The sequence below is a fragment of the Trachypithecus francoisi genome, unplaced genomic scaffold (genome assembly GCF_009764315.1).
Source record: "Trachypithecus francoisi isolate TF-2019V2 unplaced genomic scaffold, Tfra_2.0 Lachesis_group12, whole genome shotgun sequence".
In the NCBI taxonomy this organism is placed as follows: domain Eukaryota; kingdom Metazoa; phylum Chordata; class Mammalia; order Primates; family Cercopithecidae; genus Trachypithecus; species Trachypithecus francoisi.
Genome location: NW_022681457.1, coordinates 11715349 through 11831016, shown reverse-complemented (window position 1 = coordinate 11831016; position 115668 = coordinate 11715349). Strand labels below are relative to the sequence as shown.

Genomic DNA, 115668 nt, shown 5'->3' with positions numbered 1-115668 from the left:
TCATTTATTATTTAAATTATGAAAAAGCAGTATCCAACTATATGCTGTCTACCAGAAACACACTTTAAATATAAAGGCATAGATAAAAGTTAAATGGTGGGGAAAAGATACACCATGCAAACATTAACAAAAAAGCAGAAATGACTATATTATCATCAGATGAAATAGACTTCAGAACAAGGAATACAATCAGGGATAAAGAGCAAGATTACATAATGATAAAAGGGTCTGTTTACTGGGAAAATGTATTTATTGATTGATTGATTTTTTTGAGACAGAGTCTCGTCTCACTCTTGTCTCCCAGGCTGGAGTGCAATGGCGCAATCTCAGCTCACTGCAACCTCCCCCTCTCGGCTTCAAGCGATTTTTCTGCCTCAACCTCCCAAGTAGCTGGGACTACAGGTGCCCCCCACCATGCCTGGCTTAATTTTTGTAGTTTTAGCAGAGATGGGGTTTCACCATGTTGGTCTTGAACTCCCGACCTCAGGTGATCCACCTGCCTCAGCCTCCCTAAAGTGCTGGGATTCCAGGTGTGAGCCACTGCGTCTGGCTGGGAAAATGTAATTCTAAATGAGTACACGTTGAATTGCAAGGCAAAATGATAGAACTGCAAATAGAGAAAGACAAATTGACAATTGTCATTGGAGACTTCATCACTCCTCTTGGTAAGTAATAGAAGAAATAGACAAAAAATCTGTAAGGATATAGAAGACCTCAACAACATAATCAACCAACTTGACCTGGTTGACATTTGTTAATATAAAACATCCCAAACAACCCACATTCTTTTTAAGTGTTCATGAAACATTCACCAAGACAGAGTATAAATATTAATAAATTTAAAACATTATTTTGCAAACTATATTCCTTGGCTATACCAGAATTAAAGTTGCAATAAACAGACATCTGAAAATATTTGGAAGGCTTAAATTACAAATTCCTTTTTTTTTTTTTTTTTGAGATGGAGTCTTGCTCTGTTGCCCAGGCTGGAGTGCAGTGGCATGATCTTGGCTCACTGTAAGCGCCACCTCTCAGGTTCACACCATTCTCCTGCCTCAGCCTCTCAAATAGCTGGGACTACAGACACCCGCCACCACACCCGGCTGATTTTTTTGTATTTTTAGTAGAGACGGGGTTTCACTGTGTTAGCCAGAATGGTCTCAATCTCCTGAGCTTGTGATCCGCCTGCCTTGGCCTCCCAAAATGCTGGGATTACAGGCATGAGCCACCGTGCCTGGTCACAAATTCCATCTTTCTAATACAGAACTGAATATTTCTTCAGTAAACCTTGTTAACTTCTTTGAAGAATTTTTAAATTGTCAAATAATTTGCATAAAGTTAATAACATTCTTTTATTTAATAACTATCATTTGTAGTGATACCACATCTGCCATTCCAGATACTGATAACTTGTATAATCTTTTTTTCTTTGTCTGCAATTTTTTTGTTTCATTGACCTTCTCAAAGAACCAACTTTTGTTTTTCAGGTTTCTATTTCATTGGCTTCCATTCTGATTTTTATTATTTCCATTCTTGTGTTAACTTCAGGTTTCATTGCTCTTCTATTTCTAATTTGTTAGGTGCCAATTGGAGTCATTGATTTGAGTCATTTGTTTTGTAACATTGACATTTAGTGCCACTGTATTTCTTTCCAAGTACTGTGGTACATCCTATGCATTTTGATGTGCTTTTTTCTAAGTTTCATTCAACTCAAAATATTTATTTTCCCTTTTGATTTCTTCTTAGAATTATGGTTACTGAAAAGTGTGTTCTTTTGTTCTAAATATCTGGGTGTTTTCTAGTTACTTTTCTGTTATTGATTTAAATCCATTCTGGTTAGAAAATATATTTTGTGTGACCAGTGGCTCACGCCTGTAATCCCAGCACTTTGGGAGGCCGAGGCAGGTGGGTCACAAGGTCAGGAGTTCAAGACCAACCTGGCCAAGATGGTGAAACCCCGTCTCTACTAAAAATACAAAAAAACTTAGCCAGGTGTGCTGGCAGCCACCTGTAATCCCACCCATTCGGAAGGCTGAGGCAGAGAATTGCTTGAACCCGGGAGGCAGAGGTTGCAGTGAGCCGAGATGACACCACTGCACTCCAGCCTGGGTGATGGAGGGAGACTCGTCTCAAAAAAAAAAAAAAAAAAAGATAGATAGATAGATAGAATGACTTTAATGCTTTTCAATTTACTGATATATGTTTTAAGGCCTGGAATTATTGTCTGTCTGGGTAAACGTTCTGGGTTCATTTGAAAAGAATGTGTGTTTTACTCTTCTTGGGGTGAATAGTTCCACAAATATCAATTAGGTCAAGCTGGTGATAATGTTCAAGTCTTCAATATCCTATTTGTTCTATTTACATATTCTATTGAGAGGCATGCTGAAATCTACAGTTATAATTCTGGGTTTGTTTATTTCTCCTTGTAGTTCTTTCAGTTCTTTCCCCAGTTTCAGGTAGTTTCTTCACATCCATATTCTGATCTGTACTCAGGTAAAAAAAAAATAGAAGAGGAACACACTATAGATTTCTAGATGCTTTTTTTTTTTTTTTTTCCTTTTCTGAGAGCTGTCTCCTCTCAAACTCTCTATCCTGGGAACTCTAGCCACCTTGATCTCCCTGACTCCTAGCTCCATCACCTAATTCGTGGAGATCTGTACCACAGCCTGGGAATTCCATGCAGTTGTCTGGGGAAATCATAGGACTCACCTCATTTGTTTCTAATTTCTCAGGGATCATTATTTTATTACCTGATGTCATTTTATAGTGTTTCAGATGGGAGATTAAATTATTCCCTAGGACTCCATCTTTGCCAGAAGTGTAGATCTCAGATAAGGATTTAGAGAGGGTGGTAATAATGAGGAATCTAGGATTTTCAGTTTCTAAAATAATATTGCAATTAATATTCTTGTACATATGCTTTTGTAAAGATTTAACAATATTTTTAGAGGATAAATTATTGGGTCAAAACGTAGGCATATTTAACATATATTACCAACTTGTCTTTCCTATCCAAACTACTATCTATCTAGAGTGAAGTAGGATTCTTAAGAGGCATTTTATGTATGTTTGTTCATTGCTGCCTGCATCTCCCCTCTTCCCCACACAACGATCAGGATGTATCAGTGAAGTTTTTTCAGATTTTCTTCTGACTTTTTCTCCATTATGCTGCTTTTCCCGGAGGGCAGAGAATTCCAAAGATGTTGGGACATTGTTTTAGTGTGAGCCTACTGTTACTGTATTATATTTTCAAGTATGTTATATGAGGTAGTGCAATTTTCTCATTCTATGATGCTGGCACATTCTTTCCATTTTGTTCAGTTTTAATGAAGGGGTGTTCTGTAATTTTGAGCCTACCATTATTGATAAGATCTGTGAATGACTGGAGTTTTAAATTTTTGAATGAAGTGAGCTTTTCCTGATCTACTTATTTATGGAAGGACAGTGCTTTACACTAGCAGATAATTGGTTTTACTCCAGTGAATCTAAAACAATATGTACCGATCACCTGGAGATCTTGTAAAACTGCAGATTCTGAATGATTAAGTCTGGATTAGGGCCCAAGATTCTGGAATTTTAACAAACTCTCAGGTGATGCTGATGCTGTTATTCCATGGCCCAGACTGAGTAGCAAGGATTAGTCTTTACTTTGCATTCTTGCACATCACTGGCAGTATTTTCTTTCCTCTATTACATGATAAACCATTTTTTAAAACCCATGCATTTCCTCCTTAAGCCCTCCTGTCACTAACACAACACTCTGCAACTATAATAGAGTTTAGGAATGCTTCCAAAGCCAGACTGTTCGAAGTGATGTTGTGGCTGTAATGAAGGTGCCCTTTCTTTTGCCCTTCCAGATATGCTACTGCCTTAGGAAAATTCTGTGCTCCTCAATGCAGCAGTAGTTTCTTTTCCCAGGATTTAGTTTCTTTTCCCAGGATTTCCCACATTTAGCACCATTTTGTGGATTTTGAAGCTCAGAATTATACATGTTTCTTCACTTCATTAAAGAAGAAGCCTCGGCCGGGCGCGGTGGCTCAAGCCTGTAATCCCAGCACTTTGGGAGGCCGAGACGGGCGGATCACAAGGTCAGGAGATCGAGACCACCCTGGCTAACACGGTGAAACCCCGTCTCTACTAAAGAATACAAAAAACTAGCCGGGCGATGAGGCGGGTGCCTGTAGTCCCAGCTACTTGGGAGGCGGAGGCAGGAGAATGGCGTAAACCCGGGAGGCGGAGCTTGCAGTGAGCTGAAATCCGGCCACCGCACTCCAGCCTGGGCAACAGAGCCAGACTCCGTCTCAAAAAAAAAAAAAAAAAAAAAGAAGAAGAAGCCTCTACATGCATTTCTTACTCTTGTTGCTTTAACTTGGTTTCAGAAAGGAGAGACAAACAGAAACTACTTCATTCCATCTTGTTGAATGTAGAAGTTAGTAAATACTTTTAAAGGCTTCTCACACATATATTCAAACGTCTCCTTGTGGGATTACACCAGTCTACCACTCTGTTGTAGAGAATAGGATAAGGGAGTAGGAAAATGAAGTTCCTTACCTGAAGGCCATAGTCTTTATAGATCACATCTGCTTTCCTTCCTTTATACAGGTAAGCCATCTCACTTTCTGTGGGTTGTATCTCTGACACTTTCTGCAAGGGAGACCTTCTGTGGAGTGTATTAAAAGGAACTCCCTTGAACCGTCTCACTTTCTGTGTGTTGTATCTCTGACACTTGCTGTGAGGGAGGACTTCTGTGGAGCATCTTAAAAGGAACTCCCCTGATGTCCCCTGGCATGCTGGGTCCAAGTGACGCTAAACCAATTCTTGTCACCACAGCCCCAGCCTCTTTCTGCTGGGGTTACTTTATCCTGCAACCTCTGGATTACTGGTAAGACAGCTTAATTACAAGCCACTTTGTGCTATGTCCATTTGACCCATAAAAATGTAACTTACCTATGCTACAGAGTCTGAGGTAGCACCCCTGAATTGAACAAATTAATATTTCTCAAGAAAAAGATATGAATGTTTATACTAAGTGGGATCAATATCAATAAATACCTTCATGTCAATTCAGGTCAGGTTTTGCCATTATGAGAACTGATTCTCAACCTCCCTTTAACCAGCCCCCATTTTTTTGTTTGTTTGTTTTTTTGTGAATTGGTCAGTTCAGTGATTCAGTCTGTCTGGAAGAAGCATGTGCACCTGACACAGGCTGGCTAGAGTACCCCCACATGCCATGGACCCCAGAGTGGGCACACAGCCAAAACTGAAACAAATCATATTTTCCTCCCAGGGATTGACATGGAGGCAGAAAGACAAAGATATTGCCCTACTTTTCAGATTAAATATTCTATGGACATTTTAAGTCTAATATCCTCAGATGCCATTTCTTTCCCACCAAGAGACAGAACCTGGAGAGAAGGAAACTACTGAAAGCAGAGCTGAGTTACAAACCTCTGATAAGTCTGAGCACTTAAATCCAGCCTAACACTATGCCATACATGTTCAATGCTTTTTGGTTATAAGAATCAATAAATGCTTGTTTCCTAAACTAATTTTGTTTGGTTTCTGACAATCCTGACTACCGTTGCTATTTCTGGATTTATTTTTATACACTCTTTATAAGTATTTTATGAAAGAAAAGGATTTAACTCCTTCCATGTGAGTTATATTTTATCACATTTGTTGCATTTTAACTTGAAATATAGCTAACCTGTATTTTCTTATTCCATCAACTTTAGGCAGATCTCCTGAATCTCCTCTGCATGATGAGATTATTGCCACTTCCCCTTGCTTCAATCTTTCATCTTACCATTTGCCTTCCACCATCCAAACAATCAGCTATATTCTGCCTTTCACATTACTAGATATTTGTTATAGATAATACTTCAGTGATTTCTATATTATAAATGTAGAAAATAAAATAGCATTGCATTGCTACCAACATTTGTTCTTCTCCGAAGAGCCAGAGCCAAGTAGTATGTAAAGATTACATTGCTCCTGTACACATCCAATGTTATGATCTTAGTACTCACTTAAAGGGAAACTTTTTCAGTTTTCTAAAATCATGCAACATTTCATGGGGAGTTGCTTAATGTTAAGACCATGATATCTAGTATGGTTTTTCCTTTGTCTTCTCCAGAGCCAGTTTCTTTCCTTCTTCTATGAACAAAATTTTATCTCCATCATATCACTAAGATCCTCCAACTTCATATGAATTCTGTTTAATGGAACCCATTCCATTCTTCAAAAAGTTTTTCTTCAGTGACTCCCTGGATTCTTAGTCTACCAATAATTTGGATTGTTTTCTATGCTTATTGCAAAGTGGGTATATTTGTCATCCTCAAGTCTAGTCTCTTGGGTTACAACCACTGTTCACTGAAGCCTATCCTGCTGTCTTCTTCCTTTTTCATTTACATTTTGCTTGAGTTAATCCTTTAATACCCTGGATAATGGATATATGGAAATAAATTCCATGTCTGTCAACATCAATATTTGGTCTCGTGCTTTAAATATTGTTGGCCAGGTATAGACTTCTAGGTCCAAAGTAATTTTATGTCATGAGTTGGAAAGTGCTATTCTGTATTCTATCCAATATTTCTGATAGGATGAAGGGCTAAAATCATCTTGATGCTTTTTCTTTTTTAGATGACCTAATGATTTTTGAAAACTTTTAGAATGTTTTTTTCTTTAATATTCTGAAATTTCACAAGCATATTTCTGGATTTTCCTGTTGTGGTTTTCCCAGTTGATCCTGTCCAACATTCAGTGAGCTAACCCAAGCTGAACATGTATGCCTTCAGTTTAGAAAGTTTCTCAATAATTCATTTGATACATTCTTTTATTTTGTTAAAAATTTTTCCCAAACATAGATATTGGACCTTGCAAATTTCCATGTCCCTTTTTGATTCTCATTTTTCTTTTCAATTTATGCATCTAAAGTTTCTTGTCTTTCTGCCCTTTATCAAATTTATTACAGCAGTTTTTTTTTTTTTTTTTTTCTTAGGAGTTCTTATCTCATTGTTCCCTTTATTTTGTAGTTTCAAACCTCAGGCTAAAATCAATTTTTCATTTTCTTCTGTTATTACATGACTTTCCCCACTCAGGATTCAATTATATCTCTTGGTGTTTATTATGCTGATAGTTTTCTTCATGAGATGATACTTAGCTATCAGTTTCCATTTAAGTAGGACATAGTTTGATTACCATAGGTAAATGCCAGGGGGTCCTTTGTATATTTCCACTGTAGGTCTGTTTGCCTAAATGGGAAGGGTTACCAGGGTATCTGTATGCTTGGGAAGGGCTGGCAAGTCAAGCAGAGGTTCTCTGAATTCCAAAAAAAAATTTTAACTTAGACTGCCAGCTTTTCATTCTAGGTATCCTAGTTCTTTGTAAACTCAATTTTTTTCACGTAAAAGTTTTTTGTTTTTTAATTATTACATTGATGTTTAAAACTTCAAACAGTACAAATAACACTAAATCTTCTTTTGACCAGAGCATCCAATACCAGTCCCTTCCCAGAAGAAACATTTATCAGTTGGGTGTCAGTTCAGAACTTTCACTAAGCATTTCCATCCTTCTAGAAATGCATTAAAAATAAATGTTTAAATATACATTAGTGTGTGCCAAAATTTTTATATTTTCAACCAGTAAGTCCTTTAGTCAAATTCGTATCAATATTATCAGCCCATTCTTTTAAATTCCAGCATACAACTCCTAGTCATTACTTTGATAGAAATTTAGGTTGTTTTCAGCGTTTTATATACTAATTATACCCTACAAAGTGGTTATAGTGAGCATTTTAAAAACTTCACTGCCTCTAAAGTAGCTGTGATGAGAAATCCTGGCTCCATACCACTACTAATATCTGGTATTATATTGTCTAAATTTGAATCTCTCCACCTGTGATGCCAGCACTTTGGGAAGCTGAGGGAAGAGGACCACTTGAGCCCAGGAGTTTCAGATCAGCCTCAGCTACAAAGTGAGACCTCATCTCTAGAAAATAAATAAATAATAAATGAACAAATTTGCATCACTTAATACTAATAAGGTTAAGCAGAGACTTAGATTTGACATCTGTATTTCTTCCATAATTTGCCCATTCTTATCCTTGCTTATTTATATACATGCTTAGTTGTCCTTTACTTATTGACTTATATGTGTTCTTACATGTGTCTGTTATATTACTAACGTGTTTCTTCATTCCTGTTGCTTATCTTTTAACTTTCTTTAAAAGCACACTAATTTTTGTTGTTGTTGAGACAGAGTTTTGCTCTTGTTACCCAAGCTGGAGTGCAATGGCATGATCTCAGCTCACTGCATTCTCTACCTCCTGGAATTAAGCCATTCACCTGCCTCAGCCTCCCAAGTGGCTGGGTTTACAGGCATGCACCACCACACTCAGCTAATTTTGTACTTTTAGTAGAGACAGGGTTTCACCATATTGGTCAGGCTGGTCTCTAACTCCTGAGATCAGGTAATCCACCTGCCTCGGCCTCCCAAATGCTGGGATTACAGACATAAGCCAGCATGCCTGACCAAAAGCACACACACTCTCTCTATATATACATATTATATATATATATATATATATATATTTTGAGACAAGAGTCTCACTCTATTGCCCAGGCTGGAGTGCAGTGGTGTGATCTCGGCCCACTGCAACCTCTGCCACCCGGGTTCAAGCGATTCTCCTGCCTCAGCCTACTGAGTAGCTGGGATCACAGGTGCCTGCCACTGCATCTGGCTAATTTTTGTATTTTTAGGAGAGACAGGGTTTCACCATCTTGGCCAGGCTGGTTTTGAACTCCTGACCTCATGATCCACCTGCCTACATCTCCCAAAGTGGTAGGATTACAGGCATGAACAACTGCGCCTGGCCAAAGCACACTAATTTTTGACAGTCAAATTTATCAATCTTTTCCCTTACGGTATTTGAATATTTTAGAAAGACATGTCTGACACCAAAGTCATTAACATATCCCAATATATTTTTTTCTAATAGTTTTGCTTTAGTAATTTACATTTAGATTTTATTGTTAGAACTTATACTTGTTAATGGTGTGAAATTTACTTATATAAGAGAGGGGAGAGTAAGGAGGCTTTTGGCACGGGTTACTGACATAACTTTCACATAGAAAGGCTTTAAGAGGTTTGTCATCATGTCTTCTTAGAAGCCACAGCCTGTAGAGAAGCCAACTCCAAGCTTGAACTTCTCTAGGGATCCTTTGGGCAGACTAGATCCCATTTTTAAAACCCTTCAGTCATTCACATATAACATGCAGCATCTTCTGCTACATTTCATGAATGAACACTCTTCCTTGTTTTGCCTTTTACAAAATTATTTCATCCACTCAAAAGCTCACTTTTTTTTTTAAAGTATCGTTTACATTGTTCTATGTGTATAATAGGATCTGGAAGGAAAGACATTGTGTGCCGAGTTTTTGAACTTCAAAATAAAATTCTACTTTTCCCAATTAAAATTCTGAAGTTGACAAATTGCCTACAACAAAGTTTGTACAAACCCATGCTCTTTTAAATTTGTGCATAGTATCTCTTTTCCTGTGCTTCCAATGCAGTTTTATTAATCTGATATTGAAAAAATAGTACCTCCTTGGCCTAAACTGTATTTCTTCTGATCCTAGGGAGATTTAGTACTTACCACATATTTATTGGTCACCTGTTGCCTCTTCATATCCTTTGACTATGAGCTGGAGAAACGCATCATTTCCTAAGGGATTTTTATGAGCAATTTTATGTTAAGGATATGAATTCCATAGTTTATATGTGCTGTGATAAATTTCTCCCATTCTTAGCTTTAAAAAATATTGTATCTTTGTTTTGCTATCTTTGGTCATATAAAACCTTTATACAGGTCTGATACAGTCAAACCTATGACTTGTTGGCAGGAGGTGGGGAGGCTTCTGAACATCATGTGATGTTTAGGAAGGCCATTCTCATTCCATGATTAGTGTGCCAGAGTCCTCTAATCACTGTCTGTTCCACATTTAGATAAACCACTTGAAAGTAACTTTCACATATGTAAAGAATGAATTGTTGTATAGAGCAGTATAAATTTTTCCAAAACTGTTAAACCACTGATGTGATAGGTCACTTTTGTTGTATATTTTCTTTATATGTGTAACAGCGTGAATACGTATGTTCACACTTACATGTTAAAACCTTATAAAATTATTAGAATTTTGTTAGGTAGAATCTGTAGATTAATTCATGGGCTACTGACATCTGTATGATAGTGAATCAATCTTACCATATAAAGGATAAAATATTTGTCTTCCTTTTCATCCTCCATTAAACTTTCATCATTCTGTTTGTATCTATAGTCATATGTGAATTGATTACTGCATTGATTATATGCCAAAAGACTTCTGGGGTCAGGAAGTAATATTAAAAAAGGTCAGATATAAAGGATCAGGGAGTGGTCTGTTTCAGAAAGGGAAAACACATGGTCTGCTGAAGGTATTCACATGTATTTTAAACTTCATGCATACAGAATCAAACATGTTTGTGGGCCAGTTTATGAGAACTCACCTACAGTTTTGGTTTCGTTTCTTCACTAGTTTTGAAATTTTAGTAATTTAACAACCTTTATTAGTTTTAATGACATAGGTTTGATATAATTCATTTACCCAGATTTAGAAAAGGAGTTCAAACTTAAACTTTATTTTCTACTCTTCATTGGTTACTGATGTTTCACGATTTTTAATTTTGATTTTGCCTTTGTTTACATGTAAATGATGAATACATCTCAGTAAGCTGTCTTATTAAAAATGACTTTTTATGCCAGGCACGGTAGCTCACGCATGTAATCCCAGCACTTTGGGAGGCCAAGACAGGCGGATCACCTGACGTCAGGAATTAGAGAAAAGCCTGGCCGACATGTCAAAACCCTGTCTCTACTAAAAATACAAAAATTAGCCAGGCACGGTGGTGCATGTCTATAATCCCAGCTACTCAGGAGGCTGAGGCAGGAGAATCACTTAAACCTGGGAGGTAGAGGTTGCAGTGACCCAAGATTGCACCATTGCATTCTAGCCTGGGCAACAGAGCAAGACTCCATCTCAAAAAAAAAAAAAAGACTTTTAAAATAAGACATTAGCTTCTTAGAACTGTTAAATATCTAGTCAATGCTGAGATAGAAGCCACCATTTTACCCTATATGATGGACTCTAATGTCAATCCTACTGTATTAGATACTCTCCTCACCTACTTTTAGAAAAATGCCTACCATTCCTAATAAAAAAAAAAAAAACTTCACAATCTCTCAGTCCTGAGCTGCTGCATGTCTTTTATTTCTGAGATAATCATGGCCAAGATGATCGGCTCTTCTATGTATAGTATGGTTATCTTTTCACTTTACATTAATGTTTAATTACTTTATGCTAGGCACGCTGCTGAGCAATTTACATGCATTATTTCATTCTTCTATTAACTTTTGAGGTAGAACCATTATTATTCCCACACTATAAATCAGACTGAAGCTTACAAAGCACAAAATGCTGCCCCCAAATTAGAGGGCAGAAAATGGAAGTGCAAAGATTGGAACCCAGATATTTTTGATTCTGGAAAATGTGTCTTAATCCTGGATAAGTATTCAGAGAATGAGATGGGTAGTGACAAAAGATAGGAACTTTGGAAGGTAGCCTTGAACAAGGTGTTAGAGGCTAGGTTTTTAGGCTATTTTGAAGAATGTGTGCTTTAACTTAAAAACTATGGGATGCCACTGAGGAATTTTAAGAGGGAGAAATGATATTAAACATTTTTTTTTAAAATACAAATTTGGCTGCAATGTGGACAGCTGACACAGACAATGGTGAATACAAGGAGACTAATTGGAAAGCTACTCGAGTATCCCATGTCAAATATATTAATGTGCATTGGACAAGGATGATGGAATGGAAATGGATTAAAGAGGTGAGATTTCAGACATATTCAGGAGATGAAACCTACAGGTCTTGACAACTGATTTGATGTGGAGGGTGAGGGAGAGGAAAGAGTCAAGAATGACTCCATAGTATGAATTCTTTCGTGATGAGCAAGATGTGCACGCTGCCTGAAAGATTTCCTGCAATCTTTACATTCATAGGGTCTCTCTCCAGTATGAATTCTCTGATGTAGAGTAAGAGATCCACTATAGCTAAAGGCTTTCCCACAAACATTACATTCATAAGGTTTCTCTCCAGTATGAATTCTCTGATGTTGGGCCAGATGTGCATTCTGGCTGAAGGCTTTTTTACATTCCTTACACATATAGGGTTTTTCTCCAGTATGACTTCTCTGATGTTGTGCAAGTGATGAACTATTGCTAAAGGCCTTCCCACATTCAATACATTCATAGGGTTTCTCTCCAGTATGAACCCTCTGATGTTGATCAAGGTATGCAATTTGGCTGAAGGCTTTCCTACATACTTTACATTCATAAGGTTTTTCTCCAGTATGAACTCTCTGATGTTGAGCAAGGTGTGCATACTGGCTGAAGGCTTTCCTACATTCCTTACATTCGTAGGGTCTCTCTCCAGTATGAATTCTCTGATGTACAATTAGGTATCCGCGATGGCTAAAGGCTTTCCCACACACATTACACACATAAGGTTTCTCTCCTGTATGAATTCTCTGATGCTGAGCAAGAAATGAACCATTACTAAAGGCCTTTCCACATTCAATACATTCGAAAGGTCTCTCTCCAGTATGAACTCTCTGATGCTGAGTCAGGTGTGCAATCTGGCTGAAGGCTTTTTTACATTCTTTACACTGATAGGGTTTCTCTCCAGTATGAACTCTCTGATGTTGGGCCAGATGTGCATTCTGGCTGAAGGCTTTCCTACATTCTTTACATTCATAAGGTTTCTCCCCAGTATGTATTCTCTTATGTTGTGCCAAGTTTGCACTCTGGCTGAACGTTTTCCCACATTCAACACATGCATAGGGTTTCTCTCCAGTATGAATTCTCTGATGAAGAGTAAGGGATGAGCTCTGGTTGAAGACCTTCTCACAGTCATTACATTTCAAAAGTTTCTTTTCTACATAGACTTTCCTATGTTTCATTTCAACAGATTTTTTCCGGTAACTTTTCTTTTGTGGTTCATGCTTATGTTCTTTTTCTTTGGTGGGAAAACTCTGTTGTATATCAAAGATTGTATCCTGGTGGAATGTTTGCCAAGATTTGTTATATTCTTTATGTTGAACTTCTGGAAGGATTTCCTTATGAGTGATGATTAATTGACTAAGATGTACCTCTTGACTTCCTAGCTGGTTCTTATACCAGTCCTCACTTTGACAGTCTTCTCTGAAATTGGGGTAGTCAAGGCTATAACTAAGATGTCTTGTTCCCACTGTCACAACTGTGGATGATTCTTCATATGTCTCTTGCTTTGATGAAAATTCACTGTTTTTAAATACATACTCCCAATCTAAAAGACATCAAGAAACAAATGTCTTTTGTATTTAATTCACTAGAAGAAACTTCTTAAACATGTGAATAAAATACATAACAAGTTAAAGGATTTAAAAGCTTATAATGCATTCTAAAATAATGACATTATAAATAATAAGAATTTATGAGAGTTGATTAAGGAAATAATCATTGACAACCAGTAAGGTAAATATAAGAAGAACAAAACAATGTGGTCATCCAAAATCATAATCAGCTGTTTATAGCTAAGTTAATGACAGACTTCAAACACCTTTTCTCTCTTATCATAGGTTATCCTGCATTCAAGCTAAGTTATCTTTAATAAGCCAGTTTTATGATGTTAACATGATTTAAAAACTCCACTGGAATCCCAGGCCTAAAAACAACACTAGGCAGTATTAATATCCTTAATAGGATACATGTAAAACTTTATGGTTGTTCATATTGTTCATAAAACTCTGTGGGTAAACATTTGCAGTTAGAAAAAAGTCTTCCTGAAAATCATTTTCTATGTAACAAATTCCAACCGTATGTAAATTTTCAATTGATCCCTAAGATGCCTTCATATAAGAATAGTTTTCTATCAAACTGCTTGGTCTTACTAACCTAGCACAGAACTTAATCTGCCTTCCCGTGTTCAGTTCCAAATCAGATCACTTCATTTTTCTGCTTAAGATTTTCCTGCAGTTTCGTACTACGTTTATAATAAAGCCAAAATTCCTACCCTGGTTTACAAAACTCTACATGACCTGGTGTTCTCTGATCTTATATTCTACTACTCTCCTGCTTGCTTCCTCCACTTCAGTCATATGGGAATTCACTATATTTCCACTTTAGGAACACCAGACTTGCCATTTTTCTGCCTGAAAAGCACTTTCCACAGATACCTGCTTGATCCCTTCTCTCAGTGCACTTCTTCACTTGAGGTTCTGTTCACATATTACCTCTTCAGTATGGCCTTTGCTGAACATCCAATATGAAGTATTCCATACTCTTATGTTTCTCTTTCCTCCTGCTTTGCACTTCACAGCACTTAACTTATTTAATATCATATTACATGTCAACTTACTCACTATTCTCATTAGAATGTAAACATTCATGTGTAGGAACTTTTTTTCTCACCCTTGAACACCCATTGCCTAAAATAGCCTGGAAAGATAGAAGGTGCTTAGTATCTTTGGAATAAATACTGAATCAATAATACATAAGTCACCACACTAATTCATCCTCTTATTGGAATGACATGCTTGCATGAATGGGGTAAATGTCTGAAATCAAATGGAATATTATTAGTAAAATATTATAGTGGATAATGATATTTGGAAGGAAAAGAATCTGAAGGCAACATACTTAAATTGAGGCTGCTGACTCCCACTCTGCTGCCTCAGTGCCCTTCCAAATTCCACTTTCCTCTCTAAACAGTTGCAAATCACACTCATGAATGCCCTATAGAAAGTCAACATGAAAATTAAATTCTGAAGACTCATGGGTCAAAAAAGAAATATGAAATGACTGCAAAGGAGCAATGATCTAATTAAATAAGCCCAGAATTAGGATGATAAAACTATAATAAGGAAGTAAAAACATAGGTATAGTCATTGATGAATACTAATTCTCATTAGACTGAAAAGTTAAGGATGGATGTTATAATCGTTACGGGCATGATTCTTACATTTTAGAGTGTATCAGAATTAGATAAAACTTGCTAAATGACAGATTGCTATACTCTGTGCACAGAGTTTTTGATTGAGTTAGTGGAGGTTGAGGGCTGAGAATCTTCATTTCTAATAAATTCACAGGTGATGCTGCTGGTCTCAGGACCACATTTGGAGCATCACTGCACAATAGCACCCACTGGAAGCATAATATAAAAAGGTACAACAAGCCAGCAGATAAAATAAAATGGAATTATAAAAAATATTCAAACATCCCAAAAGAAGATAGAGATGAGCAAATATTTTTTAATGAGAAATATTAAAGAGAAAACAATAGTAGACCCAACTCAAATTATACAAATAATTAAATATTAATGAACTCCTCATTAAAAGGCAGAGTTTATAGGAATCATCAAAATGAAAGACACAATTATATGCTGTTTATAGAAACCTCACATTATATATAAGAATACATTAAAATAAATAGTAAACAGATAAAGACGTAACATTCAAACAGTAAGCATAAGGCTAGACTGACTATATTCGTGTCAGATAAAATAGACTTTAAAACTGAGTATTGGCCAGGCGCGGTGGCTCAAGCCTGTCATCCCAGCACTTTGGGAGGCCGAGACGGGCGGATCACGAGGTCAGGAGATCGAGACCATCCTGGCTAACACGGTGAAACCCCGTCTCTACTAAAAATACCAAAAAAAAAACTAGCCGGGCGAGGTGGCGGGCGCCTGTAGTCCCAGCTGCTCGGGAGGCTGAGGCATGAGAATGGCGGGAACCCGGGAGGCGGAGCTTGCAGTGAGCTGAGATCGGCCACTGCACTCCAGTCCGGGCGACAGAGGGAGACTCCGCCGCAAACAAAAAAAAAAAAAAAACTGAGTTTACCAAAGATAAAGAGACATATAGTAATCAAGGGATCAATTCACCAGAAAGAAATAATCTTTAATGTGTGTGCACCTAATATAAAGCCTCAAAATACATAAAACAAAAATTGAAAGTGTAAGAAATAGGTAATCCTATAGTCATAATAGGCAACTAACACATGCTTTGCTCAGAAACTGACAAAACTAGGAGAAAATAGTAACAAAGAGGATCTCAACAGGGTTAACTATTTGTACAACACTACACCCAACACTTGTACAACATGTATTCGAGTGCACACGGTGTGTTCAGTAAATAAGATAGACTATATTCTGGGGTATAAACCAAGTCTCTATAAATTCCAAAGTACCGAAACCAAGGTAGGTATGCTCTCTAACCTCAATAGAAGTTATATATCATGGGCCAAATCATGGGCCAAAGAGTATAGTAAGAGAAATTAGAAAATATCTCGGTTGAAGGCCGGGCGCGGTGGCTCAAGCCTGTAATCCCAGCACTTTGGGAGGCCGAGACGGGCGGATCATGAGGTCAGGAGATCGAGACCCTCCTGGCTAATACAGTGAAACCCCGTCTCTACTAAAAATACAAAAAAAAAACTAGCCGGGCGAGGTGGCGGGCGCCTGTAGTCCCAGCTACTCGGGAGGCTGAGGCAGGAGAATGGCGTAAACCCGGGAGGCGGAGCTTGCAGTGAGCTGAGATCCGGCCACTGCACTCCAGCCTGGGCGACAGAGCGAGACGCCGCCTCAAAAAAAAAAAAAAAAAAAAAAAAAAAAAAAAAAAGAAAATATCTCGGTTGATAATGACAATATAACATATCAAAATCAGAGGATACAGCTAAAACGGTACTTAAAGGAAAATCTAGTTTTCAAATGCTTACATTAGAAAACAACTAAAAGTCTAAAAATCAATAATCTAAGATGTCACCTCAAGAAGTGAAAAAAAGACCAAAGTAAACTTAAGGAAAGTAGAAGCAAAAAGTTAAGAAAGAAAATTAACAATACAGAAAAACAACAACAGAGGAAATAAAACAAAAGTAGGTTCTTTTAAAACATCAGTTATCAAGAAAAAAAGAATAGATATCAGCAACACCAGAGGAGTTATCATTACATATCGTACAGCTGTTTTTTAAAAATGTTAATAAATTGAACAATTCAGATGAAACACAGAAATCTCTTGAAAGACATAGCCTACCAAAGCTGATTCAACAAAAATCAGATAACCTAATTAACCCTATATCCATTAAAGCTGTTATGTAAAAAATACTTCAGGCCCAGATGTCTTCATTGGTGAATTCTATCAAATATTTAAGGAAGAAATAATACCATTTTATCCAAACTGTCAGAAAATAGAAAAAGAAAAACACTTTCCAACTTGGTTTCATAAGGCCAGTATTATCTTGATACCAAAACGAGATAAAAAAATTATAAGAAAGTAAACCTGCAGGCCGGGCGCGGTGGCTCATGCCTGTAATCCCAGCACTTTGGGAGGCTGAGGTGGGCAGATCACGAGGACAAGAATCATGACCATTCTGGCCAACTGGGTGAAACCCCGTGTCTACTAAAAATACAAAAATTAGCTAGGCGTGGTGGCATGTGCCTGCAGTCCCAGCTACTCGGGAGGCTGAGGCAGGAGAATCACTTGAACCCGGGAAGTGGAGGTTGCAGTGAGCCGAGATTGAGTCACTGCACTCCAGCCTGGTGACAGAGCAAGACTCCGTCTTGAAAAATATATATATACAAATAAATAAATAAAAGTAAACCTGAAGACCAATGTAGCACATGTACATAAGGCAAAATCTTTAATAAAACTGGGCAAATCAAATCCAGGAAAATATGAAATAGCATCATCTTGACCAAGTAGAGTTTATCCCAAAAATGCAAGATTGGTTTCACATTTGAAAATCAATCAGTGTAATTCGCCATATTAAAAGGTTAAAGAAAAAAAAAATCACATGATCATTTCAACAGATGTAGAAATAGTATCTGATCCATTTATTATAAAAATGCTCAGCAAACCAGGAATAGAAAGTAACATTTTCAAACTGACCAAGGACATCTAAGAAAAACTTACAGCTTACACTGACTTAACAGTAAAGATAGAATACATTTCCTCTTAAGATTGGAACAGCACAAGTACATCTCCTCTTAACCCTTCAATTACACATTAGACAGGAGGTCCTAGCCATTGCAATACATCAAGAAAAATAAGGTGTAAGGATCAGAAGGAAAAAAAAACTATTTGTAGATGGCATGATTGTCCATCCAAAAAATCCTCATAGACCTACAAAATAACTGTGAGGGCAACTATTAAATGAATCAAGCAAGGTCATAAGATGTAAAGCTAATACAAAAATCAATTTACATTTTTTCATACTAGTGGCAAACTATTAGAAAACTGAATTGTTGGCCGGGCGCGGTAGCTCAAGCCTGTAATCCCAGCACTTTGGGAGGCCGAGGCGGGTGGATCACAAGGTCAGGAGATTGAGACCATCCTGGCTAACACAGTGAAACCCCGTCTCTACTAAAAAATACAAAAAACTAGCTGGGCAAGGTGGTGGGCACCTGTAGTCCCAGCTACTCGGGAGGCTGAGGCAGGAGAATGGCATAAACCCAAGAGGCAGAGCTTGCAGTGAGCTGAGATCCGGCCACTGCACTCCAGCCTGGGTGACAGAGCGAGACTCCATCTCAAAAACAAACAAACAAACAAACAAAAAAAACATAAAGCCAATGAGGCTTGGAAAAAGAATAAATAAATAAATGCATCAATCCTTCAATCTAAAAGGAATGAGTAACTGAGAAAGGAAAACAAACAAACAGACAAAAAACTGTTTTTTTTTTTTTTTTTTTTAAGACAGGTGCTTGCTTTGTTGCCCAGGCTGGAGTGCAGTGGAATGCTCTCAGATCATAGGCTCAGGTGATCCTCCCACCTCAGCCTCCCACGTAGATATTACAGTCGCATGCCACCAGGCCTGGCTGATTTTGTGTGTGTGTGTATTTTTAGTTTTACCATGTTGCCCAGGCTGGTCTCGAACGCCTGGGCTCAAGTGATCCACCCACTTTGGTTTCCCAAAAAGCCGGGATTATAGGCACCTGGATTTTTAAAAAATGAAACAAAGCAACCTGTATAAAACTAAAAGGCAAGGACAAGGAGATGCTGTGACATTTGGGTCCAACAATAGGAAAATGGGTTATCAGAGAAGATTACTGTCAGAGAAGACTGTAACTTGTGAGAGAATATAAACAGAGAACAAATTGAGGAGCTCATGCTAAAGATGCCTCAATATTTCTTCCCAGGCTTTGAATCTTTAAGAAAAGCTACCCAGGAAACATCAATGATGAACTGAAATCTTTCAGAATTGCTGAGCTTTTCCTGGTAATGGCTTCTATCTCCCTATTTCTCTCTCACTCACCAGGGCATGTGCCTCTTGTTCCCTCCTTCTTCACCATCCAGGGCTCTTTTCCTTGCTCCAATAATGAGATCACATCTGGCTTAGAAACAGAAACTCCTGCTTACAAAAAATAAAAGGGGAATTAGGCAGGTATATAAGTAAGATCAAGTTTCTGCATCATCAAGAAGGTGGGAGCATAATGGGAGGGAGCTGAGGAATAAGAATGGGGAAGATGAAGCTGCCAGTTCTACAAATTCAACCTATTTTGGGAAGCACAAGAAAGGGAAATTTAGTGAAGGACATCAGAGGTTTCCCAACATTACACTGGAGCTCAGTCCCATGTAGATTCTGAATTACAGGAGACGTCCTTACCCAGTGATACCAAGCTCCTGTAGTTCTCCAACATCACTTTCCTGTACAAATTCCTCTGAGCGGGGTTCAGCCATTCCCATTCCTCTTGAGAGAAATTTACAGCCACATCCCCAAATGTCACCAAATCCTGAAATGACATAAACACATTCTTGCTCAACTAGTGTTCATATCCTCACATGAGCCTAGGTTAAAAAGTTAAATTGTCTATACTTTTAGAGAGAAATATTGCACATAGCAAAACTTTCTGACAGTATCTTAGGTTCTGGGCAACACATGTCAGATAATTACTAGATGACTTCTTTGTGCTTTGTTTTGATATTCTGTCATGGAAAGTATACAATTTGAGAGATAATCCTACTGTTGGAGGATTTATAACACACACAAAATTGGAAAATAACAGAACACTGTAAATCGAGTATAAAATATGTTATTCATATTAAATGCCAGAGTATTTCTCAATACTGGAAAATCAGATACACTGGGGAAGTAAAGAGCTTCAAGGAGGAAACAGGCTGAGTTAAGCTTTTTAACGTGTACATGGTTGAACCTGGCATTTTTCCAAACTCAGTACAATGGAATGGTCAATGTTCCAGAGACATCAATAGGGTTGTATAAAAATACATATAAAATGTTTGATGCTTACAATATTGACTTTCTGAAATTAAATATATGTAATAGAAACAGTAAACAAAGTTTTATACTGACTTGCAAAAATATGGCTTAAATGTATACCATAACAGAGTGCAATCAAGCAGCTGAGTGACAGATCACCTTATGTGTGGAAGTATGCCACTGAATTTGTGCTTGGTGGCAAAGATAACATTTGCTAATCAGCTGTCAAACTGATGCATTTCATCTCACTGATGACCTCAGGTATCTCACATATTTTTTTACATTTCACAGTACACATTTCATAATGACAACCCAGGTCTTGTGTGTGTTGTATTTTAAACACTTGTTTTACACAAATTCCTCCCCTGTAGATGGTTTAAATGAATGGAAGGCATATGGTTTGGATGAAGAGCAGCTTGATGTCACAAAAGGTATCTGAATCAGGCCAGAGGTGATGATGCATGCCTAAAGTTCCAGGTACTCAAGAGGCTGAGGCAGGAGGATTGCCTGGGATGCTTGAGTCCAGCCTGGGCAATATATGAGACCCTGTTTCTAAAGACAAACAAAAAGGTATCTGAATCAAAACAAGAAAAAATTTGTCACAGATAAAATGAAGTTGATCTCAAAGACTATGACTCTAATGTCTTGAGAAGAAGAGTACTGGCCGGGCACGGTGGCTCAAGCCTGTAATCCCAGCACTTTGGGAGGCCGAGACGGGCGGATCACGAGGTCAGGAGATCGAGACCATCCTGGCTAATACGGTGAAACCCTGTCTCTACTTAAAAATACAAAAAACTAGCCGGGCGGCGAGGCGGGCGCCTGTAGTCCCAGCTACTCGGGAGGCTGAGGCAGGAGAATGGCATAAACCCGGGAGGCGGAGCTTGCAGTGAGCTGAGATCCGGCCACTGCACTCCAGCCTGGGTGGCAGAGCAAGACTCCGTCTCAAAAAAAAAAAAAAAAAAGAGAAGAAGAGTACTATTACAATAAATGTTTGAATCTGTATAATCAGTACTTGATAAGAAGGAATCAAAGAAGTACAATAAAAGTTATTTCAATATAGGACAAATTTCGGTTGGAAACAAAAATTTTCCTGAGACTGTGTGTAAGAGGCAACAAGTGATTGCCTAACAGCTCTTGATAACCGCACTAAGTTGTAAAGATAGTTGGTAACTTATAAATATGCTACATAAGAGACAAAATAATATAATTTAAGCACTATTAATTTATTTAAATAGTGAACGTCTCCAAGTCTGATAATAAAATGCATCAAAAAATACCCACCACTCTCACTAGAGAAACATACACAACTGTGCCTGTTTGATGAGCAAGAGAGTTTTTAAAATGTTACAGTACAGCTCCCAAATACTACTACTGCATGTTGAAGTAAGGATCTTTAAGATAACATGGAACAAGACCTAGTTTGCTTCCTAAAAATTAAAAATGGGTCTTCTTCCTAACAAGATAAATCAGCTCAAGACTTACCAGGGCTTGCTGTATGGTTAGGCATATGCATCTTGGTTTTGTTTTTGTTTTTGTTTTTGTTTTTTTGAGACGGAGTCTCACTCTGTCACCCAGGCTGGAGTGCAGTGGCCGGATCTCAGCTCACTGCAAGCTCCGCCTCCCGGGTTCACGCCATTCTCCTGCCTCAGCCTCGCGAGTAGCTGGGACTACAGGCGCCGCCACCTCGCCCGGCTAGTTTTTTGTATTTTTAGTAGAGACGGGGTTTCACCGTGTTAGCCAGGATGGTCTCCATCTCCTGACCTCGTGATCCGCCCGTCTCGGCCTCCCAAAGTGCTGGGATGACAGGCTTGAGCCACCGCGCCCGGCCTGCGTCTTGGTAGCTTAAGAGCAGGCTTTACTCTGTGGCATCTTGGTTTTGACATGTCACAGAGTAAAGCCTGCTCTTAAGCTGGGCTGACATAGAGATGGGATTCAATGTTACACACCTGAACAGCTACGCTGATTCCTTAAACACTGAAATATTGCCACACTCACTGGTAAACAGCTACTGCACTGAGTGCTGCTAGTGACCAGATTTCTCCATAAGGAATTCAGCAACTGAAGATTAATGCCCAGCATGGCAGCAAACGCCAGGATCCCAGCTAAGATACGTTCTGCTGTGTGCCTTTGTCTTGTTCGTTGTCAAATATGAACATCACCCCTACCCTTATATGACTCTTTGCAGAGTAATGCTCCTGTTGAAGAAAGACTCAAATACATCAGTGATTTTATTTAGAAACCTTTTCAATGGAAAAAAAAAATGAGTCAATGTTAACTGCTACTGTTAGAACGATGCACAAAAGTGTTAAGGAGGTTATCTATAAAGAAAGCAAAAGTATGGCTCCAAGAAACATCAATTACATGCATCAGCTGTTTAAAAAGCTGCCATCTCTGAAACACTTCTTAATACAAGGATATCTAAGGAAGTGACTTGTCGCTTCAAAAAAAGGAAAGGAATATGAATCAGGTCTAAAAAGTAAAACTTGTGCTGGATAGGCCTGGGCACTGCTATTCATCCATTCTACTGTAACTCAAACACTTCAATAAAACTCTTTAAAATTTTGTGCAGGAGGGCCGGGCGCGGTGGCTCAAGCCTGTAATCCCAGCACTTTGGGAGGCCGAGACGGGCGGATCACGAGGTCAGGAGATGGAGACCATCCTGGCTAACACGGTGAAACCCCGTCTCTACTAAAAAAAAAATACAAAAAAACTAGCCAGGCGACGTGGCGGGCGCCTGTAGTCCCAGCTACTTGGGAGGCTGAGGCAGGAGACTGGCGTGAACCCAGGAGGCGGAGCTTGCAGTGAGCCGAGATCGCGCCGCTGCACTCCAGCCTGGGCAACAGAGCGAGACTCCGCCTCAAAAAAAAAAAAAATTTTTGTGCAGGAAAGTGTTCCACACACATCATTTATTGTGTAGACATTAGTGAAGAAGCTTTTGCTACACAAAGTCCTCAAGAGACATTTTTTAGCTGCACACATGAACTAATGCATTCTGGTTAGGATACTGGATTTCATTCCAAGTAAGATAGGAAGGCAATGAAGGTTCTGGGCATGGGAGTGAAATAATGAGCCCCATCACAGTCTCGCTACAGTGTCCTTCATCATTTTCCACCACCCTCTTAATATCATCACTCACCATGATCGACGTTACTGACCCTCAATGTATATTACAACTTCTTACATCTGACTCAGTCACTAACTGGTCACGTGGACATGTCACTTTCTTCCCCTGGCCTCCTTTTCTTCATCAGTAGAATGAGAAACTTGGACAAGATCACCCATAATTATCTTCCTGGCTTTACTGTTTTATAAGCCTAAGACTGTGCTGTCTAATACCCTAGCTACTAGCTACATATGGCTAAATTTAAATCAAGTAACATCACAAATTCAGTTTCTCAGTCATGCTAGTATATACAAGTCTTTGTAGCCACATCTGGCTAGTGGCTTCTATATTAAACACTGCAGATATAGAACATTTCTACTGTCAATTATCACAGAAAGTTCTATTGGACAGTGATGTACTAGCTGATTTCTGCATCTGCCTCACCTTACTCTTTCTCCATTCTCTATATTTTAACTTGAGGTTTGTATCTTTTATATATATTTAACCTATACAATGTATTTAACCTCTACGTATTTTTATCTATGTGTACAGAAATTTTTTTTTTACTAAATGAATATTCCATCCCTTCTCCATTGATTTAAAATAATATCAGTACATCATATAATTAAACTAGTATACATTAAATTCTATGAAGACAAAGACAGGGCCTATTTTTATTTATCACAGCACTTAGCATAAGGTCTTCAATAACTATATGTTCCATGAATGAATATTTCCATTCTTATGGAATTCTTATACTTGGAATAGTTTCTTAACATTATATGTTTCTTCTGGCTCCATTCCACACTATCTACTGTTTTTATTATTATAGATATATACAGCTTTTACTTTAATGTCGATTTAAGTGCTCTCCCATTACTCTTTTTCAAAAAAAGTTCTATTTTTTACATATTAATTTCACTAATCTTAACTAGATGACCTAGAATAACATAGCTGTGGACACTCAGAATGTCCCTAAAATGGTACCTCATTATTCCCTGGAATACTATTCTTCAAAGCCCACAGAGTGCCTGGAAAAATCCCTGCCCTAGCTGACCCACACTTTAATATTCAAGACTCAACACATCTCACTCCTCAAAATCACTTTGAGCAAGAGACTTTGCCCTGTTCTGTGACTAAGACCACCTGACAACCCTCCTGTCTTGCCTTCTTTTCAAACCTAGGTCTGTGGAAAAGCTTTATTTATGCTAGTGGTTACAACTGAACATACACCTTAATCTCAATGAATCAACTTACTACAGTGAAGGTTATCATATGCCAATGAGTGTATTTTTGCATCTTGAGAGCTTCTAACAGACACTAAACCCAGAGGAGGTGCCGAACTATTTCTTGAGTGAAGATAAAAATGCTGGCTGTGGAAAAAAAGATGACTAGGCTTTTGGAGACTTTTACTTGAAAGCAAGATATGAGGAACGCGTCACTGGATGAATGGAACCTTGTTAGGTTGGAGTACTTTGGAAGAAAAACAAAATGTTCGTATAACCTAAAAAATAAGATGGCATTTTAGGGGAGAGAGAAGAAATGCTTCCTTACCTTGGACATGGCTTTAAGGATTCCAGAATTTGACAGTTCTTCTGTCCTACTCCTTCAGGCTCCTCTCCAGGAGAGGGATGGTATCCTGAGAAAGTAGAGCTGGAGAAGGAAAAAAAAACATAAAATGCCAGGCCTGCCCTGCAGCTCTCAGTATCATCAGCCTAGAAACCTTTCCTTCTCTTTCTCCTTCTTTCCCCAACCTCAGGAGTCAATTAGAGATATTGCTGAGCAAGTCATTTATATCTAAATTTACAATTCTTTTGCCCACATGCTTTGGATCTTAAGGATACAACATACGGGCCGGGTGCGGTGGCTCACACCTATAATCCCAGCACTTTGGGAGGCTGAGGCAGGCGGATCACGAGGTCAGGAGATCGAGACACGAGGCCAGGAGATCGAGACCATCCTGGCTAACATGGTGAAACCCAGTCTCTACTAAAAAATACAAGAAATTAGCAGGGTGTGGTGGTGGGCGCCTGTAGTCCCAGCTACTTGGGAGGCTGAGGCAGGAGAATGGCATGAACCTGGGAAGCGGAGCTTGCAGTGAGCCAAGATCACGCCACTGCACTCCAGTCTGGGCAACAGAGCGATACTCTGTCTCAAAACAAACAAACAAACAAAAAAACAACATACATGTTCTGTGCTTAAGTTACCTTCCCATTTATAATTTAGAACAAAAACAGCAATTACACAATGGCATTACCAAGCAAGGATTTCCCCCTTTGACACACGAAGGCTCTTCATTGGAGTAATTAATTATTCAAGACATCATGGTAATAAGGAATTAAGCCAAACTGGAAACCAGGTCTAACTTTTAATTCTTTCCACCCGATCATGATGTTGAAAGGAAATATGTCCCCACCCTTTCTGCAAGGATGAGAGGCCGGGCGCGGTGGCTCAAGCCTGTAATCCCAGCACTTTGGGAGGCTGAGACGGGTGGATCACGAGGTCAGGAGATCGAGACCATCCTGGTCTACACGGTGAAACCCTGTCTCTACTAAAAAAAAAAAAAAAAAAAAACTAGCCGGGCGAGATGGCGGGCGCCTGTAGTCCCAGCTACTCGGAGGCTGAGGCAGGAGAATGGCGTAAACCCGGGAGGCGGAGCTTGCAGTGAGCCAAGATCACGCCACTGCACTCCAGCCTGGGCGACACAGCGAGACTCCGTCTCAAAAAAAAAAAAAAAAAAAGGATGAGAGATAAAGTTACAAAGTAAAATTTCTCAGAGAAAGCATCTCTATACACAGAGTGAGCATCAGAGGGTCTATGTGGTGTGGTGGACACTCGATCAAAGAGTCAAGATGGCCTACTTCAGGTCTTGGCTTATGACAACCCACAACTGAAAACTAATCTCTTGACTTTTCTGGGCAATCTCCTCAGAGAGGAAGAAGGAGAGAGGGAAAGAGAGGCAGGCTATGCATGAACAGTCATCCAAACCCCTATCATTAATTCTTATCTACCAGACCTCAATGTCTTGAAGAATAAAGCCATTACCTAAGAAGCAGCATAACTTAGTGGTAAGAACCACTAGGCTTAAGGATCAGAACACCTGGTCTCAAACAGCCAAACCACTACATGCTACCTCTACAACCTCTGGCAAGTTAGGTAACCACTGCAAACCTGTTTCCCTATCAGTGAAACGGTAACTATTCCCTATCAATTGTTGGGAGGATCCTGAAATGATCTACATAAAGCATTGAGCACAGTGCTTGGTACATCCTTTCTTAAATAAATTTTCATCTTTCTGTCATTTATTTTCATAAATAGCACATGGTAGGTCTCCCATTCCTTTTTCCTGTTAAATTCCTCACATGCCCCCAGAGACTGAGAGGGATGGAAAAACTACTGTGCCAGACGACAAGCAGCCAGCGTTTTCAGGCTTAAGTCTGAGGCTCCTGTTTGTCTCTCCTTTTCCAGCTCTCTTCCCCTCTCCCTTTTTCCATCTTCTCCCCTTCATCTCCATCTCTCTGTCTCTCCACCACAACAGCAGTCTCCCAAACCCCAGAGAACACCAGCATCTCCAAGCACCCACACAGCTTCCTGCCCACAAAAATCACAGACAACAAACCACAGTTTCTCACTCTGGCACCTCCCCTGGCAACCTATGGACATGCCCCCACATTGTAGCCCGCCCTGCTCTCACAATGGGTCATTTAAGGCCATTCTGAGTCACACTGTCACACTCACTGTCGGCATGACACACAGTGCTAAGTCACACAATCTGTCAGTCTCATATAATCACACACACTGTCATGCACAATCTCACTGTCACATACAATCTTAGTCTAACAACACAAACTGTTCACATAGTTTCACATACAGTGACACACACTCACACACTGTCACACAAATTCTCAGTCGCAGTTTCACGTGGTCCCACATCAACAGCCACATATCGTACACAACCACATAGCCTCACACACAGTGACATGGCCTCACATACTGTCACAGTCTCACATGATCCTACACACACGGTCAAACTCTGTTCACAAAGTCACACACACTGTAACACAGTCTTACATTATCCCGCACACACAGGTCACACACACAGTGACATGGTCTTACACACTGTTCACACATGGTCTACACATAGTGACAGTTTAACACTGTCACACATTCCGAGTCAGTCTCACACATGGTGATGTGGTCTTAAACACATCCCACACGGTCCTATATACTGTCAAAGGCTCCCGCACACACAGGGGCAACGGTCTCATACTGTCACACACATTCTCACACCCAGTCTCACACTGTCACACACAATCCCACATTTGTCCCACATGGTGTCACACTGACACACATATTCACACACGGTCTCACACACATTCTCACAGTCACACACGGTCTCACATTCTCACACAGTCACACATGGCCTCACACACGGTTCCACACTGTCAAACACATTGTCACACACGGTTCCTTAATGTCACAACATTCTCACACACTGTCACACACGGTCCCACACACGGTGGCATGGCCGCTCCCGGCGTCAGCTCCATCCCGCGCTCCTCACCGCCTCCTCCCTCCGGTGGGCACTTCCTTCGCGCGGTCCTTGGAGGCCGGGGCTGGGCCAGGGCCCGGGCCAGGGCTCGATCCTGGCCGCCGGCCGCGCTCACAAAGGCGCCGCAGCGCTAGGGCAGGCCGCAGGGGCCGCTGGGAAATGAAGTCCCGGTCCGGCGCGGCGCAGAGGATGCTGGGATGGTGGCCGAGGGTCCCGGGAGGCCGCAGGTCTCCCCGCTCAGTTGCGGGTAGTTGCTGCTGCGCCCCCTTCCCTAGTAAGCTTACCTCCGCTGGCCTTCAGAACCCCACTCGGACCAGCTGAACCCTCTCAGGCGGTTCGACCGCCCGTTCACCCACCCGTTCCACCTGAGGCCTGGGAGGACCCGCTCTGACTGCGCAGGCGCAGCTGGCTCGGTTCCCCCCCCCCCCAAAGGCTGCCAGGCCAGGGTGCTAGCTCGGTGACGCGCACGCGCAGTAGCCGCGTCCGAGCTCAAGCGCTCCGGGTGGGGCTGCGAGCCCAGCGCTGAGAAAAGGGAGCCTAGAGGACCGGTGTGTGGTCAGAGCCAGCTGGAGAGGGGCCCGGTAGGACGTATGTGTGATTAAGCTGTCTGGCGGCCCGGGCTTTCTCTTTCCTTTCCCTTTCTGTTTCTTCTGTCTCCGCCTGACCCTGTTTTTCATTCGCCATTTATTGAGCGCCTACTGTGTGGGGCACTGTCGTAGGCCCTGGGCACACAGCAGTGAACAATCAGACAAAATCCCCACCTCATGAAGCAGTGTTCTAATGCGGGAAGAATTCAATAGGAAAAAATTAATAATTAAGGACACTGATGCATATTGGGAAGTAATGCGTGTTATAAAGAAAAGCGAAGCAGAGTGTTAAGACCATTCTTTCAGTTCTTCCTTCCTTCAGTTATGCCCTCTGAATCAGTGGAAAAAACAAAAAGCGTATTTTTTTTTCCTATTATCTCGACAACTAATCATAACAAGACTTCTCTGACCAAATATGGGGGAGTTCCCCACGCATACCAAGCACCCGCATACCAAGCAAGCAGTGAGTTCAATGAGTTCTGCAGCGAACACCAGCTGGGTGTCCTCCAGTTCAATTCCGACGCTGTCTACTTGGAGACGGGTCAGACACCTTTCGCTGAGGGCTCAGTCCCCAAGCCTGCCTCCCCCTTCCCACTAGTCACAAGTCCAGTCTCTGGAACATCTGACCCCACCAGCTTCAAATTGGGATTTTCACCACCCCCTCTTTGCAGTTCAGTATTTTGCTAGCGTGGTTCACAGAACTCAGGGAACACTTATGTTTCCTGGTTTATTATAAAGGATATTACAAAGGATATAGATGAAGAGATGCATAGGGCAAGGTACAGAAGAAAGGGTGTTGCACCCAGGAACCTCGACATGTTCAGCTATGTAAAAGCTCTCCGAACCCTGTCTTTTGGGAGTTTTACGGCTTCGTTACATAGACATGGTTGATTAAAATCCCCTCCCCTCCTTGGGGTTGTGGATGGGGTTGAATGTCCTAACCTTCTAGTCATGCCTTGGTCTTTCCATAACCAGTCCGCATCCTGAAACTATATAGGGGATGCCAGCTATCAGTCAACTCATTAGCAAACAGAGAGTTTTTACTCTTACTTTGTAGTTCCTAAGGATTTTAGGAGTTCTCTACTAGGAAGATCAAATATATATTTCACAATATCATACTCTCTTATTCCTATTCTTCAACGTTTTTGAAAATATTTTATAAACTCCTGTCTCTAGTTCTGTCTCCCAATCCTGTACGATCCCTCCCAAAATCCTGTTATGCCCTTCAACTGTTTCATGTAATTGTCTGACCAAAGTTGCCCGTGACAAAGAGCATCATAGAAGCTGGGAATTTTATTTGAGAAAATAAAAAAAAAATGCAACTATGATACCAGCAAATACTAACTGAAGCTTCTTTTTTTTTTTTTTTTTTTGAGAGGGAGTCTTGCTCTGTTGCCAGGCTAGAGTGCAGTGTTGCTATCTCAGCTCAGTGCAACCTCCGCCTCCCAGGTTCAAGCGATTCCCCGTCTCAGTCTTGCAAGTAGCTGGGATTACAGGCACACGCCACCATGCCTGGCTAATTTTTTTTTTTTTTTAGATGGAGTCTTGCTTTGTCACCCAGGCTGGAGTGCAGTGGTGCGATCTCAGCTCACTGCAATCTCCACCTCCCAGGTTCATACCATTCTCCTGCCTCAGCCTCCTGGGTAGGTGGGGGACTACAGGCACGTGCCACCATACCTGGCTAATTTTTTTGTATTTTTAATAGAAACGGGGTTTCACCGTGTTAGCCAGGATGGTCTCGATCTCCTGACCTTGTGATCTGCCAGCCTGGGCCTCCCAAAGTGCTGGGATTACAGGCGTGAGCCATGGAGCCCAGCCGAAACATTGTTTGCAATAAAATGTTGAACATAAACAATATGGCTACTATCGTGGGTAGCAACTAGATGGGGCCTGTATCAAAGGCGGTAAAGAAGACAGTCTCTTATTTACCAGGACAGTTGTAAGAAAGGCAGATGTATTAGAGAAAGTATGAAAATATATTGCAAGGTTGCAACGGGCAGCTCAGCAGAGGAGCTGTCTGCAAAGAGGCAGGAGCTGGAAGGGTTTTACAGGGTCATACTGGAGGGAGCTATGAGGAATGAGGTCATTGTGACCTCCGGTTGTTTGATTAGCCATCTCTCAGAACAATTGTTCATTGTTCTTCCCCACCTGGGGCCCCTTCCTCATTGTTGTTTACTTACCAGACTCCACAGCTACTAGTAGAAGAATGGTCAAATAAATAACAGTACGTTGTCTCAAAAAAAAAAAAAAAAAAATTGCTGCCTCAAAAGAAGTAGCACTCTAACATAAATTTTCTCAGCAAGGCAATTTTACTTCTATAGAAGGGTGCATCTTGCGGATGGAGCAATGGCGAGAGCACACCTGAACAAGGGAGGGGAAGGGCTTCTTATCCCTGATGTAGGTAGCCCCTACTGCTGCATCATTCCCCTATTGGCTAGGGTTGGACCACACAGTCTAAGCTAATTCTGATGGGCCATTTTAAAGACAGCAGGGGTAAGAGCCAGAGTGCTGGGGTGAGCAGTTTTGGCAGGAAAGACTGTTATGGAACAGGTGACTAAAGGTGACTTAGGTTAGAGTGGGTGACCGGGGTGACTCAGGATAGAGCAGGTGACCAGGGGAGCAGATGTGAACTAGTGATCAGAACTGGCAGGGAGGTTGTTTACTGAAACTAGGGGCAAGGAGATGAAGAGAATGAGGAAGTTAAACTTTAAAATGGAGAACAAAGAACTGAACATACTGACATACTGACTCTTTGAAGAGAAACTTAGAACTCACTGTCTTGAACAAAGTTATGATTGATATCTTCCCCTCGCTTTTTCAAACCAGACAGACAAGACTTGTTTAAAATAAGGCATCAGTAAACTTCCAGGTTTTGGCAGTCTTTTTGACATTTCACAGATGCGTGAAGAGAGTAGGCATCTTTATGAAACCACCTTTGCAAAGACTGTATCAGTGAGAAGAATTATTAGTAAACTGAGCTAACCCATCTGTCTTGCCTTTCCCTTAATTATTCCTGGGCTATAGGGCTGAGCTAACTTTGGAACACACTTACGCTATAGTTTAAATAATAGGCTTTGCCCAAAACTCAACTGCTTTTGTAAAGTGAATGGGAGCCATCCGTCTGAGAGGAGAGGAGGATGGGTCCTGCTAAGGTGGTGCCATTATTCAACTGTCAGCCATTATTCCAAAGGTTTTAAGATATGCAACTTCCCCAATTACTACTGCAAATAACATCACCACTGTAGAACCTCAGAGTGGCCTTTTGAGATATCTTTTTGGGTTTTTTCATGTCTGACACCCATGGCTCCACCTGGACCTGATGGTTCCATTTGGACTAACCAACCCAGCTCCCGTGGTACCACCCAGCAGCAATTCAGCCCACACAAGGAGAGCTTTGACCCCCTATGATTTCATCTCCAGCCCAACGAATCAGCAGCAAGCACCTGTTACCTGGCCACCCCCACCCCTTGCCCCAAACTGACTTTGAAAAACCTCTAATATAAGAGCTTTGGATGAGATGATTTGAGTACGAACTCCATTTCCCATGTGGCGTGGCCAGCCTCATGTCTGTTAACCTCTTTCTCTACTACAATGCCATGGTCTTTTTTTACGCAGTCAGCACGAAGAACCCCTTGGGCAGTGGTTACATTTAGCCGAGGAGGCTAGATGGTAACATTTTTTATTTTTAGCCATTATCTCTTAAGCTTCTCCTTTTGGCAGAACCTTCTACAAAGCTTGGTGAGAGTCACGAAGTAAACTTTTGATTTGCTTAAAAACCACATTTATTCTTTGTCTCAGGTGAGCAGCAACTATTTGGGCTGGTGGTGCAGAGGTAAAAGAACTTACCAAGATGGTTGTGGGTAAAGACAGATTTATTAAAGACAGTATGAAAGTATGTTATCAGGGAGCGACAGGCAGAATCAGCAGAAGAGGAGCTGACTGCAAGGAAACAAAGGCTTGCTGGAGATTTTATAGGATGGTTCCTGGGCTGATTGATAACGCCAAGGCAGCAGGGAACTAACCTGCATTCTTCTGTCACCCAAGGTGTTTGATGATAAATGTTTGCGTGCGTTTGATGATAAGCAGGAAGTTTGTGAGTTATGTTCATGATTTGCTCAGGAGGGCTATATGTCCTGGGCCATAAAGAAAAGCAAGCCTATAGCATATCTGCTTCCTTTTTTTGTTTATATATCCTGGACCATGAAGAAAATGCAGATCTATAGCTTATTTGCTTTATCTATTTGCTTTCTGCTGGTTCCACCAGCCTGACTCCTTTTCCCTAAGTAGGAATCCACCTTCTTCCTAATGGGTAATCAGCAGACATATGTCTACCTAGCACACCTAAGTTTAACATAATTATCTAAATGCAAAATCTTGAGGAATAAAGACAAACCCTCTACCAGGCACAGTGGCTCATGCCTGTAATCCCAAGTGACATAGGAGTTTAAAAGAAATTATTTAGGCAGATAGGGTAAGGAAATCCTCGGTATAGTTTTCCTTTTAATGAAAAGCAGCCCCCGAGTCATTTCTTTTCTAACAAAAAGCAGCCTGAAAAATCAAGCCGCAGACATCGATAAGCAAGCTGGAAGCTTGCACGGATGAATGCCGGCAGCTGTGCCAATAGGAAAAAGGTACCTGGGGGCCAGGCATGTCCAACATGGCAGCTCCATCTTCCCTTTTGTCAACCAAAAGGGAAGTACACAGTAAGGAACAGACAGCATGGCCCCGGCCAGGTAGGGACCCCATCTGCATAATAAAAGATTAGGGTGGGACAGCCAGCTTCTGATTGGCACACCTGGTCCAAACAATCTTTGGGGCCTATGTAAATCAGATGCCACCTCCTACAAAACCCCATCTACAAAACCCCGTGCCCTGTGGAAGACCTACCTGGGAGCCCTTCTCTCTCTGCAGAAGCTAGAGCTATTCTCTTTTCTTTTTTGCCTATTCTCTTTTCTCTTTCGCCTATTAAATCTCTGCTCTTAAACTCACTTCTTGTGTGTCCGCGTCCTCGATTCCCTTGGCATGAGACAACGAACCTCAGGTATTTACCCCAGACAACGATGCAGCTTCATCAGCATTTTGGGAGGCTGAGGCAAGATGATCACTTGAGCTCAGGAATTCAAGACCAGCCTGGGCAATACAGTGAGACCCCCATCTCTAAAAAAAAAAAAAAGAAAAAAAAAGAAAAATTAGCTGGTGTAGTGGCATGCACCTGTGTTCTCAGCTACTTGGGAGGCTGAGGTAGGAGGATTGCTTAAGCCCAGGAGGTTGAGGCTGCAGTAAGCCGTATTTGTGCCACTGTGGCAAGCCAGATCTCACACAAGCTGAACAGGCAGGCCTCCCTAACAACTGTTCCAGCATTGACTAAATGGTTAGGTTAAATATTAAAGGCTGAGAGAGCCAGTGCCCTAACACAAAGGCTGCTGATTTGAAGCATGACAAGATAATGAAGGAATGGTCACACTCCTCATCCCAGGATCCATTTAGGATTAAACAAGTTTTATTGAGGGTCTAAAGGCACTCCCCAGACCTCCATAACTTAGTAGGAGACAAGGTAAGGGTAATCGCCTTTGGCACTTGGACCCAACTAAAGTAAAATTACTGAGGCTCTGGAGAAAGGTTCCCAAGCTCAGACCTTAGTTATAGATTAGAAGAAATTAATCACTTATATCTTTAGATGAATGCACACTTACATGTAGACATATAGCTTAGAAGGTGGATAAGCACTGGAAAACTTTGTAATTTTGAGTTGTCTGGCAATATTTTTCTAGCCCTCTCCCTGTACCTGGTTACAGAAATACTCTCTTCTTTTATATCAACATCTTGTTATTGGGCTGCGAGAATAACAGCCTGGCCCTCAGTTCAGTCCAGGAACACCACTGCATACCAGCTTGGGTGACAGAGTGAGACTTTGTCTCTTAAAAAAAGTCCTCAGAGGCTGGGCACGGTGGCTCATGCCTATAATCCCAGCACTTTGGAAGGCCGAGGCGGGCGGATCACGAGGTCAGGAGATTGAGACCATCCTGGCCAAGATGGTGAAACCCCGTCTCTACTAAAAATACAAAAAATTAGCCGGACATGGTGGTGAACACCTGTAGTCCCAGCTACTTGGGAGGCTGAGACAGGAGAATGGCATGAACCCAGGAGGCAGAGCTTGCAGTGAGCCGAGATCGCGCCACTGCACTCTGGCCTGGGTGACAAAGCGAGACTCCGTCTCAAAAAAAAAAAAAAGTCCTCAGATAGAGAAGGCCACACGTATTTTATCCTCAGTTGTCACAAGGAAGATGCAATACATTTATTTTTCTCCTGGATTAGTACTGGAGAAAAGCCTTTTATCCTTTTTCTTTCTTGGCTATGGATGTCCAATTGCTGCAGCACTATTTGTTGAAAAGGTTATACTTCCTCCATGGAAATTTATTATTATTATAGTGCACAGATTTTAGGTCAGAAAAATTGGGGGAGGTGCCCAAGTTCATTCAGAGAGTAAGTAGCTAAGATTGGGTTAGAGCCCACTTTGTTGTTGTGTGATTCCTTGCTTGGATTACTATGCACAACAGAATATGGCCCACCTCCCCACAGTTGATCTCATTCGAGTGATAATGGGTGATCCTGAAATAGAAGGAATCTGGCAGAAGGATGGATATGGCTGGGTGGGGCAGGGTGGTGGGTAACAGGAGAGGGAGCTGCTGGAGTAACTCTGCATGTGCTTTGGCACAGGAATGTGTACTGGGAAGTGGCTGACTAAAGACCTATGGATTCCATGGAATGGAGAGGGCAGCTCAGAGCATTCTCATACTCTTAAAAGGAAGAAACTGGAAGCCACCTGCTAAGTGGACCCTGAATGATCCCTGCCTCCTAGTATGTATACTCTTGTGTAGCCTCCACCTACTTAGACTCACAGCTGATTTTGTGACCAAGAGTATAATGGTGTATGACTTCAGAGGCTTGGTTCAGAGTCAGAAGTGGCCATTTCATCATCTTCTAAATTTCTCTCTGGCAGATTAATAAATATGAGAAAGTAAAAATGGTATAGAAGAAAGCCTGAGAGATGGCTGGCTTTGCACCTGTTTAGTCCTTTTCCTTCCTTTCCTCCATAAGCAAATACTGACGCATGTACATATAGACACACACAGTGGGATGTTAAAGGGAAACTAGAGCCACTCGTCCCTTCCCAAGATCAGAGAACCTAGGAAAGATGATGACTTTTTGCATCCACCTTCTGCTCTTGAACTCACAACACTGTCCTGAACCACAAATAGGGTCAAGTAGGATAAATCTACAACTGTCTCCTCGACTCTCTGCTCACAAGTGTGAAATTCAACCATCTTTGCGGAAGTTGTCTCTTAACCAACCTCTGAGCTTTGCTTCTATTATTACATCATTTTATTTGACCCTCAGGACAAAACTGCAAGCCCAGCATTACATTCTTCCTTTTATGGACAAAACGAAACAAAACAAAACAAAACAAAACTGAGATAGGCATGAAGAAACTAATAAATGGCTGAAATGGCATTTGGATCCACACCTGTCTAACTCTAAAAGTGTGCTTTCTACCACATCACTGTGCCTGCAAGGACTGAAGAATGTGTAAAGAGGCAATATGGTGTGTTTTGGAAAAAGCATCTTTGCAGAAAGAAAGCATTAGTTTCAGTCACATCATCATCCCTATCCAGCAGCAGTAGCATTATTTTACACATATTAGCTCAGTTACTCCTCCCAAACAACTCGATGTGTTAGATGCTATAATCATCCTCACTTTCAAATGTGGAGACCGAGGCACATCTCTAAGGCTAGAGTTCGGCCGGGCGCGGTGGCTCAAGCCTGTAATCCCAGCACTTTGGGAGGCCGAGACGGGCGGATCGCGAGGTCAGGAGATCGAGACCATCCTGGCTAACGTGGTGAAACCCCGTCTCTACTAAAAAATACAAAACAAAAAACTAGCCGGGCGAGGTGGCGGGCGCCTGTAGTCCCAGCTACTCGGGAGGCTGAGGCAGGAGAATGGCGTAAACCCGGGAGGCGAAGCTTGCAGTGAGCTGAGATCCGGCCACTGCACTCCAGCCTGGGTGACAGAGCGAGACTCCGTCTCAAAAAAAAAAAAAAAAAAGACGAGTTCAGGCATTCTGGCTCCAGTCTCAGAGATGGTTACACTCTTACCCACTTATTACACCATAGAGCTCACCAGGTCTGAGGGAAACAGGATCAAATCAGAAGACAGAGTAACTCAGGACTCCCGGCCTGACTCAAGGACAAACTGTTCCATCTCGGACAGGGAGGGCTTCCTCATTCTGAGACCCAGAATAACACGTCCTGACCAGCATCTGGCACTCGGGACTCCCCATCATATTGGACCACACTGGCTCGGGATGTGTAAAGTTCTGGGCTTCTCACACGTGATGGCACCAAAGCCGTCTAAAAACGAGAGAATTAACACCGACCTGTGGCGGTCTGGTATTTGGCCAAGAGATGCCGCCCCATAAAACTCCTTTACATCTTTATAACGTTTTTATTTTGCGTTCTCCTTCATAACCCACATTTAATTCGCCATATATGTAATGTTTAAAATAAGTTACCAGATAAACTCTTACGCTTCCAACTTTAAGGCTCCTTCCAAACTTTCTGGTAAAACTGCTGTTCCACGGAAATGGGAACAACGGATGAGGGAATCTTCCACAGCCGCACACAATTGTGTATCCGCCGCTAAACGGTCCCAGTCACACATTCAGCGACCCACGCGGAGTCAGAAGCGACCACCACACACCCTCACAACAATCACACACAGTGACAGCCCCTTGCCCACTTGGTCAGTCGCGCACAATCTCTCGCTAGAGAATCACACGCAGATAGCACAGCACCAAGAACCCCCAGGAAGGGACCCAGGGACTCGAACATACAACTGTCTGCTGCGCGCAGGGCAGGCACGCCTGCGCGCGGCTCAACTCGAAACATCGCGAGATCCGGTTTCAAGGCCGGGCTGCTGCCTTCACGCCTAGAGACTATGTTTCCCAGAAGTCACTGCGGCGCCGGCCCTATCATGGCGCAGCATCGCTGTGCTTTGTGCGTCTGCGCCATCTTCCGGCTGCGCACGGCGAATCCGCCGGTACCGTGGTGGAAGCGCGCCGTGGGCTGCTGGGGGCGCGGCCGCGGTGGCACTTGGACCCGAGGAGGCGGCAGGTGAGGGGCTCCGGAGCTTTCCAGGTGCTCTGGGGTCCAGCAGGAGCTGGTGCCGTGGCCAGGAGGGTCTCAGGCCTGAGAAGAACTGAGACTTCTCGCCCCATCGTAGCTCTGTGGCTTTACCGGCGTGAGACTACATTTCCCGCCGGCCCTCGCGGCGCGCGCCGGCTGGCGCCCCCTTTCTGCGTCCGGCCTCATAGGCCAGGTGCATGGACCCCTTAGGTGGGTGCGCAGGGGTCTCCGACCCCCTGAAATTGCGGATGTTTTGCATTTACTGTTACGCGTGCTTTTTTTTTTTTTTAATCTGAGAGGAAATCTTGTTTGATGAGGTTCTCAGAGTTGCAAGACCCCAGAAGATTTAGAACCGCTAGTTTAGAAAAACTTATACTTGGAAACATTTTATATGACCTTGTTCAAATTCTGTGTCCAGCAATGGAGAAACACTTGAGTGAATCACAGGCCATCCTGTGTAAATAGGATATGGTGCAGTTAATACAAATAATGCTTATAAAAGTGGTCATAATAAAGAAAAGCTGCCTATTACATCATATTAAGCAACATTCATAATTATTTCACTTACAAGTTACTTAGAACCAAATGTTTGTAATGCGATAGGCGCTTTATATACTCCTTTACAAAATACTTCTTGTTTAACAATGAGCTCAAGAACTGGTTAAATGATAACACTGCAAATACTTGGGTGTTTTTCCTTCCAGTTTTTTTGTTTTGTTTTGTTTTTAGCCTGTGTGTTAGTTTGACTTCTTTTTGCTGAATGTTCTCAGAGGATCCAGTAATGAATATCTTTGCTTGTCAGTTTTTGATAGTCATTTTAGATAGTCAGTTGGCATCGCATTATATGGCTGTGCCAAAAATGATTCAACCACTTGCCTGCTTATGGACTGGCTTACTTATGTACTAATTTTCAGTTCTATTATTTAGCAAATATTATTGGGCCTGCAGCTTTGTGCACTGCTGTGTCTCTGTGGAAGGATACATTTATGTGCTGATAATGAGCACTGGGCGTACTGCGTGTGATTTGTCTCTTACTGTTCCTTGCAAGTCTATCCCATTTGTTGATGCAAGGCATGCTCCATGAAGTGGCGTCCACAAAGCCTCAGTTTGGGCTGTAAAGGTTTTTGTAAATTCGGCAATTGGGAAAAGAGCCAGGTAGACTTTCGAAGGTGTTACATTTGCTGCAGGAAAGAGTTAAATGGCCTAGTCCTGGAAAGGCTTTATTCTAGGCTGGGGCTATGCAAATTATGCAGGCCTTCTATGCTTCCTGCCTTGAGGGAAGCCTACCTTGTCCTTGAGGTAACTTGTGGGTCTCAGTCACTAGAACAGCCCACAGCATCCCCGTCTCAGTCTTGCATCTGCAACAAAACAGAACCACTGGATGTTTAGGGGAAATGGGAGGGAACGGACCACTGGTTTCCCTTTGCCTTGCAGCAGCTAAAGCTGGTTTCCTGGGGTTGGGTGAGGATCCCTTTGTTCCCCTCCCCCATCCATTTTCTTGGTGGGCAGAGGGGCAAGCAAGTGGGAACTTGTAACTTTGGCATTCTAGGAGCTGTGAGGCAAGCCTAGCCTCTCATATTTGCTCTTTCCTCCCCCAGCTCTGCCATCGCAGGACTCTGCCCTTCCCCAAGAGAGGAACCAGGAGGAGGACCTATCAGCCCTTGAAATTCTAAAAGTCATGTCCCTTGTGAGTTTTAAAATCCCACAAATATTTGCTTTCCTTATCTTGAAACTTTCCACCTGGGTTCCATCCAGGAATTTGGTTCTCAGACTTTCCCATTTTAGGGAATAAAAGGACCAGGCAGGAGTCCCCTCTCCCATTGTTCTCTCCTCTCTGACAAATGCCCACAGATTTATTCTCTATAGCATTCTGCATCTCCTGATGGTTTTCGTCTGCTAGGAGGAGAAACTTATTTCCCTGTATGAAAGAGAGCATCCTTTGTAAGAACTGAAGTTTGAAGAGATGGAAATGAACGCTTAGGAGCAATCGCATATAGAAAAGCAGGGGAGGTGGTGGTGGTTGGTTTCAGTTTCAGCGCGTGGTACAGTGTCCTGCTTTGGGAGTGATTAATGATTGGATATGTAATTGAGGTTTGGCTGGGAATCCATGAAGATTCGATGCCAGAGTTAAAGTCTAGTTTGACGTTGAACAGAGCATTTGAATCGGGGACATCCTCCATTTGTTTCTTTAGCTTAAGAGCAAGAAAAGTACAGAGCTGAGGATGGTGAGTGATACAGAAAGTGAGATGATCGGCTAGGTGGGTGAGTGGTCAGGGCTTGGAAAAACCTTAGAGATCTGATCCAACCTCGGGATCCAAAATAAGAGGATGTTTGGGGCATTCATTTCACTTGATAGAAAATTGTACACTGAATAAAAGTGATCTCCATGGTTTTTCCCATGAAGAAAAATGCTTGTGTTATGTTCCAACATAATGATGAACTTTCATCTCCAAGAAATTCTTGACTTATATGAAAATCCTGTATCTAAGATAGACAACATGTTTCCATAATTTAAAAAAATAAAATATTTGGGGAAAATCCATCAGAAATATTTTTTATTGTTATTGTTATTCCAAAAGATAGAAATGATAGGTCTCACCTTGAGAATTTATTGTATGCCAAGTACAGAGTGGGCAGTGTGCTTTATTACACTGTTTCTTACAGTAAGGAAAACTCCGTTTAGCTTGATTTTAATTTTCATCCCAGACCTGTACACAGAGCTTTGATTTGCAGTTAAAAGGAGTGTTTGAGAACATTTGAACATTCTGTTTTACTCATACCCATTTCTTCTGTCACTTTTCACATTCAGTCCCACCCTTCTTGTTCAACAAAACAACCCCCCTCCTGCAAAGACCTGCCCCACCTCCTTTCATCCCACTGTGAACCATTGGAATACATATATATCATACATGCCTGCCATTCCAGGAGTCAGAATTGTTCAGGGATGTGGCTATAGTCTTCTCCCAAGAAGAATGGCAGTGTCTGGCACCTGCTCAGAGGGATTTGTACAGAGACGTGATGTTGGAGACCTACAGCAACCTGGTCTCACTGGGTAAGGTGATCTCGTCTGTTAGTTTGGAGGTTATCCTTGGGCATGTTCCTTCCTGGACAGTTTTTGGGTGCTTTTCAGTCTTGTGACTGGTCATTTTTGAGGGGTTAAAGGGCAGCGCTGTCAGCTGAAGCTGCGTCTTCCCCTGCCCTCAGGCAGCTGTCCCATCTTCCTCTGGCACTTCCTGCAACTGCCTCTCCTGCTTGATGACCAGGTCTTGGATCTGAATTCTGGGGCCCCCACACCATAACCAGGTGGCATGTTTCTTCTTATCTCCAGGTCTTGCCATTTCCAAGCCTGATGTGATCTCCTTCCTAGAGCAAGGCAAAGAGCCCTGGATGGTGGAGAGGGTGGTGTCTGGAGGCCTGTGCCCAGGTGAGTGAGGTATCAATGGGAAGGGAGTAGCCACTGCAGGTATCAGGTCAGCTGGAAGTAGCCCTTTGTCTTAGAAAATCTTCCCTGCGGGTTGCTACATTCAAAGCTTATGTCTTAAGTGTTGTCAGCCTCTCCTCCCAACCTCCATTCTCTGAAAGGCCCCAGTGTGTGTTGTCCTACTCTATGTGTCCATGTGTTCTCATCATTTAGCTCCCACTTATAAGTGAGAACATGCAGTTTTTGGTTTTCTGCTCCTGTGTTAGTTTGCTTAGGATAATGGCTTCCAGCTCCATCCATGTCCCTGCATAGGACATGATCTTGTCCTTTGACCATTTTTCTAAAGGAATGTGTATCGGTTTGTTTGAATTTTGGAGAGTCAGTTAACAAGTACTTATAAGCTTTTATTAGGCACCATGGAATATGTCACAGTATACATTGATGAGGCAGGCAGACATTATCCTTGCTTTCAAGGAACTTACACTGCAGTGGGAAAATAGACATGAAATCATACAGACACATGGACATGAGCTAATATGTGAAAGAAAAAGAACAGGTTGAGTCAGGGTGCATGGTAGGGCCAATGGCCTCTTCAAGGATAAGGCGTTTCAGTTGAGACATGGAAGGTGTGATGTAGCTGGGGAATACCAGTTGCAGCCAGTGAGGGTGAAGGACCTGAGCAGGGAGCCCTTGGTACCTCTGAGATAATGGATGGCCTCTGTGGCTGAGGTCAGTGAACAAAGGGAGGAACACAAAGAAATACCCTGGGGGCCGGGCATGGTGGCTCATGCTTATAATCCCAGCACTTTGGGAGGCTGAGGCGGGCAAATCACTTGACTAGCCTGGCCAACGTGGTGAAACCTCATCCCTACTAAAATCACAAAAATTAGCCTGGTGTGGTGGCACATGCCTGTAATCCCAGCTACTTGGGAGGTTGAAGCATTGCTTGAAAATGGGAAGTGGAGATTGCAGTGAGCCGAGATCGAATCACTGCACTCCAGCTGGGGCAACAGAGAGAGACTCTGTCTCCAAAAGAAAAAAAAAGATAAGCTAGGAAACGCAACCACATTAAGAAGTTTGGGCTGTGCACTGTGGGCAGAGAGAAAGCAGTGTAGAAATAGAGCCAAGCCATGATTTTATGGTCCACCTGAGAGGATATTAACTATTGTGCTTCTCACATATTATTCACCTGCTAGTTTCAGAAGTCATTGATAGTTTTCCCTTGGATCAGATATGATTAATAGTTACAAAATAGTGATTTTTTAAAACCTTTATTCTTCTTTATTTATTAGATCCCATACTCCTGTAAAGAAGAGCTTTCTCCCTTTCACCATTTGTTTCTTCATTTATATCATATGGATTAATAGTAGGTGGCATATTTTTTCTCATCTCCAGGTCGGAATAAAATAAATCTTATTTTATCTGGTAACAGATGATTACCCATTATCATTATTTATCACAACATTCATGTTTTTCCAAATTTGGCCAGTGACACCCTTTCAGACTGGCTCTTGGGCTCTTTGGACATAATCCCCCCGCCTTTTTTTTCTAAGCACGTGTTTAACTTTTTTAGTTTCAGCAATTCAGTAAAAGCTAGTCAACATCAGAACAAGTCCACACGGTTGACAGCCATGTACATAAATGCAAGAATACCAAACCTCACACGAACCAAAAAGTATCAGCTCTGACAATGTTGACTATTTAGCTGTGACTAGTAGGTCATAAATCTTCGCCTGAGCAAGGTACACATTCAAATGTTTTTTACAACTAAGACTAAAACAAGAATTTTATGTTTCTAAAAGGAGAAGCATAAAAGTCAGTGTGTCGAAGAACATAAGGATGTGATAGAAAAGAGATTTGAGCTGGATGCGGTGGCTCACGCCTGTAATCCCAGCACTTTGGGAGGCCGAGGTGGGCAGATCACCAGGTCAGGAGATTGAGACCATCCTGACTAACATGGTGAAATCCCGTCTCTACTAAAAATCAAAAAAATAGCCAGGCGTGCTGGTGGGCGCCTGTAGTCCCAGCTACTCAGGAGCCTGAGGCAGGAGAATGGCGTGAACCTGGGAGACGGAGCTTGCAGTGAGCCGAGATTGCACCACTGCACTCCAGTCTGGGAGACAGCGAGACTCCATCTCGGAAAAAAAAAGGAGATTTGAGTGGGCACAAAGTTAGTGCAGCGTGTTAATACTTTTACATATAAGGATGTGATAGAAAAGAGATTTGAGAGGGCACATCATGTTAATACTTTGACATATTAAAATCCCTCTGCAGCCAGGCGCAGTGACTGACGCCTGTAGTCCCAGCTACTCAGAAGGCTGAGAGAGGAGGAAGACCTAAGCCTAGGAGTTTGAGGTTGCAGTATTACTGTGATTGTGCCTCTGGGCACAGAATGAGACCCCATCTCTCAAAAAAAAAAAAAAAAAGAAAAATATTTTGGAAGCAAACTTTATATAGAATGTTTGTATGTAGGTTTTTTTTTAAGTCGTCAGTGTCATCATTAAACTAAAATGCCGGTTGTGCTTTTGTCTCCAAACTGATGGTAATATTTTTGAGTCGAGTCAAAACATCTCAGAAACATCCAGTTACTGTTGATGACAATGAATGTGACATGCTGACAGAATTTAAGAGGGTACAATTTTTCACTGGTGAGAGCCGAAAAAGCTTGGTAATTTTCAGTAATGTTGGGGTCACTACAGTGAATAGATCTGCAAAACGACATATCTTAAACCCAGACAAATGTTATGAATACTGGTTCTGTTTAATAAATGACCAATATTTGTATAAAAATACTTAACATCGAATTCTCTTCTGCTCTTTCACCCTCAATAAATGCTATAAAGTGCATTCACAAAGAGCCGTATTAAGATAAAGCTGCTGCACAAAAGATCCCCACTCATATATACTGAAATGAGTAGGATCACACTGGAGTTTAATTGTGCACATTTTATATACCAGTATAGCAGCATCCTTAGCCAGAAGTCTCAACAGAATTATCATGAACGTGTTTAAGGGTTATGTACATATATCAATTTAAAGTATTAAAAGTTACATTTGAACTGAATGGCAACATTTAAAAATGATATCCTTGTTAGCACATCAACTTGAGTCTATGATGTATGATTCAGCAAATTAGGACAGAATCAAAGTCTCATCAAAAAGTCCTTTGAGGCTGGGCATGGTGGCTCATGCCTGTAATCCCAGCAGTTTGGGAGACCAAGGCAGGGAGATTGCTTGAGCCCAGGAGTTTGAGACCATCCTGGGCAATATGGTGAAACCTCGTCTTTACAAAAAAATACAAAAATTAGCTGAGCATGGTGGTGCCCACCTGTAATCTCAGCTACTTGGGGGCCTGAGGCAGGAGGATCGCTTGAGCCCCAGGAGGTTGAGGCTGCAGTGAGCCGAGATCATGCCACTGCACTCCAGCTTGGGTGACAAAGTGAGAACCTGTCAAAAAAGAAAAAAAAAAGAAAAATGTACCTTGTTCATTTACAAAAGTGTAAATCAAAAATTACCTGCTGAATTAGACAGCAGATAGCCCCTTTTCTATAACTGCATACTGTTGTTATTAATATAATGTGGTTCAAATTGTTACTGTGGAAACAAGCAGAGAAAAATTCAGAAGTGGTAAATGTTCCCCCTTTGAGCAAACAATATCTAGGTATGATAAATAGGCAGGTTCATAATAAATCACTGAAAGGACAGTTGAATTCTAGCTGTCTTCATGTACCACAAAGTTAGGGAAGATATGAGGATGTGTTCGTATCGCTGGAGTGACCAAAAATCAACATTTTACTGCTGTCCCAAACTATTAGTAGTTTGTCCCTAATTATTAGCATTTGAGTTTGGTGTATTTATTTAAATGTCCAAATTATGCTAAACATCAAGCACCTGTTAGAAGTGGAAAATAAAATATTTTAATGCTAAGACTATACGTCAGATTTTTAGGTGTTGTTTCATTGGTTGCACGAAACAGTGACTTCTGCCCAAATAACTTTAAAATACTGTGCCAGATTTTGTAAAGAAATGTGAAAACATAGAAAACATCATTATTGTTGCTATTTTGCAACCTTACAAGTTAAATAGAAGCAAGAAGTTCGAAATTTATGACTGGTAGTACTATCTTTGGATAGTTATATAATAGTATTTAATCAGGAATGGCTTTATTTACAGGAGTAGAAATGTGTTCATGGGATAAATAACACTATACCCTGCTGTAAATCAACAGAGCTCAACTGTGCAAGGTGGATGTGGTAGAGAAAATGGCATTTTGGAGAAAAGAGTGCTTTAAAAAGACACTTCCTTGGAAGCAGCCAAGATTTTTTTTACATTGCCAAAAAGACCAAGTAATACGTGTTCACTTTAATTCCTACAACCAAAAGCCCAGTTAGGCAGTTAGCTTGTCTCAAATGTGTTTTGTTCTGTACACCAGGTTGGCTTTAATATTCCATGGTCCACTGCAGTTTCTTGGTTTTCCTTTTTCTGTAAGATGGCTGCCACATGTCCCAACCATTGAGTAGATCCATGCCCTCATAGGTAGATAGGTGGCTGTGTTTGGAAACTGTCTCACTCGCTGAGTTGTTAGACCACAGTAGAGACCCGTAACCTTCCTCTTGAACAGCCAAACACAACGTCTGAAAAAAAATACCTTTGTGTACTCTTTACATAGTCTTGTTCTTACAGTGTCATGTGTATACACTATAGCTGTGGCACAAGTCTTTGAGGTGACAGCAGCCAGCATTATTCCCACAAAACCCGATGTTTCTTTCACAGTCTTTATTGTCTTCCATTGTAGAAGCAATCTTATATCCCAGTAATTTTAGCTTAATATTTTCACAAATAACAAAATGAATAATAGTATCTGGTCTGCCACCATATGAAACCTGTATGTGCCTATATAGTCCTCCAAGGCTGTCTGTTCCATGTACGCCATGAATACATTCAAAAGCATCCATTCATTTTCTCTCATGGCTCCTTGTGTCAAGCTCTATCTGAATCTCTTTAAGTCAACCGGGGTTGGTTGCTATAAGTACAGTAAAACCTGCCACTGTAGCTGAAATCATGGACCAGATAGAATCACAGTCCCTTATACCATTCAACTTTTTCATGCAGTTTGAATAATTAGCAAAGTATGTTGCTCTAGAAGGACCCACCCTCAATCAACTGGCCTAATCCTCTAAACAAGGAACAAAGCCTTTCTTTTTCCAAAGTCACCTTTAAGAAACAGGTTCAGCTCAAGCCTGTAATCCCAGCACTTTGGGAGGCCGAGACGGGCGGATCACAAGGTCAGGAGATCGAGACCATCCTGGCTAACATGGTGAAACCCCGTCTCTACTAAAAAATACAAAAAACTAGCCGGGCGAGGTGGCGGGCGCCTGTAGTCCCAGCTACTCGGGAGGCTGAGGCAGGAGAATGGCGTGAATCCGGGAGGTGGAGCTTGCAGTGAGCTGAGATCCAGCCACTGCACTCCAGCCCGGGCGACAGAGTGAGACTCCGTCTCAAAAAAGAAAAAAAAAAAAAAAAAAAGAGGTTCAGGTAAATGAATGACATTTAAGAAATTTAAGAAATGTCATTCAGTTGACAATGGGCTTCAGCCCTGGTGTTCAGCTATACTTCAGATATAAAAAACACCATGGTGTTCAGCTAAACTTCACATATAAGAAGCTTCACAAAAGAATACAGCAGCCATGTCATTCTAACTTCTAGCAGACATGAGAGTAGCTGCCACTGTACCAGCATGTTCCTCTGGCTCATTCTCCTGCATGTCTTCCAGGCGCTGAGGCAGGCTGCAGATCCAACCACACACTTCCTCCATCACTTTTATTTTTATTTTTTTAAACTGCGGTAAAATACAAGATTTACCATGCTCACCATTTTCAAGCATCCAGTTCAGTAGTATTAAGTACATTCACACTGTTGTGCAACCATCATCACTGTCCATCTCCATAACTCTTTTCATCTTGAAATCCCCATCTTCTTTTAAAAATTCACTCTTTTGGTGGCATAATTTACAGTCAGTAAAATGCATTTTTAAAATGTAGTATTAATGAGTGTTGACAAATTTATACACCCATATAACCATCACCTCAATCAAGACAGCAAACATTTCCATCAACCCAAAAAGTTCCCTTGTGCTCCTTCCTGCAAAGTCCCTCAAACCAGTGATTTGCTTTGGTTTCTGTCACTCTATATTTGTCTTTTCTAGAGTCTCACAGAAACATTTATTGTCTTAAAAAATATGGTTCAACAGTGATTCTGACCCACACCTTTATTTTTTTAAAAAAACGAGTCTCCCTCTGTCACCTGGGTTGGAGTGCATTGGCATGATCATTGCTCACTGCAGCCTCGAGCTCCTGGGTTTAAGCAGTCTTCTTTTCTCAGCAGGGACTCCAGGCATGTGCCACTGCAGCTGGCTAATTTTTAAAAATTATTTTGTAGACATGGGGTCTTGCTATGTTGCCCAAGCTGGTCTCAAACTCCTGGCCTCAAGTGATTCTCCCTTCTTGGCTTCCTAAAGCACTGGGATTACAGGAATAAGCCACCATGCCCAGCCCCACACTAACATTTTAGAATCACTTTTATAACCTCTCATTACCTCCCTCATCTCTTATGTTACTTTCCTTTCACTGTACTACTTGTCTGTTTTCTAATTGCTTAGCTACATTCAAGAGTTAATAGGCATTGAGTCTAAACCTTCCAATTCTTACTTTAGTTCCTTTATTTGGAAAAACAAACAAACAAACATACTTGCTTTTCTCATTCTTTTTCAGTATTGGAGTACAGATATGATACCAAGGAATTATCTCCAAAACAGCATGTTTATGAAGTCGAATCACCCCAATGGGAGATAATGGAAAGCCTTACAAGTTATGGTCTTGAGTGTTCAAGTTTCCAAGATGATTGGGAATGCAGAAGCCAGTTTGACAGACAACAGGGAAATCCAGACAGACATTTCCATCAAATGATCATCAGACATGAAGAAATGCCCACTTTTGACCAGCATTCATCCCTTACTTTTTATCAGAAAATTCATACTAGAGAAAAAGCTTTTGGGCATAATAAATGTAGAAAAGACTTCTGGCAAAAGGAACTCCTTATTAATCATCAAGGAATTCATCCTAATGAGAAACCCTATAAATGTAAGGAATGTGGGAAGGCCTTTAAATATGGCTCACGACTAATTCAACATGAGAATATTCATTCTGGTAAGAAACCCTATGAATGTAAGGAATGTGGAAAGGCCTTCAATTCTGGTTCAAATTTTATACAACATCAGAGAGTTCATACTGGTGAGAAACCATACGAATGTAAAGACTGTGAGAAGGCCTTTAGTCGAAGCTCACAGCTGATTGAACATCAGCGAACCCACACAGGTGAGAAACCCTATCAGTGTAAGGAATGTGGCAAGGCCTTCAATCGGATCTCACATCTTAAAGTACATTATAGAATTCATACTGGTGAAAAACCCTATGCATGCAAGGAATGTGGGAAAACCTTTAGTCATCGTTCTCAGTTGATTCAACATCAGACTATTCATACTGGCAAGAAACTGTATGAATGTAAGGAATGTGGGAAGGCTTTTAATCAAGGCTCAACTCTTATACGACATCAGAGAATTCATACCGGTGAGAAACCCTATGAATGTAAAATATGTGGAAAGGCCTTTAGAGTGAGCTCACAACTCAAGCAACATCAGAGAATTCACACTGGAGAGAAACCCTACCAATGTAAGGTATGTGGTAGGGCCTTCCAACGGGTCTCACATCTTACTGTGCATTACAGAATTCATACAGGTGAAAAGCCATATGAATGTAAGGAATGTAGGAAGGCTTTTAGTCATTGCTCACAATTGATTCATCATCAGGTTATTCACACTGAGAAAAAGCCCTATGAATATAAGGAATGTGAGAGGACCTTGAGTCATGATTCGACTACCGTTCAACCTCAGAGAATGCATAATAGAGAAACACATGTGAATATAATAAATGTAGAAAAGCCTTCCATCAGCACTTACCCCTTACTAATCATCAGAGAATTTATGTTGGCAAGCAACCATATGAGTGGAAGTAATGGGGAAAGCCCATTAGCTTAGGCTAATCATGACTTAACTCCTCCCTCTTCGAGAAAGACTTGAAGAATGTAATGCCAGTGACAATACCTTCATTCAGAGGTCATCCTTGATCATAAGTCTGAAAATTCATATCAAAGAAAATTTTATGGATGTAAATTGTTCAGACCATGATTGTCAAAGAAGCAGGGAAATGTTGGAAGAAATTTTATTTCGAACACATTCCAGAATCACATTTTCTAACCACAGTGTAGTGATTTTATCAAGAGCAAAAAGTTTTAGTTTTCTTACAAGTTAAAAAAACAGCCAAATTATCATTTGCTTAACAAAGAAATCATGCAATTACCATAAATGGTAATGAAAATAATGAATTGAGAGTTTAACATGCCAAGAGATGTGAAATGTGGCCAAAGAGATGTGAGGGGAAGGGGAAATCCAAAGCTACACTGGAGGAATTTTTACAGCCTTTGAATGCATGCATAGACGTGAAAATCTGAAAGATAAACTCATATGCACTAAACATACTATCCAAGACTACCAAATACCCAGGCAGTGAAAGAAGAAAGTAACAGAAAATGATAAAGCGACCATCTTACAGTAATCTTGGTTTTTGTTTCTTTCTGATCCAGAAATAATCTAAATTTAGGAGAATATATCTTAATTTCCACGTTGGTACATTGTTTTATGTGACTGGCACAGACAACCATTGATTGCCATCCCAGCAGCCATACCCAATTCCCCTTGTTATTGGCAGCATCTGTGTCTTGCCTTAGACTCTGAGGATATCAGATGGTAATTTTCCAGTCTCCTGTGCAGCACAGGATGGCCAGTATCTCCCAGTGTTGCTCAGTGGGATCTGCCAGGGCTTCTGGGAAAGGTTTTCCTCATTCGGAAGAGACGGGTTTCTCATGAAGACTTCCTCCTCTCTCGCTTCCTGCTTTAAACATTTTTCTGTGAGAACATGACGCCTGGAGCTGCTACAGCTATCTTGGAACCAAGAAGAGAAGAAAGTGGACCTCAGAGAACCTGACCCAGAGCCTAAGAAGACTCAGCTACTAGGCCAATTCTGGAACTGCCTTTTTGATGCCTTGTAAGAAAAATAAACCTTGATTGCTCACTTTTAGTTGGGTATTTTGTAAATTCGTAGCCAAAAGCATCCTAAGTGATATAATATCAAATTTAATTTTATTATGATTGGTAAATGTGGCCTGAAGTTACCTACTTTTTTGAATTTTACTTTTTTTTTTTGGATATGGAGTCTCACTCTGTCACCAGGCTGCAGTACAGTGGTACAACCTCTCCCTCCTGGGTTCAAGTGATTCTCCTGCCCCAATCTTCCCAGTAGCTGGGACTACAGTTGCGTGCTACCACACTCAGCTAATTTTTGTATTTTTAGTAGAGATGAGGTTTCACCATGTTGGCCAGGATGGTCTGGATCGCCTGACCTTGTGATCCACCCACCTCGGCCTCCCAGCACTCCCTGTAAGTGCTGGGATTACAGGCATGAGCCAGTGTGCCGCCCAATTTGACTTTATTTATTTATTTATTTTTGTGGTTAAGTACAAAATTGATTTCTATATATGTTCCATGAACATTGAAAAAATAGGTGTTCTGCATTTTCGGATACAAGTTTCTAAATAAGTCCTTTAAGCCACTAGATTGCAATGGTAAAAATCTCCATGTTTTTATATAATTTGGTATGCTGGATCAGAATTTCCTAAAACATTTTCGCCAACACCTTGAGTTTCCAGACATTTATGCTTTTTAATTTATATTGTTTGACTTACAGGGACAGACTACTAACCCTCGATTTAGGAATTATACCTTTATTTTTACATAATATCCCATTTTGCCTAGTGCAGGGTCTAAAAACCAAATCCAGCCTGCTGCCTGCTTTATAAAGTCTGAGTGTGACACATTGCATTTATGGTCTACAACTGCTTTGGCTTCACTACAGCAGAGCTGAGTAGTTGCAACAGAGACTGTGTGGCCACAGCACCTATATTTAATTTATTTTGAGATGGCATCTCAAACTGGAGTGCAGTGGCACAGCCATGGCTCACTGAAGCCTCAACCTCCCATTCAAGCAGTCCTCCTACCTCAGCTTCCTGAACAGCTGGGACTACAGGCATGTGCCACCACACCAGACTTATTTTTTAAAAAATTGTTTTGTAGATACAGGGTTTTCTTATGTTGCCCAGGATGGTCTCAATTTCCTGGGCTCAAGTAATTCTCCCACTTTGGCCTCACAAAGTCCTGGGATTAGAGGTGTAAGCCACTGCACCTTGCCTTCTCTGGTTTTTTAATTAAGTTTGGGCCAGGCACTATGGCTCCCGCCTGTAATTTCAACACTGGGAGGCTGAGGCAGGAGGATCACTTGATACCATGAGTTCTAGACAAGCCTGGGCAACAAAAGGAGACCCCATCTCTAAAAGAAACAGAAATATTAGCCAGGTGTGGTGGCATGTGCCTGTAGTCCCAACTACTTGGGAGGCTGAGGTGAGAGGATCATCATTTGAGCCCAGGAGTTCAAGGTTGCAGTGAGCTGTGATCATGCCATGCACTCCCGCCTGGTCTACAGAGCAACACATTGTCTCAGTTTACTCTTATTGGCAGCAGATGACTTGCCATTGGCAAACTCGTGCTATGAGCCAGAACCATAGATTTCTGAAGATCAATCTCCGCAAATACTATTATAAACCTTCTACCCATATGGTAGTTATGGCTCTCCTTGCTTTTGATGCCAAGAGCTATCACCTGGCTGCTGCCATTATTCTGAGATCCTATCATTCCCATTGCAACTAGAGAGCCCAGTTCCCTAACAGCACCTCTTGCAGCCAGCTCTCGCCTAGGGACAGCCACTATCGGCCATCTCCATGACGCTTTTTCTCCCTTCTTGTATATCCACTTCTTTTGATCCCGTCGTCATTTGTCATGGCAGTTCTGCTATCTCCATTTATTTAATGAGAACCAATGCTTTTTCCAAGCTTCAAAAACTGTTCCAGCATCCATTAGAAGCATCTTTTTCCCTTGCCAGTGTGTTAATCCTGTCATACAGTGACCTCATAGCAGAAAACTCTCCCCTATTCAACTTTGTACTCTACTCCTTGATGCAGCAGTCTCAGGATCTCCTCCCAGTTATACTCTTCTGGTTCTTGCTCGTACATGTTAGCCAGGTCCTACAGCTCCTTTGGTGTCTGAATCCTGTTCTTACCACAGTAGTCCCAGAACTTCCCCAGTTTGGGGTTGCTGAAATTTGACCCATTATTGATTTGGGGGAAAGATACGTGGAAGGAAAGCATTGTTTTAAAGGGAGCATAGAAGGTATAGGGAAATCTGGGGATTTGAGCAAGGTGCTCAAATGCACGTGCTAAGAAGTCTACATCCTGACTCAGAGTTGCCACATCTTCCCCATTAAGTTTTTCCTTCTAAGATTGAAAGTAAAACAAAGGTGCCTACATTTATCACTTTCATTCAACACTGTCCTGGAGGTCACACAGCACTTGCAATAAGAGGAGAAAAAAAAAGGACAGCATGAAGACCAGAAATGAATAAACTTTTTATTTACAGATGACAACATTGCTTATGAAAAAATCAATAAATCTATATGACAACTCCAAGAATAAGTGAAATGTTCTAGACAACATGCAAGATAAATGTACAAAACTCAATGTATTTTCATGTACAAGTAGCAAACAACTGGAAAAGTAAAAGACAAACCAATTTACATATTGTGAAAATGTCTATGAATAAGCTTAAGAAAATACATTCAAGATCTCTATATAGAAAATTACAGGGTATTTCTTTTTTTTCTTTTTTTGAGGCAGAGTCTCACTCTGTCGCCAGCTGGAGTGCGGTGGTGCGATCTTGGTTCACTGCAAACTCCACCTCCCAGGTTCAAATGATTTTCCTGCCTCAGCCTCCCGAGTAGCTGGGACTACAGGCTCGCACTACCCAGCTAATTTTTTGTATTTTTAAAATAGAGACAAGGTTTCACCATGTTGGCCAGGATGGTCTCGATCTCTTGACCTCATGATCCGCCTGCCTTGGCCTCCCAAAGTGCTGGGATTACAGGCATGAGCTACCACACCCGGCCTACTACAGAGTATTTCTGAGAAAAATTAAAGGAGACTGAAATAGAAGTTATGCTAAGGTTACAGACTGGAAGTCACTGCTGTTAAGTGTCAATTCTCTTCAAATATATCTACAGAGTTGATGCAATCTCAGTTATAATACTGACAGGCTTTTTGGTAGGAACTGACAAGGTGACTCTGAACATTTATTAGAAAATGCAAATAAGCTAGAGTAGTGAGGCCAATTTTTATTTTATTTGTATTTTTTAACCCAGAAAAGCATCACCAGAATTTTTTTTTCAAGAGACAGGGTCTCATTCTGTCAACCTGGCTGAACCACAATAGTGTGATCACAACTCACTGCAGCCTTGAACTCCTGGGCTCAAGCGATCCTCCCACCTCAGCCTCCGAGTAGCTAGGACTACAGATGGGTGCGCCACCATGCCCAGCTAATTTCTAAATTTTTTTCTAGAGACAAGGTCTTGCTATGTTTCCCAGGCTGGTCTTGATCTTCTGGGCTTAAGTGATCCTCCCGCCTGGGGCTCCTAAAGTGCTGGGATTATAGGCATGAGCCACCATGCCCAGCCTAGAGTTTGTTAAAATAACAACAAAACTGGAAGACTTAGACTACCAAATTTCAAGACTTCCTCTAAAGCTATAATTAAGACAATGTGGAACTGCTGAGAAGACAGAGATTGATGAAACAGATTATTTCAGAAATGTACCCATGATAATTGACTTTTGCAAAAGGTGCCAATAACAACGTAAGGAGGAAAATGAAAGACATCTCCCAAAACTGGTGTCACTGTGGGTCAATAATACGGGGGAAAATAAACTTCAACCTTTACCTCCTCCATTATCCATAATAAAAACATGAAATAGATCTAACTGTAAAGGGTAAAAATGCAAAATAGCTATAGAAAACATGTAAGAAATTCTACACAAGCTCAGCATAGAATAAATACTTCTTAGAAGATAAAAAGCATAAGTAGGTCAGGCACGGTGGCTTACGCCTGTAGTCCCAGCACTTTGGGAGGCTGAGGCAGATGGACTGCTTGAGCTCAGGAGGTCGAGACAAGCCTGGACAACATGGCGAAACCCAGTCTCTACAAAAAATATAAAAATTAGTTAGGTGTGGTAGCATATGCCTATAGTCCCAGCTACTTGGGAGGCTGAGGTGGGAGGATCGCTTGAGCCCGGGAGGCAGAGACTGCAGTGAGTCATGATTGTGCGACTGCACTGTAGCCTGGGTGACAGAGTGAGACCCTGTCTGAAAAATAAATAAAAGCATAACCATTAAAAAATGTGATTAATTGGATGTGATCAAACTTAACGCTTTTGTTTTATCACCATTATGTAAATGAAAAGGTAGGTTACAGAATAGAAAATATTTCCAAAATCTGGTGAACTCTCATAACTGGACATGAAGAAAAACCTCTAATTTAAAAAATAATCAGCAAGACTTCAACACACAGTTCACAAAAAATATCTATCAGTAGTCAAGGGAAGGCATTTTTAAGTTAAATCAAAAGTGCAATGAAGTATCATTCCATAGAAACTAAGATAGCATATTTTAAAAGACTCACAGTACAAAGTACTGGAGATGATATGGAATAATCAGAATTAACATTTTGAGTTTTGGTTATTTGCTAACATTTTCCATTACACATTCTACAGTGTCGAGTAAGGTTAGAGCTGCATCTAAAGGACCTCCCGCACTGACTGCACTGAAAGGGTTTTTCACCAGTATGAATTCTATTATGTTGACAAAGTAGGGAGGAAGTATTAAAGGCCTTCCCACAGGCATGGCATTTATAGGGTTTCTCTCCACTGTGTGTTCTCTTATGAGTAACAAGGGAAGAGTGTGCACTGAAGGCTTTTCCACATTCCTTGCATTCATACGGTTTCTCTCCACTGTGTGTTCTCTTATGAGTAACAAAGGAAGAACGGGTGCTGAAGGCCTTTCCACATTGCTTGCATTCATAGGGTTTCTCACCAGTATGAACTCTCCTGTGCAAAGTGAGCTGCATGACACGACAAAAAGTCTTTTTGCAGTCCTTACATTGATACGGTTTTTCTCCAGTGTGAATTCTCCAATGTTCAATCAGCGAAGACAGGCGTATAAAAGATTTCTTACACTTGCTACACTCATAGGGTTTTTCTCCAGAATGAATTTTCTGATGTCTAATGAGCTGGGCACTTTGAGTGAAGGCTCTGCCACACTCCTTACATTCATATGGCTTTTCTCCACTATGAATTCGCTGGTGATCCATAAGGGCTGAGGAACGGCTGAAGGCCTTTCCACATTCACTGCATTCATGGAACTTTTCTCTCGTATGTGTACGCTGATGCTGTGTGAGATGAGCCATCTGGCTGAAGGTTTTCCTACATTCCTTGCATTTGTAAGGTTTCTCACCCGTGTGAATTCTCTCATGCTGGGTAAGGTGTGCCCTCTGGTTGAAGGTTTTACTACATTCATTACATTTATAGGGTCTCTCTCCCGTGTGGATTCTTTGATGCTGAATGAGAGCTGACCGACGAGTGAAGTGTTTCCCACAATCTAAACACTGATTGCATTTCTTTTGCGTGTGATTTCTCTTATGGAGAGTAAGCTGCGTATTGTGGCAGTATACATTTCCACATTCCTTACATATGTTTCTTGTACATTTTATCACTGTGTCAAACTGAGATAATACTTCATTAATAGCCCTCTTTGCAGATAACTCCTTAATCTCTGCACCTGGTGCATCTGAACGGGGAAAAAAATCAATGAACAGAAGCAAGTTAAACTAATGTAACACACCCATCTTTTATATTTTCAAACCCACTTTAGGCACCTACTCAAGAAATTAAGCTACCAGTTTTTAAGGTTATATTGATAAGAATGCTTATTGAAATAGGCTTTACATTGGAAACAAACTAGGTGTCCCTCATCATTAACCATGGTATATCTCTATCTGTAGTACTACTCAGCTACTAAAAAGACTGAACTTCAGCTGTTTTCTGACCTGCAGGATAATGTATTCAGTGAAAAGAACAAGATGCAGACTTATGTGCTAAGTTATACCACAAGTTTCAAAACATAAAAAGGTAAATGATAGTTTCTGTATGTATATGTACACATTAACCGGAGGAATTAATGTGTCCAGACAGAAGGCACCTCCAGTTACTTTACTGCAGAAAACAATTTGACATAATATAGAAACAATAGAATCAATCATATAATCAGGGGCAGACAGGGCATGAATTCTCATAGATACAGACATTTTGAGATTGAAGAGCTCGCTAAGCAAACAGGAAAAATAAGAGGGTCAAGTGCAGGCTGCAAGGAAACAGATTTAGAGCTTAAGAAAACATGTCCTGTGGGGAACTGCAGAAGCCAAAATGGCATTACAGGAAGGCTGATCAACATGATCAAAAATTAAAGAAAGGCAATAGGATTTGCGACAAAGACGAACATAATACCCTTCTAACCTGTAGTTATTTTTACTGTTTAGGAGCTAAAGGGCAGAGATGCTGGCTGTGCTTGATGTAAAAGTTAAGAACAGAACTGTGGTCAATTACAGAGAATGACTGAACATGTGGGAATCCCACTATTCTTTCCAGATTAAACTGTGTATGTAGACAGTGGAGAGGGCTAACCTCACGAAGGGTGCAAGAGGAGCTGGTTTTACAGGGGACCTCCACCACAAGGCCTAATGGTTTTTAAAAATGAACTCAAATAAAAGATTATTACCAAATGTGACGATTCAAGCTCACTGTTCTACATCCTTTGCACCACAGAAATATCCATTTTAGCAAGAACCATAAATTAGTCAGATACCAACTACCTTTCAATGTTGTCTTACTCTAACGTCTTGGTCTTACTTTGGTTACCTTTTCTTCATGAATAGTGAGGCCCTGGAATTCTAACACAGGATGTTTCCTGTTTCTCCTGCTACCAATCAATTAGTCCTCTGCTATCCATAGGCAATTCATTTCTTCCATTCCTAAGGGTCCATCACCACAAAACATATAAAAAACACATTCATCTCCAATTCTGAATTACTATTGAGATCCAGTTACATACTTCTAATGTACAGTTCAAGACATATCTTAATTCTAACAATTCCCTAAATAAATATATCAGAAATGTACTTCATTTCCTCACTTTCTGTAACTTTAAATATCACCAAGTTTTGAAGCTAAAACTATACTAACTCCCACACATCAAAATAACCCATTTTAATTAGTTTCTACCAGTTAATTAGTTTCTACTTTGCACAAGGTTTGTGGAAGCAAGTCTTAATCCCCTCACTCAAATGTAAACTCAGTGCAAGTTTCTATACTTTAAAACAAACTCAGAAAAGAACACAGCAGGCTTTGAGACTGTTCTCCTAAGAAAGGTGTGCTTACAAGGTTGGCCCCTGATTGACCTCTAAGGAACTTGGGTTTCAGGAGGGTTTCTACCATTCCCAGAACCGGTACAAGTGACTTACCGTGCCTAAACTATTTGTGCAGATGATGTGATTTATGCAGAACACCTACTTTCGTTCTGAGAGTCTGGATTTTTAGCATATACTAGGCAGAGGGTACCTTTATGGCTTCCCTAAGTAAAATTCCCTGGCACTGAGTCTAATGTTGTCTAGCTGCTATTATCTCGCACATACCACACAAGTTGCTGCTAGACGAATTAAGTACCTCCTTTGTGACTCCACTGGGAGAGGAATCTCAGAAGCACATTCCTGATTTCCTCCAGACCTTGCCTTATGAGCTTAGCTTTGCTGATTTTGTTTTATATCTTTTGCTAAAATAAAACTTAGCCATTGTGCAGTCAAGAATTTAACCTTTTCCAAAGAGAGGTCTAGTCTTTGCCCTTGGCTCCTGGGAGGTAATCTCTGACACCTTGAAATATCCTGCATGATAAAAGTGTCTCTATTTACCTATGGGCGTTGGACCACACCAGAGAGTCAAATTATGTGCTTTATGTGGGGCTCCAAGTCACAAGATATTAGGGCGACCTCCAGAAGGGCTAGAGCCTGAGGTGAGACATGAGCAGTCAGCCATGTCTACATGATGGTGCCCTAATGAGGAGTCTGGATACCAAGGGTCAGGTAAGCTTCCTTGGTTGGCCATACACTGTGCATATTGCCACACATCATTGTCAGGAGGAGTTAACACTGTCCATGACTTCACTGTGGGGGCATAAATGGAAGTCCTCCTAGACTCTGCCCATGTCTTTTTCCTTGGCTGATTTTAATGTGTATCCTTTCATGGTAATAAACTGTAACCATGAGTATAACAGCTTTCAGTGAGTTCAGTAAGTTCTGTGAGTCCTAGTGAATTATCAAACCTAATTATCTTGGGGACCTTTGGATTTGCAATTCGTGTCAGAATTCAGGGTGGTCTTGGGGATCCCCATACTTTGCAGCTGGCATCAGAATGATGGTGTTCTTCTGGACTATTCACTAACTTTGCAGGCATGAATACAATGATATGATGACTCCTGTGACTACTCCTAGTAAGTCCTTGAACCTGGAGATGGTCTTGAGGACTCTCAACAGTTGATTAGTTTTAAAAAAGGAATGAATGTTAATGAATAAATGACCAATGAATACACCCATTCAAACAATCAGACCACTATATAAGTCATTTTACAGTAAAAAACACCACAGTATCAAAGGATCAAATTTAAAAAAAAGTTGGAGAAACAGGATACTGAGTTTAAAAAGAAGCTTACCATAGACAAAGAGGAAAGACACACCTGTAATTTTTGAGCCCACAGGCATTTATAACAGTGGATATAAACGGGGGGTGATCAGTATCCTTTTAGGAACTCACACTCAAGGAGCCTCAATGTCTACATGTGTATGGAACAGTGGAAGACAGCATCCTTCGCATCGTAAAGGTGCTTTGCCCTCTAGAACTGGTATGCCTTTCATATACATGGCTTACCCCTGCTAATTGCTTCTTCATACTCACCTGGCAATGGGACTCTTATCTCTTCTTTTCCCATTATCCAAGGCAGTTTCCTTTTCTCCAACAGTGAAATCACAGATTTAGAAATGGAAAGTCCTGTGAAAATAAATAGAAAGAATTGGCTATGCTCTGGTTACTCAGGTATTCTGACAGATCAACGCTGTAATCAAAACACAAGCCACTATAAAAACAAAAAAATTAGAATATCTGGCAAATAGGATAAAGAAAGCTGCTCACTTCAATTTCCACATCTCATGTAAATTCTGAATCTCACCAAAGACTCTCAGTATTTAAAAAAAAAAAAAAAAAAAGACATGCTCAAGACATGCTGAATTAAGGGCTTTAAGCACTTACCCAGCCAGACCAGGTTCTGATAATTCTCCAACATCACAGTTGTGTACAAATCTCTCTCAGCAGGGTTCAGGTATCCCCACTCTTCCTCGGAGAAGTCAATGGCCACATCTTGGAATGTCACTGATCCCTGAAATGACAAACACTTTCTTAGAAGAGTCCAGGTAAATAACTGGAAATTGGGAGGAGCTGATAAGGACTCTGTGTCTTGTAAGAGTGGCTTATTTAAGTTGCTGAAGAACCATACTGTGAAATAGTGTTTATTAAAATTTGGGTATAGAAAAATACTTACTAAGGGAAACATTCAAGATGAACAGGGTGATTCAAAAAACACTGAATAATTTAAGAAATGTGGTTCAAGCCTGTAATCCCAGCACTTTGGGAGGCCGAGACCAGTGGATCACGAGGTCAGGAGATCGAGACCATCCTGGCTAACACGCTGAAACCCCGTCTCTACTAAAAAATACAAAAAACTAGCCGGGCGAGATGGCGGGCGCCTGTAGTCCCAGCTACTCGGGAGGCTGAGGCAGGAGACTGGCGGGAACCCGGGAGGCGGAGCTTGCAGTGAGCCGAGATTGCGCCACTGCACTCCAGCCTGGGCGACAGAGTGAGACTCCGTCTCCAAAAAAAAAAAAAAAAAAAAAAGAAATGTATTGCCCAGAGATTGTGTATCCATGTATTCAATACCAATTTGTAAAGGAATTATCACAGTTGATTTCATAATCTTTTTTTTTTTTTGAGACGGCGTCTCGCTCCGTCACCCAGGCTGGAGTGCAGTGGCTGGATCTCGGCTCACTGCAAGCTCCGCCTTCCGGGTTTACACCATTCTCCTGCCTCAGCCTCCCGAGTAGTTGGGACTACAGGCGCCCGCCACCTCGCCCGGCTAGTTTTTTTTTTTGTATTTTTTAGTAGAGACGGGGTTTCACCGTGTTAGCCAGGATGGTCTCGATCTCTTGACCTCGTGATCCGCCCTTCTCGGCCTCCCAAAGTGCTGGGATTACAGGCTTGAGCCACCGCGCCCGGTCGATTTCATAATCTTACATATTCATAGTATGACCACACACTGACTTTGTCGAAAGCCAGTCATGATCAATTCTATCATGGCTCTTTAGTGTGAGCATCAGAATAACTTACAAATTACTTTTTTGCTGAAACAAAATATAGTCTCCTTTCTTTAAATCTGGATTGGACCTATAATTTGCTTTAATCAACAGAATGTGACAGACGTAACACTAACTAGTTCCAGGTGAAAGCTTTAGGAAGGCTTGGCATCTTCTGTTTTGCCCACATAGGGGCTCGTCACACATAAGAAAAGCCAATGAGACATTCCCAATGGCGAGTGAGGGATTCTGAGACTACATCAAACAAAGCTGAGGGACTCAGCTAGCAGCAAAGAACTGTGGCCCAGATATATGACTCCAGCTATTCTAGCTCAATAGAAAATGTATGAATGAAGAAGCCATCCTGGGGATTCAGGCCCCGGCAGGCATCATAGGATCAGAGATTAATCATTCCCACCCTGTTGAGTTCAGTGTGGATTCTTCACCCATAGAATCATAGGAAATAAAGTAGTCCTTGCTCTTGCAGCTACATTTTAGGGTAGTAGATGTAATGGTCCGAAAACTGCAGCAGATGTGTTATTACTTCACCTTATTTGCCTCCATCAGGGTGTGCAACAGAAGCAAGGAAGAAGGTTTCATCCTCAGCTACTTTTGAAGAAGCTGGGAAGACCTGAGGATGCCCAGCCTATGGTTAGTTTTCCTTTCCAATATCAACTGGGACTTCATCAACTCATAATACAACTATGATTCCCAATTACTCCAATCATATACAGTTGCCCTGTGTTGTCCCTTCTAGATACACCCCTGCACCATCTGTAACAACAGTACAAAGGTCAAAAGCTATTGAAACTTTATTGTACTAAACATGAGGCAGAGAAGGTTCCTCTTTTCTCACTTGAATGTGGGGTTTAAGAAATCTTCAGTATCGCTGGGTGCAGTGGCTCACACCTATAATCCCAGTGCTCCTGGACTAAGCTGAAGGTCAGGCTGCTATTTATTGAGGCCCAATAATGAGATGCAGATGAACTGGGGAGGAAGGGAGTTTTTATTTCTGTAGCCAGTTACAGGGAGAAGACCTGGAAATTACTGCCAGACGAACTCAAAATTACAAAGTTTTCCAGAGCTTATATACCTTCTAAGCTATATATCTATGTGTAGGTGTGCATTCATCTAAAGACAAGTGATTAACTTCTTTTAATCTATAACCAAAGACTGAGTCTTGAAGACCTTCCTCTGGAGCCTCAGTTAATTTACTTAATCTAAATGGGTGTAAGGTGCTGGAGTGATGACCCTTATCTTGTCTCCTGCTAAACCACGGTGGTTTGGGGAGTTCCTTCAGAGCTCCAATAAACTTGTTTGTGGAGGCGTAGGGACGTGCTTCAGACCCCCCAGTGAGACTTGTTTCATCCTATATGGGTCCAATTAAGAATTCCTTCATTATTTTGTCATGCTTTAAGGCCCAGGAAAGGCCAAGGCAAAACTCTTGGTGGGCTTTTGTTACATTCCAGCCTCTGTATAAGGGTACTGGCTTTTAATATTTAACCTGTCAGTACTGAAACAGCTGTTATGGAGACCTGTGTTTGGTGAGACGTGGCCTGCCACACCAGCACTTTGGGAGGCCAAGGCAGGAGGACTGCTTGAGCCCAGAAGTTCAAGACAAGCCTGGGCAACACAGCAAGACTTCGTCTCTACAAAAAAATTAAAAAATTAGCCAGGCACGGTGGCTCACACCTATAGTCCCAGCTACTCAGGAGGCTGAGGCAGGAGGACTGCTTGAACCTAGGAGGTTGAGGCTGAAGTAAGCCATGATCAATATGATGAATTCATGTCCAATAGGATCAATTTACACAAACAATCCACCCATCAGCAGATCCCTGATCAAGAAACTGAGTATTACCAGCACCTCCAAGATTCTCCAAGATTGCTTCAAGACACACCTCTTGCTATCTTGAATTCTGTCACCATAAATGAGGCAGACTACAATATTTTTAATGAATATTTTTTCTTGATATTCTTCAGATGCCAGTATTTTCTTTTTCTTTTAAGAGAGAGGGGTCTTGTTATACTGCCCAGGCTGGAATGCAGTGGCTCTTCACAGGTGTGATCACACTGCACTACAGTGCTGAAATGCTGGGCTGAAGTGATCCTCCTGCCTCAGCTTCCCAAGTTGCTGGGACTACAGGTGTGCCCAGATGCCAGTATTTTTTCTACAACTACATCTTCTAAAAGATCACCAAAAGATACAGGTTGAATATCCCTAATCTGAAATGCTTCAAAATCCGAAACAGAATGAGTAAGGAAAATACTGCCTGTTTTCCTAAAAGAAAGAAAATATAGGCAGGGCGCAGTGGCTCACGCCTGTAATCCCAGCACTTTGGGAGGCCGAGGCGGGCAGATCATGAGGTCAGGAGATCGAGACCATCCTGGTTAACACTGTGAAACCCCGTCTCGGCCGGGCGCGGTGGCTCAAGCCTGTAATCCCAGCACTTTGGGAGGCCGAGACGGGCGGATCACGAGGTCGGGAGATCGAGACCATCCTGGCTAACATGGTGAAACCCCGTCTCTACAAAAAAAAAAATACAAAAAACTAGCCGGGCGAGGTGGCGGGCGCCTGTAGTCCCAACTACTCGGGAGGCTGAGGCAGGAGAATGGCGTAAACCCGGAGGTGGAGCTTGCAGTGAGCTGAGATCCGGCCACTGCACTCCAGCCCGGGCGACAGAGCGAGACTCCGTCTCAAAAAAAAAAAAAAAAAAAAAAAAGAAACCCCGTCTCTACTAAAAATACAAAAAAAGAAAAAAAAAAAATTAGCCAGGCCTGGTGGCGGGCGCCTGTAGTCCCAGCTACTCAGGAGGCTGAGGCAGGAGAATGGCCTGAACCTGGGAGGCGGAGTTTGTAGTGAGCCGAGATCGTGCCACTGCACTCCAGGCTGGGCGACAGAGCGAGACACCGTCTCAAAAAAAAGAAAAGAAAGAAAATATGTTTCCCCTTTGAGAAGAAAATCTATTTTTCAAACAAAATGTCTTGGTGACTACACTTAGCAGGCTAAGAATCAAATCTGGTTGTATTTGCACAAAATTTCAGAGACCATGCAAATACCCTGAAGAGAACTCTATTTTGGGAAATAGAGCCAGCTCATCCATCTTGTCCCTTGCAGCATACTTCTTGTTCCTCATTTACAGAAAGCCAATAGGTGTTTCCCAGAATTCCACAGATGAAGCCTGTGACTATTTTAAGCTGCCCAACTTCAAACTGGAACCTTTGATCCGAAACACTATCTTTGACTAATGTCCGAATAAATGGCCTGACTTTAACCTGGACTTCATGCTCAAGACATCAATCACATTCCCATTCCTCCAAATTTCCAAAGGCAGATTACCATAACTGAGCCTAAACCACTCACTAGCATTTTCTATGATGCGTCCTCTCAGTCTGGAGCAGTAAAGAAAGTCAAAGATGACTGAGTATTCACCTCTACTTCAAGAAGATGACAGTCCCCGGATAAAGGCTCTCGTCTTCTCCAGGGAAAGTATCTTTGACCCACCACATAGTGCTTAAAAGAAGACTGGTGACAGTGGAGATTCACATTAATTCATTCAGTGAATAAATGAACACTAAAGTACAAGACATGGACTCAGAGGTCCCTATAATCCCATGTGTTGCTGAATGAAAAGACCTGAACCTTGTCCCGGTGTCAGTCTTTACCACCCAAGTAAGCAAAAGTAGATGTGCCCAGGACTTAAAACCTATGATGTTGCACGAAAAGAAGATAAAAACTTACCTGAGACATGGCTAATGACTACTGCGCTGGAACAGTGTCCTGAACAGTGACCGGGTCCTGGAAATGCAGAGCTAAGGAGAAGGAAGAAAACTTCAGTGACCAGATTCTCGAACCCACTGCCACCCATTTTCAACCACGTTCCTAACAAACTCCAAGAACGACAGATTTCACTGTCAAAAGAAAACACTGTTTAGCGTGCAGCTCTGGTTCCTAAAACTGTAACTGGGCCTTTTTCAATGCTCCAGTCGCCTACTCTGGGATAGAACCATTCACACAGAGAGTTATTTTATTTTATTTTTTTTATTTTTTTTTTTTTGAGGCGGAGTCTCGCTCTGTCGCCCGGGCTGGAGTGCAGTGGCCGGATCTCAGCTCACTGCAAGCTCCGCCTCCCGGGTTTACGCCATTCTCCTGCCTCAGCCTCCCGAGTAGCTGGGACTACAGGCGCCCGCCACCTCGCCCGGCTAGTTTTTGTATTTTTAGTAGAGACGGGGTTTCAGCGTGTTAGCCAGGATGGTCTCGATCTCCTGACCCCGTGATCCGCCCGTCTCGGCCTCCCAAAGTGCTGGGGTTACAGGCTTGAGCCACCGCGCCCGGCCACAGAGAGTAATTTTAATAATGCCCTCTGTGTACACAAACGCCAACACACAGCTCGCGCGCGCATTGTTGTCAGGCACCCGCCTCCTCCACACTCAGGCCGGGTCGCCTGCACGGATTACTGGGCCTCCAGCCATTCAGCCGGCCACTCCTCCCCGCAGTGCCTCTGAGACAGACCGCCCCGACGCAACACAAACCTCCTAATGGCCCAGGCTCCGCGGGGCGCTGGGAAAATACCGTCCAAGAAAAAAGAAACGGCCACGCTGCCACCCAGGCGTCCGTGGAGCCCGCTGATCTGAAGCAGCTGCCGCACCGCATGTGCGCAGTGGTTTCCGGGAGTAGGCGAGGACTCGCAGTGCGCATGTGCAGCCCCAGGACCCCGCTCCCAGAGACGGGAATATAGAGGCGTCCCCGGCTAAGAGACAAGCTACCTGGGGCACAAAGTACGCATGCGTACTGACGTCCCGTAGGCCCTCGACGCCGAGCGCGGCGGAGGCGGTTCCGCTGGTGATTGAGTACGCGTGCGTGAACTCCGCCTTGGAGGCGTGGCTTTCTGTCCGTTAGAGGTGAGGAGAACGCCGCGCCTGAGCACAGAGAACCAAGCGGTTGCCTTCTGAGGGATGAATCGTGGGAGGCTTTAAGAGGTGGGGAAAGGGCCTATGATAATACATTGGCGTGGACATGTGCGTCTTAAGTTTGGGAAAGTGTTTGTTATTAGAGGTGAGTGGGACCGCCGGGCGTCTGCTTTGGTGTATCTGATGGCCCCATTCTCTGTGAGGTTAGGCCCATTCTCCGTGAGGTTGTGTGATTTGATGTGTGACCCTATGTGCATCTCTGTGAGTGTTTTGTTGATACTTGAGCTATAGAGTGGGTCTGCTGTGTGACTTTTTATTGTTTAATCTTTATGAGCTTCAGTTGCTCTTGTGGCAATGGAACAATATTTCTCAGCTAATGGTGTTGTGAGGATTAAGTGCTCATACATGTGCCTGGCACAAAATAAGCAATGAATGGAGAAATCGTGCTTCCGTGCATTATTTAGATTATGGGCTTCCAGGTCATTTGATTCTACTTTGTCATTGTTTTGAGCTATTTATCAACTCACATTGTGGATCGCTGATGGCAGTTCAAATTACTTCTTGTTTATACAAAAGTAAATTGGAGGAGGCTCAGTTTCCTTCCCTCCTCCGTCTCCATTTGGGAGGAGGCCAGTTTTTGCCTCTTTTGCTGCTGCACATCATTTTAATTAAATTTTTTTGTTGTTGTTAAACAGCGTCTCACTCTATTGCCAACACTGAAGTGCAGTGGCACCATCATAGCTCACTGCAGCCACAACCTTTGACATCCTGGATTGAAGCTATCTTCCTGCCTCAGCCTCCTGAGTAGCTGGGACTACAGGTGCGTGCCACCATGCCTGGCTAATTTTTTAAGTATAGGTGAGATCTCACTATGTTACCCAGGCTGGTCTCAAACTCGTGGCCTCAAGTGATCCTCCCACATTGACCTACCAAAGTGCTGCGATTACAGGCATGAGCCACTGCAGCCAGCCACTTTAATATTCTTGATCTATAAATGTGACTTTTTTTTCAGCTGGAGGAATGGTTCTCTTATGAGTTAGTTCACGTCACCAGTTTTTCTCATTAATAAGTTAAGTAAAATCTTCAAGCTGTGTTTTTTGCCTATAGAGTGCCTTGTAATTTTTTCCTGATAGCTGAATGTGATGTACTTGGTAAAATAGGCTGCATGATAGGTCTTTAGTAACATGGTGATAAGATTTGATTGTGAGAGGGGAAGTGTTCTATAGTCTGCAAAAAATATATAAACTTAGGCACATTAAAATTTTAAAGAGTTTATATAAGCAGATAGCAGTTCATGAATTGGGTATTGCCAGACCACATGCAGCTTAGGGCCCCTCTGAAGAGGCATGAGGGAAAGGCTTTTACAGGCTGAACTCAGAAACAAGGCAAAAAAAATACTTGATTGGTTAGAGTAGAGCCTTATTTGGCTCATTCCAGTGGAAAGCCAATAGTAGGAGGTTAATTGGTGGTTTCTGATTGGTTAAGGCCAGTTACATTGAGTTGGGTTTGGGTTTTCTTAGGTTAAGAATTCAGGATACTGGAGTCATCTCAGCCTAATGACCTCCCAATTAATGGTTTCAAGAAGTCTTAATGGTAAGGTTTCGGTCTTTTTTGTTTTGTTTTTTGTTTTTGTTTTGTTTTGTTTTGAGACTGCTTCTTGCTGTGTCACCCAGGCTGGAGTGCAATGGTGCAATCTTGGCTTACTGCAAGCTCCGCCTCCCAGGTTCATGCCATTCGCCTGCCTCAGCCTCCCGAGTATCTGGGCCAACAGGCACCCGCCACCATGCCCAGCCAATTTTTTGTATTTTTAGTAAAGATGGGGTTTCACCACGTTAGCCAGGATGGTCTTGATCTCCTGACCTCATGATCCGCCCGCCTCGGCCTCCCAAAGGTTTCAGTCTCTTATCCTGTGCCCAGGGACTATGAATTTAACAAGTGCTTCTCAGTAAAACCCTCCTTCCCCTTAAGTGGGACAGGATGGCAAGAGGGGACCAGAGTTTATTTTCCTTCTTCTAAGTAATTTGGACACTGATAAAATGCCAAGATGGTAGGCTCTGATAAAATGGTTTCTCTCCAGAGCACTGAACAGAATGCTCTGGTGTATTTCAAAATGGCTACTCTTCCTCTTCCCCTGTCAGGATCAGCTGGGGACTTTTCTCAGATCTTCACTGTGAGAACCTGCTAGAGTCCTTGGAGATGAAAATCATGAAAGTGTAAAGACAGCTCCATGGCAAGGTCTTCCTGGAGTTTTTAACTCTCAGACTTAACCACACTCAGCATCCAGCAATCCATCAATTACGGTTCAGGATTTCCTAACCTTGTTCTGGTTCCTGGAGAGGCACAAAGATTTCTGCTTGTGAGTTTCTGCTCTGGTAAGTTGTGACTCTCTGTGTCTGCCTGTCTCCAACTCTGGAGGCAGTAGCTTGCCTTATGACCTCACTTATTTGACAGATCTAAGAAGAATTGCTGATTTTTCAGTTTGTTCAGCTTTTTATTTGTTGTTAGGATACAGTGAGGACTTCAGCTCCTTGCTGGACCAGAAACTGGAAGTCTCAGTAATGTCTTTAAACATGTTCACTTTTGTATCCATATGAGACCCATCTTTTAATAGCAGGTAGTGAATTTTAGCTGCTTAAGCCTTTTAACCATATTGTACAGGGAAACTGCGTGTCTATTGTTGAGGAAATAAAAACGGAAACTTCCTGCCAACCCATAAAACCTCGCTACAAAGGTAGAAGGGAAAGAAAACAGTTTTATTATTGAATAAACATTACACCAGAATCCAATATGTACCACAGGCAGTCTGCTAAAGAGATTGCTAAGACAGAAAGAAATCTCATCTTTTTCTATAGCCAAACACATTCCATTATGTACATGTTCTCAAGATCAACAATCACTAATCAAGTCATAGGAATTGGAGGGCCTCCACTACCAACTGGAGGGCCAAACCATGACTTTAAATGAAGAACATTCTTAGAACAACAAAGTGTTCTTGTTTATGTGTGGTTGTGTCTGTTCTGTTTCCAGGAATGGATGTTTTCTTTTAAAAATGATTTATTGAAGTATCATGTACATATCTTAAGCATACAGCATGATGATGCGTATGCCCATGTAACCATCACTTAGAAGGTGAAGATTTCCATAACACTGGAAACTTCCCTTGAGTTCCTTCCTATTCATCACCCCCTTAGAGTAACCACTATACTGAGGTTTATCCGCATAGATTCATTTTGCTAGTTCTTGGCCTTAGAAAGAATAGTATTCCATATGTATTCTTTTGCATCTGGCTTCTGTTAATGTTAGCGATTCCTATGTGTAGGGTATATGTCAACAGTCTTAGTAGCATTTCACAGTAGCATTCCATTGCATGAATATACCAGTTAGTTTATGCATTCACTCACTGATGGATATTCAGCTTGTTTTAAGTTTTTAACTGCTGTGAATAAAGCTATATGAACACATCTCTCTATGACCATGTGCACTCCCTTCTCTTGCAATAGGGGTCAGGTCATGGGATAGTTGTGTGTTTAATTTTTTTAAAAAACTGTCAGTTTTCCAAAGTGGTTGTACCATATAACATGTTCACTACCAATGTATGATAATTCCCAGTTGTTCCACATCCTTGCCAAGGCTTTATATTGTCTTTCTTTAAATTTTAGTCATTCTGATGTGTCTGTAGTAGTATCCTGTTTTCTTAGTGAAGCAAAGGTAATATCAATGGACAGTCTGATTTATTATTGGCTTACAATAGCTGAAAACTGGGGCGGAGCAAGATGGCCGAATAGGAACAGCTCCAGTCTCCAACTCCCAGCGCGAGCGACACAGAAGACCAGTGATTTCTGCATTTTCAACTGAGGTACTGGGGTCATCTCACTGGGGAGTGCCGGACAATTGGTGCTGGTCAGCTGCTGCAGCCCGACCAGCGAGAGCTGAAGCAGGGCGAGGCATTGCCTCACCTGGGAAGCGCAAGGGGGAAGGGAATCCCTTTTCCTAGCCAGGGGAACTGACACACACAACACCTGGAAAATTGGGTAATTCCCACCCCAATACTGTGCTTTAAGCAAACGGGCACACCAGGAGATTATACCCACACCTGGCCGGGAGGGTCCCACGGCCACGGAGCCTCCCTCATTGCTAGCACAGCAGTCTGCGATCTAACTGAAACGGCAGCAGCGAGGCTGGGGGAGGGGCGCCCGCCATTGCTGAGGCTTAAGTAGGTAAACAAAGCCGCTGGGAAGCTGGAACTGGGTGGAGCTCACAGCAGCTCAAGGAAACCTGCCTGTCTCTGTAGACTCCACCTCTGGGGACAGGGCACAGCTAAACAACAAAAGGGGAAGCAGCAGAGGCCTGTGCAGACGCGAATGACTCTGTCTGACAGCTTTGAAGAGAGCAGTGGATCTCCCAACACGGAGGTTGAGATCTGAGAACGGACAGACTGCCTGCTCAAGTGGGTCCCTGACCCCTGAGTAGCCCAACTGGGAGACATCCCCCACTAGGGGCAGTCTGACATCCCACACCTCACAGGGTGGAGTACACCCCTGAGAGGAAGCTTCCAAAGTAAGAATCAGACAGGTACACTCGCTGTTCAGCAATATTCTATCTTCTGCAACCTCTGCTGCTGATACCCAGGAAAACAGGGTCTGGAGTGGACCTCAAGCAATCTCCAACAGACCTACAGCTGAGGGTCCTGACTATTAGAAGGAAAACTATCAAACAGGAAGAACACCTATACCAAAACCCCATCAGTACGTCACCATCATCAAAGACCAGAGGCAGATAAAACCACAAAGATGGGGAAGAAGCAGGGCAGAAAAGCTGGAAATTCAAAAAATAAGAGCGCATCTCCCCCTGCAAAGGAGCGCAGCTCATCGCCAGCAACGGATCAAAGCTGGTCAGAGAATGACTTTGACGAAATGAGAGAAGAAGGCTTCAGTCCATCAAACTTCTCAGAGCTAAAGGAGGAATTACGTACCCAGCGCAAAGAAACTAAAAATCTTGAAAAAAGAGTGGAAGAATTGATAGCTAGAATAATCAATGCAGAGAAGGTCATAAATGAAATGACAGAGATGAAAACCATGACACGAGAAATACGTGACAAATCCACAAGCTTCAGTAACCAACTCGATCAACTGGAAAAAAGAGTATCAGCGATTGAGGATCAAATGAATGAAATGAAGCGAGAAGAGAAACAATAGCTGAAAACTATTCTATTTAGTTCTCAACTTTCATGAGTGATAACACGAGTTCATGTGGTAAACTGTCTCTACCTTGCTTAGTTCAAAAAGTCCTGCAGAGGACCAGTGACCTTTAAAAAGTGCTGTCACCCTTCAGGTTCTCTGTCTCCTCAATCTATTCTTTGCCTGACTTAAGGATTTTTTTCCAGCCCAGAAACTCTCCAGCAGTTCATTCCCTCATCCATTTTCTAGCTTTACTGGATGGACAGATTGCCTGTGATGGGAGGGGTTGCTGCAGAGGTCTCTGAAATACCTTCGAGATCTTTCTCCCATTGTCTTTGCTATCAGCTCTTGTTTGCATTTTACTTACACAAATTTCTCTAGCAAGTGGTTGCTCAGCAGCTCACTTGAATTCTTCTCTTGAAATAGGCTTTTCTCTTCCACCACATGGCCAGGTTGCAGATTTTCCAAACTCTTATGCTCTGCTTCCCCTTTAAATATAATATAATTTCCAACTTTAGGTCATTTATTTGCTCACACATTTGAACATAGGCTGTTAGACACAGCCATGCCACATCTTGAACACTTTGCTGCTTAGAAATTTCTTCTGCGAAATAACCTAAATCATCACTCTCAAGTTCAAACGTTCACAGAGTCCTAAAGGATGGACACAATTCAACCAAGTTCTTTCCTAAGGCACAACACGTATAACCTTTGTTGCAGTTCCCAATAAGTTCCCCATTTCCATCAGACACCTCAGCAGCCAGGATGTCACTGTCCATATTACTATTAGCATTTTGGTCACAACCACTTAACCAGTCTCTAAGAAATTGCAAACTTCCTTCATCTTCCTGTCTTCTTGTGAGCCCTCCAAACTCTTCCAATCTTTGCCCATTACCCAGCTTTGAAGTTGCTTCCACATTTTCAGATATCTTTATAGCAATACTCCACTCCTCTATGCCAACATTCTGTGTTAGGCCATTCTTGCATTGTTTTAAAGAAGCACCTGAGGCTAGGTGTGTTGGCTCACTCCTGTAATCCCAGCACTTTGGGAGGCCAAGGTGGGTGGATCACCAGAGGCCAGGAGTTGAAGACCAGCCTGGCCAACATGGTGAAACCCTGTGTCTACTAAAAATAAAAAAAAAATTAGGTGTGGTGGTGCAGGCCTATAATCCCAGCTACTTGGGATGCTGAAGCAGGAGAATTGCTTGAAACCAGGAGGCAGAGGTTGCAGTGAGCTGAGATCACACCCCTGTACTCTAGGGCCACAGAGTGAGACCCTGTGTCAAAAGAAAAAAAAAAAAGAAATACCCGAGACTGGGTAACTTGTAAAGAGGACTTACTGGCTTATAGTTCTGCAGGCTATATATGAAACATAGTGGAATCTGCTTCTAGGGAGGCCTCAGGACTCTTACAACCATGGCAGAAGGTGAAGGGGGAGCAGGCATGTCACATGGTGAAAGCAGGAACAAGAGGAGATATCACACACTTTTTTTTTTTTTGAGACACCATCTTACCCTTTTACCCAGGCTGGAGTGCAGTGGCGTGATCTTGGCTCACTGCAACCTCCGCCTCCCATGTCCAAGAGATTGTTCTGCCTCAACTTTCCAAGTAGCTAGGACTACAGGTGCGTGCCACCACACTTGGCTAACTTTTTGTATTTTTAGTAGAGACAGGGTTTCACCATGTTGCCCAGGCTGGTCTTGAATTCCTGGGTGCCACACACTTTTAAACAATGAGATCTTGTGAGAACTCACTCAGCATCAAGGGGATGGCACTAAGCCATTCGTGAGAATTCAAACTGAATGATACAAGCACTTCCCACCAGGTGTCCCCTCTAACATTTGGGATTACAATTTGACATGAGATTTGGATGGGGACACCGCCACATGGATATGACTCATGCTAACAATGGACCTTTCAGCAGAAACCATATAAGCCAGCAGAGACTGGGGGACTATATTCAGCATCCTTAAATAAAAGAAGTGCCATTTTTGGGAAGCCCATAGGAGGGATCCCTGCTTCTCAATTGTAGGATATTGAGCAGCATCCCTGATCTCCAGCCACTAGATGCTAGGTGCAAACCTGCTAACACTCTCCAGCCCCCACAACCAGTTGTAGTGAACAAAAATAACTCCAGACACTGCTAAATATCCCCTGGGGGCTCAAGTCAGCCCTGTTAGGAAACACTGCTCTAAATGAGTCTTCCTAAACAGTATTCCTACTTTCAAAACTTGAGCACTGGGTAGATGCTCACTAGCTGATTGCAATCTGATATCGATGTCTGCGGATGACCTGACACGTTAATAATATTTCATTTTTAATCAAATTTAAGAAAGTACCACTGATGTGGAAAATTAAGGAACCGGAGAGACCGAATGGAGTGCAGGAAAGTGTTTAAGGTGTACACCAGCTCAGCAGACATGTGTCCTGGAAGTCTGAGCCCAGAACAAAGAAAATGAGTCCCCTTTAAGCATTTTGGGGCAGGCACTATGTGAAGCAGGAAGCAGGCTTACAGAAGCGAGAACAAAGGCTGCTGTGACACTTTTGCAACATGTCTTACCTGTCTGGGAAACCTTAGTTTGCAGCTTATGCTTATCTGTCATGTGACCTTGCAGCTGTGCAGGGAAGAAAGAAACAGGAGTTTACAGAGCCTGCAATATATGTGGAGGGTAGATATGGTTAATGTTTCTTGGGACAGACAGTTAATATTCTCATTTATTTATTTATTTATTTATTTGAGGTGGAGTCTCACTCTGTCGCACAGGCTGGAGTGCAGTGGCACGATCTCGGCTCATTGCAAGCTCCGCCTCCCAGATTCACGCCATTCTCCTGCCTCAGCCTCCCGGGTAGCTGGAACTACAGGCGCCCGCCACCATGCCTGGCTAATTTTTTGTATTTTTCAGTAGAGATGGGGTTTCACTGTGTTAGCCGGGATGGTCTCAATCTCCTGACCTCGTGATCCTTCTGCCTCGGCCTCCCAAAGTACTGGGATTACAGGCCTGAGCCACCGCGGACGGCCGCCTTTTTTAAGTGTTACGTGACAATGTGAGGTTAAACATAACACTTGCAAAGGGCACTGTAGATGGGTTAGCACATAGTACTGAGTAAATGTTGGCTGGATGAGTGAATGATGCGTTAGAGGAAGGGGTAATGAATGTCTTTCAGCTTCTATGTTCTGCTCAAGACTTGTTTCTTTGTGTGTTTGAGAAACAACCACATATTCATGGAGACAACTTGGCATGCAACTGCACAATTAATCATGAAGAATTGATCAATGTTTTACATATTAGGGCCTATGATGGAAACCAAAGCAGAGGAGGCTCAAGATGTAGTGGGATTTGTACCATTAGTCAAGTAGAGGGCGAGATGCAGCACACTTACAGGAGACCATGAGATTATTGCAGTTAAACACCAAGCACTGAAAGGCACGCAATAGGACGTCATGCAAAGTGCAATAAGCCGGGCACAGAGAGACAAGGCAGTGCATAGGGGACATGTGGGGTGGGAGCCTCCACACACAGTGCACGCTGGGGCATTGTAGTGTAACAGCCATTATTCTCCAGACGCCAGAATGGTAGATCCACTGACAGCTTGTACCCTGCACGTAGAAACGCCACAGGCACTCAATGCCAGCCCATGAGAGCAGATCTGGAGGCCGCTGCCTGCAAAGCCACAAGAGGCAGAGCTGCCCAAGGCCTTGGGAGCCCACCCCTTTGCATCACTGTGCCCTGGATGCAACACAGGGAGTCAAAGGAGATTACTGTGGAGATTTAAGATTTAATGACTGCTCCAATGGGTTTGGGACTTGCATGGGGCCTGTAGCCCCTTTCCCTTGGCCAATTCATCCCTTTTGGAATGGGAGCTGTGAGCTGTAATTAGGCCACAACTCGATGCTTTTACCCTCATTGTATCTTGGAAGTAACTGCTGATTTTACAGGCGTGTAGGTGGAAGGGACTTGCTTTGTCTCAGATGAGACTTTGGGCTTATGAGTTAATGCTGAAATGAGTTAAGACTTTGGGGAACTGTTGAGAATGAGTGATATATTTTGCAATGTGAGAAAGACATGACATTTGCAAGAGGCCGGGGTGGAATAATATGATTTGGATCCATGTCTTGCCCATGTCTCATGTTCAATTGAAATTCCCAGTGTTGGAGGGGGGCCTGGTGGGAGGTGATGGGATCATGGGGCAGTTGTTTATAAATGATTTAGCATTACCCTTTATGGTACTGTCACCACAAGAATGCGTGAGTTCTTGTGAGATCTGTTTTACCGTTTAAAAGTATGTAGCACCTCTCACCCTCCCTCGTGCTGCTCTCACCGTGTGGAGATGCTTCACTCTCTGTTTTCCTTCTGTGGTGACTGGAAGTTTCTTGACACCTCCCTAGAAACAGAAGCTGCTATGCTTCCTGTACAGTCTACAGAACCAGTTAGTCCTGTAGTGAGTCAGTTAAACCTCTTTCGCTTATAAATTGCTCAATCTCGTGTATTTCTTTGTAGCATTATGAGAAAAGACTAACACACACACAACATGACTTTACTTATATGTGGAATCTGAAAATAACCTAAGTAACCGAATAGAATGCTAGTTATCAGCAGCTGGGGATGGAGGACCAGGGAGATGTTTGTCAAAGGGAACAAATGTTTAGCTATAAAATGAAAAATTACTATAGAACTAATATATAGCATGATGAATCTCATGAATCCTAATGTATACCTAAAATTTGCTAATGGTATCTCAGATGTTCTCACCGCACACAACACACACACACTGGTAACTATGTGAGAGGATATGTTAATTAGGTTGATTGTGGTAATTATTTCACAATTATGTGTACATCAAAATATTATGTTGTATACCCTAAATATATCTATTTTTTAACTTCTTAGTCATATCTCAATAAAGATGGAAGAAAAGTAATCATATATTGTTTTTTAAATTTTTTAACAGCACACTCTCTAATTCTTTGAAAATATTTCTTGTCATAAAACTTATGCCCCTGAAAGAAAAAAAAAAAAAATAACAAGCAATTTCCCAGCCTCACTAATCTCCTAATGAATTCTCCCTTCTTAACCCCTTCAGACAATAGTAAGAAAACAGCATGTCTCCTTCTGGTTGACAGAGAGGCTGGTGTTAGACGAAGCTTCCTGATGTAGAAACCGAGAAACCCACACGAATTGTATCAGGCAACACTTTCAGCCAGTGAGAAAGGGTCATGCAAGATTGATATCCACATGAGAAGGGTATCCAGCAAGTGGAGCCCCATGATCTCCCTATTCTCTGCCTGGGGATAATTCCTCTACCACAGTGGACTGAGCTGGAATCAGGGCCAAGTAGAGCAGTCATGCTGAACTGAGGAGGCAGAGGTTGGGGGTTCAGGCAGCTGAAGTGGAAGGAATTAACAGACAGTCATTAGGAAGGAAGGCAGTCTATGGGAAGGATGCCTCAGAAGTCTTTTTCTGTAAACACAGATACGTCTTTCGTACACTAGTTTTCTGTCTTTTGGATACATACTCAGCAGTAGGATTGCTGGATCATAGGTTAATTCTCTTTTTAGTTTGTCAAGGAAGAGCCACACTGTTTTCCATAGCGGCTGTACTAATTTACATTCACACCAGTGGCATGGGAGGGTTCCTCTTTCTCCATATCCTCGCCAGCATCTGTATTTTTTTTTGTCTTTTTAATAAAAAGCATTTTCACTGGGGTGAGAGAATATCTCTTTATGGTTTTGATTGGCACTTCCCTGATGATGAGTGATGCTTAGCAGTTTTTGTGTACCTCTTGGCCATTTGATGAAGGCAGTGTCGTACATACAATGGAATGTTATTCGGCCATCAAAACAAATGAAATTGTGTCATTTGTTGCAATGTGGAATGGAACTGGGGGCATTATATTAAGTGAAATAAGCCAGGGACTGAAAGACAAATATTACATGTTCTCATTCATATGTGGGAACTAAAACTGTGGATCTCATGGAGGTAGAGAGTTGACTGGTGGCTTCCACAGGCTGGGAAGGGACATGAGAAGAAGAGAGGTTTGTTCCCAGGTACAAAAATACAACTGGACAGAGGGAATAAGATCTAGTGTTTGACAGTACAGTAGAACAACTATAGCTAGCAATATTTTGTGGTGTAATTCAAAATTGCTGGAGGAGAGGAATTGGAATGTTCCCAACATGGGTGAAGATTTGGGGTAATGGAGTCCCAGTTGTCCTCGTTTATCGTTATACATTGTATGCATGTATCAAAATACTGCATGTATCTCCAAAATATGTATAAGTATTGTGTAATGATAAAGTCTGTGTCGGGGCCTCTGTATACATATGGCTGAGAGCTGGGCTTTGCATGCATGAGGCAAGATTACCAGACATTTACCAAATAGCAGTGACTATGTTGTATTATTCCTCACTCCCAAACTTGTTAACACACAGCAGTGACTATGAACAGTCCCTTAACACCCTTGGCATCCAGCTCAGTCGTTGAACGTAGCCAGACAAAAACAGACACATCACAGACAGGAGAAAAAAGGCCCTCTGACTTCTCATCCAAAAAAATGGAGGCCTAACACGAATGGAAAATTGTAAAGTGCTGAAGAAAAAAAAAAAAAAACACTTCATGCTATATCCTATGAAAATATCCTTCAAGGTGAGAAAGAAAATCAAGGTAATCTTAGAAACATGCAAAGCTATGAGAATTTTTATTGCCCACAACCTACATGACAACCAGTTTGAAAAGAACTCCTTCAGTCTGTGCAGGAATCATAGTGCAGGTCCAGGGATGAACCTGAGAAACAGTAAAGGAGTATATATAAAAGACAACATTTTCTTTCCTGATGGAATTGCTGTAAAACACTGCTGACTCTTGAAAGGACAATAACCCCATAAGCAGTTTTTGTATTGTAGGCAAAAGTAAAAATTATAAGAATTCCACAAAGGATACGGGGTAAATGGCATCAGTTATACACTCTTGGTTTTCTCCTCACTGAGACTGAAGAGGAAATTAATGAATTTTACAATATGTGAAGTCAGGAAATCAACTTTCCCCTCAGGGCTTAGTATAATATAGTGCCCCGCCATCCCGTCCCCCTTCACCCCCCACCCTAATATTAACAACCTGTGCTCCTTCTGTGCTCAGTGAGCCTTATCTATACTCCCCAGTTTCACATTCCTTAGAGCTCTGTGAATTCTTGCTTACCTCCCCAGCACAGCTGCAAGGTCATAAGATTGATAAGTATATGTTACAGAACCATGTATGTCCAAGGATGTAAGACATGGAGTAACAACTACCTTTCTTCTCACTTCTGTAAGTACGCTTCCTGCATCACGTAATTCCCACCACTGTTTAAAAGGTGGCTGCTGTCTTTGTTCGGTGCTCGGACTTTCCTGGACGCTAGTCCTACTGAGCCAGGTGATCACCTTAATAAAGGCTCTCCTGAATTCTGTTCGTTCTCTCCCATCTCTGATTGTTCCGCTACAAGACAGTTATCAAATCCTCCATCTGCATAACTCCATCAGCAGACCCTGCATTTACCTTCTGGGACAATTTGGTACTTTCCCTATATTTTTCTCCCTGTCTCATCCTTTCATGTATTTATTGCATATCTTAAAGTAGATGTTTTTCACCAAGTACACACTGGTGTCTGGTATTAATGAGGCTGTCAGTAAATAATATTGGCACCACAGAAAATAAATGTACATCTATTCTTTGTCTTTTCCCAAATACTAATCTGTAAATTTATTTACGTTGTGGCTTGAGGTCATCATAATCATTACCTTCTTCCCAATCCTGATTCAAACCTTGACCCATAATAGGAGCTTAATACCTAAACATATGAAGGAATAAAGAATGGATGCATATTCTAAGTTAATAAATAATCAGGAACAAATACATGGAAGGATCAGTACTGCCAGTTTAAACACACACAAACTGTGCTTCAAACATCCTGCACTATTTGCCCATAAACACAGTCTGGACCCAAAGTTCAAGTTGGAATTTTCTGTTATAAATTGTTTTATCATAATTGTTTTACAGTCATAATTGTTTTATGGAGCTTGGTCTTGGGCTATTTTTCTTACTTTATTTTTTAATTTATTTTTTCCAGTATTTTCTTGTATCTCTACAATGTTTTAAGCATCAGCCAAGTCAGCGTAAAACAGTAAAAATTGGGGAAAAAAATGACATGATCTTCAAAATCATGGTGTATACAGTAAAATAAATGAATCTGACAGTAAATAAGCAAATAGAAATATAGCATGTGACACTGTAATATTAGAACATTTTGATAATACTGTTACTGCCACATCACCTAAGACATTTGGAGGCAGTTTTATACAATTTTGATAGTTTTGGTAAGTTTTGATTTAAGCAATAATCTATAATGAGAAAAAGTTCACATTTATCACATTGAGGGTTACTCAATGCTAGAGGCTTCATGTGGAGCTCCTGAAATTATGTATGGGAGACCCATGGAGCTGTCAATCGGGAACGAAATGCCCCATGTCATGATTACTATCCTGAATAGAAAAACCACGCTGGATTTCAAATATGAGTGTCACACCCACATTTCCTCCAAAATACAGGTGCTGGTTTACAACTAAGGTGCTTTCCACATGAGCATATTAATGTTGGGGGCCTCAGTTTTGGGGATGTAGCCAGGATTTACTTAACTGAAGGCTGAGGATTTCCTGGGGAAATACTGGAAACATTGTCTTATAAATGACACAGTAGATTGGAACAAGATTTTCTAATATGCATAGTTTAGGGAATCACATTTTAACTCTGTCCCTAAAACACAGTCTTTCAGGGAAGTCAATAAGGTGGTCCACACTAACATGCCATTATTAACTCACCTTGACCTTGGAATTGAAGAATGACTTGGGGAAGAACTGAATAGGAAGGTGGGAGGTGTAGAGGTGTGGGCTCTTCTGACTCTCCAAACCTGCTTTCTCCTGTTTAACGTCTATCCATGGGGAACGATCCCAGGGAACAACAGATTGGACCCAAGTAGGATCTCCCTTGGAGTGGATCAGACTGATGATCTCCACCATCCAAACGGTTCCTGAATAAAAAAGAAGAGGGTGTCACCTATTACAATGTGACATGGACCCCACCACTACATCTTAAAGACAATGTGTTATTCCAGCAATAATGCCCCTGTCCATCAATGCAACTGGTGTTTTCATTCCTCATCTTACTTCGTGTCTTAAGTGCATTCAACTGATGCTTTATTCTAGAGATGCTCTGTTCCTTTCACTTTTACGTGGCCATCTTTACCTTGTTTTGTCATAGTACTCTTTAAAAAAACCAACTTTTAAAATGTTAAATTGTGGTAAAATACAAACAAATTGGCTTAACCATTTGTAAGTGTTCAGTTCAGTAAATAGGCCGTTATTGTGCAACCATCACCACCATCCATCTCCAGAATGCTTTTCTCTTTGCAAAATTGAAACTCTGTAAACATTAAAAAGCAACTCTTCCTATTCTCTTGCAACCACCACACTACTTTCCCTCTCTATAAATATTTCTACACCCAGTACCTCCTATGACTGGATCATACAATATTTATCCTTTCATGCCTGACTTTTACTTAGTACCCTCAAGATCCATCCATGTGGTACCGTGTATTAGAACTTCCTCTTTTATAAGAGTGATTAATATTCCATTGTATGTAGAGAGCACATTCTGTTTATCTGTTCATCAATGGACACTTGGGCTGCTTCCACCTTTGAGCTGTTGGATGCCCTAATACTCTTGCTCCCACTGCTCAATATCATTTTAAAAACAGCAAAACTGTCATGTGTAGCCAACTTGGGGGAAACTGGAAGAAATTAAGTGAAAGAAGCCCAGCCCAGTAAAACAGTGGTACCAAATAGTCTTAATACACAGAAGAGACCATTGAACCACTGCACGCATGCACTTGCTAAATATTACAATATTTTCACTCCCATTTTCTCACCTCTCATATTCTTCCTCTAGTTACACCGTAGTATCCGTTACACTTGATAATCCCAGCTTACCTGTATATGCTTCTCCACCAGCTCTCTCTTCCTCAATGCATGACACCAACACATGCCTACTATTCTTTGCCTGAAACCTGAGCCCTATGTATGTGCCTTCTTCCTCATCCATGCCTAATACAATGGTTCTCAGCTGGAGTAAACTGTACCCACCTCAAGGAGAAATTAACAGTGACTGCAGACATTTTGAGTTGTCACACTTGAGTATGCTACTGACTCCAGTGGGCAGGGCCCAGGGATGATACTAAGCTTCTTACAATGCACAGGACAGCCCTCTTCCCTCTGAAAATGTATTATGTGGCCTACAATGTCTGTAGTGTAATAGATCAAAACACTGCCATCTGGCAAAGACCCTCTCCTCGATCAGACTTGACTTAGGCTTCCCTGAGCCCTCTTCCTGACTAGGCCTGGACTTTGGACATCTGTGTCCATCCTTGCTGCACCCAGTTTCAACAAGCATAATGAGGATCCCCCCATCCTTGATATCTGATCAGGTTTCTCATCTTCTGCTGTTAATGTCTAAGTCTTTGGCCTGCCTTTAGCAAGGATTCTACTCTTGATACCTAATCAAGTTGCTCTTTGTAATTTCCCACCCACTGACCACTTTACTCTGATAATTGGCTACAAAAACCCAACTATCATTGCTATCTTCAGAGTTGTTTGCTCTCTCTCCCCTGTTGCAATTGTTGTGAATATCCTTCCTCACCATTGACACAAGTGTCAGAATATTTTTTCTTTTACATCTAACAATCTCACATTCACGCTCAGCATCTAAGGATAAATGTTTATTTTTTCACCGAAATTCTTTCAATAATCAGCCCCCTCTAACCATCCTGCATGATCACTTAAATCTGCCTTAGCTTGCATGGGAGCTCATGTCTCTGTCTCTACAGTGCCCCAGTAATCACATTCATTTGCATTATATGTGTCTGGCTTAATCCGTCTCTCTGAGTAGAAGCTTTGTTAAAACACCACACTGGCCGGGCGCGGTGGCTCAAGCCTGTAATCCCAGCACTTTGGGAGGCCGAGACGGGCGGATCACGAGGTCAGGAGATCGAGACCATCTTGGCTAACACGGTGAAACCCCGTCTCTATTAAAAAAATACAAAAAACTAGCCGGGCGTGGTGGCGGGCGCCTGTAGTCCCAGCTACTCGGGAGGCTGAGGCAGGAGAATGGCGTGAACCCGGGAGGCGGAGCTTGCAGTGAGCTGAGATCCGGCCACTGCACTCCAGCCCAGGCGGCAGAGCGAGGCTCCGTCTCAAAAAAAAAAAAAAAAAAAACACCACACTATGGGCACCTATAGTCCCAGTTACTTGGGAGGCTGAGGCAGGAGAATGGCATGAATCCGGGAGGCGGAGCTTGCAGTGAGATCGTGCCACTGCACTCCAGCCTGGGCAACAGAGCGAGACTCTGTCTCAAAAACACACACACAAAAAACCCCCACGCCATCCACCAAAGCATGCCCAAGTGCAGGGTATAAAGAAGGCACTCCATCGGTCTCTTCACCCCATCCCTTCTTCAGTTTCAGGTCCCACTTCCTTACCTGACTTTGGGTAAGAAAGCGTAACGACATCTTCATCCCTCAACACAACTTCATCTTGCAAACGTCTCAGGTCTGTAAAATTATTGCTGGGAAAAGGAATCCCTTCAATCCAGATAGATTCACCAGCCATCTAAAGAAGCACCACAGCCTTCCCAGGTTCGTAGTCATTGTACCTGTGCAATCTTAGAGCCACCACTTGTTCTGCGACCGGGTAAGATGCAAGGGATAGAGAGATTGGGACAGAGCAGGCCAAAGTTCATTTTGATACAGCTTCGATAACTGGAGGATCCCCAGGCTTTTTGGTCTGGTGCTGATAGGATTAATGACATGGACACATGTAGAGTGGTTTTAAGGAGTGAAAAGTGTAATAGGCAAGAAAGAAGGAACAAAGATGAGAACAGCTCCCCCGTGCTGAGACAAGGGACAGGAACAAAGATAGACCCTGTGCACAGCAGAAAGGCAGTCCCTTGTATCGGGAGGCTGGAGGAGGCGGTGTCTGGTTTGCATAGGGCCCAAAGGATTGGTTTGACCAGGTGTGTTATTCGTGTAGCCTGAGAAAAACCAGGCCCTCTCACCTTCGCCCTTTAATATGCAAATGTGGGTCACCATGATGGTTTGAACACATGGTGTTATTTGGAGGTGTCCATCACACTTTGCACAGGTGGTAACAAGGAGAAGACGGTGGGAAACACCATACTGAGTGGATCTAGTTTCTAGTGGCCAGCATTTGCATATCAAAGGTTGTCAGCCTGGCCCTTGAAGTCCCCTTTTTGGTCAGAAAAGAGATTGTCTGGCGTTATTTCTTATTACAGGAAAATCTCTACCTTTCCCCTTACTATATGCCTAAAATGATTTCTTAATAACTCCTGTGATATCCGACCCCTCAAAGAGAAGTAAACCTAACTGCTGTTAGGGGGTTAGATGATGATTCTTTCTGGCTACTGCCTGCTGAAAAGGGGTGTGTGGGGTGGGGAACAGCAGTTGGGCCTTCTCCTGTGGTTCATCTAAGGTTCTCAGAAGAATGGCATATCTATGTGTGGTTCTGCTTGCAGCACCATTTAAAGTTTAATTGCTTCTAGGTGAAGAGGGATACATTTTACAAGAAGGTTTAAAATGTAGGGTTAGGATACAAGTATTAAGATTACCACTGTTAGTGGGAGGCCCTATAGACCATAACCAACAGTAGAGTTTGACACCTTTTACACTAATGGATTGCAATACTGGTTTACCTCCACTAGATGTCGGTGTACATTACCAGAAACGTTAATACAGAAGTAACTTTTTCCTAGAGAAAAGCATACATTTCCCCCTTAACGTACCATTAGAGAATAACTTTAGGCGTAGGCCATTTTCACAACTTGCAATATGACAGGGAGGAATACATTATTGGGTGGCTAAAATAACTTTAGCATTAATTTTGACAGTTCCTTTCTTTTATTCTTTTATGACTTTTATACGCCTTTTTACAACATATTTAAACTTTTTGATTTGTCCTAAACATCCTTTCTTTAAACAACCAGTTATTTCCCTTTAGTACAAGAATTGACCATACAAAATCCTTCCTTATGTAAAAACTCTTCCTTTATAACCTTTTCATAGAGTGCATCGTATTACCAGCCTTTAGTAAAAAGTCTTATCAAACTTAATGATAGTATAACTTTCATGCTTACTTCTTATCCATAACTGTTAGTCCTGCTATAAGCAAAACAACCTTGACTAAATTTTTCCTGCAATTATTAACCCTGTTATAAGGATGATAATCAGGCAAACTATTACAGCAATTAGAATTTTAAAACCAGAATTCCACATTGTGGGTGCCACAATGTATAGCTCTGTTGCAAATAGTAGCTTGACTAGAACAATTTTCAAGAGTGGCATAGTAAATAATTTTCATTTAAAACTTTACTTGCCAAGATACTACATGTGACTTTGGGGATTTACAAAGTTACAAATGCGATTCTATGAATAATTAAATCTCTCTGCAAATATGCATTAAAAAAGAAGTTCTAATATTTAGCGGTGAACTCTGAGAGGAAAGTTTAGAAATAATAAAAAGTATTTGATGAGGTAGGAGTGGGACTGAGTAAGATGCATAGCCCTAACTCAGTTATCTTTTATGATTTTCGGCTTAAGACCTTTTTTTTATTATTATTATACTTTAAGTTCTAGGGTACAACGTGCAGGTTTGTTACATACGTATACATGTGCCATGTTGGTGAGCTGCATTTACATTAGGTATATCTCCTAATGCTATCCCTCCTCTCTACCCTCTCCCCACAATAGGACCCGGTATGTGATGCTCCCCTTCCTGTGTCCAAGTGATCTCATTGTTCAATTCCCACCTATGAGTTAGAACATGCGGTATTTGGTTTTCTGTTCTTGCGATAGTTTGCTGAGAATGATGGTTTCCAGCTGCATCCATGTCCCTACAAAGGACATGAACTCATCCTTTTTTACGGCTGCATAGTATTCCATGGTGTATATGTGCCACATTTTCTTAATCCAGTCTGTCACTGATGGACATTTGGGTTGATTCCAAGTCTTTGCTATTGTGAGTAGTGCTGCAATAAACATACATGTGCATGTGTCTTTATAGCAGCATGACTTATAATCCTTTGGGTATATCCCCAGTAATGGGATGGCTGGGTCAAATGGTATTTCTAGTTCTAGATCCTTGAGGAAACTCGCCACACTGTTTTCCACAATGGTCGAACTAGTTTACAGTCCCACCAACAGTGTAAAAGTGTTCCTATTTCTCCACATCCTCTCCAGCACCTGTTGTTTCCTGATTGTTTAATGATTGCCATTCTAACTGGTGTAAGATGGTATCTCATTGTGGTTTTGATTTGCATTTCTCTGATGGCGAGTGATGATGAGCATTTTTTCATGTGTCTGTTGGCTGTATGAATGTCTTCTTTTGAGAAGTGTCTATTCATATCCTTTGCCCACTTTTTGATGGGGTTGTTTTTTTCTTGTAAATTTGATTGAGCTCTTTATAGGTTCTGGATATTAGCCCTTTGTCAGATGAGTAGATTGCAAAAATTTTCTCCCATTCTGTAGGTTGCCTGTTCACTCTGATGGTAGTTTCTTTTGCTGTGCAGAAGCTCTTTAGTTTAATTAGATCCCATTTGTCAATTTTGGCTTTTGTTGCCGTTGCTTTTAGTGTTTCAGACATGAAGTCCTTGCCCATGCCTATGTCCTGAATGGTATTCCCTAGGTTTTCTTCTAGGGTTTTTATGGTTTTAGGTCTAACATTTAAGTCTCTAATCCATCTTGAATTAATTTTCATTTAAGGAGTAAGGAAAGGATCCAGTTTCAGCTTTCTACTTATGGCTAGCCAATTTTCCCAGCACCATTTATTAAATAGGGAATCCTTTCCCCATTTCTTGTTTTTGTCAGGTTTGTCAAAGATCAGATGGCTGTAGATGTGTTGTATTATTTCTGAGGGCTCTGTTCTGTTCCATTGGTCTATATCTCTGTTTTGGTACCAGTACCATGCTGTTTTGGTGATAGTAGCCTTGTAGTATAGTTTGAAGTCAGGTAGCATGATGCCTCCAGCTTTGTTCTTTTGGCTTAGGACATGAAGGAAAACATGAAGGAAGGAAAGAAGGAAGAAAAGATAAAACCACCAGAAAATAAATAAAATAGCAGGAGTAAGTCTTTACCAATCAATAATAACACTGAATGTAAGTGGACTAAACTCTCCCATCGAAAGACACAGACTGGCTGAATGAAGAAATACATAAGACCCAAGATCTGTTGTCTACAAGAAACACAATTCATCTATGAAACAAACACATATACAGAAAATAAAAGGATGGAAAAGATATTCCATACCAATGGAAACCAAGAAAGAGCAGGAGTAGCTATATTTATAACACACAAAATAGATTTCTTTTTTTTTTTTTTTTTTTGAGGCAGAGTCTCGCTCTGTCGCCCGGACTGGAGTGCAGTGGCCGGATCTCAGCTCACTGCAAGCTCCGCCTCCCGGGTTTACGCCATTCTCCTGCCTCAGCCTCCCCAGTAGCTGGGACTACAGGCGCCCGCCACCTCACCCGGCTAGTTTTTGTATCTTTAGTAGAGACAGAGTTTCACCGTGTTAGCCAGGATGGTCTCGATCTCCTGACCTCGTGATCCGCCCGTCTCGGCCTCCCAAAGTGCTGGGATTACAGGCTTGAGCCACCGCGCCCGGCCCAAAATAGATTTCAAAACAAAAACTGTAAGAAGGAACAAAGAAGGTCACTATATAATGATAAGGTCAGTTCATCAAGAAGATATAACAATTTTAAACATATATGCAGTCAAAACTGGAGCACCCAGATATAAAAAGCAAATATTCCTAGAGCTAAAGAGAGAGAGAGACCCCAATATGGTAATACCTGTAGAGCTCAACACCTCGCTTGTAGCATGGGTCAGAGCTCTTGGACAGAATATCAGTAAACAAACATCAAATTTAAGGCCAGGCGTGGTGGCTCAAGCCTATAATCCCAGCACTTTGGGAGGCTGAGATGGGCGGATCACGAGGTCAGGAGATCGAGACCATCCTGGCTAACACGGTGAAACCCCGTCTCTACTAAAAAAAAATACAAAAAAAACTAGCCGGGCGTGATGGCGGGCGCCTGTAGTCCCAGCTACTTGGGAGGCTGAGGCAGGAGAATGGCGTAAACCCAGGAGGCGGAGCTTGCAGTGAGCTGAGATCTGGCCACTGCACTCCAGCCTGGGCGACAGAGCGAGACTCTGTCTCAAAAAAAAAAAAAAGAAACATCAAATTAATCTGCACTATAGACCAAATGGACCTAACAGATATTTACAGAACATTTCATCCAACAGATGCAAAATTACACACTCTTTTCCTCACCATACAGATCATTCTTAAGGATAGACAATATGTTAGGTAACAAAACAAATCTTAAAACATTCAAACAATTAAAGTAATATCAAGCATCTTCTCTGATCACAGTGAAATAAAACTAGAAATCATTAAAAAGAGAAGTTTTGGGAAATACACAAATACATAGATATTAAACAATATGCTCCTGAATGATGAGTGGGTCAAAGAAGTAATTAAGAAGGAAATTGAAAAATGTCTTGAGACAAATGATAATGGAAACACAACATACCAAAACCTATGGGATACAGACAAAGCAGTTCTAAGCGGGAATACTATAGCTATAAGTACCTACATCAAAAGAGAAGAAAAAGGAACTGGCATGGTGGTTCACATGTGTAATCCCAACACTTTGGGAGGGTTAGGCAAGCAGATCACTTGAGGTAAGGAGTTCGAGACCAGGCTTGACAACATAAAAAACCCCTGTGACTACTGAAAATACAAAAATTAGCCAGGCATGGCAGTGCATGCCTGTAGTTCCAGCTACTCAAGAGGCTGAGGCACAAGAATCACTTGAACCTGGGAGGCAGAGGTTGCAGTGAGCCGAGATCATGCCACTGTGTTCCAGCCTGGGCAACAGAGGGAGACTGTCTCAAAAAAAAAAAAAGGAGGATGGCTCACCAGGGAGCAACATAAGAGCCAGCAGAACCTCCCCCACAGAGAGAAGCAGTGAGTGAATTTGCAACCTGGGGAGACCATGCTTCTCCATGGATCTTCTCCTGACCTTCGGGTCAGGAGACCCCCTTGTGAACCCCCTCCACTAGGGCCTTCAGTCTGACATACAGATCTGCATGCAGTCTCAGCAGAGCAGTCGCTCAGGCATGCGCAGGGGCCCAGGAGCTTTATATACTCTAGCTTTGGGCTTCCCAGCAAAAGTGATTGCAACTCCAGCAGATAGGAAGCTGGACCTCCATATGTAATTCTAGGCAGGGGGCTGAAGCCAGAGGGCCAAGTAGCAATGGTCTGCAGGCCCCACTTTGTGCCTCACAGGAAAAGACCCACTGGCTTGGAATTCCATCCAACCACCAGCAACAGTTTCACCCCTACCTGGGATGAAATTCCCAGGGAAAGGGCCAGGCCACTATTTTTGCTGTTTGGATGACTCAGCCGTTCCAGCCTGAGGGCCTTGGTGAATCCAAACGGATTCACCAGTTGAGGGCAGAAGGATGCCCCAACACAGCCAAACGTGACTGTGGCCAAAACGTGGCCAGACTGCTTCTTTAGGCAGGTCCCTTATCCATTCCTCCTCAATGGGTAGGACCTCCCAACTAGGGCTTCCAGCCACCCCCGCTGGTGTTCTCTGGCTGACAGAGATTTGAATTCTCCTTGGCAGGGAGTTCCTGGGGAGAAAGGTGAGCCACCATCTTTGCTTTTGGATGACTCAGCCATTCCAGCCTGCACACTTTGGAGAGTCCAAACAGCCTAGAGGCAGAAGAGATTCCCCAGAACAGCATGGCTGCTCCACCAAAACATGGCCTGCTTCTTTAAGCAGGTTCCTAATCTGTTTCTCCTTAATGTGCAGAGCCTTTCAACCAGGGACTCCAGCCACCCCTGCTGGTGTTCTCTGGTTGACAGAGATTTGAATTCTCCCTGGGAAAAAGTTATGAGAGAGAAGGGTGGCGACCGTCTCTGCTGTTTGGGTGATTTAGTAGATGCTTCAGCCTGTGAGCTTTGGAAAGCCCAAGGCAGCCAGGTCAGAAGCAGTACCCCAGCACAGCACAGCGGCTCCACAAAAGCATGGCCAGACTGCTGCTTTAACTGGGTCCCTGATCCCATTCCTTCTCACTGGGTGGAACCTCCCAACCAGGGCCTCCAGTCATCCCCACTGGTGTTCTCTGGCCAACAGAAATTTGAATTCTCCCTGGGACAGAGTTCCCTGGTAAGGGTGGGCCACCATCTTTGCTTTTTGGGTGACTCAACCATACTAGTCTGTAGCCTTGGAGAGTCCAAACTGACCAGGGGTGGAAGGGATCCCCCAGGACAGCACAGCTGTTCCGCCAAAATGTGACCTAGCTACTTCTTTAAGCAAGTCCCTGATCTCTTCCTCCTTACTGGGCAGGACCTCCCAACTGGAGCCTCCAGCCATCCCCGCCAGTGATCTCAGCCAACAGATTTGAAAATGTCCTGGGACAGAGCTCCCAGAAGGAAGAGTGGGCTGCCATAATTGCTATTTGGATGACTTAACTGTTCCAGCCTCTAGGCTTGAAAGAGTCCAATCCAACTGGGAGCAGAAGCAGTACCCCAGCACAGCACAGCTGCTCTACAAAAGTATGGCCAGACTGCTTCTTTAAGCAGGTCTTGGATTCTGTTCCTATTGGATCTCCAGTCACCTTCTACAGGTACATTGAGGCTGGCAACAAGTCTGTACCTCAAGACAGAAAAGTGCTGGGATTACAGGTATGAGCCACCATGCTCAGTCCTCTCTTCCTATTTGAATGTCCTTTATTTCTTTCTCTTCCCTGATTGCCCTGGCCAGAACTTCCAATACTATGCTGAATAGAAGTGGTAAGAGAGGGCATCCTTGTCTTGTGCCAGTTTTGAAGAAAAATGGTTCCAGCTTTTGCCCATTCAGTATGGTGTTGGCTGTGGGTTTTAGATGGCTCTTATTATTTTGAAGTATGTTCCTTCAATACGTAGTTTATTGAGATTTTTAACATGAAAGGATGTTGAATTTTATTGAAAACCTTTTATGCATCTATTGAGATAATCATGTGATTTTTGTCTTTCATTCTGTTTACATAATGAATCACATTTATTGATTTGTGTATGTTGAACCAACTTTGCATCCTGGGGATGAAGACTACTTGATCACAGTGGATAAACCTTCTTTTTTAAGATGGAGTCTCGCTTTGTCACCAGGCTGTAGTGCAGTGACGTGATCTCAGCTCACTGCAACCTCCGCCTCCCGGGTTCAAGCAATTCTTCTGCCTCAGCCTCCCAAGTAGCTGGGACTACAGGCACGCACCATCACGCCCAGCTAAGTTTTGTATTTTTAGTAGAGAAGGGGTTTCACCATGTTGGCCAGGATGGTCTCGATCTCTTGACCTTGTGATCCGCCTGCCTAGGCCTCCCAAAGTGCTGGGATTACAGGCATGAGCCACCGTGCCCAGCCCACGGTGAATAAACTTTTTGATGTGCTACTGGATTCAGTTTGCCAGTATTTTGTTGAGGACTTTTGCATCAATGCTCATCAAGGATATTAGCCTGAAGTTTCCTTTTGTTTTGTTTTTGTTTTTGTTTTGTATCTCTGCCAGGTTTCAGTATCAAGATGATGTTGGCCTCATAGAATAAACTAGGAGTCCCTTCTGAATTTTTTAATATAGTTTCAGCAGGAATTATATCAGCTCTTTTTCATACATCTGGTAGAATTCAGCTGTGAGTTCAACTGGGCTTTTTTTTTTCCTTGGTTGATAGGGTTTTTATACTGACTCAATTTCAGAGTTCATTCTTGGTCTGTTCAGGGTTTCAATTTCTTCCTGGTTCAGCCTTGGGAGGGTGTATGTGTCCAGGAATTCATTCATTTCTTCTAGATTTTCTAGTTTATGTGCATAGGGGTATTCATAATATTTTCTGATGATTGTTGATATTTCTTTGGGGTCAGTGGTAATATCCCGCTTATTATTTCTGATTGTGTCTATTTGAATCTTCTTTTTTCTTCTTTATTAGTCTATCTAGTAGTCTATCAATTTTATTAATTTCTTTAAAAAGAACCAGCTTTTGGATTCATTGATCTTTTGAATAGTTTTTCGTGTCTCAATCTCTTTCAGTTCAGCTCTGATTTTGTTATTGTCTTCTGCTAGCCTTGGGATTTGTTTGCTTTTGGTTCTCTAGTTCTTTTAGTTGTGATGTTGAGTTGTTCAATTAGACCTTTCTAACTTTTTGATGTGGGCAGTTTGTGTTATATAGTTTTCTCTTAACACACCTTAGTTGTGTCCCAGAGATTCTGGCATGTTGTACCTTTGTTCCCATTAGTTTCAAAGAACTTCTTGATTTCTGCCTTTATTTTGTTATTTACCCAAAAGTCATTCAGGAGCAGGTTATTCAATCTCCATGTAACTATATTGAGTGAATTTCTCAGTCTTGAGTTCTAATTTGATTGTGCTGTGGTCCAAGACACTGTTTGCTATTATTTCAATTCTTCTGAATTTGCTGAGGATTGTTTTAGTTCTGATTATGTGATCAATTTTAGAATAAGTGCCATGTGGCAATGAAAAGAATGTATAGTCTGTTGTTTTTGGGTGGAGATACCTGTAGATATCCATCAAGTCCATTTGTTCTAGAGCTGAGTTCAGGTCCTGAATATCTTTGTTAATCTTCTGTCTCAAATCTTTCTAATATTGACAGTGGGGTGTTAAAGTCTCCCACTATTATTGTGTGGGAGTCTAAGTCTCTTTTAAGGTCTCTAATAACTTGTCTTATGAATCTGGGTGCTCCCATGGTGGGTGCATATATACTTAGAATGACTAGATCTTCTTGTGGAACCCTTTACCATTACATAATGCCCTTCTTTGTCTTTTTTGATCTTCGTTGGTTTAAAGTCTGTTCTGTCAGAAACTAGGATTGCAACCCCTGTTTTTTTCTGCTTTCCATTTGCTTGGTAGATTTCCCTCCATCCCTTTATTTTGCCTATGTGTGTGACTCCATGTGAGATGAGTCTCTTGAAGATAGCACAACAATGGGTCTTGGTTCTTTATCCAGCTTGCCACACTGTATTTTTTAATTGGGGCTTTCAGCCCATTTACAATTAAGGTTAGTATTGATATGTGTGGATTTGATCCTGTCATCATATTAGCTGGTTATTTTGCAGACTTGTTTATATGGTTGCTTTATAGTGTCACTGGTCTATGTACCTCATTGTTTTTGTAGTGACAGGTAAAAGTCTTTCCTTTTCATATTTAGTGCTTCCTTCAGGAGTTCTTGTAAGGCAGATCCAGGGGTAATAATTTCCCTTTACGTTTGTCTGAAAAGAATCTTATTTTTCCTTTGCATATGAAGTTTACTTTTGGCCGAATATGAAATTCTAGGTTGGAATTTTTCTTTAAGAATGTTCAATATTGGCCTCCAATCTCTTCTGGCTTGTAGAATTTCTGCTGAGAAGTGCACTGTTAGTCTGATGGGCTTCCCTTTGTAGGTAACCTGGCATTTCTCTCTAACTGCCCTTGACATTTTTTTCATTCATTTTGACCTTGAAGAATCTGAGGATTGTATGTCTTGGAGGTGATCTTCTTATGGAGTATCTTGCTGAGTGTCTCTGCATTTCCTGAATTTGAATGTTGGCCTGGATAGCTAGGTTGGGGGGCGGGGTTCTCATGGATGATATCCTAAAATATGTTTTCCAAATTGGTTCCATTATCTCCATCTCTTTTGGGTACACCAGCCAGTCATAGATTTGTTCTCTTTACACAATCCCATATTTCTTGGAGGTTTGTCCATTCCTTTTCATTCTTTTTTTTCTATTCTTGTCTACTTATCTTACTTCAGAAAGGCAGTCTTCAAGCTCTGAGATTCTTTCCTCTGCTTGGTCTATCCTGCTATTAATACTTGTGGTTGCACTTTAAAATTCTTGTATTGTGTTTTTCAGTTCTATCACGCTGGTTGCATTCTTCTCTACACTGGCTATTTTGTCTGTCAGCTCATGCAATGCTTTATCATGACTTTTTAGTTTCCTTGCATTGGGTTAAAACACAATCCTTTAGCTCACTGAAGTTTGTTTTTAATCCATATTCTGAATTCTACTTCTGTCATTTCAGCCATCTCAGCCCAGTTTCAAACCCTTGCTGGAGAGGTGATGTGATCACTTGGAGAAAAGAGGGCACTCTGACTTTTTGTGTTTTCACCATTCTTGTGCTGATTTTTTGTCATCTTTGTAGGTTTATCTACCTTTAATATTTGAAGTTGCTGACCTTTGGATGAGTATTTTTTTCTTTTAACAATTTGACCACTTTTCTATAGGGCTGCTGTGGTTTGCTGGGAGTCCTCTCTAGTCCCTAGTTATCTCAAATTTTCCAGTACCTGGAGGTATCACCAGTGAAGGCTGAAAAACAGCAAAGATGGAATTCTGCCCATTCCTCTGGGAGCTCTATCTTTGTGTTTGTAACACAAAAAATAAATTCTTGGGGGTAATGGATACCACATTTATCCTGATGTGATTATTATGCATTGCATGTTCATATCAAAATATTTCATGTAACCCATAAACATATACACCTACTATGTACCCACAAAAACAAAAATAAAAATAAATGGTTATGTCAATATAACTGATACATCACGTTGGAAAAGTGAACAAAATAAAAAATTTAAAAATAATAAAATAATTTGTGCAAGCTAAAATAATTTGTGCAAGCAGATCATCACCAAATGGCAGAGATGTGATAAAACAGGCAGTCTGTGGCCACCTCACCCTTTCTGTGCAGAGATTGTGGTACAGTGGGGTCCTCTATAGTCCAAGCCCAGGCAGACCTCCAGCCATCTAGAACACCTCACTCCATGCAGAGAACTTGGAGCCAAGGAGGTTTCCCATCTGATCTTCATGGCTAGTCACACCTCTGGGTACATGGTTGACACTGGTGCTTGTGCCTGCTATCAGGAAGCCTGTACATGGGCCTGCCCATTGCAGCCTCGTCCATCTTGGAATGCATGCTTTGAATTTTTTAATATGTAATCTCTTGTTTTCCATTTTGGTTAGGGATCACTGCTGAAGAGCTAGTGTAATCTTTCAGTGGTGTCACAACATTCAGATTTTTCATGATGCCAGAATTCTTACAATGGCTTCTCATCTGGAGATGTTGGTATTCCTAATTTTTGTAATTATTTTCATGCAGACAGGATTCTTCTTTCTCTATATATATATTTCTTCTGTCCTTTTCCCTGTCTCCATAGAAGATGTGAGCATAGAGTATATTTGGTACCATCTTTTGGCTTTGCTTTTATAGCCCTATGGACTTCTCATGGCTGGCTTTATATTGAGCTATTGTGCAGTTTGGCCTACTAGCCAGCAGATGGCATGCATGAATAAGAGATGGCTGTGGCCAATGTCACTAGGTATATACTTTATTATTGTTTACTAAGAGAAGCGTTCAATAAATCCAAAGCATGCACTGCAAGGAAGCTCAGCAACATCCAAAAAAAGCTTCAAACTCAACACAAATATATTTCTACAGCAATCCAGTAAATGAAGGAAGAGATAAACATGTCAAAAAGAAATCCGTCAGAACTTCTGGTATTGAAAAAGCTCACTTAAGAAATTCCAAACTACAATTAAAAGCTTTATCAATAGACTGGAGCAAGCAGAAGAATGAATTTCAGAACCTGAAGTATGGTCTTTTAAACAAACTTGGTCAGACAAACAAACAAACAAAAAAAAGAATTTAAAAAAATAATAAAGTCTTTGAGAAAATGGGATTATATAAAGTGACCAACCTTATGAATTAATGACATTTCTGAGAGAAGGAGAAAAAGTAAATGATCTGGAAAACATATTTGAGAGAATAATTTAAGAAAATCTCCCTAATCTTGCTGGAGAGGTAGACATCCAGATAGAAGAAATCCAGAGAACACCTGTGAGATACTATACAAAATAAGCATCGACAAGACATATAGTCACCACACTGTCCACCATCAATAGTAAAGAAAAAAATCTTAAAGACAGCTACAGAAAAATATTAGATTATGTACAAAGTGAATTCCATCAGGCCAACAGCAGACTTCTCAGCAGAAACCTTGCAAGCTGGAAGGGATTGAGGGCCTATTTTCAGCATTCTGAAAAAAATAAAGTCCAACAAAGAATTTTATATCCCACCAAACCAGGCTTCATAAGCAAAGAAGAAATAAAATATTTTACAGATAAGCAAGCAATAAGGGAATTTGTTACCACTAGACCAGCCTCACAAGAGATCCGTAAGGGAGTTCTAAACATGGAAACAAAGGAACAATACCTGCTACCACAAAAATACACTGAAGTATATGGTCCTCAGATCCTATAAAGCAACCACACAATAAAACCTACAAAGCAACCAGGTAACAACTTCATGAAAGGATGAAAACCTCACATATCACTATTAACCTAGAATATAAATGGTCTAAATGCGTTACTCAAAAGGCATAGAGTGGCAAGTTTGATTTTAAAAAGAAAGACTCATTTGTCTGCTGTCATCAAGAGGTCCATCTCACATGTAACAATACCCATAGGCTCAAAGTAAAAGGCTGGAAAAAATCTATCATGCAAATGGAAAACAAAAAAGAGCAGAGGTAGATATTCTTAGATCAGATAAAACAGACTTTAAACCAACAAAAGTAAAAAAGTACAAAGAAAAGCATTTCATAATGATACAGGCCTCAATTTAATAAGAAGACTTAACTATCTAAACATGTATGTACCCCACATTGGAGCACCCAGCTTCATAAAGCTATAGTTCTAGACCTATGAAAAGACTCATCCACACAATAATAGTAGGGGACTTCAACACCCCACTGACAGCATTAGACAGATCATCAGAGCAGAAAACTAACAAAGAAACCTGGACTTAAATTTGACATTTGACCAATTGGCCCTAATAGACATTTACAGAATACAGAAGCCATAACTACAGAATACAAATTATTCTCATCTGCACATGGAAAATACCCCAAGATGGACAACATGCTCAGGCTAAAGCAAGTTTCAATCAATTAAAAAAAAAAAACAAACAGAAATCATGCCAGCCATACTCTTGGACCACAGTGTAATAAAAATAGAAATCAATACCAAGAAGATCTCTCAAAACCACATAATAACATGGAAATTAAATAACTTGTTCCTGAATGACTTTTAGGTAAACAATGAAATTAAGGCAGAAATTTAGAAAAGTATTTGAAATACTAGGCTGGGCGCTTTGGCTCATTCCTGTAATCTCAGGACTTTAGGAGGCCGAGGCAGGTGGACGACCTGAGGTCAGGAGTTCAAGACCAGCCTGGCCAACTGGTGAAACCTTGTCTCTACCAAAATGGAAAAATTAGCCGGGCATGTTGATGGGTGCCTGTAATCCCAGCTACTCAGGAGGCTGAGGTGGGAGAATTGCTTGAACCCAGGAGGCAGAGGTTGCAGTGAGCCAAGATCGCGCCACTACCCTCCAGCCTGGGTAACAGAGCAAGACTTTGTCACAAAAAAAAAAAAAAAAGAATTCTATTCTATTTATAATAGTTGAAAGAAAAACAAAACAAACAAACAAAAAACCTAGACTATATATAACCAAGAAGGTGAAACATATCTACCAGGGGAACTACAAAACACTGCTGAAAAAAAAATAGACGACAAAAGTTAATGGAAAAGCATTTTATGCTCATGAATTGTAAGAATCAATATTGTTAAAATGGCCATACTGCTCAAAGCAATCTACATATTCAACGCCAATCCTATCAAGCTGCTAACATCTTTTTTCCACAGAACTAGAAAAAAACTACTCTAAACTTCATCTGAAATCAAAGAATAGCCTGAATTGTCAAAGCAATTCTAAACAACAACAACAAAAACAAAGCTGGAGGCATCATGTTACTTGACTTCAAACTGTACTGCAAAACTACAGTAAGCAAAACAGCATGATACTGGTACAAAAACAGACACAGATCAATGGAACAAAAAACAGAACCCAGAATTAAGCCACACACATACAGCCATCTGACCTTAGACAAAGTCAACAACAAAAAACCAATGGTGAAGAACTCCCTGTTCAATAAATGATGCTGAGATTGCTGGCTAGGTATATGCAGAAGAATGCAACTGGACCCCTACATTCATCATATACAAAAATTAACTCAAGATGGATTAAAGATTTAAATGTAAGACCTCAATCTATGAGACGCCTAGAAGAAAACCTAGAAAACACCATTCTGAACATTGGCTTTGGGAAAAAATTTATGACTAAGTTCTCAAAAGCAATTGCAACAAAAAAATGACTAATTGGATCTAATTAAACTAAAGAGCTTCTGCACAGCAAACAAAACTAGTAACAGAGTAACAGACAACCTATAGAATGGCAGAAAATATTCTAAAACTGCATCAGAAAAGGTCTAATATTTAGAAATCAACATAAAAAGTAAACAACTAAACAAGTAAAAACAAAGTAACCCCCTTAAAAATAGGAAAAAGATGTAAACAGACACTTGTCAAAAGAAAACAAGCAGCCAACAAACATGAATAAATGCTTAACTTTACTAGTGGTCAGAGAAATGAAAGTCAAAACCATCATAATGAGATACCATCTTACATCAGTCAAAATGACTGTTATTAAAAAGTAAAAAAAAAACAAAAATAACAGATGCTGGCAAGGCTACCGAGAAAAGGGAATGCTTATACACTGTGGCAGGAATGTAAATTAGTTCAGCCACTATGAAAAGCAGTTTGGAGATTTTTTCAAAGAACTTAAGACAGAACTATCCTTTGACCCAGAAATTCATTACTGGTTTTATATCCAAAAGAAAATAAATTTTTGTACCAAAAAGTCACATGCACCCATATGTTCATTGCAGCACTATTCACAAAAGCAAAGATATGAAATCCACATAGCTGCCCATTATTGGTGGATTGGATAAAGAAAATGTGGTACATGTACACCATGGAATACTATGCAGTCATAAAACGGAACAAAATCCTGTGTTTTGCAGTGACATGGATGCAGGTAGAAACCATTATCCTAGGTGAATTAACACAGGAACGGAAAACCAAATACTGCATGTTCTCACTTACAAGTGGGAGTTAAACACTGAGCACACATGGACATAAAGATGAGAACAGTAGATACTGAGGAGTACCAGAGGGGAGAAGCAAGACAAGGGGCAAGGGCTGAACAACTACTGGGTACTGTGCTTTCTCCCTGAGTGACAGGATCAATCATCAAACCTCAGCATCATGCAAGATACCTAAGTAACAAACCTACTCATGTATTCCATGAATCTAAAGTGGAAATTAGTTTTGAAATTAAAAAAAAATTTAAATAAAAACATCCATTGTCGGGATAAACAAACTACCCAGATTACAATGGTGATACACACACAGCAAAATAAGATATTTGACCTACCAAGATGTGAGAAAGTAAATTATCATGGAAAACTTTTTTTATGTTTTTTTAAAAATTGTATTGACTATTTCAAGGAATATTTAGATGTTGACTTTCTCTATTTTTCTATTTTCAATTTCATTAATTTCTACTCCAATTATTACTATTTCTTCTGCTTGCTTTGGGATTAGTCAGAGTACAGAATACAGTACTTTTTCTAGTTTCCTAAGGTATAAACATAGACTATTGAATATAGAATTATCTTCTTTGGTGATATAGATACTTATTACTATAACTCTCCTATTTCCCTCTTAGCATTTCTTTTGCTTCATCCTACAAATCTGGTAAGTTGTAACTTCATTTTTATTTAGTTCAACTTTTTGTTTTTGTTTTTCTGAGACAGAGCCTGGCTCTGTCACCCAGGCTGAAGCACAGTGACGCGATCTCAGCTCACTGCAACTTCTGCCTCCCAGATTCAAGTGATTCTCATGCCTCAGCCTCTTAAGTAGCTGGGTTTACAGGCGTATGCCACCATGCCTAGCTAATTTTTGTATTTTTAGTAGAGGTGGAGTTTCGCCATCTTGGCCAGGTTGGTCTCAAACTCCCGGCCTCAACTGATCCATCCATTTGGCTTCCCAAAGTGCTGGGATTATAAGTGTGAGCCACCATGTCCAGCCAAGTTCAAATTATTTTTAAAATTTCTCTTATATTTCCTCTTTGACCCACATGTGGTTTACGTGATTATCTTCTTTATCATATTTTACCCATTTTTTGGAACAATTTTTTTTTTTTTTGAGACAGAGTCTTGCTCTGTCGCCCAGGCTGGAGTGCAATGGTGCGATTTCAGCTCACTGCAACCTCCGCCTCCTGGGTTCAAGTGATTCTTCTGCCCCAGCCTCCTAAGTAGCTGGGATTACAGGTGTACACCACCATGCCCAGCTAATTTTTGTATTTAGCAGAGACAGGTTTCACCATGTTGGTCAGGCTGGTCTCGAACTCCTGACCTCGTGATCTGCCTGCCTCGGCCTCCCCAAAGTGCTGGGATTACAGGCATGAGCCACTGTGCCTGGCCACAAATATGTTTTTTTAATGTCATAAAACTGAAATTATTTTATAATAAAATAGTACAATTTTTAAAACAGGAAGTTTGCATTCTGTGACAGCATTTTTCTTCATAATTATATCTTTGGAAGTATTCAATATGTTGAAAAAACAGCTTGCAGCATAGATGTCAGTTATAAAACATAGTAAAATGATGAACTCCCAAAAACATCCCCATCCACCTAAGAACTAAACATTGATCACTTCTCCTATCCACCCATGCTTCTCTCTTTCTCCCTTCACTGTGCTACCCTCATACATGACCACTACCATAAATGTTGAGTTTTTTATTAAGCCACTTCTAACTATGTGGATATACTTCATAATATAAATGTATGTAAGGTTTATAATGCACATGTATCAATATATGTACTAATGTGCATATAAATATATCATGTATACTATCGTATTTTGATATATATGAATTATCTGTACTATAAAAGATTATACTATACATATTCATTTATGTGTAAAATATATACACATGGATACTTATGTAATACTACATATAACACACAACTATACATATGTAATGCATGAACTACAGTGCATACATATCACATGTGTGTAAATATACATGTAAAAACAAAATAGATTACATATATTAGATGTGTAAAATATTGAATATGTACATAAATTTATGTATTGTATAGTATTTGTATAGAATACATAAGATACATTTATACCTAGATAGTATAAGATATACATGCACTTATATTGTAAAATATGTATTTTGGGATGTAAAATTATATATATCATACCTACAAGATATTTGTATATATTTAATGTCATTTAATATAATTTGTGTATTTATATTCAATATGTGTATGATTTGTATGGTATACGTAATTACTTAACATGTACATTATAAAACATATATGTAAACATAGTAAATGTATTATTAATAAATATATATATTTATAATTAAAATCACTGCAGTTGGCCAGGTGCTGTGGCTCACACTTGTAATCTACCACTTTGGGAGGTGAGACGGGAGAATTGCTTGAGGCCAGGAGTTCGAGACCAGCCTGAGAAACACAGCAAGACCCCATCTCTATAAAAAATAAAAAACATAGCCAGGTGTGGTGGGAGGCACCTTTAGTCCTAGCTACTTGGGAGGCTGAGGCGGGAGTATTACTTGAGCCCAGGAGTTTGAGGCTGGAGTGAGCCATGATCATGTCACTGCACTCCAGCGTGGGTGACATTAGAGACCTAATGTATATATAGCATGATGAATGTAGTAAATCCTAATGGACACCTGAAATTAGACTCTAACAAAAAAATCACTGTAGCCTTTCTATATTCATGTAAGTGTCACATGGCTATTTTGAGGTTACGCATAACCTCAACTTGTGAAGGGCACTGTAGGTGGGTCAGCATATGGCACTGAGTGAACGTTTGCTGGATGAGTGAAGGAGGGGTACAGAGCAAAGTGTAAGGAGTGTCTTTCAGCTGCTATGTTCTGCTCAAGGCTGGTTTCTTTATGTGTTGAAGCCATAGGCATGAAGAAGACTTGGCATGATTGACTATGAGCAGCAGATCAATATGTTGCATATCAGGGCCCATGATGGAAATCAAAGCAGAGGAGACTCGAGATCTAGTGGGATTTGTATCATTCGTGAAGTGGAGGGAGAGATGCAGCACATTTATGGGAGAGCATGGGTGGGTGGGGGTGCCATTTGCAGTTACTCGCCCAGTACTGAAAGGCACCCAATAGCACACTATGGGAAGTGAAATAAGCCATGCACAGAGAGCCACATACTGCGTGATTCCCACTTATATGTGGAATATTAGAAAGGTCAAACTCAGAGAGTAGTAACAGAGAGTAGAATGGCAGTTACCAGAGGTGGAGGGTGGAGGGTGGGGGGACTGGGGAGATACTTGTCAAAGGGCAGAAACTTTCAGCTACAAGATGAAAAACTGTTGTACATAGTGAATCCTAATGTGTACTTGAAATTTTCCAAGAGTTATCTCAAATGTTCTCACAACACACACACACACACACACAATGGTAACTATAAGATGTGGATATATTATCTTGTTTTATACTTTTTACAATATATACATACATCAAGACATCATATTGTACACTCTAAATATATGTAATTGTTTTGTTAATCATAACTCAAAGCTGGAAAAAGGCACTCAATATATATTGTTTCCTTAATTCTTTAATACCACACTCTAATCCTCTTAAAATATATCTTGTCATAAAATCTAGGCCCTGAAATCCTGAAAACAGAAACAACAACAACAACAACAACAGATAACAACCAGTATACCTGCCTCACTAATCTAATGAATTCTCCTTCATTAACACCTGCAAACACTATTTTTTTTTAAAGTGTCTACTTCTGGTGATGACAGAGTGACTGGTGGTAGACTGAACTTCCTGATAACAGAAAACTGTAACCCGGATGCATTCTATCTGGCAACAGTTTTCAGGCAGTGATAAGAGGTCATGCAAGAGTGAAATTCACACAAGAAGGGAACCTAGCAAGCCAAACCCCATGACCTCCCTGCTCCCTTTCAGGGGATAATTCCTCTCCCAGTAGATACAACTGGAATCTGGGCCAAACAAAGCAGTCATTGATATGGTTTGGCTGTGTCCCCACCCAAATCTCATCTTGAATTGAGCTCTCATAAAGCAGGACATTAGTAAGGAAGACAGCTTCTGGGGAGGGGCCCCGTTCTGTGTGGGAAGCATGCTAGGGGAGAAGAAAAGACCCACACAATACCTTTAACTGTAAACAACCTTTGTCCCATGTAAATGGCAATGCAGATAGAATAAGCAAATGATATAATAAGCAAATGGATATAATAAGCAAATTGCAATGGGGAGGGAAGAAGGGACAAGATATACATCTATTTACACTCACCAGACTATGGAGGATTCACCACCACACTGGGAAGCAACAGCCTGAGCTCCAGAGTCAGCCACTCGTCCATGCACAGACAAGGAGAGGTCTCATGAAGCTTCAGCACAGTCTGGGACCCTGGCTCTTTTTGTAAGGAGTTATTTGGCATGAGGCCCAGCCATGAGGGCCCTTCACGACTGGGCTCAAGGAACACAAAAAGGTCAACTTGTTTTTGTGGTTATCTGTTGTTTTTCAATAACTAACAAATAGGAATAGATTGAAATAGAGATTTCTCTGAAACAGCGCTGGATGAACGCCTCAAGGGGCTCACCCAACCTGTTCCAGGACTTGGTGACCACTGTTTGTGTCCATGTTGAGTTCAAATTTAATATTTAACTTTTCCTCCACAGGCCCTCAGAAATTTGTGTCAGTAAATGTGGGAGGGCAGATATCTTTTTGACATATTAGCTTCCTTTTTTTTTTTTTTTGAAAGTGCACAGCAGTGGGAATGCCAGTCACATGGGAATTCTATTTTTAGTTGTTTGATGAACTGCCACACTGTTTTCCATAGTGGCTGTACTAATATACTTTCCCACCAACATTGTACAAGGGTTTCCCTTACTCTGCATCCTCACCAGCATCCATTATTTTTTGGCTTTCTGATAAAAGCCATTTTAACTGGAGTGAGATAATTTCTCATTGTGGTTTTGGTTTGCATTTCCCTGATGTGGTGATGTTGAACAGTGTTTCATGTACCTCTTGACCAACTGATGAACAAAATATGATACATATACACAATGGAATATTATTCAGCCATAAAAAGAATAAAATTAAAATTATGTTATTTGCTGCAACATGGATAGAATTGGAGGACATTATGTTAAGTGAAATAAGCCAGGAACAGATGGACAAATATCACGTCTTCTCACTCATATGTGGGAGCTAAAAACATGGATCTCATGAAAGTAGAGAGTTGATTGGTGGTTACCGGAGGCTATGAATGGAGGGGGAAAGGAGAGAGGTTGTTTTGTGGGCACAAAAATACAGTTGGAGAGAATGAGTAAGATATAGTATTCAGTAGTACAGCAGGGCAACTACAGTTAATAGTAATTTGTCGTATGATTTAAAGTTGCTGGAGGGGAGTAATTGAAATGTTTCCAACATAAAGAAAGGGTGCAGGTTTGGGGAGATGGAGACCTAGTTGCCCTGGTTTATCATTAGACATTCTATGCATGCGTCAAAATACCACATGACCCCACAATATATATAACTATTATGTATCTACAAAAAAGTTCTGCAGCCGGGCTCAGTGGCTCACGCCTGTAATCCCAGCACTTTGGGAGGCTGAGGTGGGTGGATCACCTCAGGTCAGGAGTTCAAGACCAATCTAACCAACATGGTGAAACCCCATCTCTACTAAAAATACAAAATTAGCTGGGTGTGGTGGCACATGCCTGTAATCCCAGCTACTTGGGAGGCTGAGGCAGGAGAATTGCTTGAACCTGGGAGGTGGAGGTTGTGGTCAGCCGAGATATCGAACCATTGCACTCCAGACTGGGCAGTAAGAGTGAAACTCCATCTCAAAAAAAAAAAAAAAAAATTCTGCCTCAGGGTTCTGTATCCATAAATTCAACAAACCTGGGATCAAAATTTTTTTTTGGCCAGGCACAGTAGCTCACACCTGTAATCCAGCACTTTGGCAGGCCCAGGAAGGAGGATCACTTGAATCCAGGAGTTTGAGATCAGCCTGGACAACATAGTGAGACCCTGTCTCTACAAAAAATAAACTATGCACCTAGTCCCAGCTACTCAGAGGCTGAGGTGGGAGGATCACTTGAGCCTGGGAGGTGGAGGCTGCAGTGAGCTGTGATTGTGCCGCTGCGCTCGGAGTGACAGACCAAGAACCCTGTCTCCAAAAAATATTTGTATGAAACCAATAAAAATAATACTAATTTAAAAACCAAGATAGTCTAACGACTATTTACATAGCATTTACATTGTATGAGGTATTATATGTAATCTAGAGATGATTTAAAGTATTCAGGAGTAAGCACTAGGTTATATGTAAATAGTACTTCATTGTATGCAGGGGACTTGAGCAGTCTGAGATTTTGGTGCCTGAGATGGTCCTAGAACTAATCTACAGACATACTGAGAGGCAACTGCATGTCTGTATCTATAGATATTAAGGTTGCAAGAGACAGATTGGGGGGGAACGCCTTTACATGAGTTAGAGACAGAGAAGAACAGAGAGATAAGATCCACAATTATTAAATACACTGTAGTGCAAGTTTTTCCAGGATATTTTGCCCCCAGTATTACTGAAAAAGCTGGTGAAGTGTGGAGTCAGGCGAGAGCTCTGGGCTCTCATGGCGGGGTCGCAGGGTCACCCGCCTCCTGGACACATTTGTAGGCCAGGGAAGCCTACCGGTCAGGAGGTGTGAAATAGGAAAAGCCAAATCTGGGGGCCGACCAGGAGAAGTCCTCAGGCTGAGAAATGGCATTTCAAAAGGCAGTGAAAGCGACAATTCTTGTTGGAGGAGGTGCTCTTGCAACTGTTTTAGGCCTTTCTCAGTTTGCTTATCACCGAAGGAAACAAATGAGCCCGGTCTATGTTGAAGCAGAAGACTGCATTTCAGAACCTGTTAACAGGGAGCCTCCTTCCAGAGACGCTCAGCTACTGACTTTGCAAAAATATATCTGAAGTTGATATCCTTGTTATGGGAGGAGAAGCAACAGGAAGTGGCTGTGTACTAGATGCCGTCACCAGAGAATTAAAAACAGCCTTGTAGAAAGAGATGATTTCTTATCAGGGACCAGCAGCAGAAGCACTAAATTGATCCATGGTGGTGTGAGATATGTTCAGAAGGCCATGATGAAGTTGGATATTGAGCAGTATAGGATGGTAACAGAAGCCCTTGATGAGCATGCCAACCTGCCAGAAATTGCTCCCCTTTTATCAGCTCCATTGTCTATCATGCTTCCAGTTTACAAATAGTGGCAGTTACCTTACTACTGGGTAGGAATCAAGCTGTATGACTTGGTTGCAGGAAGTAATTGCCTGAAAAGCAGTATGTCCTCAGCAAATCAAGAGCCCTTGAACATTGCCCAGTGCTCCAGAAGGACAAACTGGTAGGAGGAATTGTCTACTATGATGGGCGACATAACGATGCACGAATGAATCTTGCCATTGAGCTGACTGCTGACAGATATGGCGATGCCACAGTCAATGACAGGGAGGTAGTGAGCTTGCTCAAGAAGATAGACACCAAGACAGGGAAAGTGCATGTGAGTGGTGCATGGTACAAGGATGTTCTCAAAGGGCAGGAATGTGACATGAGAGCCAAATGTGTTATCAATGCCACGGGACATTTCACAGACTCTCTGTGCAAAATGGATGATAAGCACGTTGCAGCTATCTGCCAGCCAAGTGCTGGTGTCCATATTATGATGCCTGGTTATTACAGCCCAGAGAGCATGGGTCTTCTTGAACAGTGATGGGCGAGTTATTTTCTTCTTACCCTGGTAATAGATGATGATTGCTGGCACTACTGATACTCCAACTGATATTACACCATCCACTTCCTTCAGAAGAAGATATTAACTTCATTTTGAATGAAGCGCATAATTACCTGAGCTGTGATGTTGAAGTGAGAAGAGGGGGGACATCCTGGCCGCATGGAGCGGTATCCGTCCCCTTGTTACAGATCCCAAATCTGCAGATACTCAGTCTATGTCCTGAAATCATGTTGTCGATGTCAGTGAGAGAGGCCTTATTACTACAGCGGGTGGAAAGGGGACAAGTTACTGGTCTATGGCAGAAGATACCCTAAATGCTGCTATCAAAACCCATAATTTGAAAGCGGGACCAAGTAGAACAGCTGGGCTTTTCCTTCAAGAGGGTAAAGACTGGAGCCCCACACTCTACATGAGGCTCGTCAAGGATTATGGACTTGAAAGCGAGGGGGCACAGCATCTTGCCGCCCCCTATGGTGATAAGGCTTTTGAGGTGGCCACAATGGCAAGTGTGACTAGCAAAAGGTGGCCTATTGTTGGAGTACGTCTTGTGTCAGAATTTCCATATATTGAAGCAGAGGTGAACTATGGGATTAAGGAGGATTCCTGCACCACTGTGGATATGATTTCACATCATACTCGCCTGGTTTTTTTTTTTTTTTTTGAGACAGAGCTTCATTCTTGTCACCCAGGCTGGAGTACAATGGCACGATCTCAGCTCACTGCAATCACCGCCTCCCAGGTTCAAGTGATTCTCCTGCCTCAGCCTCCTGAGTACCTGGAGTTACAGGCATGTGTCACCATGCCTGGCTAATTTTGTAGTTTTAGTAGAGATAGGGTTTCTCCATGTTGGTCAGGCTGGTCTCAAACTCCTGACCTCAGGTGATTCTCCTGCCTCAGCCTCACCTGGCCTTTCTAAATGTCCAGGCAGCAGAGGAAGCCCTACCCAGGATTGTGGAACTGATGGGCAGAGAACAGAATTGAGATGATTATAAGAAACAGGAACAACGTGAAACAGCCAGGAAGTTTCTATATTATGAAACAGACTATAAATCTCGATCAGAACAGTTAACAGACGGCTCTGAAATTAGCCTATTGCCTTCAGACACTGACAGGTATACGAAGAGATTTCATAAGTTTGATGCAGACCAGAAAGGCTTTATTACCATTGTTGATGTTCTGTATGTATTAGAGAGTATCAGTGTTCAAATGGATGAAAATACACTCCATGAAATTCTAAATGAAGTCGATTTGAATAAAAATCACAGGTTGAACTCAATGAATTTTTGCAGCTGATGAGTGCTATTCAAAAAGGAAGGGTGTCTGGAAGCCGGCTTGCTATACTAATGAAAGCTGCAGAAGAGAGCCTCGACAGAAGAGTTCCAATTCCAGTGGACCATAGTTACAGGAGGGACCGGGCTTAGGACGCGACTGGCCCAGGCAGATCTGTGTTTGTTAAACACGTCTTGTTTGTGTATATTTTGCTATGAATGAAGTTCCTTTAAGGACAAAGAAAAGCACACTTTTCTTCTTTTGAGCATATCCACTTTTACTTAAAATCTGCTAAATGCTAAAACACACAGTCCTTCACCAATCCCAGAGACTCGTCTGGAAATGAACTGATTCCAAGCCATTACTGTGAATAAAGCACCACAGCATTTTGTGTAAGTTCTTTTTTTTTTTAAGACGGAGCCTCAGTCTGTCGCCGAGGCTGGAATGCAGTAGTGCAATCTTGGCTCACTGCAACCTCTGCCTCCTGGATTCAAGCAATTCTCTTGCCTCAGCCTCCCGAATAGTTAGGATTACAGGCGTCTGCCACCGCATCCCGCTAATTTTTGCATTTTTAGTACAGATAGGGTTTCACCATGTTGGCCAGGCTGGTCTCAAACTCCTGACCTCGTGATCCACCCACCTCGGCCTCCCACAGTGCTGGGATTAGTCGCGAGCCACCGCGCCCAGCCATAAATTCTGAATTAAACCAGTAAAGCTTCCTTATCTGATTTAAGAAAGGAAGACAAGAAATAGGGGGGAATGAACTTCTTCGAAATTCATTCCAAGCACAAAAGAAAAATTTTCCCCTTTGCATGTAAACTTGACATACAAAGTTGATTCTGCTGGGGTTGGTGTGGCTATGTAGGGATTGCCTTTTATTATCAAGTGATTTATTTCAAGCGACTTTAAGGGGTTTCAGGAGAAGGAACCCCCATCTGTGCTGGAGAGTTGGATACTCCTTTCAATAGCCACACCACAGTCATAACAATGATGATAATGCTGGATTATTTGTTAAGCCAGGGTTGTCTGCCTCATGTCCATCATGCTGTTTGCAATAGTCTTGCTTTTAATCAATGTATACCGAGTGTAACTTTAGGATTTCTGCTACTAAATGCAGGATCCCTCTTCTGCTTCAGTTTCTGGCTTTGCTTTGTCTGTTTCAAAATATGTAGCTTCCTCTTTGGTACAACAACAAACTCATTTTCACTTTTCTTAAATATACTGTAAGTGTTATCATTGGTTTTATTTTCTCTTTCTTATGTATCTGTAAAGATTTTTGGCATATAAATGTAATATTAAAGTCAGTGATGGTATAACTTGCAATGTTTGCATCATGTCCATCTTTTTTAAGGAGTGAAAAAGTTCTATGATGTTTTTAAAGAATAGCAAGTGTAAGCTCAGTACTAGAGTGACTACACACAATGCATGTTTTCATATGTGGCACTTTTATGTATTGTGTTGGGTTATTCTAGATCGGACTATAAAATACTATGTTCGCGGCTGGGTTGTCATTTTTATAACTGTCTTGGTGTTTTATGGCCTTTATTTATTTATTTATTTATCTTATTTTTATTTTTTATTTTTTATTTTTTTGAGACAGAGTCTTGCTCTGTCGCCCGGGCTGGAGTGCAGTGGCCGGATCTCAGCTCACTGCAAGCTCCGCCTCCCGGGTTTATGCCATTCTCCTGCCTCAGCCTCCCGAGTAGCTGGGACTACAGGTGCCTGCCACCTCGCCCAGCTAGTTTTTTGTATTTTTAGTAGAGACGGGGTTTCACCGTGTTAGCCAGGATGGTCTCGATCTCCTGACCTCGTGATCCGCCCATCTCGGCCTCCCAAAGTGCTGGGATTACAGGCTTGAGCCACCACGCCCGGCCTATGGCCATTATTTATTACTTTTGATATAGAGAATGAGCTCCGTGCATTTATAAAGCAGTAAGACAATGTATTTAATGTGCTTTGTTTTTAACTGAATAAGAACCGGAAGCATGAATCAACAAAACTGATTAAAATGGTCAAAAAAAAAAAGCTGGTGAAGTGTTTATGTGTTTTCTTTAAAACACATGCAGAACACACATTCGCGCCCTTGTGTGCACACACACACAACACAAACACACACCAGCCAAACGATCTATCTAAATGGAGCTATGGTGGTGAGAGCTCTGGGCAATGGAATCTTACCAAACGTGCAGTGCTCTGTTTTGGAGACAGTGACACCCTTTTTGTTTATTTCAGATATAAAACAATGCAGGCTCTGTCCTGAAGATCATCATCCAAACAAGAAAAGGGAACATGCCTTCCCAAATAGGAGACCTTCCTGGCCTATGATGAAACTTTGGGCCTGGTTCTGGGATGCACAGCCTTGTTCTACTCTGCCCTCTCTGTTCTGATCCTCGTGGAGTTTGTGTGGCACCGAAACACTCCGATACTCAGGACCAGCAACCTGACTCTGAGCTACTCCCGTGTTGTCTCCCTCACGCCCTGCTTTCTCTCTTCCTTGCTCTTCATCAGCCGCCCCAGCCCTGCCACCTGCCTCCTGCCTCCTCTGACGGACCACCTTTGCAGCTATGTTCACAGTGGCTGTGTCTTCTGCAGGGCCTTCCAGGCTACAAGGCCAGCAAGCAGGATCCGAAAGTGGATGGGTCCCCAAAAAACACATTCTGTTGTCTTCCTTTGCTCCTGTATCCAACTGACCCTCTGTGGAATCTGGCTGGGGACACAGCCTCCCTTCATAGACAACGACCCTCAGTCCATGCCTGGCTACATCATTATCCAATGTAGTGAGGGCTCTGTCACTGCCTTCTACTCTGTCTTGGGCTATCTGGGCTTCTTGGTTTTGGGGACCCTTGCTGTAGTCTTTCTGGCAAGGAACCTGCCTGATGCCTTCAACGAAGCCAAGTTCCTCACCTTCAGCATGCTGGTGTCCTGTGGTGTCTGGGTGGCCTTCCTCCCAAGTTACTACAGCACCCAGGGCAAGGCCAGAGTGGCTGTGAGATCTTCTCCATCGTGGGCTCCAGCACTGGGTTACTTGGCTGCATCTTTGCTCCCAAGTGCTATGTGATCCTCCTTCATCTAGAAAGGAACACTCTTCAATGTTTAAAGAAGAAACCTAGTCCAGGCATGGTGGCTCACGCCTGTGATCCCACACTTTGGAGGCCAAGGCAGCTGGATCGCTTGAGCCCAGGAGTTTGAGACCAGCCTGGGCAATGTGGCGAAACCCCATCTCTACAAAATATACAGAAACTAGCTGCAGATGGTAGCATGCATCTGTAGTCCCAGCTACTCAGGAGGTGGAGGTGGGAGGATTGCTTAAGCCTCAGAGGTCAAGGCTACAGTGAGCTAAGATCACACCACTGCACTCTAGCCTGGGAAACAGAGCATGACTCTGTCTAAATAAATAAACAAAAAGCCTGAGAAACCATAAACAGACGAAACCATAAACAGGCTGAGAAAAGGAACTGTAATGATCTTTAGTGGCAGAGAATTTGTAACCTAATTGTGGAAAACACACCTGAAAATTAACAAACATTGAATGAACTATTTGAAAAAAATGGCAATGAAAGATAGGAAATTTACAGAGGCAAAACCTGAATATCCAGTGAATAATAAAAAGATTCTGGCTGGCTCAAAGGTAGTGACTTCTACCAGTTTATTGTGCACAGTCATTACAGACTAAATTCCTTGTTCTACTTTTCCCCCCTCCTCACTAATGCACTTGACTAGTCTTTAACGAAGAAAAAAAAAAAAAAAAAGATGCTAAGCCTGATAGTCAGAAATTCAAATTTAAAAAAACATAAAATACTTAATTACTTCTCAGCACAATGGCAAAAATTACAAATCTGGAATCACTAAGTGTTGATTGGGATATGGAGCACAAAGCGAGGGCATTGGGAAGGGTGAGGTCTGTGAAGACGCTAGAACTACTGACTGGGATTTTAGCACCGAAATCAACCTCAAAGTTCAATTGCTCCCCCCTTGGTTATGTTACAGATGGTGCAATGCTGGCTCACAGAGCTTACCCCAGGTCCCCAAGCGAAGTCAGTGGCAGTGCCTGGACTGGAAGTTCATCCCCATCCATTTTCACTTGCGGAATCTCAGGGCTCAGTAAAGAACCACGATTGACGGAGGTCACACAGCAACTGGTATGACAGGGACGGGTTTCCGGAATTCCAGTGTCTTAACACCAAGCCCTGTAGTATTTCCCAGAGATCAAAACCACTGCTCTTGTGTGCTCAGAAGACAGTTTAGTGGTCATCAAATCCAATACATCCAACTTGCAGATCAACACACAAAGACCCTGGAGGAAGGTGGGGCGGTAACTTGTCCCAATCTCCAAAGAAAAGGCAAGAATGGTGATCATCAAAGCCGCTGGCACTTGAAGGGTCATTGTGTGCCGGCCATTGCTCTGAGGTTCCCTTAATTCTCACAACTCCCTACATTTTAACATCAAATTCTAACATCATCCTCACTTCACCTATGGGGAAACTGAGACACAGGGCATCATCCTCACTTCACCTATGGGGAAACTGAGACACAGAGGGTGTCTCTTGCCTGAGGCCCTGAAATAGTAAGAGAGCACAGCAGGGGCACCAGACATTATTTCACAAAAAGGGAAACCGAGGCCCAGAGAGGGTGAAAGGTCACCGGCTCACCCTCTCAAGGACGAGTGGTATAGGGTAGGTGGCCTCAGAGACAGAGGTTGGCTCAGAACCCACGGCCCCTTCAAATCAGCTTTCTCCCCTCCCATGGGCAGCTATGAAGTCACAGGGGAACTGGGAGGGGCCGTTACCATGGAGACTGGAAGCCCATTCAGAAACAGGGTGGAAACTAGGAGTCGCCCTCATCTCCCAGGGCACCACTTTGGAGCCAGCATTTTCGGCCTCGGAAATAAGACCCAGAGCGCCTCGCGCGAGCAGCCCCAACCTCCCCACAGGCGACATGCGACACCGACCGAGTGACCGAGGCTCGGGAATCCCCGCACTTCACGTACGCAGAACGAGGGCAGAGACGCCTCAATGCGCGTGTGCAACTCTACCCCGTCCTTTAAAGAAGGCCGTGTAGCCTCTCCACCAATCGGAATCCTGCTTTTTCCCTGGTCCCGCCTTATTCCCAGACATCCGGCGTCTCGCCGGCTGCAAAACATCCCTAAACTAGAGGGCTCGGCAACTCCCAGAGACTTCTGGGTATTGTAGTCCCAAAGATGCAGAGAGACAGGAGGTGCACGTTTTAGTAAAAAGCAGCTTAGAATAAAAATGTCTATACCAGTGATGATTCGGTGGGTTGGAAACGCTTGTTAGATGATTTCACCCACTGTTATTTGTGGGGAAGCAGGAGGGAAGGAGAAGGAAGGCGGCCGCAGAGGTTTCTGGGAATTCTAGTTCAGCCTCACTAAGCAAGGGCTGGGAGCTGCGACCTTCGCCCCGGATCCGGAAGTGGTCGCCGAGGCCTCCTAGCAGCCAATGTGAATGCGACAAGTCCCCGACAGGCGCCCTGCTCTCCCCGGTCCAGCTCGCCAGGTCCTACCACGATGCCTGACTCGTTTGCGGCTTTGGGACCGGTTGTAGGGGGCTTGACCGTCACTAGTAGACGTTTCTGATTGTGTCGCGGTCACCATGGTAACGACTTTAGCTTCCCTTCCGCCCTTGCGGTGACGTCACTGGCGGAGGCCGGACTGGGGTGGGTTGGGGAGCGGGAGTGCGCATGCGCGTGGGGCGAGGCTGCGGGAGGAGGGAGAGATTCGTGGGAGGACCGAACCCGGGGATGGGACTGGAGGAGTTTCCGTGACCTTGCGGGCTGTTTGTGCTGAGGGGCAGCTTTATTCAAATAATAATGTGCGTGCAGGCGCCCTGCATGATTCCTGGCCGCGTGCTTTCTAGTAAGTGCGCAGAGACTTTTCGCAAGAATTGATGCACTCTTTTTTCCTTCCCTCCCGATTTTTGATTGGAAACCCAGACTTCCTTTCACGCCTGTCGCCAGGTTAACTAGGTCACTGTTTGCTCTCAGTAGCAACCCTGCCTCCCGCAGTTCGCTTGGTCCTTGATTACAGGTTCGTGCTATGTATTCATTCATTCAGTGAGAGCCGAATAAGTACTAGTGGCCAAGGAGACAGCAGTGAGCTCAACAGCTGAATGGCCTCAGACCTTACCGAGTTTCTCAATACCAGGGTTATTGACATTGGGGGCAGACGTTTTGTTCTCAGGGGCTGCCCTGTGCGTTGTAGGATGTTGAGGATCTTCCCTCACCTCACCCACGGGATGCCAGGAAAAATCCTCTCGGCCCCCAACTCCTGGTTGTGACAACCAAAAATGTCTCCAGACATTGCCAAATGTCTCCTGGGGGCTGAAGTCAGCCTACTGAGAACTGACGCCCTAAAAGTTTTCCAACACTCTTCTATACCTTCCCATAACTTGGTCACCCAGGAAACTCTCACCAGGTGATTGAACTCTTATGTGAATGGACATGATCTGACACATAAACTTCATTTTACATAAAATTTAAGAGCACTCCCCTCATCAAAGGGATGGGATGATTAAATGTACAAAGGCCATTAATGGTATCCAGGAGAAGTTACAAAAAACTAACATCAAGCACCTGGGCATATAGTCATCTGGTTAGCATATGAAACCTAATGATAAATGAATGTATAAAACTAGTTTAAAAATTAGTTACTACTGGGTTCCACCAAAATAAAATATATCATTTTTGCCAAACTTGTCTATGGAGGGATTGGCATTCTCTTCTGATGTGGTTTGCCTGTGTCCCCACCCAAATCTCATCTTGAGTTCCCACATGAGGGAGGGACCCCGTGGGAGGTAATTGAATCGTGGGGGCAGGTCTTTCCCATGCTGTTCTTGTGATAGTGAATAAGTCTCACGAGATCTGATGGTTTTTTATAAAGGGGAGGTTCCCTGCTCAAGCTCTCTTCTCTTGTCTGCCGCCATGTGAGACGTGCCTTTGACCTTCTGCCATGATTGTGAGGCCTCCCCAGCCACGTGAAACTGTAAGTCCATTAAACCTTTCTTTTGTAAATTGCCCAGTCTTGGATATGTCTTTACCAGCAGCGTGAAAACAGACTAATATATCTTCCATCTGTCTGTCATCAACTTACTGGGTGGTTTCCGTGGCTTTTAGCAGTTTCTTTATGACATTTTAAAGGATCAGCCCTGTTTGCACATGAATTGCTGTAAGAAAAGACGAGCGCTTCCTAGGAGCTGTTACGCAAACACAGCCATATCAACTCAGTCAGAATGTCTAGAGATGGGAGCCCAGACCTCTGCACTTACAAATAAACGATCATAATCACAGCAGCAGCAGTAACAGTACCTGGCGCTAACAAGCGTGGTGTGCTGACAATGCCTGAACTATGGTTGCAGGATTTCTGTGGAAACACCATCTTTAATTCTCATGATGACTGTATGAAATAGATACAGTCTACATCCCCATTTAACAGAGGAGGACATGGGGACGCAAACACGTAAGATAAGTGCAGCTGAAGAGTAGAGTATTTTTTGTTTTACATTTTAAATTCTGGGATAATTTTATATTTACAGAAAAGTTGCAATGATATAGTCCAGAGCCTTCTCACGTCCCCCTTCCCCACTTCCCCTGCTGTTGACATCTTACATAAGCCTAGTAGATGTGTCAGAACTGTAACATTGCTACAGTACTCTTAACGCCAGACTTTATTCACATTTCCCCAGTTTTTTCTCTAACGTCCTTTTCCTGTTCTGGGGTCACATGTGGGACACCACATGACATTTAGTTGCCATGTCTTCCTGCCCTCCTCTGATCTGCAGCGGTGTCTCTGACTCTCCTTGTTTTTGATGACCTTGACAGTTGTGAGGTGTATGGACCGGGTGTTCTGTAAAATGTCCCTCCATTTGGATTGTCTGATGCTTGCTTATGATTAGACTTGGATTTTGGGCAGGAACTGACTTTTAAATTTTTAAAAAATTTTAATGAAAAATTTTACATTGATGCTTGGTTCAGTTATCAGACAACCTTTAACGCTGTTTTGAACAACTTGGATATGTGGATCTACTTTTTAACTATAAATGTTAGAAAATATAATTGCAGATCAATTTTAGCATTCAAATTGAGATGCACCATATGTGAAAAATACACAATGGATTTCAAAGACTTCATACAAAATGAAGGAGATAACTGATCTCATTAATAATTGTTTGTGTTGATTACATGTTGAAATGTATCTTGGACATATTGAATTAAATCGTACATATTATTCAAATGGATTTTACCGGGTTCTGGGCTAATAGGAAGTGTGAAATAAGTGTGGCTGACGGATTTTTATTGGCCAACACTGCCCTAGATAATAACAATACATTAATTGAGAACTATGTGCCAGGCAGTGTGTTTTAGAAATACTGTCTCATTTAGAACATGTGAACACAGAGAGCGGAACAGCACGCACTGGGGCCTGTCGGGGTGTGGGGTTGCAGGGAGGGAGAGCACTGGGAAAAATAGCTAAGGCCTGCTGGGCTGAATACCTAGGTGATGGATTGATAGGGGCAGCAAACCACCATGGCACGCGTTTACCTGGGTAACAAAGCAGCACAGCCTGCACATGTACCCTGGAACTTAAAAACTAAAAAATATGTGTAT

General features: G+C 41.9%; 3 protein-coding genes, 2 long non-coding RNA genes and 2 pseudogenes across 12 annotated transcripts; 5 read left to right on the top strand and 2 right to left on the bottom strand.

Moving 5' to 3' along the window:
• Positions 1-8966: 8966 nt before the first annotated feature.
• Positions 8967-28203, bottom strand: ZNF583 (zinc finger protein 583). 4 transcript variants are annotated; one of them, XM_033224569.1, is made up of 6 exons: positions 28009-28203; positions 24999-25097; positions 23478-23604; positions 19730-19856; positions 19379-19477; positions 8967-13424 (listed from the first exon to the last, which is right to left on the bottom strand). In XM_033224569.1, exons 3-6 carry the CDS (start codon positions 23478-23480, stop codon positions 11947-11949), a joined length of 1707 nt encoding a protein of 568 aa, XP_033080460.1. In that variant the 5' UTR covers positions 23481-23604; positions 24999-25097; positions 28009-28203; the 3' UTR covers positions 8967-11946. The 4 variants fall into 4 exon arrangements, with proteins under 4 accessions (XP_033080460.1, XP_033080457.1, XP_033080459.1 ...); XM_033224566.1 differs by lacking the exon at positions 23478-23604; XM_033224568.1 differs by lacking the exon at positions 23478-23604 and having other exon boundaries at positions 19379-19474.
• Positions 28204-28410: 207 nt separating this feature from the next.
• On the top strand, positions 28411-35608 carry LOC117091790. The gene is made up of 2 exons (XR_004440523.1): positions 28411-28577; positions 35301-35608. It is a non-coding gene; the product is annotated as an uncharacterized LOC117091790 (long non-coding RNA).
• Positions 35609-36965: 1357 nt separating this feature from the next.
• ZNF582 (zinc finger protein 582) lies at positions 36966-49831 on the top strand. 4 transcript variants are annotated; one of them, XM_033224558.1, is made up of 5 exons: positions 36966-37754; positions 39365-39453; positions 40692-40818; positions 41095-41190; positions 47958-49831. In XM_033224558.1, the coding sequence occupies exons 2-5, from the start codon at positions 39445-39447 to the stop codon at positions 49277-49279; spliced, it is 1554 nt and encodes a 517-aa protein (XP_033080449.1). In that variant the 5' UTR covers positions 36966-37754; positions 39365-39444; the 3' UTR covers positions 49280-49831. The 4 variants fall into 4 exon arrangements, with proteins under 4 accessions (XP_033080449.1, XP_033080448.1, XP_033080451.1 ...); XM_033224557.1 differs by having other exon boundaries at positions 36966-37976; XM_033224559.1 differs by lacking the exons at positions 36966-37754; positions 39365-39453 and adding an exon at positions 37878-37976.
• Positions 49832-54825: 4994 nt separating this feature from the next.
• Positions 54826-102472, bottom strand: LOC117091786 (zinc finger protein OZF-like). Of its 2 annotated transcripts, XM_033224562.1 has the most exons (6): positions 102283-102472; positions 79671-79879; positions 64477-64547; positions 59641-59767; positions 59290-59382; positions 54826-56077 (listed from the first exon to the last, which is right to left on the bottom strand). In XM_033224562.1, exons 3-6 carry the CDS (start codon positions 64483-64485, stop codon positions 54978-54980), a joined length of 1329 nt encoding a protein of 442 aa, XP_033080453.1. In that variant the 5' UTR covers positions 64486-64547; positions 79671-79879; positions 102283-102472; the 3' UTR covers positions 54826-54977. The 2 variants fall into 2 exon arrangements, with proteins under 2 accessions (XP_033080453.1, XP_033080452.1); XM_033224561.1 differs by lacking the exons at positions 79671-79879; positions 102283-102472 and adding an exon at positions 65268-65406.
• LOC117091787 lies at positions 65632-95542 on the top strand. Its single transcript, XR_004440522.1, has 3 exons — positions 65632-65714; positions 89329-89666; positions 93222-95542. It is a non-coding gene; the product is annotated as an uncharacterized LOC117091787 (long non-coding RNA).
• A 2210-nt stretch (positions 102473-104682) lies between the features above and the next one.
• LOC117091783 lies at positions 104683-107503 on the top strand (annotated as a pseudogene).
• A 1690-nt stretch (positions 107504-109193) lies between these two features.
• On the top strand, positions 109194-110205 carry LOC117091363 (annotated as a pseudogene).
• The last annotated feature ends 5463 nt before the right edge of the window (positions 110206-115668 follow it).

Excerpts from the sequence above, each read along its gene's own strand:
- ZNF583 (XM_033224566.1), bottom strand. Across the intron at positions 19,478-19,729 it reads CAGGAGCTTGGTATCACTGG|CAGGAGTTTCTGTTTCTAAG; the intron begins GTAAGGACGTCT and ends ATTTTTTGTAAG. Across the intron at positions 13,425-19,378 it reads AACAAGAGGCACATGCCCTG|ATTGGGAGTATGTATTTAAA; the intron begins GTGAGTGAGAGA and ends GATGTCTTTTAG.
- ZNF582 (XM_033224557.1), top strand. Across the intron at positions 39,454-40,691 it reads TTCTAAAAGTCATGTCCCTT|GAGTCAGAATTGTTCAGGGA; the intron begins GTGAGTTTTAAA and ends CTGCCATTCCAG. Across the intron at positions 41,191-47,957 it reads GTCTGGAGGCCTGTGCCCAG|TATTGGAGTACAGATATGAT; the intron begins GTGAGTGAGGTA and ends ATTCTTTTTCAG.
- LOC117091786 (XM_033224562.1), bottom strand. Across the intron at positions 59,383-59,640 it reads TCAGAACCTGGTCTGGCTGG|GACTTTCCATTTCTAAATCT; the intron begins GTAAGTGCTTAA and ends TTATTTTCACAG. Across the intron at positions 56,078-59,289 it reads GATAAGAGTCCCATTGCCAG|ATGCACCAGGTGCAGAGATT; the intron begins GTGAGTATGAAG and ends TTCCCCGTTCAG.